Raw genomic sequence first — 103,940 nt, 5'->3', positions numbered from 1 at the left:
AGAACTGGGTGGCAATCCAGCTGAAGGAGTGAAGGGGCCTCCAAGAACAGCTCAGCTGCAGGATACAGGGTGTTTAGACCTAGGAGGTCTTCTTGGGGGAGGTAAGGATTCATTTGGGTCTTGGGCAGAACAAACACAAGTGGGACAGGGTGGTGAACTGGCACTTGGCAGGACTGGAGAACACAGAGGTGCCCAGGCCACTGAGTGCACTGAGTGTTGGGGCAGGGATGTAGCAGGAGGGGTGGGGAGGGGCAAGATAGGTGCTGTCTTTGATGTGGGTTAGCTTTAGCTCCACCCTGGTGGGTGATAGGAGCTGCTGAAGGAGGATGAGGGAACCAGATCTCCCCTAGGACCATGTACACAGTTCTGAGGGGCCAGGGGAGGGGAAGCTGGCATCTGGGGCAGGGCAGGCATCCACTGAAGAACAGGAGACAGAGGCTGCCCATGGTGGCCATGTGTCAGGCTTTCAGTGAATAACAAACACCCCGAATCTCAGTGGTCAGAAACAATGGTGATTTATTTCTCATGACTTCAAATTGACTGTTTCGGCCTAGGTTTACACCTGCTTCTGCTTACACCAACGAGTCTGTGGGCTGGACAGATCACAGAGGCCTCACTCACAGGCCTGAGAGATGGTGCCGGACATGCCCCAAGGCCTCCATGAGCTAGACCAGCCTCCTTCCCTGGTGTTCTCAGGGTGATGCTCCAAGAGGGTGAAGTGGTGGCTGCACCAAACTCCAGATTCAAACATCACTTCAGCCACGTCCTGTTGGCTAAACCAAGTCAGAAGCCCATGTGGGCTTGAGGGTGGGACCCACTCCACCTCTTCATGGAGGGAGCCCAAAAATCCTTTGCAGTCACATTTGATGGATGATGGGCATCCCAGCATTGGGGCAGTGTCTGTGGAGCGCTCACATGTGCTTACTGAACACCTGGCTGTGGAGGGCTTCAGGAAGAACAGAGGCGAGAGGCAGGCATCTTCGTGGGTGCAGACAGATGAAAGAGCAGGACACATGGATGGGAAGTGCAGGGGCTCTGTGCAGTTGCAACAAGAGGATGGGGGTGGGCTTGAGGAGCGAGAAGACTCTGGATCTGATTCTGAGGGTGACAGGGATGGGGAAAGGCTCCAGAAGGGCAGAGAAGGGGAAGAGGACTGTTAGGAGCCAGCCAGGTGAGTGATGGGGGAACCTGACCCTGCAGGGAGTTAGGGAGATGGTGAGGATGAGGAGAAAGCTATGCAGGAGGTGGTGGGACTGGGCATCCGTCTGCATGGCCCAGCGAGGCACTCGGGGCACCCTCAGCTCTGGCCTCCCATTCACTTCCTATCTGTAGTGCCCCTTCCAGGAGCCCTTTCCTAGTTCCCAAGGGATCTTCAGCGGGACTATGGCCCCACAGCCACCCCGGCTCTGTCTCTTCATCCCTACCCAGGCCAAGCCTCCAGCCCGGAGAGGAGAGAGAAGAGGAGAGATCCTCAGATCAAGAAGCCACTAGGGAGAGCTTTTAAAAATGCAATTAAATAGAAAATAATTAAATCCAATTAAAAATGAACCATGGGGGAGTTCTGGGGGCCTCCATGTGAAAGCTCAGGCTGTCTCCATCCTGTGTTGGCAGCCTTCCCAGTGTTCATGAGTCGGATGTTTAAGGTGGAATGAGAAAGGCCAGGCACCCCCAACACCCTCAGGGCTCAGACACTGCTTGCCTTGGACCCATCTATCCTTTCCTACCCCTGAAGCTCCCCCCAAGCCTGTCCCTTCATCCTTTGGGATGCCTAATAGTCTTACTCTTGCCAAATGCCAAAAAAGCATCTGAAATTCATTCACTTAGGGCTGCCATCCATGCCACCCAAGTGCTCGTCTGGCAGATTTGCCAGTTCCATCCTATCTGGGATGGTGGACCTCTGGACTCTGAATTTATAGTAAGCCCCAGGTGATTCTGGCAACTAGAAGCTGTGGTCCAGTGCCCTCCTTGAGAAATAATCTATGGCCTAGAGAGGAGGTGTGGCCCAATGCTGCACAGGGAGCCTGGGGCAGTGGGATGGAGCTTGGTGGAAGGTTCTCTGGCCAGAATCTGGGGTAAGGTGAAGGAGATGGGAACAAGCTTGCTGGAATGGGCTTCCTCCCCTGACTCATCCACTATCACATGTGGCCACAGCTGTTTGCCAGGTGAGGGCTGAGTCCTGGGCTAAGAGTCTCCCGAGACTGTCTCCTCAGGGTCCAGCGCTGAGTAGGTGCGTGTCTGTGAGACTGAGCTGCTCAGGACCATATCAGCAGAATGGACCTTGGAGGGGCCAGCTCTGCCAGGGTCATCTGCACTCTGTCAAGGAGCAGCACCTTGCCCTTTGCATTACGAGCACCTGGTCTCAGGGGCTCAGGTAGAGAGCCCCTCTAGGGTGCCTGTCTGCCTCCAGATAATGCTCCAAAGTCATCAATGGCCAGAAATCTCCTTCTTAGAGGGAGGGCAGTGTCTGGAGAAGGCACTCTTTTTATTATACACACAAAAAATAGTGTTAAATGGAGATTAAGAGCCTACAAGTGCAGTACAAGAAAGCCATCAAAAAAAAAGAAAGAAAAGGAAAGGAAAAAGAAAGCCATCAAAACGTCCCTTCTGTTTCTCACCTCCAGGGCCTCAGTGTCCCCACATCCTTCCAGGACAGCTGTGCACAGGCAAGCACCTGGGTGACTGCATGGTCACATAATATCCATGTGTGTGCGCATATGCGAGCCACCAGCCCATGAGCACGTCTGCATCGTCCATCCTGTCCCCACCTGAATGGCAGCACATGGCAGGACAGTGAGTTCCAACTGTTGCTGGCATTGCAATCACCCAGAGAAAGAAGCATGGCTCCACCCCAGAGATCCTGAGCCCATCTCAGGAGGTACCTGGGCAGTTGTCATTCCATATATAATTTTATTCTGAGGATTTTAATATTCAACCAGTGCTGAATATCCTGTGGTAGAACCCAGTGGAAAGCCTTGCTGCTTTTCCTTTGACACGTCTGGACAGGAAAAACACCACATGCCCCAAGCTAGCGTATCAGGGGTGAATTCCTGGAGCAGACTGGGTGGGTCACAGGACGCTCAGTGAAGTCTTGCACAATGGGGAGAGGGCGGGGGTCTTCCAGCTTGCAGGTGGGGAAGCAGCCACACTGGGCTAGATGGGAGCAGGCTGGGTTACTAGCATGGTTATTTACCTGTTCAAAGCTGAAGGGAAGGATGCATGTGGCTACGAAGCAGTCACAGGGTGGATGGGGCAAGCATTTTAGATATGCTGTCTCCACCTGCCTCCCACCCTCTTTCCACTTGCAGAGGCTGAACGCTGACAGCCAATCCTGGACTCTCCTGAGGCTCCCGTTCTGGATGCAGGGGAGGCCCCACCAACTAGCTATTTTCAGAGAAAGTGGACAGGTAATGGTGAAATCACAAGCCACAATTATCTCTAGCTCCAGGTTTTATGGGGCAGGCCTAGAAGTGGCCGGCAGCCACCATCCGGAGCTTGGCCAGCCCCCTAAACAGTGAGGTGGTATGGAAAACACAGTCTTCTGGAGGATGAGCACCAGGACTGGTCAACATTGTCCTTAGCATGAGGACCTACATGGTTGTAGTTTCCCTGTCCTCAGAGAGAACAGAGGAGGGACTGAGCTGATGGGAGGTGTTGCTGCACAATCTGGAATCTAGCCCTCTAAATGCCACCAGGGAGTGAGAGCCTCACACAGCAGGGAACATAGTCCCACCCATCAGCAAACCCTGGAGAGCTAGCCATGTGGCCCTGGCCCACTGCAGGCTGGAGGGCAGTCTCCACACCGGTGGGTGGCAGGCAGGCAGGCATGCACCAGGCACGTGGCTGGGGTAGGGGCTAGGCTTCCCTTTAGGGTGATGAGGAGGCCGGCAATCCATCTAGGGCATGCACACTGGGTGGACAGACTGCAGCTTGGGCCCATCTATGCAGCCTCACTCTTTGCAGGCTGTGGAAGCTCTGGGACTCAGGACAGAGGGGAGGCTGGAGGCCAAAGCCCCAGGTCCTGGCGGATGGAAGAGGGGCGCTCCCGAGGGGGAGGCAGGGATGGCGGTAGCCCTGGGAGCATCGTCACTGAAGTGCAGGGCTCAGCAGGCTTTTGCTGCTCACCATCTGTCTGTCCAGCCCGAGGCCAGGATAGGAGCGGCAGGGCGTGGGGGCACCAACCTCCACGGTACTCCTGCCAGGTGCCAGAAGGCTGCCTGACCTTTGCACACCACTCTGCAGGCAGCTCACACCCCAAGGCTGGTGCACGGGGGCCTGGACCCTGGGTCTCCCCACGCCCAGCTTCTCCGTGGAGAGGGTGTCCCTGGGCGGCCCGGGGCCAGGGGTCATGGGCACCTGACCATGGGCACCCCTCTCCCTGCCAGGCAGCCCCGCTCCAGGGATGGAGCTGCAGGGGGCACCGGCCTCCTGCCTTCCCGGGCCCGTCTTCCAGCCCTTCCCTCCGCGCCCCACTCCCCCGTAGCTCACCGTAAGGGCAGAGCCGTGCGGAAAGGCCGGCCTCCCTGGCGGGGGCAGGCATCGCCGGGCCCCAGCCTTCGTCCTCCACCTGCTGCAGCGCCTTCAGGTGCCCCGTGGGGCGGCTCCCTCGCCAGTGGTGCCTCCGGAGCTCTTGGCCAAACGCCCATTGGGCGCAGCATGTGTCCGACACTCCAGGTGGGGAGGAGCTTACAGCATCCGGTGGTGGGGGCAGTGGCCAAGGAGCCTGAGGGGTAAGGGGCTGCGGGTGAGGCCCGGCCAGAGCCTGGGGGGTGCCAGGAGCACTGGCTTCCGCAGGTCAGGTCCCAGGGGGTGGGGGGGGGGCTGATTCCTCAGCCTCTCCTCCTGTCTCAGGTGGGCTCCAGGAGGGGCTGGGGTCTGGAGCCAGTATCCCTCTGCTCACCTGGCTGGAACACCCGAGCTGTTCAGGGCTAGGCGGGGCTGCAGGCCACGGCTTGGGGTGTGTGTGTGTGTGTGAGCAAGCCACGGCTTGGGGAGGTGGTTGCAGGCCATGGCTGGGGGTGGCGGCTGCCTGAGAGGGCTGCAGCCTGCTCCTCCACTGGCCCAGGGATCCCAGGGGCTGCCCATGGGAGCACGGGAAGGACAGGTGAGGTCAGCAGAGATCAGATGAGCTAGTGGGCCGGGAGGAGGATGTGACTGTAGCTGAGACACCTTCCTAGGAGCCCCCTGGGTGGCAGGCCTCATGCCAGCTGCCAGACCTTTCCTCTCCCTAAGGCAGTGGTGGCTGGCCTGTTGAAGACACTGTGGCCTTTTGTCTCAAGCAGGGAGGAACCAGATGTGGGGGGCCACTTGAGCTCTGTTTCGGTCCCAGCTCTGCGGCCAGCCAGCTTTCTGACCTTTCCTGAGCTGCGTCAGCGCTTCCTCTGGTATGGGGGCCATGCCTGCTGCACAGACCTGCTTTGAGAATGAGGCGGGAGGACAAGGATGTGGTGTCAGCTGCTGCCTTGCCCATGGCTCTGCCCACCTCTGGGCCGGGGACCCTAACAGCAGCCCACCCCCTGCCCTTCTTTCAACTTACCCTTCAGCGGTTGGTTCAGAGATGAGCATGTGACCCAAGATGAGGGAGACTTCAGGAGACCGCCTTTCTAGCTCTTATGGGAGATCTGTAGGAAGACAAACCACTGTTCTCTATGCTAGTTACCCATGTCTGGGTGTGAGGTTTGGGATCAAGAGTCATCTTGGTACCAGCCTCATCTTGGACTGTGGCACGTCTGAGGCTAAGAAGTTAGGCTTCCCTGCTTTCGAGGATGCTGGCAGAGGACATGAGACTTCTGATCAGAGCCAGGGAGCTTTCTTGGTTGTGGTGCAGGCAGAAGCTTGTGTTCTGGCTTTGGGGGCTTCCCTTCTGCCTGAGTCCCATGGGTGTGATCCAGATGGATGCTGTGCGTGCAGGGAGTCTGAGGAATGGTGCGCTGAGCTAGATTTAGTGACCTAGCTTGCCTGACTTTTCCTCCAGAAAACGAACAACTTTGCCCTTGACTTTGGAAAGGAGATTGCCTGTGCCAAGGCTGTTTGCTAACCAGGCATCCTCGATAATATGGTTGGGACCCAGAGTTGTCAGTGCCCCACCCTGCAAGGTGTGCAGAACTGTGACAGACCCAGGGAAGCAGTGGCTGGGTGACCATGTGAAGGAATCTGGGTCTCTGATGACATTATGAAGCTGCTGAGTCAGCCCCAGTGGGATCCTGCCCATTGCTGAACCATGTTTGGATAGGTAATGTTTCCTTACACTGTATGCTTGTGGAGTGCCGCCTAAAGCACCAGAAGCAACCTGCCATCTGCTCCAACAGGCTTTACTTGGTCTTACCTCTGCTTTGTTTTTTGTTTTTTGATGTTTTTTTTTTTTTTTTTTGGTCTTACTGCTGTTAACCGTGTGGTCTGAGGCCGTAATTAAAACCCTGTACTTGTCTTGCTGGGGTGTGGTGAGAGCCAAGTGAGATTCTGTAGGCAAGTGTTGAGAAAGCCAGAACATGTTGGTGGGAAGACACGATTATCTCCACTCTTCCACTTCACCCCTGGTTGGAGATGGGGACTTGAACTGGTTTCCTGGGTCTTTGTTACAGCAGCTGAAGTAAGGGCAGGTGTAGGAAGGAGGGCACCGCCCCCCACCCCCAGCAACTCTGGTTGAACTTGTGTGGGAAAGGCCACGACCTAGCCAAACGTTGGGGGCACTGAAACTTGGAGGCAGAATAGGTGGAGGAACTTAATGCTCTGCCAGGTGGGGGGCTGCAGACAGAACGTTGTGTCCTCCAAGTTCCTAAGTTGGACCAAGCACCCAGTGTGATGGCATCAGGAGGGGTGGGTGGGAGCCTCATGATGGGATTAGAGTCCTGACGGCAGAGCCCCCAGGGGGCGTGCCCGTGCCCTGCCTGCCCTGTGAGTACACAGTAAGCGAGTACCATATGTGAATTAGGAAGTGGGTCCTCCCCAGACACAAGATTGGCAGCACCCTGGGCCTGGACTTGCAGCCCCCTGGGCTGTGAGAGATCAGCCACCTCAAGGAACTGACCGTGCAGGATGGGGAGAGATGAAGGCCATCCATGGGTGTGTCTATGTTCCCTGTCAGCGGGCAATGCCAGCAATTTTACAGGTCACTGGTGAGCAGGTGAGCTGCCCCACATCCTCACCAGGACTTGCTTCATTGGTCTTTTAACTGCAGCCTCTCTGGTGGGTGAGGAGTGGAGTCTCAACGAAGGTTGAACTTTTCCTGTGTCTATGGGCTTTTGGGGGGATCTTCTTTTGTGAAAGATCAAAATCACTTGCTTGTTTTACTTCCTGATTGGTAGGAGTTCTTTATGTGTTTGCGGGGCATGGTCTGACATGTGGTGGTGACTAGGGTGGGGGGTGACACTCCTGCCTTGCCGGGGCCTGTGTGCAGCACCGGGGCCTGCCCGTGCCCAGCCTTGTGTAGCTCTTCCCGGCACCCTGAGCCCACTCCCCTCTCCCAGCCCAGCACTTCCCAGAAAAACACACACACACGAGCGGCTTGAGGTGTCCTGCAGGAAACAGAGCAGTTCCCTTTTGTTTGACACAGTACCTGCACACTCAGCTGATCCTGGTTTTAGGAGTTTCTGTGAATGTCTTGTGGAAGTTGCGAGGTGTGTTCTGAGACAAGAGTGGAGTGTGCTGCCCAGTCTAATCCTGATCCAGAGGTGAGGCATTGTGGACGCAGAGTTTTAAACACACACTCACCGTGGAGACACATAGATGCCACACATACATCCACATGCTCATCCACATGCCACTCACGTATTTATATGTACGTGCACATGTACCACACACATATATACATGCTTATACACGTATCACACCACACATATGCATACATACACCATGCACGCACACCACCCACATACATATACATCACATACATATAGACATCACATACACCACGCATATGGACACACCACACATGCCCTACATACATGTATATGTGCTCATGTACACCACACATGCACACACCACACCTTGTGTTCCTTGGGGGCTGCTGTTCAGGGCCTGGGTAGCACATCCTTAGCACTAGCCTTGGTGACTCTCCCCCCTGCAAAGTCTTCCTCTGCTCCACAGGCTCTCAATTCTTAGGAGCTGGGGTCTGCATCAGCGGGGGATGGAGAGTGCTGCACACCTTTGGACCTACCTGAAAGGTCCCCTCTGTTAGCCTGGCTTCCTGTCCCCCAAACTCAGGCCCCCTTCCATCTGGGCCTGGGGCTCCTGGCCTCCCACAGCCTCTAAGACACCCGTTCCTCCTCACCTCTCATCCTTCCTCCTCTACCACTTGAGGCTGGCTCTGCCATGCATCACACTCCCCATGTTCGGCAACAGCTGGCTGAGCTTAATTAAGCCCCACAGTGCGGGTTTCCACCTGGTGAGGAATTAACAACAATAACAAAATAGTAAATATCCAAGGGATGGGGTGTGAAGAGGTGAGCTGCGGGATGGGGAGCCCCCTAAAATAGCCTGCAGGTCCTGGCTGTCACCGACCAGTCCAGGCACGACATGACCAGCCCTTGCCATTCCTCCCACTGGGATGGTGGCCTCTGTCTTCAGGTGCATTCATGTCCTTCCCTGTGGGAGAGGCAGGCCACAAGCAGCCTCACTCCACAAGTAAGAAGGCCTGGGCTCCAGAAGGCTCCATCTAGGGCATGAGCACGTTCGTAACTCACTGAGGTCTAGGCAGAATGACATGTAGGCTGTGATTGAGGTCCACGTGCAGTATGCTTTGGGAGTGGGGAGGAAGGGGTCCTGGATTTGCTGTGGGCATTGTCTTCACTTTCCACAGAGGGGATGTGGGCAGAGGCATTCCCAGCAGAAGGGGCCCAGAACTGGGACTGGGAAGAACTGCAGAGTAAGTAGTATCCCAGAATAGGCCCATGGCCTTGGTGCCACAGACTCTTTTTTTGCTCATGGAGCCTGGGCTCTGCAGAAGGGTGGGAGTCCCAGGAGGGTTCTGAGTCTCAGCCCTGCAAGGCTGGAGCTGCCAGGTGACTTGCTTGGCTCCGAACAGTGCTCCGTTCACCACACCAGATGCACCCACCAGCTCTCCACAAAGGAAGCAGACGATTGAGTTGACTCAGGAGAGGCACTCCAGCAGTGTGGACCCCCCCAGGAAGGCACTTTCCAGGACACTCAGTGTTGGGCAGGACTGGCTGGTGCTTTGTGAGGTCCACCTGTGCACACAGATTGGTTCCTTTAAAGATGCTATTTATAACTTGATCCCCATCTGCTTCCAAAGGGGGCTTGGGAAATGCAAGAAACAACAGAACTGTGTAAATAGAAATGGCAGGCTGATTCATAGATTATTAAACTCCAAATCAGCCGTAAGTTTTATTCTGAACTTCCTGGCACCTAAGGCAAAAAGGGAAGCCAGAAGGATTTGTCAACTATAGATTCATATTTGTATGTTCAGATTTTTCAGGAAATTATAGGAGAGGATGGCACTTTCAAGGGAAAGCCATGGTAGATGTGGAATGGATCCCCACTCTGGCCTCCAGAAAATCAATCGACCTGCCTGAAGCAGGAATAATGATAATAATAATAATAATGAACCAGTGTCTACCTTGTTCTCTCCACTCCCCCAGGAATAATGATAATAATAATAATAATGAACCAGTGTCTACCTGGTTCTCTCCACTCCCCCAGGACAGTGGGCAAGCCTGAGAGCACTGTGCAGACCATGACTATGCCGTATGTAGGATGCTTATTGTAATCCAGGAAGCTTCTGGACAGCAAGGATTGTGGTCACACCTCCCATTCAGGTAGACCACTACAGCTCCCGGGTCAGTGCTGGTCTGCCTGTCTTCCTGACTAGGCCATCCCCTTCACTCTCCAAGCAGCTTGGCTTGGGGATAAATCATAGGTCACCATATACACGTGTGTATATGTATTTCTATTTATTGCTCTTACTAATGTATTAATGAAGTCTGTGATCTCCAGAGGTGCATGTTAAGAAAGAGTTAACAAGATACTAAGTCCAGGGAACAAGAGGGGATGTTTGCAAGATGTCACTTCTGAAGTTGTAAGCTGATTCTCCAGCTCGTGGGGGCTTTAGTCCCTTGTCTCAAAGGCTCAGGGGTGGGAAGGAAAAGGAAATGCAGGAGGCAAGCTCTGGGCAGTTCCAAGAACCCTCTCCACCATGGGCACTGGGAGAGAGCTCTGTCACTGCCTGTGTGACCTGGGCAAGAAACAGAATATCTGTGAGGCTCTTCTTATCTGTAAAGTAAGGTTGTTGGAGGAGAGGAAATGGTTGGACAAATTGCTAGGCAGCTCATGGTGCCTGCAGCAGACACAGGGGAAGGCACAGGCAGCTTTGTGATTCTCCGCACCTCACTGTGTGCAGGAACCGGTACCATGCTTCACCCTGCCTGGAGCCAGACAGCCACCACCTTTTTCTGTGTGGGCAAGGTTTTAATTATGAATTCCTTTTGTCGGGATCCCTGGGTGGCGCAGCGGTTTGGCGCCTGCCTTTGGCCCAGGGCGCGATCCTGGAGACCCGGGATCGAATCCCACGTCGGGCTCCCGGTGCATGGAGCCTGCTTCTCCCTCTGCCTGTGTCTCTGCCTCTCTCTCTCTCACTGTGTGCCTATCATAAATAAATAAAAATTAAAAAAAAATATTTAAAAAAAATGAATTCCTTTTGTTAGCTGATATATGACTTCTCAGAGTTTCTGTTTCTTCTTGTGTCAGTTTTGGTAATTTGTGTCTTTCAGGGAGTTTGCTTTTTTCTGCTAATTGTCAAATTATTGGCATAAAGTGGTCCATAGTGTTCTCTTGTTTCCCGTTTGATGTCTCTGGGGTCCTGGCGATGTGCTATGCTAGCTTTCATTCCTGATGTCGGAATAAAAACAAAATTTTGTTTTCTGTGTCTCTTTTTTTCCTGAGTAATCTAACTAGGAGTTGATCAATTTTTATTAATCTTTTCAAAGAATTAGCTTTAGGGTTTTTAAAGTTTTTCTATATTGTTTAATTTATATTTTATTGATTTCTGCTCTTTATTGTATGCTTCCTTCCAGTTTTTCAAGCTTAATTTCCTCTTTTTTCCCACATTTTCATGTAAAAGCTTGGATAATTTCTTTAAATCCTGTATTTTCTATCATGAGCACTTAAAGCTACGATGTTCACTTTAAGCACTATGTGGGTGATAGGTCTGCAAATGTTGGTATCATGTTTTCATTATTATTTAGCTCAAAATATTTTTTTATTTTCTTCATGATTTGTTATATTCATAGGTTATTTAGAAATTTATTGTTTAATTTCCAAATAATTGAGGGAATTTTACAGATACCATAATGCAGTCAATTTCCAACTTTGCTACAGTTCAATCTATTTTGTATGATTTTAATTCTTTCATATTTATTCAGATGTGTTTTGGTGAATAAGCCATGTGTAGCTGAGTAAAAAAGTGTGTATTCTACTCTTGTTGGGTGGAATATACTATAAAATTAGGTCATGTTGGTTAATAGTGCTAAGTCTTTATATCCTCACAGATTTTTTCTCTACATATTCAATCAATTACTGAGAAGAGAGTATGAAAAACTCCAACTATGATTGTGGATTTCTCTTTGTCTCCATCTAGATTTGTTAGTTTTTGCTGCACCTATTTTGAAGCTCTTATTATGCACACTCATTTATGATTGTTATGCCCTCCCAGTGAATTGAAAATACCTATATTCCACTTATGTTTTGAAGGACTTTTTTTGGTCATGATATAGACTTTTAGGCTCACAGCTTTATTTAAATACTTTAAAGATGCCATTCTGTGATATTTTGGCTTGTAGTGTCTCTCATGAGAGGTCAACTGTGTATCTTTATCTCTTGTATATAATGTGCCAGTGATTTTCCTCTGGCTGCTTTTTTTTTTTTTTTTTAATTTATTTACTTACTTGAGTGAGGTGGGGACAGAGAGAGAAAGAAACCTAAGCAGATTCCATGCTCAGCACAGAGCCTGATGCGGGAGTCAATCTCACAATCCCGAGATCATGACCCCAGGATCATGACCTGAGCTGAAACCAAGAGTTGGAGCTCAACCACCTGAGCCACCCAGGCGCCTCTCTCTGGCTGCTTTTAAGCTGGCTTCTTTATCTTTGATTTTAGTATATTTTTATGTATTTTTTAAATGTTTATGCTGCTAAGATTTTATTGATTTATGGGTTGATGTTTTTCATCAAATTTGGGAAAATCTGTTATTATTTCTTCAAATGTATTTTTTAGCCCCACAGTCCTTGCATTAGATAATATATTAGTATATACTATATAGTATATTAGTATATTAGACTCCTTGGCACTGTCCCATGGGTCATTGAGGGTCTTTATTGTTTTGAAGGCTTCCCCTTTCCCCTTTCTATTCTTAAATTTAGATTGTTTCTAAGGAACTTTTTTATTTTGAAATCCTTCAGTCATTTCTTCTATAGTCTAATCTGCTCTTAGATTCATCCTATGAATTTATTTCAGATTTGTATTTTTCAGTTCTACATTGTCCATCAGATTTTTCTCCTTATAGTTTCCACTCTGTTGAGAGTCTCCATCTCTTCATTCATGTCTTTTGTTTTAAATATTTCTTTTGTATTTCCAACATCTGTGTCATTTCTGGGTCTGCTCTAATGACTGGTTTTTATTTTATGTTTTCCTAGTAAAAGAAATATCTATCAATAATTTTGCATGTCTAGTAATTTTGTATTGTATGTTGGACTTTGTAAATCCTGGATTGTTGATGATCTGAGTCATGTTGTGTTTTGCAAAGAGTGTTAAGTGTTGTTGTGGCAGAGTTAGTTTACAGGCAACTTGGATTAATGTGTCCAAGCTTCGTTGGACCATGTGAGGGCAGGGTCTCAAGTAGGGGTTGACTGGTTCTGCTTTTGAGACACGCTGTCTGGGGTGTTTGGTGTGGTCTCTCCTCTCCAGTAGTCTGGAGTCTCCCAGCACTGTGGCAACTCCTGATTCTTGTCAGCTCACAGCCCTCAGGGGTTCTCAGCCAGGTTTTGTCACATCCCATCCTGGATGTGTGTGGCTTACTGTTCACAGCTTCGGAGGAAGGCTGTGCAGATTTCTGGGCTTTCTTCTTTGTGCTGCGTCCTCCCCTCTGTGCTCACAGACACCTCAGCAGTCCACCTTCAGTCTCTGTTTCTTCAGTCTCTTGGGACCACTGAGCTTCAGTCTCTTGGGACCACTGCACTGTGTTGGAGCTCTTCTTACCTGTGCAGGTTTGAGAATGGCTCTGCTCAGGAAGCTGGGGTGTTGTCTGTCATGCACACGTCTGGCCCACCTTAGTAGTTGTTTATAGCAGGAGAATAAGTCCGATGCCCATTCTATGTATCATAGTCAAAAGCAGTGTCCGCTCTAACTTTGCACCTGCTGCCTTGCATTTCTTGTGCCCTTCTGAAGAACAGCCCCAGTCCCATTAAAGCCCAACTCAGTCCTCTGGACCCATTTCAAAGGCTGCATCATCAGTAACCTTTTCCCTGGTCCCTTTGGGATGGAGCTGTCCCCACGCTGAGCTTTATCATATTCTCACGGCATTTTCTTCTGGACATTGAGCAAATCGAAGGTCACAGGCTCTGTCCTGTGCTCTGTGAAAATCTATATGGTGCCTGGCACATTGTAGCTTCGATAAACATGATTTTATTTAACTGTTGCTAGAGCAGAGGGGACTGCCCTCTGCCCACTGCTGACCTCTCAGGCTAGGGTGGGATGGACATTGAAAACAGTGAGAGTGAGCATACTGGACCAGAGGAGATCTAATCCCTTTGTTCTCTGTATGTGGGAAGTTTGCTGATGCACTTCAATTATGTCAGTCATCTACTCATTATTTAACCAAATTCATCGAACATCAACTGTATGAGGCTTTGGGGCTAGAAATAAAATGCCTTGTCTTCACAGAGCCCTGAGACTGGAGTGAATGGGGAGAAATAAGGGAATAAGTGATGTCCATCAAGGGACCCTGGAATATAAGCCTAGAGGGGCCTTAGCCAGCCTGGCATGGGCGCCCACATGTATGAGCCAGGCCAGCTCTCCTGTTGGGGACCCGGGCAGGACATCTCCCAGGGGAGGTTCTGGGCCAAGTGTGCCCTACCTGAGGGTAGTCAGGCCTCTCAGGAAAGTTGGTAAGAGCAGGTGGGTCCCCACCACCTCATCTGGCCCTGCTTCCTACTGTTTTGATTATACTCTTTGCTGCTAGGTTTTTGGGAAAAGAGGCCAGGTGGCTTGTCAGGAAGAGAGGGGCCAGAGGAGTCTGTGTCCCCCTCAGCACATCCCTGGCTCCAGGGGCCTGTGACTACGCCCCCTCCTAGCCCCCCATTCTCTGTCCCCCTCGGTTCCTCCTGGTCTCTTCTCTCTCCCCTCAGACCCCCTCTCCTCCTGCAGCAACAAAGAAGTCACTGTCAGCCACCACCCGGCCCCACCCCACCTGCTCAGAGACACTGACGCAGACTCCTCCCCCCTCTTCCCTCCTGCCCTCTCTCCCCATCTTGAAAGGCAGGAGAAATGAAGTCGAGATCTTCTCTTGGTGATAATTATTGAAAAGTTCAGTGCAGAGACAGACAGTGATGCTATGAGGAGGGAGAAGGGGGGAGGATATTAAAATGCATGTGCACAGCTTGGCTTTGCAGCAGATGTTGGCATAATTAGAGAGGAAAAAATTATGAAATTAATTTGTGGTTCAATGTAAATTTCAGCGCTGGGCTCCAGTCACCTCGTGTGCACAGATAGACACGCACACGCACACACACACGCACACACACACATGCACGCATAGCCCAGCTGCCAGGGAAGTGGTAATTGTCAGAACCTATCCAGGGGGAGAGACTGGCATGAAAAACAGGGAGGAAGGGGACCGAGGGTGGGATGCGTCCTCTTAAAGGCACAGCCACTCCAGGGGCCTCAGGAGTGTGCCCCTCCCCCATGAGGGCACCTCTGCCCTCTGCTTAGGGTAGATGCACACACTGCTGGGCTCTGGGCATCCCCACTCCCCCACTGTGTGCAGCCCGCCCTCCCACTGCCAGGGCCAGCTCCCGGGAAGCAGCAGTTCAGCTGGTTCAGGGGTTCAGTCTGTAGCCGGGGTGGGAGCAGTCCAGGTGCGCGGACTGTGAGCAAAGGCAGGAGGCAGCGGCACAGGTTTGGTGATGGCATGTTGTCACTCAGGCTGGTACAAGGTATACTGAGGGGGGGTGCCCAGGCCAGGCAGTGTCTGGGCAGCACTGGGGAGCCATGGGGAGTTCCTGGGCAGGGCAGGGGCATTAGGCAGCTCCTCGCTGAACCTCCTGGCTCTGGTCCCTCACCTTCACTCTCCTGCGTGTCAGCGTTGCTGGGACTTCTGAACCAGGCAGCTGCCCCTTGCAAGGCCCCCCAGGACAGGTAGACGCAGCAGAGGTGCCCTCTCCCACCACACTGGGGCTTCAGCCGGCAGCCCCCTCATCCTGCCCCCTACCAGACTGGGCTGACTCAGTGACCCCCTGGCCTATTTCACTGTCTGCCCACTGAGGGCTTCCCTGGGTGCCCTGTGATATGTCCGAGAAGGAGGTGTCCCTGGAAGCCCCTGGCTTCCCACTGGCTGCTACGGGGCCTCCATTCACCTGTGAACAGTGACGAGCTTGTGGTGAATGCATTACCCACTGCCTTCTCAGTGTGCCCTGCGTGCCAAGGAATCACCCACAGCCCAACTTGGGGGCTCTGACCTGAGCCTCGGACCCCCAGGACCTCCACCTCCACCTTCTGTGGATGCTGAGACTTCCCATCACCTTTCTCACTTGGTGATTTCCCCACGTTCCCTACAGGGGCTCTGATGTGTGTCCCCGAGCCTGGGCACCTGTGCCCTGTGCCCGCTATGAGCTGTTCCAGCCTACTGGGAACTCCTATTCACCATTTTCTTCCTCATCCTCCAACACGCTGGATGAAAGCTCTCTACTGGCCCCTGTTCCCCTGAGGAGTCCTCATCCTCATGCACCAAGCTCAGACCTTCCTCCTCCAGGAAGCCCTCCCTGACCACCCACTAAAGGGCAGGCACTTGTCTCGAGTTGTCAGTGACATCTCTGCCCCTCCCTGCAGGACCACAGGCCTCTTCAAACACTGTAAGAGGCACCGCAGGCTTGAGCAGGTACCCACAGTCTCCTGGTTGTTTTCCATCTTCTCAGGAAGCCACATCGACATGCTCTGAGATTCATTATCTATGTCATGTTCTTCTCCTGGGACACGAGGAGAGGATTGGCTCTCCAAGACTCAGGCATTGCGGTTGGGGGGGGTGCTTGCCCTCAGGGCATCTGGGTGGCAGTTCGGCAGGTGTCCAGCAGCGGCTCTGGCCTAGTTTCACGGTGTGGCTGGTCACGGCCCTGGGCAGGTAGCCCCCAGTGCAGGCGGGTTCAGAGGAGACAGCTGGATGGCCAAGAGTCAGGATTTTGTGTAGGGCCATTGGGCCCATGAGGGCTGGAGCCAGTGCTTTCTCCGTGTCCCTGTGGGCTCAGTACCCTGTGCCAGCTGCCTCCTCTGGACAGGGACAGAACTTGTGCAGGACTCTCCTGAGACACTCATGGTTGCCCAGGTCCTGTGGGTAAGCTCAGGCTGGCTTCCAGCCCTCTCTGAGTGATGGAACAGGCCCAGGCTGGGCCACAGCTGGGGTGAAAGCATGTCAGCTTCCTGCCCCTGACACTGTCTCCCTGCACGGCCAGCAGGAGGCTGTGGCCTCTCCTCATTCTTCAGTCTCTGGGGGCAGATAGACCAGTCCCTGTGCTGTGTTGCAGGCCAGAGCCATGTTCCCCGGGCAGAGTGCATTACCTCTCCAACCTGTTTCTCCTGCTGCCCAGGCTGGGGGTAGGGGTGGAGGATGCCATGGTCCCTCTGAGATGCTGGGACAAGGCAGGGTAGTGTAGATGAGGTCCCAGGCTGGTAGAGGTGAGGGGGGGAAGCCACAGTCCCTCTGAGATGCTGGGATAAGGCGGGGTGGTGTAGATGAGGTCCAAGGCTGGTGGAGGAGGAGTGGGGGGGGATGCCACAGTCCCTCTGAGACGCTGGGACAAGTGGGGTGGTGTAGATGAGGGTCCAGGCTCCAAACAGCCAGGCAGGAGGCTGATGTTTCTCACTTGGGCAACAGTCATAAAACTGCCCCCCTCACTGAGGCTCCAGGACTCCCTCCCCACCACCCTGAGGAAGGTCAGCCTTCTTTGTACCCCTGGATTCTGTTTCTTTGTTTCAACTCATCCACATTCACTTCCTTGCAGGATAAACAATCAGCAAGAAGGGAGGTTGGGTCCGTGTCCGTGTGAATCTCGTGTGTAAATGGGTGTGCCCACGCTTGAAGGCACACAGAGTGGGGCTGCGTGTGGTGGGGGAGTGTGCAGGGTGGGTCATGGGTCTGTGCCTCCAGCCCTGTGTGTGTCTGTGTAGCATGTGGTCATGAGTGTTCATGGGGTTATTCCCAGAGGCCCCCCACCCCGCTCCACTCCCCAGCTCATTAAGGCTCTCCCATTATTCTGACATTTGTGCGCGTCACGTACTGGCAAGAAGTAATTTACTTAGAAGAAATTAAAAGTTCATTTTAATTGAGCGCACACTGCAGTATGCAAATGAGCACATTATGCACCCAACGCAGAGACAAAGCTATAATCAGCGCTTAACCCTGCACGTGCCGGCCCTCGTGCTTGTGCTGCATGGCTCTGGGGGGGTGGAGAAGTTGCCCCGTCCCCGATGGGGGGCAGGCCACCCTGGCCTGACTCGTCCCTCCTGAGCCTCCTGTGAGCCTTTTCTGGATGTCAACAGCCACGTGAGCGCTGGTGCCTGAGGGAGAGCCCCAGGCCCTGAGCGCACCTCAGGCTCCAGCCAGGGCCCGGGCCAGCTGGGCTCAGCCAGGCCTGCAGCAACCCAGCCCAGGCCAGGCCCAGCGGTGGGGAATCCCTGAGGCCTGCCATGCCCACCCCGCTGGAGGAGGGTCTCTGGGTGCTGGGTGCTGAGGGTTGGTGTCTGGTGTGTGCGCTACCCCTGGGAGGCAGAGCAGTGGGAGAGCCTGGGCAACCTGCAGGTCATACCAAACAGGCCAGGTCCAGGGTTGCTCCATGTGCCCTGCCCCAGGTGTGTCCATCCACTTACTGCCATTTATACTTGTCCTGGAAGTTCAGGAGGAGCAAGTGGAACGTCTGAGCGATGGAGACCTCTCAAGGAGTCAGGCTGGCCTCCATCCCCGGGACCTGCCTGAGTGCCTATGCGACATGCCCCCACCCAGGGCAGCAGGCAGGGTCTCCAGCTGGAGGCCAGAGACAAGTGTCATGTTCCCACTGTATGTCATGCGTGGCATCTCTCCCTCCTCTGTCAGCGGGGCTGGCTGTGTGGGGCCCCTCACCGAGGCATCCAGCATCCCGTGAGATGTGCCACTGCAGCCCACGGCGGGGCCTGCACTCCACTCCCGCACTTCCCTTCCTCTTGTGCTTTGGTGTCTCTTCTCTGGTCCTGCCATGCTGGTGGCTAGGCCAGCACCTGTTCAGCTCAGCCTAGCACACCCCAGAACTAGGGGGGACAGGGTAGGCTCCCCATTCCATTTCCCCGAGGACCCTGCCCCTGGGATAGAAGCTGGGCTCCCACTTGAGCTGTGGTTGGTCCCTGGGTGCTTATTTTTACGTCAGATTTTCCCTACCTGTCAGACCTGGGATTTTTAATGACACTGAAAATGAAGCTGGATCACAGATGTGAGCTGACAGCCAGCTGCGGGAGGGAGGCGATTACCGCCAGACCCAGCCCGTGATGCCCGCAGATTCGAACAAAGAAGCTATCCTGGCTCACTGGGGTGAGCCGAGACAGCAGGGGTCCAGGGAGGCTGTTTCTGCCCTGCCAGAGCACCCCCACTGCCCAGAGGCCACTGACTGAGCTCAGTCCCTTGGGGGCCGAGGCAGCGTGGCCCTGGCCCTCCCTCCCCTTCAACACCCCCAGCCCTGCCATGGCTCAGCTCCCGAGTGTGTTGGTGCTCCATCTCCCAGGCTGCCTGAGGGAGCCTGATGGGCCCAGGAATCTGCATTATTAGGTGCCTTAGGACTACCCTGTGGACTGCACAACTGGTGTCCTTGGGCCTCGGCCTGACATAGAGAGTCCTCTCCCGGTCCACAGCCACATGGCCCCCTATTCCTAATTCCCTGGGAGGAGGAATGGTAGAGGCAAGAAGGGGTATAGCAGTGCAGCTTCTTTCCTCTTATTGTACCCCCAATTTCCTGGTGTGATGTTCTCCGGCCCCAGTGGGAGGCCAGCAAGTCTGTCTCCCTTGCTGCCAGGCTGAGTCCCCACAGCTGTCCCCTGACAGCTGAGCTGCTCTGTGCTGGTCGTGGCATTAGGCAGGTTTTCCAGCCCCTGTGCCTGTTCCTCCAGTGTCACAGCCACGACCTGGCTGCTTGGCTGAGTGGTGTAGGGGTTCTCCCCATCCTCCCTGCAGTGGGGGGGGGGACCGTGGTGAGGGGCCCAGCCACTTGTCTAGGCCCTGACCCAGCCATACTGGCTCTGGGGTGTTCCGGGGCGGTCCTCCTCTGGCAGCCCTTCTCTTGCTACAGCCAGAGGGTCTGGTTTTGGATGTCGTTGTGTCTCTGATACCACTGCCATCCTTCCGCCTTGCGGCTCCCAGGCACCCAGCTGGCCACTGGCCTGTGATTTTGTAGACTGCTTCCCCTCCCTAACCTCGCCACACCCTGTGTCCTATGGTGCCTGTGCTGGGAGCTACATACTCCTGTGGCTGTAGTCACAGTCTGCGGCTCCGCAGCTCTTGTCACTGTAGGCTTCTGTGGTTGAGTGTGCGTGTTAATACCCATTGGCACTGACTCCATTGCTCGTGTGCCGTGTGCCAGGTGTGGTCCACGGCCCCATTGGAGGCGTTCCCTCTAGGCCGTGGCATAGTCCACAGCAGAGCTCAGGCCTTTCAGAATCCAGCTCTGTGTGACCCCAAGGCCTGTGTTCTTGGTCAGGGTGTGCTGCTGAGGTGGGAAGGAGGCAGTGTGCTGGGCAGTCTCCCATTGGTGTGGGTGGCCAGCAGTCCAGCTTGCAGCCCAGGGGGTGCAGCACTCGCCAGCAGCGGGATTTGTGGCCATGAGAACACTTGTGGGAGCAGGATGTTCCTGGGTCTGTGGCCCAGGTCTCTTCTGTGCTGGCAGCAACACTGCGGCTTGATAGCGTGCATGTGGGATGTCAACTAGCCATGGGAGGGGGCACCTTAGAGCCCATCTATTCCAGGTGGCAAATGGCTGGCACAGAGTGGCCCCCTGCAAGTCCCATGGGCTGTGGGACAGGGCTCTGTGACTGATAAGCTCACGATGAGAACAGGCCTCTCTTGATGCTGAGAAACTGAGTCTCCAAGAGGGAAAGTGGCCTGGCCTGGATTCCCCTGCAGACGCCAGTGTTATCTGTGCAAGCAGCCGTCTGCCAGGCCTCCCATGTCTGGTGGTCCATGCCCATGATCCCCATGGGCTCTCAGCGTGCCCATAGTAGCTGGCTGCTTCCTGATGTGGGGCCCCCATCCTGATTCCAAAGCTGTGGTTCAGGCGGAGTCTGTGGACTCTAAGAAATGCCATGCGTTGCCCAAGTGTAGCTGTGTCCCTTACTGCTGCTGGGCATGACAATGGGATGGTCTCACTGGTGTTTGCTGTCATGGGCCCAGCGTGGCTGCGCTTTGCACACTGCCTTGTCTGGTCCTCTAGGCAGGGGGACAGAGATCGGCTGTGTGCTGGTGTCTCTGCCGTGCTGGAGATAAGGCCCTCAGCTAAAAGTCTCACCCATTAAACATGGGCTCTGGGGGAACCAGAGCTGCCTGGTCACTTTGATGCTCCAGACTTTTCCAGGTGGACATGCTACTGTCCTCTGAGTGGGACTCTCAGCCATAGCATGTGGCAGTGTGGCCTGAAGATGCAGTCCGTGGACATCCTCAGTGTCTCACTTCAGCCTGCACCAAATCCTGCAGTCCTAAGTGCCCTCCTCACAACTAGAGAGAGGCTCAGAGAAAAGTGGCTAAGTCCAGGGCACTGCACTGGCCTCCCTGTGCCCTCATCAGGATCTTTCTGAGACCTCACAAGCCCTGAATCTGACCAGATGTCTCTGATATGCCTCCTGCCCCTTAGGCCTGTACTATCACAAGCTCCATCACTTGGAGGAACATCCTCCTCTGCCTGTGAAAAGCCTTCTCCTGCAGGACCCAGGGCAAATGCCACTTCCTCCAGGAGCCTGCCTTCACTGCTCCAGTGGAAGCTCATTTTCCCTCTGAAATTGGAGGACTCTCTGCAGTGTGTCCTCTACCACCTTCTGTGAGTGCTGGCCTCTCACCCTGGTCGAGGGGGTGGGGGGCAGCCCTTGTACCCACCACGGGCCCCAGCACTGTGCCAAGATGGGATTTGGTGTCCTGTAGAGGCAGTAGGGTAAGTAAGGACATGGATGAAGATGAGGGATGGCTGAAGGGCCCAGGTGTCTCCAGTTCCTGACAATTGTAGGTGGGGGTCATAAGCAGACTCCCAGCAGCACCAATCCCTGGACTGCTGGGCCTCCAAGGTCCCCGTATGGGCCCAGCAGAGAATGGGGCCCAGCCTGTCCGGGCATGTGTAGGGGCCCAGGGCCTTGGTGGGCTGGCTGTGCCCCATGCAGGGCCTCCCCCGGGCTCCACACGGCAAACAGGAAAGAGTTAAGTCCTCTGCAAGAAGGAAGTGGTAAACAATTTTCTCTCCCTCGGCTAAATTAATATGCAAATTCCTGCACCCCTCCACTCCCTTCCCCTGCCTCGAAATTAGCGAGGTAGAATGCTCCGGCTAATTATACATTCAAACGAACAGGCGGCTTCTGGCGCCAAGAGGGCGCCGGAGGAAACTGATGTGTGTGCGCGTGCGGCCCTCCTGCTACATCTGGAGCCGCGCTCCTGTGGCCCGCAGATGTGACCTGGCAGTGACCGCGACCACCCAGGCTTAGGCAGAGGTGCGGAGATGGACACTCTGCACACACTCCCCTGGTCACGGGCGGTGGGGAAGGGGAGTGCAGAGGGGGAGACCCTGCACGCTGTCCCTTGTCCCCACCTGCCAGCCCACATCCCACCCTGCAGACAGGAGCCCCCGGATCCTGCAGTCAGGACTGACTGCGAGCCGGGGGGTGACGGCTGCTGTCCAGCGGTCAGAGCCGGGCAGAGCCGGGCAGAGCATGGGTCCTGCTGGGCTGGGTGGGAGACAGGGGATAAGCCCTGGAGCTGCACCCAGAGGCTTCCCTGCAGGGTGGGCCGGGGCTTATGCGGGAGCCTCACCTCCAGCCACAAACTGTTCTACTCGTCGCAGTTGTGGGTTAATTTCATCCCAGAAAGATGTTTTTCTGCAGAGTGGGAATTTGAACAGCGGGAGACAAGAGGCTGCCTGGGCGCCAGGGGGGGGATCAGTGTCAGCAGGTGGTAGACAGAGCCAGACCCCCTGACCCCTTCTCAGGGGGCTGGTTCTTTCCTCTTCTGTGGGGCCCAACTCATCCTTGCACCTCCTCACATGTCCTGTGGGCAGCCCTGGGACCCACTGCCCCTCCAGCTTTGGTTTGCTCCATGGGCCCCTGGGGCCCCTGTCCCTTCCCTGCACTCCTGGGGGCACTTTTCCTGGTGCTATGTTTATTTTTGTTGGGTATGGGGTTGGTTTTCCCAGAGTCTGGGAGGGGACCTGGTGGAACAGTGCCATGTGCTGGACTTAAGATGTGTGGCCTGGAAGGTGAGTTGATGAGGAGTCACAGGGTAGCAGGAGCCCCTGGGTGAGGGAGTCCAGTGACTAGAAACCCTTACCTCTCCCAGGAGGCTGTAAGGACACTGAAGTGGGCTGATGGGTAGGTGGTGACCCAGCCTGACGACTTACAGTGGAGCCAGGCAGACAGGCGGCCCCGGGCCCATAGCAAGCCGAGGTCAGAGAGGAGAGCAGAACCCCTTCCTCTTCCCCCCTCCCCCGTGTTCCCTCACCTGGAAGCAGAAGTGTGGACCAGGCTTCGGAGGACACTGGCATGCACACTGTGGCTCCTAGGTCCAGGTCATGGCTTGGGTCATGCCATGAACTTGGACATTCCCTGAAGGCCCCAGAGCGCAGCACTGATCTTAGTAGAAGGCCCAGAACAATCCTGCTCCCCAAAGAGGAAAGGGAAGCAGGGGCTACAGAGAAAACTGGGAGGGAAGATAGGGCCAGGGGCTCTGGAAGCTGGCGAGGGCTGGTGAGGACCAGCAGGGCACACAAGTCCCTGGTTACCTGCCACCCCAGCCTCCCTGCCCATCGGGAGAACAGCCCAGCTTCCCAGAGCCAGAAGGATCAAGAAGGTGAGCAGGAGAGCATGGTCCCCAGCAGCAGTGACAGGATTGATGGAGGATGTGATCACAGCTCTCCTCAGCACCTTGGGCAGGCACTTGCCAGCTGGATGGACAGGGGCGGCAGAGGAAGACAAATCACCCGGGAGAAGCAGTGCATCTCAGAGCCGCCGACGTGGCTATGATCAATAGGGACCCGCAGCTCTGAGCAGCCGATAGCGAGTAATAAATGGGAGCAAGTGGACAAGCGGATTAATGAGGCCTGGCGTGGGGAGGGTCTTCAAGAGGGGCCAGGAGCACAAGCCTGGGGTGAGAATGAGGTGGGAGGTGGGGTGTCCATGGAGGCCTCCATGGGTGGGGGGCCCGGTGGATGAGGCAATGTAGACAACAGGACAGAGCCCACCTACCCCACCAAGTGTGACCTGTGCTTCTGGGGAGGGGAGGCAGGCCTTGCACACCTGACCCCACGCCTGACCCAAGCAGCACCATCAGACAGGCCTAGCGATGGGCACTGGACACTCTGGGCTGGGGTCTCTGGGAGGGGAAAAGGGCCAGAAAGCTGTTCCTCTTGCTTTCTGGCAGCAGCCCCCTCCCAGGAGATGCAAGGCTGCCCTAGTCGGGTTTGGGGTGCTTTGTCCTCTGCCGGTGATGCATGGCCCCACTAATTCTCTGCACACGGCTGTTAATTCTGGCGCAGCTGCTGCCCCCGCCCTCCAGGCGCTCCGTAACGCCAGGCTGCGGAGCGCACTACAAATTAACACCATTTGTTCTGCCGAACGTGTTTTATTCCTACACTACACGCATAGCTTATTACCTCGCCGGCAGCGCGGGGAGAGAGGCAGCCGGGCTGGGGAGCAGAGGGGGATGTGGCCCCTCTGGCTCTTCTGAACCCCCAGGCCCTTCGCCGGCACTGGACCCATGGACTGTGACCTTGTAGGGCCACATCACTCCTGGGGGAGGGTCCTGGTTCCCATTTGCCCATCCTGGTGACAATGACCAGGGGTCCAGGCTTGACATTCCTGGGCAGTCTGTTCCTGCACCTTCCAGCTCCCTGTCTTGGGGAGACGATCTGACCTCTGAGTTCCTGTGCCTGCCTCCCCAATAGTTAGACCTCCTTGGGCAGAGCTCAGCCTTGGCTGGGTTCATGGCACCGTTACCAGGTTTTTACCTGGTCACTGCAGGTGATTGTTCTCAATGTCTGAGCAAGCAGCTAGCCACAAAGATTCGATCCGGAGGCCAGGGCAGGTAGGTAAGGCCCTGATGGAGAGTCGGAGACCCCCTCCCAGGCTGGAGCCTTCCTTGCAGATGGACAGAGTGGAGCTTGGTCGGGTGATCCTGGGCAGTGTCTCCAAGTTGGGACCCTGCAAGTGTGAGGGACAGGTATTGCCCACGGGGGGCAGGATTCAGGCCCTGGTAGGCACAGCCCCTCCGTAGCTCCGCCTGCAGAGCCCTCACACAACAGTGCTTCCCCGCACCCTGTGGGCATCTCAGGAGCAGCCCTCCCTTGGGACCAGGGAGGCCCTGGCTGCGCAGAAGGCAAGAAGGCAGAGGATTTTGCTAAAAACCTGCCATATGCTGACTTCTCCTAAGACCAGGGATACAAGGACACCTCTAGGCGAGACCCACCTGCTGACCTGTCCCCTCATCCCTGAGCCTCCTATGTTGGAGGGATGTGTTCTGCACCTGCAGGAGTGGGGTACAGAGTGGGGCAATGCTTGGGCGGCTTACACAGCACACCTGGATCCCAACCAGGGGCTTTTCGAGGGTCCTAAGCCCCTTTCCCTGCTCACAGATGAACATAAAGGCAGCCGGATGGGGAGGCTCCATTGGGGCTGGGGTGGCCCCGGGGAAGAGGCAGCAGACGGGTTGTCTAGACCATGGGTGGCCAGTGGCAGTTGCCAGCCTGGGCTGAGTGGAGCCTAGTCACTACCCGCTGGCATTTCCAGGGCTGATACGGGCCAGGCTCTACACCAAGCACCGTGCTTCTGTGACCTGGGGTGTGGCTTTTACAGACGAGAAGGTGGAGATGGGACAGATCACGCAGCAAGTACCCCTCTGCCCCCTTACCAACCATGTGGAGATGGTCTGGGCCCCCTAGCCCCCACCAGCATCCTAGCCCTGAGGACACCCACCACTGGTCTGTAAAGCACACTGTAATGCCTAGAGCCTAGTCAGATTTGGGGAGAGGAGGGTGGGGCTGCCCAAGTGTGGGCAGCACTGGAGCAGAGGTGCTGAGGGCCCGGGCCAGACGGGAGGGAGCAGACAGCCAGCCTTGGGGCCATCAGGGGCAGCCACCCAGAGGCACCTTGGGCCTGGAACCCCGGCCTCCAGACAGCTGTCTTGTTTCATGGAACGCTATGGTGGGGGCTGGGGTCCAGGAGCCGGTGCAGCAGCCCACCTCATTCTAGGCCAGGATGCATACCTGTGGAGCACCTGCCCACTGGTGTGAACAGCTTGCATGGGGCTGGGGGACTGGGAGAGCGACCCCTGCAGGGGCTGCTCAGCCAGCTGGCCCCAGTGCCAGGTCTGCTCCAGCTGGGAAGGGGCACAGTGACTGGGGTCCTGTCCATTGCATTTCAGGGACCTGGTGAGGAGGTCAGTGAGGGCACAAGGCTGGCCCCGCAGGGGCTGCAGATAGTAGTTGTGGTTCTCCAAGGGCCCTGTAAGGGCCTGGGGGCTGCCCTGCATGACCAGCATGTGGAGGATGTCTGGCCCAGAGCACAGGGTTGAGTCTGTTCTGCTCAACATTATGAACCTTGACTCTGTCTCTGTGTCTAGAACCCAGTGGATAGTAGATTTTCAGTTGATAATAACAAGACAGACAGATGGACAGCGGGTAACTGAAGTGCCAGGAAGAACTGCCTGTGGTTGCTGCCACACTGTGGCAGGGCCTTCGGTGGGCTATGGGTCAGGTCTCATTGCCAGGGGGCAGGGGCCCTGGGACACCAGAGCAAATGATGGAAGGGAGCCGCAGAGCAGAATGGCCGGTCCCATGAGGGGCAGCCGGTGCTCCTGAGAGGTGGCTAGCGTTTAGAGCAGGGGTTGGGTGGGCACGCTTGCAGGCACCTGCTATTCCTGGGACCGTCTGCAAGGCTGGGTGCCTGGGCTGACCCTCCATGGTGTGGGGAGCTACAGAAGCTCTTCTGTCAAGAGGCAGAAAGGCTCCGTGAATGTTTCATTACAGATGCAATGTGGTGTCCGTGAGGAACATCTGGCGGGAGTCTCCCGGGAGCTGGGAGCCCATGCAGGAAGCAGGACTATGAAATTTGGCAGCACAGGGGCCAAGAGCAGTGAGCAGAGGCACTGGCCTCTGCTGCTGAGGGTGACTTGAGTCCAGCCACCCTGTGGTCCCTCTGGTTCTTCCTGCCACCCACCCTGTTTCCAGAGAGAAAGATCTGCCTGTGTGAGGGTGGACATCCTGGCCATCCTTCTCTGTAGCCTCCACAGCATAGCTCCCACTACCAGCCCCACCTGGCCCAGGCCCATGGCCACTAGAACAGGCTGTGATTGGCCAGGGGCAGAGGGGATGGTCACAACAACCTGGAACTCCTTGGTTCCTGGTATTCCCTGCTGGATACTCAGACCAGGGATCACCTGGGCCAGGCCAGTGCCTGCCCTGCTGGTGGGGGTGTCAGAGCTATTATTAGAAAGTCCTGGGGTCTGGGGACAGAATGACCCCCCCTACACCCAGCCTCCAAAGTCCTGGGCAAACATGTGCTGGCATAGGGTGTGGTCCCAGAAGACCTGGGAAAGCTCTCTCCACAGGATTTTTTTGATCCACACCTGCCTGTCCTCTGGGGGATGCCTGCCCACCTCATGGCCACCCACACTGAAGCATGGAGACCATGGCCACCCCCTGCCAAATGGCACACCCCAGACAATACCCGCCAGCGCCCAGTGCCATGGAGCCTACTCCTGGGAGCTCCAGAGAAGCTGCTCACCCGGTACTCTGAGAGGTGAGGTTCACACAGCCAGCCCTGGTTCTGGGAGCCCCTTACTCCCACTGCCCATCCAGCCAAGTGGATGGTGTGTCCATCGGAACCCCTTCCCTCTGCCTGAGCATCTTCGTGAATGGGCCTCTTCGGGGGTCTGAGCCCTGCCTCAAGCATTCTGTCTCCCCTGATGCCAGATACCGTGTCCCCCGGGCTCCTGCACCAGCTGTGCTCCCCCCCGCCCCCCAGTCCCTGTATCTCAGCCCAGACCCCTAGCTATCCCCCAGGGTGAGGCTGCTCTGGCCCCAGCCAGGCTCCACACTCAGCTCTTCACGCTCCCGCAGTCTTAGCTCCTGAGTCAGCAATCTCCACCTCTGCCTTGCCTGCCACATGCCCCAGGCCTCCTTGTGTGGCACCTTCATTCTGTGTCCACGCCAGCAGCTCAGAGCATCACACAGGACAGGACCCAGTGCAGAGCCCCTGGTGCTGTCCCACCTGCTCCTGTGCCCCAGCCTGAGGCATGTGTCACTTTGGCACATGTGCTTAGAAAAGGGGAAGATACACTGGCTCCCTCCCACCCGCCCAGAGGGGGTGGCCAGACACCTGCCCACTGCACACACACCCTCTTCTACCTCCTGCTGCCCTGGCCCTTTCTGCTCAAGCACGGCTGTTCCCCATTGGACAGCTTGCCCCTGTGCCCTTGGCAGCTGGGCTCCTTGGCACCACCACCCAAGCTCCTGCTGATGGGCACGTTTGGCTGCAGTCCCACTGCCTGCGCACAGACACCATGGTGCCGAGCCAGTCTGTGGGGCTCTGGGCAGCTGAAAGGGAGGAAAGTGGAGACGCTTGTCTTGAGGCCTTTCAGCCCCTCCAGCCATGTCCCCAAACCTGTCCTCCCAACCCCCACTGGGTCCCTGGGTTGACCTTTGAGAAGAAATGGCAGACATACAAGGACATTTGGGGACACCCTGGGGACAGGGTGGCCCTGTGAGCCAGCGGGGCATCAGGTGGAGGTGGCGCAGCCAGGACCCCAGAGGGAGGGGCCCGAGCGCCAGAGCCAGCAGCGCTGCCAGGCTGAGGACCTGGGCTGTCCCCTCGAGCCCTCGCGCTGCACAGCCCAGCCTGCCCGGCCTTATTCCCGTGTGCAGGGAGAGTTCCCCCGCCGCCCCGACGACTCATGGCCACTGCACCTGAACCAACAGGCCCCCAGGGTGGAGGACCGTCTCCTGCGCCCTGGACAGTGCTCAGGGAAGCGGGCTTGAAAGGGTCCCCCTTATGCTGGCCTGGACTCCGGACAGCCCGAGCCCCCTGGGTGCAGCCGGCGCTGCAAGCCGCCCGCCTCGCACCCCCGCCCAGGCCGAGCCGCCGCGCCCGTTACCTGTGCCGCTGCCCGCGGCGCCTGTGCCCCGCCGAGTCCTCCACCGCTCCTTCGCCCAGCGCTGCCGCCTTCCCACGCCGGCTGCCAGCAGTCGGCGGTGGGTTTTGTTTGCGAGTCTGGCCCCCCGTGGCAAGCGTCCATCTCCCCCACAGCCGCCCCGCACCTCGCCCTCTTCGCCGCCCGGGTGCCAGCGCGGAGGGGGCTGGCACGGACGGAGCCGGCCAGCCTCCCGCAGCTGAGCGCAGCCACGCCGCCACTGCTGCTTTTTTGTATTTGAAACACACACGCACTCTCGCACACGCACACGCACGCACGCCAAGCCCCCCGCCCTGGCGACACGCATCCCTTCTGTCAGGAGCAGCCCCAGCCAAGAAAGCCCGGCAGCGGGCGGGCGGCCGCGAGCCGGGCTGCGCCAGCGTGGCAGCCTTCCTCTCCTCGCCACCTCCCTCCCGCGCAGCCAGCGGGACTCATGTCGCACTCGGGAGCCTTCTGATTGGGTGCCCCTCGCTGCCCGCCGCTCGCTGGCGGCCACATCCGGCCCTGGCCCTTCCCAGAGGGGCGCTTCTGGTGGAGCACCACTGCCCACTGGATGGCTGGGGCCTGGCCTCCTGCAGCTGCCAGTGTGGCGGGCAGCCGGGCCACCCAGGGCCACCAGGGAAGGCATGTGGTAGTGGCGGGGCCGACCTCCAGTGGAGAGGGGGTGGTGGATGCCACCGGCTGGCCAGACGGGGGGCCACCTCCATCTTCCCCTTGCTCATAGGCCACCAGGCTTAGCGGCCAGCACAGGGCCTGCCAGAGCCTGTGTGGGGCGGGGGTGGGGGAAGGGGGGTGCCTGGCCCCAGGCTCCTTCCGTGCTGACCACGCTGGGCGAGGTGGGTATCCATCCCTCTCTAAGACCCCTGTGGGTAAAGGTGCACCCCATCACCCAGCAGGCCCTGCCACGGGCCACGTTTCCCCTCCTGCCCATGATGTGACCCCTGAGGCGGTGACACCTGAGGTCTGTGGCCACCATAGAAACTGCCACGCTGCCCAGCCAGGTGACACCTGTAATCCAGGTGTGGCTGTGGGAGCCGGAATTGTGGCAGGTGTAGTGATGTCTCTGTGCCCTTCCCTGGAGGGTGTAGTCCATGGAGAACAGAAGAGCAGAAGTCTCCAGAACATCCCCTCAGAACGAAATGAGCCTGCTGACCCTTGGGCTGCGGGGAGCAGACAGGAACATGAGACAATGAACAACCAGGCGTCTGGTGTGGGGTTGGGATGGGCCTTGCTTGGTGTGGGGTCAGGGAGGGCAGGCCAAATGGAAGGCAGACCCACAGCCACAGGTAGAGCCGCCCCAAGCCCTGTCCTCAGGATACCTGTGTGTGCCAGAGGCCCAGTCTCCCCCGTGTCTGCCCACCCTAAGCTCTCCTGGGCTCCACTTGTCACCCTGATGGATGAGCTGAGTCAGGGGACCCTCCCCCCTGCATTGGGTCAGTGCCTCACCCATCACTGGGGGCTCCTGGGAGGACCAGCCATAGCAGCTGCCTGAGTGGCCTGATTCATGCCTTCAGAGGTCCCTGAGTAGACATCAAGTGCCTATCACCCCTAGCCTCTCAGCCAGAGTCAGGGCGGGGAGCTGCACCCCCAGAACCCCGGCCCCCAAAGTCTCTCTTGGCTCCCAGAGCCCCAGTGCTGCCTGCCTTGGTAGAGGGGCTTCCTGTGGTGGTTCAGTCGCTCGAGCTGGGGGCATTCCCCAGGGTGCCAGCCTGCCCACGGCTCTACAGGCCACCCTGCTGCTGGGCTGTGCAGTGACCATACATGCAAGGACATGTCCACAGCCTGCCTCAGTGCCAGACCCAGCTGCCCTGTGGCACAGCCCATCACCTCCTGTGACCTTGTGTACCTCAGTTTCCACGATGGAGAACAGCAGCACTCACAGGCTGGGTGGGGCTTAGTGGGGCTCTGGATAGAGCTGTGTAAGTAGATGTTAGTTTGGATTAAAAACTTGGGTTTTACATTTGAGTGCAGGGTGGGCTTGTAGACACATGCACATGTGAGCACATGGGCTCCAAGTGCGTGTGGACCCGCACACCAGGGCGTGGGTGGGAAGGGCCCTATGTGAGCAGCCATGTGCTAGGTGAGGTGCTGCATGTCCCCATCATTCCCCCTAGGCAGGATGGGAGAGCTCATGTCCCATTTCCGGCCCGATGTGGCTGAAAGACTTGAATTGTCAAGTACAGTGAGTGGCAGAGACTAACAGGAGGCAGGTCATCTTCTGTCCTGCCTTCCTGGAATACGTGCTGCCAGCTGCTGCCCTGGGGCCTTTGCACACGCAGTTCTGTCAGCCTGGAAGACTCTTCCTCCAGAAATTCACGTGGCTGCCCCCTCACTCCGTCCAGGTGTCTGCTACGGTGTCAGCTCTGCAGTGACCTTCCCCCGTGGCCATCTCCACACTTCCAGCCCTGCTTCATTTTTTCCGTAATGCTGCACACAGGCAGCCTCTTTACTGACCTGTCTTCTTTGGCAACTGTCCTTGACTAAAACTGCAGTTCTGTGGGGGCGGGGCCTTTGTCTCGCCCATTTGGAGGCCGGGGTGGCAGGTGTTGGCTTGAATAAGTCAGCGGAGAGTGTGTTCCCAGAGAGGGTAGCAGGTCCCCACACCTGGGTAGTGCCACACCTGTGGGGGGCAGGGCTGCTTTCTGCCTGTGGAGGCACCTCTGCCCTCTGTGAAGGCCTCCTCTTGGCATGTGGCTGCCCTGAGGTGGCCCACAGGTATTCCGTGGGGCCACGCTGAGGCCTCCTGGGCAGCATGCAGGACTGACAGGAGTGGGGGGCAGGCCATGCAGCACCCACTCTGGAAACGACGGCTGTTCATCTGTGGGGCACTCGCGGTGTGCCAGGTCCCCACCAGGTGGGCCTTACCTGTAGCCAGTTCTCCCAACATTCCCGTGAGGTGCCCCTGTGGCCACACTGTCCACCAGCGGGAATGCTGCTGCTTAGAGACAAGGAGCCCGCAGCCTGATGGTGACAGCCGTCCACATGTAGGCTGTTCTACTGCAGCAGCACGCTGGCAAGCACGGCCTCCAAAACACCCCAAGACGCTGCTTAGCAGCTGTGTTAAGTCTTCCCTGGTGGCGGGTGTCAGGCCACAAGTGTAAGGTCCTTGAGAATAAGGTGAGGGGCACTGGCTCCCCTGGCTGTGCGTACCTGCCTGCACGTTCTTGTGCCCCAGCTTGTGCGATGGCCACTGCGCGTGTGGTGGTGGGAGCCAGTGCGCAGCCCGCCTGGTCTCTGGCATTTCCTTCCAGCTGCACTGTCGTGGCCACTGTGGGAGCCATCTGGCTCCCTGTCCTTTTGGGTTGTCTTCGCTTGGTTTTGATACCGGGGTTAAGCGATCTTCGATCTTCGTACACTCAGTTGGGAATTGACGTTCCTTGTCTGCGGACAAGCGCTCGCCGGCAAGGCCTTCTGAGCCGACTGCCCTCTGGGGAGTAACTTCTGGATTATGTTTTCAGTTTCTTCCTTGGTTGTGATTATTGTCTGGATTTTCTGCCTTCTTAGGTCTGTTCTGATAACCTGTATGTTTTCAGAAAGTGAGTAATACAGGGTAGAACCATGCGAGTTCTGTCAGCCTGTAGTCTAGTCTCCTGTGCCAAGTGGTTACACGTTCCTCATCGCTCCGCGCCCCAGCCTCATACTTCTGGGTTAGATTACATAGAAGCTGTACTACCTTGTTTGTTTGCTTTTTTAGTAAAGAAATATCTCTCAGCTACATCTGTCAATACTATTTTCTCTGCCTCCTAATTTATTGTTTCTGCTTTATTTACTTATTTTGTGTACTTTCTTTAGGCTATTTTTTCTTTTCTTTTCTTTTTTAGTTTTCACTTAAATTCTAGTTAGTCAACGTACAGTGTGTTAGGAGTTCTGGGCACGTGACTCAGCGACCCAGCACTCACAAACACCCAAGGCTCATCACGACAGGTTTTTATTCTGACCTTTGATCCAGACACCCTTTAGCCCGTGGTCACTGATGGCCTCCACTGTGTCAACATCTAGAAACTTCACTGTTATTTTTTTGATATTTTGTACTGACAATTTTGGTTTCCTTTAATCAAGTTATATTTTAAATTCCAGCTGGGGTAGGGGGTTGCCTGGGTGGCTCAGTGGTTGAGCATCTGCCTTCAGCTCTCAGTCCTGATCCCAGGGTCCTGGGATCAAATTTCACATCAGGATCCCCGCAGGGAACCTGCTTCTCCCTCTGCCTCTCTGTGTGTGTCTCTCATGAATAAATAAATAAAATCTTTTAAATTAATTAATTAATTACAGCTGGGAATTGTAGCAAACCCTCAACTGATAATTATTAGCTTCGACATACTGTAGTTTATGAGTCCTGCCTGGGTGACGTCTGAGGCGTCCAGCTGTCCTGGCCGTCCTGGGACTGGGGGGCTGCCCAGGACACGTACCCATGGTGCCAGGCAGACCAGGACAAGCTGGCCACCCTGGCCACTGAGGCTTTCTCGGTCACCTAAAGTGTGACTTGACTTAGTACTTGCTACAAGGGAACTTGGCAAGAATGTGTTTCCTGAGTATAGGTCACAGAGTTTAAATTTAGACCTACTTAATTAATTTAATTAATAATATTTCTCAGTTCCTCTATATCTATTTTTTTTTGCTAATTTGATTAGTCAAAAACTGAGGGAAGTGTGTTAAAGTGTGGCCACTCCTACTGTATCTGTCAGTTTTTCCATATATTTTCACCCCAGTTTGCCTTACACACTTCAGCACTGTTCTTGTTCATGTGAAAGTTCATTATTGTGAAATTGATAAGCCTTTAGCAAGACTGACCAAATTAGAATGAAAGAAGATTGAAATACCAACACCAGGATGAACCAGGGGGCCATCACACGCCCTGAAGCTGCTCCAGAGCTTATCAAGGAATCAGGTGCCTGGCAGCTCAGTTGGTGAATCATCTGCCTTTGTCTCAGGTCATGATCCCAGGGTCCTGGGATTGAGCCCCACATCGGGCTCCCCATGGGGAGCCTGCTTCTCCTTCTCCCTCTGCCCCTCCCCCTACTCATGCTTGCTCTCTCTCTCTCAAATAAATAAAATCTTTTATACAGAAACAAAAATTGCCTTTACTTACAGATGACATGATTATGTTTAAAAATCTCAAGAATTCTACAAAATATAATTGGAACTAACAAATGATTCAGCAAGATTTCAGGATGCAAGGTCAACATACGAAATCCGTCACATTTACATATGTGTCTATATGTATACACCCACACATGTACACACCTGTATGTTACACATATACTTATAATACATATTGTGAATATATATATTATAAACAAGTATGTGGAAACTGAAATTTAAAATCCCACAGTATTGGGGCAGCTGGATGGCTCAGTCAGTTAAGTGTCCAACTCTTGATTTCGGCTTGGATCATGATCTCAGGGCTGGGAGATCAAATCCTGCATCCAGCTCTGCACCTGGCATGGAGTCTGTTTGAGATTCTCTCTCCCTCTGTCTCTGCCCCTGCTCACTCTCTCTCTCCCTCAAAAAATTAAACAAAAAATAAAAAATAAAATCCTATAGTATTCATAATCACTCCAAAAGATGAAATGCTTAGATGTAAGCTTAACAAAATATGTGCAAGATCTATAAGCTGCATCTTCCAGAATGCTGCTGAAAGAACCAAGTAAATGGAGGGACATTTCATGCTTACAGATTGGAAGATCCAACAAATAAATATATCAATCCCATCTCATACTGAGCTGTAGATCTAGCATGATTCATATTAAAACTCCAAGGTGTTTTGTAGATGTAGATAGACAAAATTACTCTAAAATGTACATAGAAAGGCAGAGGACCTAGGTAGTCCTGAAAAAAAGAAGAAAGTACATCTAAAATTGTCACCACTGCAGAGTCAAGATTGTATGATACTGGTATAGGGACAGATCCCGGGTGGATAGAACAGAAGAGACCCACGCAGACATGCCTGGATAGTTTCTAGCAAAGATATGAAAACAATTCAGTGGACGAAGGAACAGCCTTTTTACCACTTGGAGCTGGAGCAAGTGGACATCCACATGCAAACATTAACTCTAAATACAGTTAGAATCGGCAAATCTGTAGAGACAAGTTGGATGTATGGCTGCCAGGGCCTGGGGCAGGGGCTGGGCACCAGGTGTACGTTTGGGGTGATAGGAAAATACCAGAGCTGGATGGTGGTGATGGCTGCACAACGCTGTGAATGTACTTAGCGCCTCTGAATTGTACCCTTTAAAATGGTAAATTTTGTGTTATGTGTGTTTTACTAGAATAAAAAAGTGAACTCAAAACAGATCAGTCTTAAATCCAAAACTTAAAACTGTAACAGCTTTAGAAGAAAGCACAGAAGATTTCTTAGGGCTACGTGAAAGTTTTTGTTCTCAGAATTGACAGCGAAGCACGATCCATAAATGGGAAAAACTGATAAACCGAACCTCATCAAAATTAAAAGCCTTTTCTCTGCAGATTATCTTGTTGAGAGGATGGGGAGACCAGCTGCATGCTGGGTGGAGTATTTGCCAAGCAAGCACGAGGCAGAGGGCTGGAATGTGGGGTATATGGAGAACCCCGTAGCCCCATGCTGTAGAGATGGGCCAGGGAGAGTGCAGGAAAGGTAGGAGCAGAAACCTCCCTGGAGAGGTCACAGCACAGGAGCCCCAGAAAGGACATCCAAGGCCATTTGCCTCAGGGAAATGAAAAATGGGGCTGCCATCACACATCACTGTTCATGTAACAGGCTGGCGAGAACAGAGGGGGGCACCTCACCCCAGGCTGGCCAGAGCATAGACGGGCTGGGCTCTCCGACGCGGCTGCTGGGTGCCCTGAGCACAGCCTCCCTGACTGTGGGGCAGCCTCATGAGGCAGAACAGGCTCCCCGGGGTGTATGTCCCAGAGGAGTGGACACCTGTGTTCACCCTAGAACCTGTACATGGATATTCCTGGCAGCTCCATGAGACACCAGGGGGCACCCAGTTGCCCTGCAGCAGGTGGATGGTCAGCCCCGTTGCACTGCGTCCACACCAGGGGACATGCCTCGGTGCTGGGGGGAGCAGTGCCTCGTGCACACCCCGGATTGCCAAGGGCCTGTGCTGAACCGGAGGGAGCCAGTCCCAGAAGGTGACACGCTTCGTGAGCCCGTTTGTGAATCGTTCTCTAGGTGACAAACCCGCAGAAATGGAACGCCGGCCGGGAGTGGTCCAGGGCTGCGGAGAAGGCGGCAGTGGGAGGGAGGCCAGAGGGCAGCACTGGGGGGATGCTGCTCTGCAGCTCATCGGCGACAAGGACCCCGGGGTCTCCACGTGCATCCATGCTGACCTGGCTGCTGGGCAGAAAGCCTCAGACTGTGCGCGGGTGCTGGGTTTGCTCCCCACACTCTCCTGGGGTGTGAGGCTGGAGCTGTGAAGGGCTCCAGGGACGACTGGCCTCCCCAGAAGAACTGGTCTCTTTCGTCTCGTCTGAACCTTTGTGTGTGGAATTCCACTTCCAATCCCAAAACCTCTATTTCCTTTGGTTTCGATTTCCTGGCCTGTCTCATCCAACTTCAATGTCAACCTTTCTGATTGGCTCCTTTTACACCCTTTCTTACATATTTCAGTTCACTCTTGACTTTTTGCCAAATCTGAGAGCCTTTGTCTTTGAAAATGGAGTCAGATGTATTTGTAGTTATTGTCACAATGGCAGTGATGAGTGCGCTGTCCTTCTTGTGTCCCATGCTTTCCCTGCATGTTTGCTGTCCCTGCCACTGGGCCCTCGCAGGTGCTCTTCCTGTTTTTCATCTCCTTGTACTCACCTTACTTAGGGGTGAACCTGCCCTCCTGTCTCTAACTAGCTGCGTCAGCCACTGTGGGAAGCCCGTCCACCCCCGCGGGCTCCTGCTTGGCTGCCTTGCCTGACTCTACCCTCCTGGATTGTGGAGGGATCTTAGGAAAAGGAAGACTTGCTTGGTGTTGTTTTAGCATATTACATTTTCTTCGAAATTCTTTTATGGCGGGGTGCCAGTGGAGGAGGGGTGTTCCATCAGGTAAGCATCTGCCTTCAGCTCAGGTCAGGAGATCAGGGGCCTGGGTTTGAGTCCTCTGTCGGGCGCCCTGCTTGGTAGGGAATCTGCTTCCCCCTCATGCACACACGTTCTCTTTCTCTCTCTCTCCCAAATATAAACAAAGTCTTTTTAAAAATAAAAGTAAAATCACCTATGGCCTTGAGAGGTGCTGAGCTGGCTCAGTCAGTGGAATGTGTGACTCTTGATCTCAGGATTGTAAGTTTGAGCCCCACATTGGGTGTAGAGATGACTTAAAAATAAAATCTTTGAAAAATTGTTGATGGCATTGGTATATTCTGTTATTTAACCACATCATACCGGTCATTTGGATTTGCTTCTGTGTTTAAGTTTTTGCTCTCAGTTAGTCTTCAGTAACACCATGTCCTGATTCTGATGGGATTTCCCCCGATTCCTCTCCTTAAATTAGGTTGCAGCTTGCCCTTGGCATAATATATGAGTTTCGCAGCTGTATATAAAATCTTGGATCAAAATCATTCTCTCTCAAAACTCTGAATACTGCCCTATGATTTTTAGAACATATTATTTTAAGGTTGTGACAAATTTAGTGTAATATTTAAATTTTTTTCTCTGCCTAGAGGTTTAATAGATGTATTTCTTTACCCTCAACACCTAGAATGCTTTTTCCTCTGAGAATCATCTAAGGGTTTTCTTCTTTCATTGAGTCATTTCATCCTTAGATGAGAAGCATCTCCTTCATATCATAGATTGTTGCTCTGTCCTGCCCATTCTTGGCTGTTTGTGGGGGATGTCTGCCACCTGCACAGGACCGGCCCACTGCCCGCCCATGTTCTGTCTTCTCTTGGACTTCTGGGGTGACTCCTGCATGTCTGCTATCCTGGGTGCTAACACCATTTTTTTAAACAGCTTTATTGCAACATATTTTTTTTCTAAAGACTTATTTACTCATAATAGAGACAGAGAGACGCAGAGACACAGGCAGAGGGAGAAGCAGGCACCCCACAGTGAGCCCAGTGTGGGACTGGATCCTGGAACCCCAGGATCATGCCCTAAGCTGAAGGCAGATGCTCAACCACTGAGCCACCCAGGCGTCCCTATTGTGACATAATTGACATATGATTAAGTATGTATATTTTAGATGTAGGGTGTAAGTTTTAACATACGCATTCAGAAACCACAACCAAGATACTGGACACATCGCCTTTTGCAAACCCTCCCTCCCACCGTTTCCCATCCAGCGGCAGGCACAGAGCCTGGGTGACCTGTGACTAGTGGGTAATTGGGATAGGAAGGGCCCCAGGACAGCCCCCAAGGAAGGCATGACAGGGAGTGCCGTGGATGCAGATGGGTGGGACCAGAAGGATGAAAGTGCCCTGTCTGTGTGACCATAACAGAGCAGCTCTGGGCATGTTGTGGCTGGAGTTGGTCTGCTATGGGTCCGGGGAGGATGTGCTCGGCAGGAGGCAGAGGGAGGGTCTGGAGAGCATCCAGGCACGAGGGCCTGGGACGTTTATAGGGACTCCCATGCCCTGGAGAGAAGCTGTGACATGCTGGCCTGAAGATCCCTTGAGAGGCAAAGCCCTGGGAAAGGGAGTGCAGCTTTCTGCTCTGAGGTCATCTGAAGCCACATAGAAGACTGTGCTCAGTGCAGGGTGGAGATGAGTGTTTCTGAGTAGGGATGTGGCTGGGGGCCAGGCCTGTCCTGGAGGATGTGAGGTTCCTGAGCCTACATCATCTTTGGGTAATAGTGTCTCTAGCAGCTACGTGTCGACCCAAGGACAGAGAAAGGACACCTGGTGTAAAGGGTCAGCTCCTCACACCTCATGGGTCCTGAAGGCCCAGCACCATCTTAAGATGGGTCGTTATGGCCATGAGACTGAAGGCAATGGCCTCTGGGCCTCAGTTTTCCCTTCTGCTCCATGAGGAGTACAGGGTCTCTGAGAGATCCTCACCCCAAGTACCCCCTTGTGGGAGGAGACTTCTGGCCCTCAGGATGCTGAGGTGTCCACAGAGTGGGAAGAGGCTAAGAACGGGGAGGTGTCAGCATCGTGGCCGCAGGTGTGGTCCAGCCAGCGCAAGCCCAGGCCAGAGGAAAGAGGAAGGGAGACTGGCCATGGGGAGGCTTGGCTTGTGGGATTTTCCCCTGTTAGACACCCAGTGAGGCCCCGGAAGCGGGGGCTAACCCTCAAGCAGGCTGAGCTCATGACTCACCCAGGCCCACCTATCCTAGATCACGAGACAGCGGACAGCTGTCCGCAGCCTGGGGTCACATGTTACCTGGGGGCACCCATGGCCCACCAGGAAGGAAGGTCACCTAGAAGCTCTGGCTCTGACCCAGGCTGCCCCATCTTCTCAACATGAGGCCTCCCTTGGGGTGCGGGCCCTTCTGCTGCTGTGCCAGAAGCCCTAGGAGCCTTGTTCCTGGCTGTGCCCGGCCCTGAGCTCTGCAAGTGACCACAGCTCAGCCCTGTCCACTCTGCAGCCTGTGGGGGTAGGGGTAGGGGTGGGGAACAACCAGCGACAGAAAGGCAGGGACCCTCGGGCCCCTAACTGGGCCCTGGGCAGGTGGAGTCAGCGGGACTGGTGCTAGTTGGAGCTCATGACCAGCTAACCGCTGCTGCATCTCTGAACGTTGGTCTCCCCATCCCCGGGCGGGGAACAGAGGTCCCTACCACAGCTGGCACATCTGAGATGGAGCCCGACCGCCTTCCCATTACTTCCTGCCCTGTACACTTAGGGCTAGGGAAGTCCTCCTTTCTCTTCCCCACGAGTGAACTCCTTTTGGGAAGGCCACGTGGTGATCCAAGGAGAAGATGTTTATCAGATGAATGTCTTCTCTGTGCCTAGTACGTGTGACCTTGAAAGCTTTGCAAACCTCCTATCTTGGGACCCCTGGGTGGCTCAGCGGTTTAGCACCGGCTTTCACGCCCAGGGGCTGATTCTGGAGACCCAGGATCGAGTCCCACGTCGGGCTCCCTGCATGGAGCCTGCTTCTCCCCTGCCTGTCTCTGCCTCGCTCTCTCTCTCTCTGTGTGTGTGTGTGTGTGTGTGTGTGTGTGTCTTGAATAAATAAATAAAATCCTTTAAAAAACACAAAAAAACCTCCTATCTTGAGCACCATGCTTCTAGCATGAGCATCCCAACTGCTAATCCTAGAACAGATGGCCATTCAAAGCCAGTTGAGCCACGCCGTTTTGCCTGTAGAGCAAATCCAAGATGCCCCGACTGTGGGGGCCCAGGGCTCAGCTCCACCCCTCAGCAGGGCTAGGGTTCCAAGATGTGGGCACCTTGACTCTAGGTGGATGCTCAGCTCTGGGAGTCCCCGAGCCTGTGGGAATATAGGAGGTCCCACCACTGCCCCTGGAGACTGCCTCCTCAGAGCCAGACCCCTGCCAGCCCTCCATGCATTGTCCCAAGCCAGAAGCACCCCTAGAAGAGAGGGTGAAGGCTTGTTCATGGTCCCCCAGCAAATCCATGGCCACACCTGACCAGGACCAGGCCTTGCATCCCACAGAAGGGTTTTCCCTCTGGCCAATGCATCCCTCCTTCCAAAGCCCAGGAAGGCCTGGAGGCTGCAGGAGTTTGCAGGAATTGCCCTGAAGATGGCTAGGGCCACATCCCGGCCTCAGGCTAGGTCACTTTGCCCTGCTTCTAGAAATTTCTATGAACTTGAAGGCATGATCATGTGAGCCACTTTCTTTGCAATCACACATTGACCCTGCCGCGTGGCTGGGGAGGTGGATGGTAGTGTCCCAGACCCAGGTCCTGGTTTGGAGTCCCTGGCCAACCCCTCCCCCAGCATGTCCCTTATGTTGCTGTAGTCCATCCTTGCCCTGGGAGGCAACCATCTGCTCTGGCTGTAGCCTGGGGGGTGGTCCCAGCCGGCATGGGCTGGCAGTGATGCCATCCGGCATCTGCACCTGAGCCGATGCGTACAGTGCGTGGGCGCAGGGATGATCTGCCCCTCACCCACCCAGCACTGGGAAGTGAAATTGCTGGGTGTGCAGGCAGCAGGGGCCACCAGGTGGGTTTTTCAGGGTGGCACGGATGCTAGTCTCTTGCCCAGGCACCTGGGTAGACTCTGGTGTCCTCAGCAGTTGGTTTTGAAGGGCTGGGCCCCCGGGGGTGTGAGAAAGAGCCCTGTCCCACCCACACGCCACCAGCCACCAGCTTCCGGAGGAGGCGACTCTGTAGCCGGAACACCAGGGTGCCTGTGCACACAGCTTCCATGTCCCAGGATCCTACATGGGCAGCTGCAGGAGAGCCCATGTGGAGAGACACCTTCCCCCAGACCCTGTCGTCATCCCTGTCCACCTTGTCTTTTTCTTCTTCAAAGGGGGAAGCAGACTCAGAGCCAGAACTAGCCACACTCTCTGGGTGGGAGGTGGCGGAGGAATGAGCATGTTCACAGGAGCCTTGACCAAGTACAGACCCCTGGGGGCCTTGCTGAGCAATCAGTGTTTGCTCTGTTCAGCCCGCAGCCCCCAGGAGGAACTCAGGCCACCCCTCACTCCCGGGCCAGGCTGGGAAGGTCTGCTGTGCCACCCAATCCAGGAATTCTCAAACTAGGTTCCCGAGAGGACCAGGGTTCCAGGGGCCTCTTAGAGGCTGCCCTAGGGAGTGGCACAGCAAACCTCCCAAGTTCTGCCCCTACTCCCAGCAACTCTGGCCTTCCAGTTTACATATTCCTGGGGAGTATTGTTTAGAGTAAGTCAATGTTAGGCTTTCATATAAAAAATTTCTTTGGGGGCAGCCCGGGTGGCTCAGCGGTTTGGCACCTACCTTCAGCCCAGGGCCTGACCTGGGATCGAGTCCCACGTTGGGCTCCCTGTGTGGAGCCTGCTTCTCCCTCTGCCTGTGTCTCTGCCTCTCTCTCCCTCTCTCTGTCTCTCTCCCTCTCTCCCTGTGTGTGTCTCTCATGAATAAATAAATAAAATCTTTAAAAAAAAATTTCTTTGGGAAGAAGGATGGTTCCAGGAGATACATGTGTTAAAACTGTTAACCATGGATTTCATCCAACCCTATATTTCAACATAAGGGAAACTGAGGCCCCAAGAGCAGATGTGAGCTTCTGGGATGCTGTGTAGCCAACTCAGAATGCAGGCCCCTACCTGGCCAGTGGTTGTGGGTCACCCCATGGTTGCAAAGAGCTTGGCTGGATGGACTTGGGGCCGGTCCCCCAAGTCAGAGTCCTGTGGGGATGGCCTCACTGGTCTGAACTTCTCCAGGAATTAACCTGCATCTCACAGCCACAACCCCTGACTTGGGGAGCCCCTCACACTGCTCCCCACTGTGGCACTTACACAACTGTATGAGTGACCACTCGTGTCCTGTTCGTGGGACTGCGTTGCTGCATCTTGAGAAGCTTGTCATGCTATGGGATTGCCTGGTGGGGGAGGTGTGAGTGACCAGTTGATACCTGCCAGCCACGGGCAAGGAGCAGTGACTGGGAAGGAGAGAAGTGGCGGGGCGGGGGTAGAGGGTGGGAGGTCACAGCTCACCCAAAGAGAATCAAAGTTTTTTTAAAAGATTTTATTTATTTATTCATGACAGACACAGAAAAAGAAGCAGAGACATAGGCAGAGGGAGAAGCGGGTTCCTCGCAGGGAGCCCGATATGGGACTCCATCCCCAGACCCGGGATCACGCCCTGAGCCAAAGGCAGATGCTCAACCACTGAGCCACCCAGGCGTCCCAAGAATCAAATTTAAGAATGTGATCATTGTGCTGGTCAAAAGAATTGCACCTACGGCTGGGTTTGATGGGCCCTGGCTGTGGAGGACCTCCCTCCATTGCAGATGCAGATAGGTACCCCACCCACACACCACCAGCTTTGGCAGATACTTACAGGGCAGCATGTTCTAGACAGACACACCAGGAGCAGAGAGCAAACCTGCCCTGGGGGCAGAATTTTGTCTGTTGTTTGGGAGGAGGGTGTCCCCATGATCCTTGTGGCTAAAATAAGATGAGGGGTTAGGGAGGGGACAGCCTCTGGGGGAATCCCCAGGGACTAACCAAACATTGGCAGTAATGCTGCAACAGCGCCAGGCCCTAGAGCTGCAGCCACTGTGGAGAGCCATCACCCTGGTGTGCGTCTCCAGTGCCATCGTTCCTGGTGGGGCTGTGTGTGGCCAAGCAACAGGCAAACATGGGACAGGCAGCCTGGCACTGAACGCATGTGCCCAGCACTGCCCCACAGCTGCGGTTCTGGTTTGCCAAGTGTGTTGGCCAGAGGAAACGGGCCTCACTCGGCAGCCCTGCCCCTTACTTCCCCACCCAGAGCCAGAGGCCAATGCTGTGGCCCTTACCCCTCTTCTCATGCTGGCTCTGCCGAATACCACCCACACAGGAATTGCCAGCCACTGTACCACCCAAAGTGTCAGCCAATCACGGGTGATTACTGAGTGCCAGGCACCATGGGAGACCCAGAGTGGGGTTTGGGTGATCCCACGGCCAACATTGAGCTCATGCAAAGGCTTTCTGCCCTGGCTGCTGCATTGAGAAGCCCTGAGAAGCCTGGAGTAGTCTTGATGCCCAGGCACCAGCCAGACCAGCCCTGCCAGCACACTCGTTGTTGGCAAGCTCACAGGGTATGATTCAGGAGATCAGGGAAGGGATGTGAACAGAGTCCACCTCCAGTCAATCCCAGGTTTTTCTCCCAGCTCCACCACCTACTGATCCTAAGTCCTTGGCCAGAACCTGTGCTCCCCAATTTAGTTTTTCCATCTGTAAAGTAGGTGCCTCCTAGGTCCCTGAGATCAAAGGAGGACAGATTATTTCCATTCCTAGCAAGAGAGGGCACCAACCCAATGTGCACTGTCATGTCATGGGCACAGGTTAGTACTTTAATCCTTACAGGGAGGAGGATTAATCCTCTGGGAGCTGAGATGTTGTTACCTCAACTTATAGGAGAGGAAGCTGAGGCACTGAGAGGGTCAGCAGTTCACCTGAGACCATGCAACTAGTATGGAAGAAAGCTGACAGTCAGCTGATACAATGATGGTGGTCATGGTGGTCATGGTGATGGCAGTGATTATGATGGTGGTGATGGTAATGATGGTGATGGTAGCAGTGACAGTGATGATGGTGGTGGTGATGGTGGTTGTGGTGGTGATGGTGATGGCAGTGATAATGGTGGTGGTGATGGTAATGATGGTGACAGTAGTAGTGACAGTGATGATGGTGGTGGTGATGGTGGTAGTGGTGATATCTAGCATACAGCACTAATCCACGGCTGGCAGCAGTTTATATAGCTTAACTCATTTAACTCTCACAATTAGCCACTGATTATCTCCAATTGTAGATGAGGACAGTGAGTCATGAGAGAATAAATAACTTGCTTGAAGCTGCACAGCCAGCCAGTGGTAGAGCAGGGACTCAGAGCATCAGAGGCCTGACTAGTTTAATGTAATGGTGCCTTTGAGTCTCCCCCACAAGCCTGCTGCCCACTCCAAGTGTCCCTGCCCCACTCTCCTTGACTGTTAAAGGCAGGATATTGTGGCCTTTCTGTGAGCTTGAGAAGTCCATATGGGATGATTCTATGGAGTCCCTTGGCCCCCACTGACCCAGGGTGAAGGTTCAGTATACTACCCATGTCACTATAGTCACTGTCCTGCCTGTGCCTTGTCCAGTCCACCAAAGGCCCAGCTGTCTCTGCATGCAGCCTCTGTGGATGCCATTATGTTGGGCCAAGGACTGGTCTTCCTTTGCGGCTATGGCAACCAAGGATGCCAGGGGATAGCTGGCCCCTATACTCCCTCCCCAGTGTAGGGATCAGGGGGCAGGGATGGGATAGAGTCTTGCACAGAAAGGCCCTGGGAGGGCACAGGACCATCTGGTCCCACCTCTTGCTCTTGGAGAAGGGGGACTGAGGCACAGAGGGGCCAGTGGGCAGCAGGGAGAGTACAAGCACAGGGCATTTGTGCCATGGACTGGCTGACATGGAGCCCACTCTGGAATGGGCTGGGCTCAGGACTGAGACTGCTCAGGTGTTCGTTTTATGAAATCAGATGCCCCTACTGCCAGTGTACATATGTTTCAGGAGTGTTGAAATGAAAATCATGAGCATGGGAGAAGTGTTCCCGGGAAGGGGCTTTGTGGGGACCCCAGAAGGGTGGAGAAGACTATGGAAGCCCCAGGCTCCTTGCTGATGGCCAGTAGCCCAGTGAGGGGTGGCCCTACCACCCACCAGCCTTTGACAACTTCTTCTAGCCTCTGACAATAGCCCACGCTGTTAGCCTCCCCTGCTGGGAGGCCAGGAGCTAGGCAGGTGCTAGGATGGGGCCCAGGGCCACTTTGCTCCCCCGAGACCACCCAAGGTAAACCTAGCGGGAACGTGGCTGACATGACTTGCTGTGGGTCTGGAAAGGGGATGTGGAGCCCAGAGTGACCTGAATTCCACAATCATTCCAGCAGAGAATAGAGAGACAACCAGCAGCCAAGGCTAGGCCTTGGAAAGGAGGGTGTGAGGTCAGCCACCCCCCGGCCCAGGAGCGGCTCTGGGCTCCCCTAGGGGCCAGCACTGTGTTCAGTCCCCCTCCAGCCCCAAGACCATGCTGAACCCGGAGGTGGGTGTGAGCCTGGGCAGAGCTGGGCTCTGGAACTGCTGGGAAGCTCTCCTGGGCCTCTTGTTTCCTGACAGTAAACATATTCTGAAGCCCACACCATCTCCCCACCCTTCAGCCCCACAGCTCTGTTCTGGGCAGCCCGAGACCCTCCTGAACTCAAGAGCTGTGGAATCTTGAGTGAGACCGTGGGCTGTTGTCCCCTCTGGAGCTCTCAGCTCACGTTTGACCACAGGAAAAAGGCCATGCAGGTGTCCGGGTATCCAGGTGTCTTGTGTGGCTCCCACTCCGTGTCCAAGAGCTCCCTGTGGCACTCACCTTGCTGACAGCAGCTCCCTCTGTTCCTCTGGGGCCTATGCTGCACACCGCTGGTCCTGCTCTGTGTCTTGTTGGACGACAGGCCAGGTACTGTGCATCCTGACAGTTCACATACCCTCTCTGATCTGATCTCAGGGTGAGTCTTCCTTTAAAAAAGGGGGGGGGGGGAATTAGGACATCTACTGTTAAGAGGCAGGACCTAAGAATGATCCAGCTGAGGTGACTACTCCTTTGTGCCCTGTCCTCAGAAGCCCAGTAAAGTAGGAGGAAAGACATAAGGACAATGCCCCTGTGCACCCTAGCTCTGTTTCCAGTCAGCTCAGTCCCGTGGTCCCCCGACTCCTGGCTCACCCGTCTGTGTGGTGCAGAGGCCCGTGGGGAGGCATCAGCATGCCCTACTGAGAGAGCGGGGGGTGGGGTGGGGCGGCAGGCTCTGCAGGTAGGAGACCTCAGTGAACATGAATCCAGCCGGTGGCTCACTCTGCGGACACCCTCATCTTGTCCCACACCACGTCTGCATCTGTTTCTGAGCCCCCTCCCAGTGCCCCCTGGCCTCGCCTCCCTTCCCTTCGAAGGGCCTGTCAGTGGGCCTGGGGATGACCGCATGGCCCCTCCTGCCCTCCTAGCCCATGTGCTCATCCCACGACACCCACCTTCCTGAAGTGTGCAGGTGCATCACGCAGGTTCTCCGGGAAACAAGCAGCAGGAGGTGTGTGTGCACCAGGAGACCTGTTGCTGGAACCGCCTCAGCCTTCATGGAGGCCAGGACGTCCCTCGGTTTGTTGTGCATGAGCTAGAGCGCCTGCGGTGCTCTGATCCAGCCATATCCAGAGGCAGAGAACCAGTCTGAGGGCAGGAGCAGGTACATGTCACAGCCCACACAGACAGCAAATTCACCTCCCTCTACCTCGTTCCACTCAGGCCCTTGGCGGACTGGACAAGGCCCGTGCGCAGGTATCGACGCAAAGGCCAGCCCTTCCAGAAACACACTTGCAGACATAGCCCACCTGCACGTTCCTGAGTGCAGGCAGCCTGACCAGGGAGTTAAGTGCCAGAGCTAGAGAAGTGGTCCCTGTGTACTTCCTGTTTTATCACAGAAGACACTAGAAGATGATTCAGTATGAACAGTCGTTGTTGCTGCTTCATGAAGGACCGTCTCAGGGAAAGCTGGGTCTCCTTGACTGTGTGTGAGCTGCCAAGGTCTTGGCGCTGCAGCCTCCATCGGGCTCTGGCTCAGCCCCTCAAAGCGCTGCAGGGCAAGGCCAACTCTGGAAAAGGCAAAACAATGGTATGTTCTTACGCAGGTGGTTGCGATCTTGCAGAGCACAGGATGCGTGGCGGGCGCCGCAGCGGTGCCCACGTGGAGTGCCTGCCCAGGAGCCACACCCAGGCGCCGAGGGGATGAATTTCTGCCCATCCCTGGCCTCTGGCCTTGATCTGAGGGCTTCCCCATCTGAGCAAAAGGTCCACCTGCCACAGCCGAGAGGCTCCCCAGCCTCCAAACCCTGCTTCTGGGAGTGGGGATCACAGTCCATACTTGCAGCTCTGGGCTGTGTTGTAGGGTTTGAACCCCAGCGGTGTGGCCCCTCCTCACTTCTTCCTCCCTGGTCCCTGTGCATTGAGGAGGGATGAGCCTGTCCTTCCTCCCACTGCCACCTTCAGGGAACTTAACTGTAAATAACAGAAAACCAAACTCAAAGTGGCCAAAGCTACTTAGCTCGCCTCAGCACCGGTCCAGAGGCAGGACAGTCCCTGATAAGTGCACTGGCTCTGCATATGGCCCAGGACTCAGGCTCTGTCTGCCTCTTCTGTTAGCTCCCTCTCCAGATGGTGCTTCTCACGGTTACAAGATGGCTGTAGTGGCTCCAGACATCACAGACACAGCATCCACCATGGCTTGGTGGGGGCTGCTTCTTCCCATGCATCTGGCTTTCACTGGTGAGAACAACATTCCCAGGCTTGCCCTCTCATCTCATGACCAGAGTCTCCACAAGGAGAATGAGCCCATTGTGACTGGCTTGGGACAGTGATGATTTGCCCTCCAGGGCTGGGCATCTGGGGCCCCCCTTCCTTGAAGCACTCAACTCAGGGATGGTGGGAACGTGAACACAGGATCCAGAGGAAAGTAGACTGGCTAATGTTCATCCAATGGTTATCAACAGAATCTGCCAGAGTGGTTTCCTGGGTTTTGTGATGTCAATCACTGACCTGGTGGCAGTGGTCTTGATGGCAGTTCCTACCAATACCAGTCACCCTCCTTAATAATCAGCAGCTTGTGCTTTGGGGTGACCAGATGTTAGAGTCAGGAGGGCTCCATTCACTCATCCTTGTCTTCTGAGCACCTTCCTCACGCGGGCACACCTCAGGAACCAGACGTGGCCTGGCCTCGAAGTGCCACACGGTGCGGTTCCTTCCAGCCTCTGCCCCCACAATGTAACTTCCAGATTCTTTCCGGCCAGTGCCAATGCAACCCCAGCTGCCCTCCACAGTCTGCTTGGGTCCAGTTTCCCCTGAGCAAGGACTGCTCCCAGCGGGCCCTGCCTGCCCTCCTCCTCCTCCCCATGTCTCGTCCTGCTTGTCCTTCCAGCACCTGTTCAGATGTTGCTCCCAGAACACCTGCCTTGAACCCACCTGTCTGAATGGAGGTTCTCTTGTTCCCGCCCTACTCCAAGAAGCACATGTTTATGTAGACGTTGTGTAACGATGAGAGAAACTACTTGTTCAGCCTTGGCCATATCGTGGGCGGTGCTGAGAGCTTTACATGGAAAATATTCCTTAACTGTTACAATATCCTTTTGAAGTAGGCACCTCACCTCAGGTAGGAACAGACCCAGAGAAGTTAATCTGTCAGATGTCACACAGCTGTAACTGATTGGACCAGGGTGTTCATCCTTTATTGCTGTATTCAGATCACCCTGGAACTAGTTCACAAGTGTTTATGGTCTCACACAGTTTCTGAGGTCAGGAATCCAGAAGAGGTTCAGTGGGGCGGGCTGATGCAGGGCCTCCTCGGATGTTGCTCTGGAAGGTCGGCAGGGGCTACTGGCTCATCTGGAGGCCTGAGCGGGACTGCCCGTGTGGCTGTGGGAAGGAGGCCTCACGCACTCAGTGTCCTGCAACGTGGCTGCCAGTGGCCCCCAAGTGGGCAGCTAACCAGGAGCAGGATGGAATCTTAATGCTTCGTATGACCTCGCCCAGAAGTCACACACTGCCGTTCCAAACCTGGTGTTGACACAGGCCAGCCCAGTCACGGGAGGCGATGTGCATGGGCACAGGCAGTGGGAGGCTGACAGTGTGAATGGGATCAGAACGGGTCCCCCAGGCGCTGCAGGCTAGCCCACCCCCATATGTGCATCCAGGGCCCGACACCCGCTCCCCATGCCACAGTGCGCCGGCCTATGGCAGGAAGGGAATGTGTTCAGACATCACCAAGTTTCCCTATCTGTGGAAGCTGCTGCCAGCCAGATCTGTGCTTTGCTTTAATCAAGTGAAAAAGTGCGACCCAGGTGTCCCCAGCAGTTTGGGATCATTAAGCTGGGGGTGTGAACAAACTTATGGGGAGGGGGCCGTGATTCCTACCCAGCCTCTCCGCACATTCCCAGAATGCTCTGGTTTCCTCTGGAGAGTGCTAGGGGTTGGGAGTAGACTGGGGGCCTCAGGGTGAGGCTGGGCTGCACCTGATTCTGCCCGCGTTGTTGGGGTACCACTTGCCCCGCCATCTGCCTTCTGAAGGAGCCACCCTAATCCTCTAACTTCCACATCCTGAGCACCCACTCTAAGGCCTCTGTGGAGGGGCTGCTGACCAGCAACAGTGGTTAGTGTCTGAGAGCAGCTGGGAGCATCCTGGCCCCGCCGTCCTCCTAGCTGGAGGGTGCCAGGAACGGAGGTGGGGCTGCCCCTACTGTTCTGTGGATGAGGGGCATCGGGCCACATCCCCTTACGCTCTTGGGGGCTCTGCTTGGAACCAGGAGCAGTCTGGGTGGCCAGGGCCACACAGCCTCATGGAGGCCCTGCACCCCAACTCCCTCCCAATGGCACCCCTCTTCCCAGGGTCAGATCCACGGGCGACCTAGGTTTGGAACAGGTAGGAGTCTCCCTCTGGGAGACTCTGGGGGTCTCCAGGGGAGGTGAGGAGCTCACCTGCCCCTGGATGACATGGGCCTGCCAGCTGTAGGATTCAGCTCCCCCACCAATTCACAGGTTTGAGGAGCATGTGTGGCTCTCAGAGTGCTGCTGGGGGGCCATGCAGGAGCTCATCCCTTCAGAACACGCCTGCTTCCACTTCTCATGCTGTCCTATATGCTTTGCCCACATGCAGTGGGAAACCCTACCACACATGCAATTTTGTGTTCTAATTTTTGAATGTTAGGATTTTTTAAAGTACTTCTTTATTTTTAAAAAAGATTTATTCACTTATTTGAGAGAGCGCATGTACAAGTGGGGCGAGGGGTAGAGGAGGAGGAGAGAGAATGTCGAGTGGATTCTGCACTGAGCACAGTGCCCCCTGTGGGGCTTGATTTCATGACCTTGAGACCATGACCTGAGCTGAAATCAAGAGTCAGATGCTTAACTGACTGAGCCACTTGGGTGCCCCAGAAAGTACATTAAAAAAAAAATTATGTATTAGATAGCGAGCACAAGCAGGGTTAGGGCAGAGGAGAGGGAGAAGCAGGCCCCATTGAGCAGGGAGCCTGATATAGGGCTCAACCCCAGGACCCCAGGGTCATGACCTGAGCTGAAGGCAAACGCTTCACCGACTGAGCCCTCCCGGTGCCCTGAGAAAGTACTTTATGCTATTTTTTTTAGAACATAGGTGGTCATAAGCAGTTCTAGGGTTCTGTGTGGCTTCCCTCTTGTCTTTTCATGGCAACCCAGTGTTCGCCAGGCCATGAATATCTCTGAGGGCACACCTCATGGAGAGGACTTCTTATGGAAGTCATTGGTCTGGCATTGTGTGGGGTAGAGTCTCAATTTAAGCCAAGGGACACACATGTCTGGTGGCTCACCCAGCCTCACAGCCATGAGAAGGTGGGAGGAGTGCAGCAGAGGGACAGGACTGGGTTCTGTGTTCGAAATCCCAGCTCCATCATGTGGTAGGCATGTGAGCAGGGACAGGCGACAGGACTTCCCTGTTCGTGTGTGGGGACAGGTGCAAGGCAGTCATGACAGTCTTGCCCTTTGCCTGACAGTCACACAGCTCCTTGCCTCACTACCTGGACCCCTGCTTGGAAGCACCTGCCCAGAGGGGCCCCAGAGTCTCCTCCATGTTTGAAAGCCGTCGTGGTCACCTTGCCGGGCTTGATTCTAGAGAGCACTTACTGTCAGCCTCAGCCAGCATGGGCAGCCCTGACAAAGTGCCACAGACTTTGACTTCCCACGGTCCGGCCAAAGTCCTGAGGGATAGAAGGCCAACAGTTGGGCGCCGGCTTCCTGGCCAGGGCCTGTCGCCTGCTTGTGTCCTCACACAGCGGAAAGCATACAGGAGGCAAGCTCTCTGGGACTCATCATGGGGCTCTGCCTCACGCCTTCGTCTGTCCTAATTGCTTCGCAAAGACCCCACTTCTTCACATAGGGGGCAGAGTTTCAATATGTGAACTCTGGCAGGGGGGCCACATTGAGGCCACAACCACAGACGGCATACAACCTGTCCACCTACTCAGCATCACCCCCACCCCGCAGCCCATGAGCCACGGGAGTGCCTACATCCCTGTGTGTCTGCAACACAGCTGGGGATACACGAGTGCCTGCAACACCCACCCGCCCATCTCATGAACCTCCAGGAGGCCAGGGGCCCATGGAGACACTGAAGGCCCTGTGCTGGTCAGGGGAGGCTGGGGCCATGACAGTTTCCGTGTGGATGGTGACCCACGTCCTTGCCCAGTGGGCCTGCTGGAGAGCCCTCCCTTGGGGGTCCTTTTGGTGTGTAGGAGCCAGAGGTGAGAATACAGCCACGGTGGCTGTGCTGGGCAGGTGATCCCGAGGTCTGAGGAGTCATGCAGTTTACATGAAGTCCTTGTCCCCACCCCCTTTAGGAATTCTTTTGTAGTCTGTTTATCACAGTTCCACACAGTTTGAGGGACCACTGTCCCCTTTCTGCCCACAGAGGCGACACAACTTACCTCCATCTGCCTGCATGGTCTCCACAGCCACCCGTCACTGAGTGCTCCCATGGTGGACACTCAGCCCTCCCCCTACACCCTTCCTGCACCCCATCCCTCCAAGAGTCAGCATAGACATGAGTACGCCAAGGTGCGTCAGCACCGTATACGGGTTTGTGCTGCTGTGATCTGTAAAAGCTACAGGGAACAGCCTCCTAGGATGTCATGCTCTGCCATGGCCACGCGTCCTCCCATGGTCTTTGAGGGAGTCACCCCCCCTTCCCTTGATCCTTTCCTATGTCCCTCTTGGATGCCCAGACTTTCCCTGGATTATCCACATCTCCTCCCAAAGGAGCCAAGGCAGCAGACAGTCCACCGCTTCCATGTTCCCGGGGATGCCGGCAGGTGGAGGTTCCCCCGGGGGCAGTGGGGATGGGACTCAGAATTCCACTGGGCCCGTCTATTGCTGGGGCCAGGAGGGGGCTGCCTCAGTCCCCGGAGTGAAGTCAGGCCTTCCCGGCCCCAGAGGGGTTCTGAAGGAGAACCAGGCAGGACTGGACGTGAGGTGGAAAGGAAGGACGAGTCTGTCTGACCCGGCACAGAGGCGAGGTGGGGAGCCCCCCGACCGCTGCTGCGGACAGTCCCCCAGATGGAAGCTGGAGACCAAGGCACCCGCGGACTCGGACTCGCTGAGGACCCGCTTCCCGGTTCAAGGTCTGTGTCCCCCCAAAGGGCAAGGGGGCCCCGGGGCCTCTGCTGTCAGGGCAGGAGGGTCCCCATGACCAAGCACCTCCTGGGGTCGGCCTGCTGGTAGCATCTCAGGGTGGGGCGGGGCGCCTAGGATTCGGCCTAAGAATTCTAGGGTCACACCTGCCCTGCAGAACGGGGAAGCTGCCCCCCGTGGGCCGGCGCCCTCCCGCCCCAGCAGGAGCCAGCCGCAGCCCTGCGGCTGCTTCGGGCTGACTTCCCCGCGCTCCGGAGCCGCTCTCTCCCAGCACACAGGCCCACTGGTCTCGCGTCAGGCTGCCTCTCCGGGAGGGTCGGCTCCGGGGCAGGCTGCGCGGCCGCAGGGCACGAGGGCGGGGCGGGGCGGGGCGGGGCGGGGGAGCCGGGGAGCCGGGGGACCGAACCGCCGCCGGAACTGCCGCCTCCGCCGCCGCCGCTCCCGGAGGACCCGCTGGGGAGGGACGCAGCCGCGGTTCCGGTTCCGGCCCCGAGGAGCCGCGGGGAGAGGAGGAGCGGGCGTCCCTCCGGCCAGGTAGGGCGCCCTCCGCCCCGCGCCACCCCCCACCCCCGCAGGTGGCCGGGGTCGCGTGCAGGGACCCGGCCGGGCCGCCGCTCCTGTGCCGCTCAGGCCGCTCCCCGCTCCCCACCCTGCGCCCAGTGCGGGGTGCACCTGCTCACCTGGGGGCCGGGTTCGGGGGTGCACCTGCACACCTGGGGGCCGTGACGGGAGGGCCAGCCGGGTGCGGGGGTGCACCTGCACACCTGGGGGCCGGGGTGGGCTTGACGGGAGGGCCAGCCGGGTATGGGGTGCACCTGCATACCTGGGGGCCGGGGCGGGCGTGACAGGAGGGCCAGCCGGGTGCAGGGGTGCACCTGGACAACTGGGGGCCGGGGTGGGCTTGATGGGAGGGCCAGCCGGTGCGGGTGCACCTGCTCACCTGGGGGCCCTGACGAGAGGGCCAGCCAGGTGCGGGGGTGCACCTGCACACCTGGGGGCCGTGAGGGGAGGGCCAGCCAGGTGCGGGGGTGCACCTGCACACCTGGGGGCCGTGACGGGAGGGCCAGCCGGGTGTGGGGGTGCACCTGCACACCTGGGGGCTGGGGTGGGCGTGACGGGAGGGCCAGCCGGGTATGGGGTGCACCTGCATACCTGGGGGCCGTGAGGGGAGGGCCAGCCGGGTGTGGGGTGCACCTGCATACCTGGGGGCCGGGGCGGGCGTGACAGGAGGGCCAGCCGGGTGCGGGGGTGCACCTGGACAACTGGGGGCCGGGGCTGGGATGGGCGTGACAGGGGAGGGCCAGCTGGGTGTGGGGGGGTACACCTGCACACCTGGGAGGCTGGCCCCCGTGTGTGGGCCAGGGGCTCCGGTTTTGGGCAGTGACCGCAGGGGGCCAGGTGCTTGGAAGGCCCTGGGAGCAGCCCCCTTCTGGGAGGCCGGGGAGACTGTGATCCAGACTGAAGACTTTGCTGGGAAGAGAAGGGGTGAGGAGTTAGAGCCCTCATGTGGGGAGATGTTGTGCCAGGGGCCCAGGTGGGAGCATGGGGGCGGTGGTGGGAGGTGACCACCCGGACCAGAGGGCCCATGCCCCGGCACCTACCCTTGTCGAGGCCGACTCAGTCGTTGGAGTGGACGCCAGACTTGGGATTGCAAGCCTTATCCCTCCAGATGGCTTTTTTTTTTTTTTTGGATAATTTTTCTTCTTTTTTTTCTTTTTATTTTTTATTGGAGTTCGATTTGCCAATATATAGCATAACACCCAGTGCTCATCCCGCCAAGTGCCCCCTTCAGTGCCCGTTACCCAGTCACCAATCCCCCGCCCACCTCCCCTTCCACCACCCCTTGTTCGTTTCCCAGAGTTAGGTGTCTCTCATGGTTTGTTATGGCATTTTTGAGACGGCTTTTGACTTCCTAATACGGATATGGGTTTAAGCATGTGTCTTTCCCTTTCAGTGTTTTGATTTGAATGTAGTGTTCATGAATGCAGCGTGAATGTTTTAAGTCTGTCACTTAAAAACATAACCTTGAAAACAGCCCCCGAAACCCGCAGGCATGGTGTTGAAATGAATGCCTTCCGCCGCCAGGAGAATGCGGTCCACTCGCACCCAGGCCACTGAGGCAGCAGACGACAGAAAGTGCTGGGCTCCACTTTATGTTCAGGCTCTGAGGGGCAGGCTGGCGTCGGCCCATCAGGTGCCATTTTATTCATTTCGAAACCAGCCACCTTCGTTTGAATGCAAGTATCACTTATGAAGTGATCTTTGTCGTGGGGCTCCCTGGCGAGCACCAGGCTAATGGTGCTGCAGCCGTTGGGTCCCCCTTGCGTGCCGATGGTCCCTGCACTGGCTGTGCCACAGTCTTGTTATTACATGGGGACATGAAGGCTTCCACACGTGAAGAAACCAGGAGGAATGGGGCAGACGCCCAGGTGTGTGTTGAGGGAGACCACAGGTGCAGCGCTGCGTGTTGGGCAAGGCTTCCGAGAGGCCCACGTGCGCTGGTGGTCTGCCCTGGAGTCTCACAGTTAAGGTAACAATGGTCTCTGCCACGTCTCTGGCCGGACACCTGCAGCTGGGGCAATCTGAGTGTGTCCCCGGGGGGAGGAGGGGACGCTCTGTTTCCCAAAATGCGGGTTTCTGTGCTGTTGGCTGAGGTTCTGTTGCACTGCTGCACAGTGACGCTGCTTCTCCCGGGCTGGCCCATGTGCAGAGACCAGTTTTGTGAAGTTGGGCCATTGAGACAGAAAGCCCCATGGCCTCACTGCATGTCCTTGGTGGCCGTGTCTCTCCAGGCTGTGCTGCTAGGGGAGATGGGGAGCCAGCCCTGTGACCAAATGAGGCCCCATGATCGGAAGGTGGGGTCTCTTCCTGGGCGTTCTGGACCTGGGGGTACCTCACAACTAAAGTAACTTTTAATTTGGGTAAATATCACCACAGTCCCCTCCAGAGAGGCTGCGCTGCTTATTCTCCCACAGAACGTGTGGGAGGATGGGGCCATCCCTTCAGAGCGGCTTGTGAGTCTCTCAGGTATGTGACCCCCAAATCACTTGCTCATTAACAGAACAAAGCTAAAGTCCTCAAGGTCAGGGGATTTGGGCCCTGCCTTGAGCAAGCCAAAACATCAATCTCTTCAGGGTAGACTGTGGTCTCCCTGCCAAGTACCTCCTGGCGAGCACCACCTGGCGAGCACTTCCAGGCGAGCACCTCTGGGGGAGCATTGAGAGGGCCTCTTCTGGGCATCTATTCCTGGAACTACCCGCTGTGAGTTCAGGTGCTGGCACCTGGCGGCCCTTCCTTCCCAAATTGGCTTTCTCTGCAGGTGCGCAGTGTCCAGGCAGCAGGGCTGATGTCACTGTCGACACAAACTGTTTAGGAACCAGTAGTTCTAATGAATAGAAGAATGCCATTCGCTGCTGGCTGTTTGCTCCTATCGCTTGAGAAATCAGAGCTATAGATAGTTACAAACACCCTGTAGATCCACCATCCAGAAAACTTTGTTTTTTGTCTTTTGTGTGTAGAAGAAAATACTAATGCTGAAGCAGAAGCATCTCCAGTTTTAAAAAATAAATGGCACCAGAACCAGCTCACTGAGGGGCTCGCGTTCAAAGCATAACCCCCCGTTCTGGCAATTCTTATTGCCATGGAGCTTGTTTGTTTTGTTAGGTAATTATAAAGTGTTGTGTGTAATCTGTTTTTAAATTAAGAACAGAGAACAAAGCTGTTTGGCGCACATAACAAACAATAACACATTAGTTTCCCCCTGTAGCAAGTTACTGAGAGAGAGAGAAGTGTGGATCTGTCAGGGAGCGAGCCTGCTGATGGGAAAGGGGCCTCGCCCTGTGTCCCTGGGGTGGGGGGTGGAGGGCAGGGGAGGCGGAGCAGGAGGGAGGCATCTGGGGCACTTCGGGCCCCTGCCAGGGTCCTTCCTCAGCGTCTTTGTTCTGCTGAGCCTGCAGGAGGGGCACAAGATGTACGGCTTCTGTTTGACAGTGTGGTGGGCCACCAGGCATCCCACTAGCCCGTAGCACTCAGAGGTGCCCTCTGGCCCGGGAATGCCCTCTGCCTATGGGAATGGTGGGTGTGTGGTCCTGAGCTGATGTGTGCTTCGCTGCGGGAGGGATGGTGCAGGTTGGGCTCTGTCCCTGACCTGGAGGCTAAGCAGCTATGAATTTTTTGTGTATGACATGGGGTCAAAGGTGATCTCTTTGTTTGCTAAGAGGGTGGTAGGTGAGGTCATGAGGCCCAGACTCGTAGTTTGAGAGGTGCCTTCTCACTGTCAGGGTCGAGTGGTACTCATGAGACATGCCTGAGGAGCAAGTGTGCGCACTCATGTGCTTCAGGTCATGGGGCCCAGAAGGGGGCAGGGCACTTGCCCAGGGAGAGAGGCACGGTAACCCCTGAAGGAGCTGTGCAGGTGGGGATTTCAAGCCAGGGTGAATGGCTGTGGCTGACCTCCAAGGCTACCCTGACTCTGGATACACAGGAGGCAGAGTCCAGGGTAGCTGGCAGGCTCCTGACCTCTGGAATGGGGCTGAACTTCGGTTATAAACTGCCATCCTTGCAGAAGCCATGTGGACAGTGTGCACCCATTCGGGTCATGTCCCTGTGAGGCCATGTCCCAGAGTAGGACATGGGCACAGAGCCAGAATGGCCCTCAAAGGCCAGAGCTTCAGACAGACCGCAGGAAGCTGCCTGGCTCTCCCTTCTCTCGGCGCTCAGGACATTCCAGTAGGTGGCTGGCTAGCCACAGCCTCTCCCAGCAGGCTCTCCCATCTCTCTGGCCACACTGGGCTGTTATTTTATCGTCATGTTAGCCGGGGGAGAGGGAGGAATCATGTCTTAGCCTAAACCCAAGCTGACACTCTTGGGACACATATGTTCACTTTATTTGAGACTCTTCAGGCCACCTCATTGCCAAATGCCCTCCCTGTGGGAAGCATGCAGAGCAGGAGCGAGCCGCGAATCTGAGCTCTGTGTGCCAGAGGCTCCAGGCTTTGCCCGCTGGTGGACAGAGAATGGGTGCTTGGCGGCCCTCGGGACTTACTCCTCTTTGCACGTGATTTCCCAGCTCAGATTTTATTCAGAATTTACTTTAAGGGCATTGAATTTGCTTTTCCTTGGTTTTACCAAATTTAGTTGTTTTAGAATCTCATATATTTTGCAAATTCCTGTTTCAGGACGGCACCTGAAATACCTGGATGAAGCCAGGCAGACCCCATCTGGCCAGGTGTCCCACACACTGCTCTGTGGTGGAACAGGTCTGGTGGCAGTAACCTGCACTGCTCCTCTCTCTTTGGCCCCGCCCCAGGTACCCAAGTGGATGTCTATAGGTGTGACGCTGGGCCACCTGGCCATGTCCTTCTGGCGCCTGCGCTGTGCTGTGGCCTCCCGCTGGCCGACTCCCTTGAGACGCGGAGGAAGCAGCCCCCTACACACGGCCCCAGCCGCCTGTCCTGACAAGAGCGCCCCTGTGTTTACCCGCGCCCTGGCCTTTGGAGACAGGATTGCTCTCATCGACCAGTATGGCCACCACACATACAAGGACCTTTACTACCACAGCCTCCGCCTGTCCCAGGAGGTGTGCAGGCTCCGCGAGTGCACTGGCGGGGACCTCCAGGAGGAGAGGGTCTCCTTCCTGTGCTCCAACGACGTCTCCTATGTGGTTGCACAGTGGGCCTCATGGATGAGCGGAGGCATTGCTGTCCCCCTCTACAAGAAGCACCCCCCAGCCGAGCTGGAGTATTTCATCCGGGACTCCCGGAGCTCCGTGGTCCTTGCGGGCCAGGAGTACATGGAGCTCCTGCGCCCAGTGGTCAAGAAGCTGGGGGTCCCACTGCTGCCTCTCTCGTCCACGGTTTATGGTGCGGCGGCCGAGGAGCCTGGGGAGGGGAAGGTTTGGGAGCGGAACTGGAGGGACCGTGGTGCCATGATCATCTACACCAGTGGGACCACGGGGAGGCCCAAGGGAGTCCTGAGCACTCACCACAACATCAGGGCCATGGTGAGTGCTCGCGCGCCTCATGCTGAGGCCTCCTGGGTGGTGGTCTGCTTGCCTTTCCTTTCCTCTGTGGTGCCATAGCTGCCACTGTTCTGCCGACCCTCCCTGACGTGTGTGGCCAGAAGTGACCGCAGCCCTGGGACCCATGGGCCCACCAAGGCATCCTCAGGGCTATGCAGCAAGTGGATGGCACTGTGGCCGTGCGCAATGGTGAGGGTTCCAGAGACAGCACCAAAATAGGCCTGACCTGGGAAACCCCCGCACAGGACTCAAGGATCTTGTTCCGTGGCCTCGGTGTCTCAGCCAAGCTCCCCAGCTGCTTTATTTACCTATAACTTATATCCTTCCTCCTTCCAAAAAATATGAGTATGTGCGAGCAAGACTCTTGTATGCTTGGAGCAGTAAAATAGAGTCTCAGAACCACAAAGATCAGGTATGAGGTCAGTGCCCTTGGGTCTCAGGCTAGTTCGGTCCCCTCCATTGGGGTAAACTGAGTCCAGGCTGCAGGCAAGGCACCATTGATAGGTCTGCTCTGTAAGGAGACAGAGAAGACACACTTGTCCAGAGAGACCATCTGCTGATTGGTCTCTGCAAGGGGGTAAGTATGTCACATGTGTTTGCCACAGCAGTCACTGAGGCATGCGGGGCGCCGTCCTCACTGGTACTTTGCAGAAGATTCCACTGGTCACATTTCACGCTGCTCCTCAGTAACAGCTAAGCATATGGTAGAAACCCAACTCTGGGTTCTGTGACCATTCAGCTGGGATGAGGGAGGCACCAGAACCAGACAGGCGGTGCAGGGTGGGTGATTGGGTTCAAGTGTGGACTCTGCTAAGGCCCAGGATCCCACGGGCGGGCTGGAGCACCTCTGACTGCCTGGCGGTAGAGCCAGCAAGATACGTGGAGGACTTGGGACACCCCCCTCCCATCTAAGCCCTGACCGTGTCCAGCAGTGTTCTTGGATGTGGGAGTCTGAAAGTAAGCCAACACACCCATGGTCACATGACCACTGTCACCCTCAGAGGCTGAGAAGGGCAGGGCACCAGAATGTGAGCCTCCCCACTCCTCTTCCTCACCGGCCTGCTGGCTTCCTTCCTTCCCTCCTGTCTGAGGTTGTGCTGTCATCCCACAGGTGACGGGGCTGGTCCACAAGTGGGCGTGGAGTAAACACGATGTGATCCTGCACGTCCTCCCGCTGCACCATGTACACGGCGTGGTAAACAAGCTGCTCTGTCCCCTCTGGGTGGGGGCCACCTGTGTGATGCTCCCTGAGTTCAATGCTCAGCTGGTAAGTTGGACTAGATGCCCCACTCTGCAGTATAGACTTTGCCAGCTGTGCCAGTCCCCTGTTGCTGCTGGAACAAATTATCCCAAACTAGAAGAGCTTAAAACAACATACGTTGATCCTCTCAGTTCTAAAGTCAATTCCATGGTCTCGTGGCATGAAAGTTGGGGTGTGGGCAGGGTTGCTTGCGCCTGGAGAGGCCTTTCCTTGCTGCCTCCAGCCTCTGACACCATTGTGCCCTTTTGTGGTAGCTGCCTTCCCCCTGCTCTGCCTGCCTCCTATAGACCTTGTGATCACATCAGACCCACCTGCATGTCCAGGGGACCCTCCTTTCTCAGAAGCCTTACCTTAAACCATGTCTGGAGAGTCCCTTTTGCCACATGAGGTGACATGTCCATGTGGACTAGATGGGACGTTGGGTCCATTGCTCAGCCAAGCACACCAGCTTTCCTTTGTCCTGGAGCAGGAGGTCCAGCCGGGGGCTCTCTTGCTCTTCTGGTATGCCCCCCAGCACATTGTCCCCACCACCCCCCAGCCGGGCTAAGCAGCATGCAGTGATTAGGGTGCCACTGTGCAGGGAGGAGAGACCTGGGTCAGATGCTGACCTGCCGCTGGATACTCTGTGAGCCTATGTCACCTCTGTCGTGGTCAAGGCTGGGCTCTGCACAGAGTGCCCTTGCTGAGGTCTGCACGCACGTGTCCTGGGAAGAGCCACTCCGCAGGGAGGCCGTGAAGCACAGTGCTTTGAAAGAGACCTGAGATTTTTGTTGATTTTCACTATAACTTACATGGTGAATAGAACTTTTATTCACAGGTGAAAGGTTGAAAAGGAGGATGTGGAAAAAAACCTTTGTGTTCAGGTCTCCATACTAGTTCTCAAATCACAAAATGGCTGGATTGCCAAAGCAGAGAGTACAGGAAACCACAGGCCCGGGCCCCTAGTGTGCACAGGCTGCATGAGTTGGTGGCTGTGCAGGGGCCATCCAGCAGGGTGGACCATCCCCACAGAGTGGACTGTCCCCAGCAGGGTAGACCACCCCCAGCAGGCAGGGACCAAGTACACACTGCAGCCGGTGCTCACCTAGCACTCCAGCTGTTTTTTTTTGTTTGTTTTTTTTTGTTTTGTTTTGTTTTAATTTTTATTTATTTATGATAGTCACACACAGAGAAAGAGAGGCAGAGACATAAGCAGAGGGAGAAGCAGGCTCCATGCACCGGGAGCCCGACGTGGGATTCAATCCCGGGTCTCCAGGATCGCGCCCTGGGCCAAAGGCAGGCGCCAAACCGCTGCGCCACCCAGGGATCCCTACTCCAGCTGTTTGAAGGCTCTCTGCCCCCTGGAGGGTCTGTCTGATTCTCTGCCCAGCAGCTCGGAGCTTGCATTTTGGTCACCTGTTACTTTCCTCACAAAGGGGCCCTGGGAAGCCAGAGTCCCTGGTCTCCAGCATCAGCAGCATTCAGCAGCATCCACCTTCCTGTCTCCTGGAACAGGGCAGGGATCAGGGGCTTAAGCCTCATCACTTCCTGCAGAGCTCTGGGCTTGTATGTACATGTTTGTCTGTGAGCGTCTGTCCTTTATTTTTTGCATCCATTAGCAAGATGTATTCTAAGGTATCAGAAAAGCCTCAGATTATTTGTGGGGCCTGGAAATGCCAGACATTTTGTCTGTAGAAATTAACAGTGGTTACTGCTTTGCTTTACAGGATTTCGGCTCAGGATTGTTTTCATAGGTGCTGCACTTTCAGACACTGGGCTTAGTCTAGGCCTCTATTAAGGAACCCATTTAGAGCTGTGGCCAGGTTTCTGTAATGGTATTAGACGACCTGGGGTCCTGGGCTCTACAGGTCACCCCACTGAGCCCAGTGTGGCTCTCCATGCCCTGTGATGTGGTCTGGTGAGATGGCAGTGATGTGAAGACAGGCAGGAAGGTGGGTGGGTCGACAGCCTGCTGTCACCACCTGAGGGACAAAGTATGGCTATTGATTAGGCTGAGTCTCTCCTGCATCTGTATGGATTCCTGGGGGCTGACTCCCCAGTGTCACCACACGTCATAGAGGGGGCGATTTCCACCAAAGGCACTAAATCAGGGTAGGGCTGTGGGACGGACCTGTCTGCTGGGCAGAGGCTGTGCCAGACAGATGAGGTAGGAGGATGCCCCAAGAACCCCAGTCATGTGAGGTCAGGGCTCTGAGCACTGAGACCACTGCTCCCAGGGGCTCAGCCATGCAGGCTGCCAGGTCACCCCCTGCCCAGGACACCGTTTCCCTTGGTTAAACATGCTGCCCTGGGAGACCAGTGGCCCCAGAACAGGTTCATTCTGGGATCTGGAAAACGGGCATCTTGGTGAGAGGTGGAGCGTGGGTGGTACTTCCAGGCAGTGTGTGTGTCAGGGTGCCTACAGTTATGTAGGCCTCAAATGGGGGTCTCAGGGGCAGGGCGTGCACAGGAACCGCAGGACCCGACAGCAGCTGTTTTCCTGCCTCTGCTCTCTGGTTGTGGGGTGTCCTCACTGCCCACTTTTGGCCAGAGTAGCTTCACAAGAACCTCCTTCTGTGTTGTTAAGGATTACAAAAAAGAATGAGTAGTGGTTTGATCCTTGGGGTCATTGCTTTAGGCCGATTCAGCCTTGCCTGGAGTGCCCAACCTGCCTAGCAGCCCTCCAGGGCCAGGACCTAACCCCAGCTTTCCAGTCCTGGCCACACAGCAGGCCATGTGGGGAAAGGGTGAGTGACCCTCACACTGCTGCAGCCAGGGGGTCTGGGGCCCCAACTCATTAAATTTTAAAGCTCCCAGGGGTTCCTGGGTGCAGCCTGATTTGGGAACTGCTGTCTGATCTGTGCTGTGACATCTCACGGCAGAGCAGGGCCCAGTGGTCTCTCTGCCTCAGAAATGCTTTTGTGAATAAAAGGGAGGGCCGAGGAGGCTTGTTTTCTGCAAGGAATCCCCCAAATGTGCAGTTTTTAGTTTATGGATGCGTTGGGACAGCATGGAGGAGACACTGCTGCTGTAAATGTCATGCTTCAGGACAGCAGCTACTGCCTCTGCTGACTTGGGTAAATTCCGAGACAGGCGTCCTTAGGAGGCAGCATCTGGTAGATGTCCTCTGTGTGCTGGGGTCACATGCCAGCATGAAGGTCTGTAGGACTGGTCAGCACCCTTCATTTGGCTGACCATGTGCTCCATCCTTCCTTTAGCCTCATGTGGGAAGCCTGGGGACCACGTGTACGGCCAGTAGAGAAGGCCTGGCCAGGACCATGGGACCCCGGAATGGATGGACAGCTCATGAGCCCTGCCCTCCCTCCTCTCATGCCAGGGCAGCAGGTGAGGGATGAACCCCCTCACGGTGCCTCCCTGGGAAGTGGTACAGTGGAAGTCTGTCCCGTTATGTGCCCTCTGGTCCACGTATTGCTGGTAACAGGCAGGCCCTGGGTGGGCAGGGTAAGATCTGGCCAAGTTCAGGGTGTTGTCAGGACTCATCAGGCCGGGAGTCATGTAGGCCTCAAATGGGGGTCTCCCCTCCCCACGGGGTCTGCAACAGGTCAGCCGTGCATTTAAATGCTATGTGGCATCAGGCAGTTCCTCCTCAGCCAGATCAGGACATCCACACTCATTTCGGCCTCAGTCCTCCCAAAGCCGCACCTTCCCCAGTGACAGGTGGCCATGAGGGTGCTGCCCAGGACAGCACTGATTTGACAGACCCACGCTTCTGCTCCACATGGAATTTCCAACAAGTCTGCATTCCAGAGCTTGGAAGGGACCTTAGGTGTAGTCGGATCAGTGCCATGGTGGGGGGCAGAGATGGAATTGCAGGCCCAGGTCATGGTCATGGCCACGCCAGGGCTGTGAGGACCCTGTCAGGCAGCTGTCCCATCCACATGGATTTCCTGTCCTTGCTGGGCTTGCTGCTTGGTACCCCCTGGTTTTGAGCTATTAGGTCTGTCCCCTCTCTACTCAGCAGGAGGAAGTGTGGATTGCAGGAAGCTTGCCATGTTTTATCTTCACTTCTCGTTTCTCTGCTCAGTAATAAAGTGGGGTCATGTCCACCTAAGTGAACTTCCTCAGTCATGCCAAATGTTTAGTTGAACATCTATTCTTAGTATTTTCTGACTAATAAGTATTCAGTTCATTGCCTGTAAAGAATTGTACATTATCAGTTTTAGAGGCCTTTAGAGAGATAATTTAGTCTAAACCCTTTTATCATAATCTTAAAACTTGTTAAAGTAGGTAATGTTTCAGACATCTACAAGAGAGAGGAATGCCCATGTGCCTTTGCCCAGCCTCGGCTGCTCCTGACTCAGGGTCATTCTTGTTTGAGCTGGAAACACCTTCTCCCGTGTCAAGGTTAGTTTGAAAGGAATGCCAGCTATCAGATGATTTCTGCATCTCTAAAAGCTAAGGATGCTTTTTCTTAGAGTTGACAGCACTGTCATCATGGAGTAAAGAACAAGTCTCTGCTGTCATGTGTCACCAGCAGTACCCTCACCGCCAGGACCACCTCAGTCTCCATTGTGTTGGGATTAGATCTAAATGATGCCTGCCTCGTGCAGACACCACTTGTGGCTTCCCCTGCAGGTTCCTTCCTCTCTGTTTTCCTGGCATGTTGAGTTTGTTTAAGAAATCAGGCTGTGGGTCCTGTAGACTTGGCAAAGTCTGTTTTATGCAGATTGCATCCCGATAGCGTCATTAAACGTGTTTCCCTGTCCCCTGTATTTCCTGAGAATTGGTGATGAGATTCTGGGTTTCTGTGTTGCTGTGGTGATGGTGGGGAGACTTTATGATGGTGAATGTCTGCCTGCAGGGGCATGTTGTCATGGCTGCATTTACTTTCATTGATAACAGTTTACGTACGTTCAATTGTATGTACGTTAGGTGTGCAACATCTGCCTTTATGTCTGTGACACACCTTGCAGCCATCCACACCCGGATGAAGACAGTGGACATTCTCTTCACCCCAGAAGGTCTCCTCCTGCCTCAGTGCCCTTCCCAAACCCACCAGAGCTAATACTGGCCCTACTCCTGTACTGTGGACGCCTTCCACATGCTCTTGTGGGCATGAGCTTTACAGGGCATGCTCCTTTGTGCTCTTTAGCTCATCGCATGGTACTGAGATGTATTCTCACACTGCATCACTTGTAACTTGGTCTTTTGTGTTGCTATGTTTTGTCCTCTTGCTTGTCCATGCTGCCCCTGAAGGATGTTGGGTTGTTTCCAGTCTGAGGGACATTATGAATAAAGCTGCAATGGACATTCTCATAAGGATCTTTTTGTGGACACCTCTCTTGGGTCTCTGCTGGACGCCCACCAGGCCGGACACATCTTTAATTTTGGTGAAACTGTGGAAGAGTTCTCCAGGACAGCTGTATGTTTAATCGCCCACCAGCAAGGGGTGAGAGTGGCTCCATGTTCTCACCAACACTTGACATTGATAGTCATGTGACTTCCAGCCATTTCAGTGGGTGTTGAGTATGTGTGCATTTCCGCTTCCTTTTGTTGAGATGTGGTGCACACACCATGGGATCTCAATATACATAGTTCACTATGTTGTGGTGAATGTGTGTGGGCCCTCTGGGCTCAGGATCTAAAATGTTCCCATCTTGCCTGGAGGTCTGTTGTGCCTTCCAGCCACCTCATCGCATTTTATTACCATGACACCACTGATCTGTTCCTGAACCTTACACGTCCTGGACTCACAGTGGCCATAGTCCTGTGACTATGGCATGCTGTCACCATGACATCTTTGAGATTTATCCACATCCACCTGACAACAGTTAATGCCTCCTCATCAGCAGGGGTCCCACTGCTGCTCATCCATTTTCCTGTTGGTAGACATTGGGGTGGTGTCCATTTTGGCTTTATGAGTAAAACAGCCGGGAACATTCCATTGAAGTTTTTCTACAGATGTATATTTTCATTTCTTTGGGGTAAATACACAGGGGTAGGATTACTGGGTTGTGGAGTCATGTAGTTTGACTTTATGAGAAACTGCCAAAATGTGGTTTCTGTTTTCTGCTTCTGTCAGCAGTGACAAGGGTGGCAGAGCTCCACCCCTGCCAGGCTTTTTGCATTTCGTCCACCCTCCTGCATGTGCCCTGCTACCTCATTTTTGTTATAGAATTTGCATTTCTTTTGAGTACTTTCTCATGTGCTTGTTGGTCATTCAAAAATCTTTTCAAATTGAGCTGTCTTTTTGTTATTGGTCTGTAGGTGTTCTTTATATATTCTGGATAAAAGGCCTTTGTCAGAATAACATATTGTGAATCTTCTCCAGTCTGGTTTTGGTTTCACAAACCAATGTCTTTTTTAAGTGTCTTGTGATACAGAGAATTTTTACTTTTGTAACTCTGATTTGGAAGTGGTCATGGTGTGGATATCATTGACTGATTCACAGTTTTTGGAGAAAGCATTAACATTGCACAATTGATTGCTAGCTGTTGGTTTTATAGTTGCTGTATATGAGCTCAAGGATGGACTAGCTCCTCCTTGTCTGCTGAGGGCTCTTATCTTAGAGGGGTAGAGTATTACAGACGGCCTTATCTACTGTGATGATCACATGGCATCTGCCCCTTTATTTACTTATTATCTATTTCCCCCTTTAGTCTACTAATGCAGTTACTTACACTGATTAAAGTCTGTCGTGTTTCTAGCTTCCTAACCTTGCAGCCCTGCAAGCAGACTTCCTAATGGTGGGATGAATTGTCCTTTTATGTGTTGCTAGATCTGATTTGCTGATATTTTGCTTAAGCTTTTGCATCTATGTTTAGAAGGAATAAGGGTCTGTAGCCGTCTCATGACCTCCTTGCTGGGCTTCTGCGTTAAGGCAGTGCTTCCCTTTTCAAGGCTTTTCCTCCCTGGGCAGGTTGGTGTAAGGCTGACACTGGTCTTCCCTTGAGTGTTTACTGAGGTCACCCTGGAAGCCATGTGGGCCAGACCTCTCCAGAAGGGCTTTTAATTAAGGGTTCAGTTTCTTTAACATATGTAAGACTTCTAATATTTCCTATTTTGTTTCTTATGTCAGTTTTAGTAAGTTTTTGTTTTTAAAGGAAATTGTCCATTTCATCAAAACTGTGAAATTCATGGTAGTTCATAGTTTCTCTCCTGTGTCCCTGGGATCTGTGGTGATGCCTCCTTTAGCTCTGATACAGGTGGTTTATGTTTTCCTCCCATTACTGTGCTCACTCTTGTGTCACAGTTTTTCTCTAATGCACCCGTGATTTCTGTGCCTTCGACCTCTTGTTCTTTATTCCTTCCTGACTTCGTCTTCATGACACATCATCGTTGTTACTTTAAGTCGTCAGGAGTCTATAACTTCTATGGTGATTACCAGGCCTTTCCTTTTGTGGCCCTCCCCCATGCTCTTTCAGGTTCATGAGTCTCCAAGCCTTGTTTCCCTGAAGTGTTCATGTTGTGTCTTTCTCACAGCTCTGCCGAGATGTAATTCTCATACTGTGAAAGTCACTATTGTACATGATTAAGTGATTTTTCATAAACTTAGAGTTGCCCAGCCATTGTCTCACTCCCTACTCCCCTGCAGCCCTGTCTGCCTCTGTCTCTGCATGTTTCCTTTCCTGGACACTGCATGACACCAAGTCCTATGGCTTGCAGGGTCTTATGTCTGCTTCCTTCTTTGTGCAGAACGCCTCTGAGTCTCACTCATGTTGTAGCATGTAGGCCAGTGGTTGCTCTTTTTGTTTCTGAAGAGCACCCCATTGTGTCGCTTCACATGCTCTCTTCGCCTGTGAACCATCCAATGGGCTTTGGGTTGCTTCCAGTTTTTGTCCATTAGGAATAACGCTGCTGTGAACATTTGCACCCAAATCCCTCTGTGGTCATGTTTTCACGTACCTTATAGAGATATGCGGGAATAGATTGTCGGATTATAGGGCAAGTTTATGTTTTGTATTTCAGGAAACTGCCCAACTATTTCCCACATTGGCTCTTGATTACATTCTCACTAGCAGTGTGCAAGGACCCTAGTCTCACCACATCAGTGCCAGCCCTTCTTGTTGTTTAAGTTATTGTTAGAGTTATTCTAGTACATATAAAGTGAGATCTACTATGGTTTCAATTTGCATTTCCTTTTCATTTTTAAGATCATTTGAGATAGAGAATATGAGCAAGGAGGGACAGAGGGAGAGAGAATCTACAACAGACTCCACACTGAGTGCAGAGCCCAATATGGGGCTCAATCCCACAACCCTGAGATCATGACCTGAGCTGAAATCAAGACTCAGACACTTAACCAACTGAGCTGTGCCCCCTCAATGATGTTGAGCATTTTTTTCATGGTCTTGTTTGCATCCTTATATCTTCCTGGGTGAACTGTTTAGACCTTTTGCCCATTTTTATACTCATTATTTATCTTATTGATTAGTAAGTATTTGTATATTCTGGATATGTCTTTTGTCAGATGGTTTGCAAATATTTTCTCCCAGTCTGGCTTATCTCTTCATTTTTTTTTTTTTTTTAGCTTTTATTTATTTTTTCATGAGAAGCACAGAGAGAGGTAGAGACATAGGCAGAGGTAGAAGCTGGCTCCCTATGGGGAGCCCAGTGTGGGTCTCCATCCCAGGACCCTGGGATCATGACCTGAGTTGAAGGTAGAAGCTCAACCACTGAGCCACCCAGGTGCCCTATCTCTTCATTTTCTTAATGGTATCTTCTGAAACACGTTTTTAGTTTGATGAAGTCCATTGTATCAATTAATTTCCTAGATCATGCTTTTGGTGTGATATCTGAGAAATCTTTGCTCAAACAAGATCATGAAGATTTTTTTCCTAGAAGTTTTATAGTTTGAGCTTATGCATTTAGGTCTCTGATTCAGTTTGGATTAATTTTTGTATGTGACAAAGGTCTAAAATTCATCTTTTTGTATGTGGTGTTCAGTTGATCTAACACTGTTAAAAAAATTATTCTTTACCCATTTGAAATGAGGGCTCCTTTGTCAAAAACCAGTTGGGGGACGCCTGGGTGGCTCAATGGTTGAGCGTCTGCCTTTGGCTCAGGGCGTGATCCTGGAATCCCAGGATGGAGTCCCACATCGGGCTGCCTGCATGGAGCCTGCTTCTCCCTCTGCCTGTGTCTTTGCCTTTCTCTCTGTATCTCTCGTGAATAAATAAATAAATAAATAATCCTAAAAAAAAAATCTCCAGTTGGCCATGGGGCACCTGGGTGGTATGGTCAGTTGAGCATCTGACTCTTGGTTTCAGCTCAGGTCATGATCTGAAGGTTGTGAGATCAAGCCTGTGTCAGGCTCTGTGCTCAGGGGGGAGTTTGCTTCTCCCTCTCCCTCCTCCTCTGCCCCTCCCCCGCACTTGCTTGCGCATGCAGGTGTGTTCTCTCTCTCTCTCAAATGAATAAATCAATAAATCAGTAAGTTTTTATTTTTATTTTTTTTAAAGGCAACCAGGCTTTTAAAAAAAAAAGAAAGATTTTATTTATTTATTCATGAGAGACACACACAGAGAGAGAGAGAGGCAGAGAAACAGGCAGAGGGAGAAGCAGGCTCCATGCAGGGAGCCCGATGTGGGACCCCATCCCCGGTCTCCAGGATCACACCCTGGGCTGCAGGCAGCGCTAAACCACTGCGCCACCAGGGCTGACCAATCAGTAAGTTTTTAAAAGAAACAATTGGCCACACATGTATTGGTTTATTTGTGGGCTCTGGTTGGTCATTCATCTGGAGGTCTGATCTTCCACCAGCACCACACTGCACTGGTCACTCTTGCATTAGAGCAAGTTTAAGAGTTGAGAGGAATGAGCCCTCCACACTTACTCTCTCCTTTTTCACGCTCGTTTTGGCTCTTTTGAGTCTCTATCCTTCCATGAGAGTGGTAGAGTCAGCTTGTCGGTTGTTGGAACCAGAGTTTGTAGGGGGGAGTACGTTGATACTGTGGCTTGGGTGGGGAGACTTGCCATCTCATCCATGTTGAGGCTGCCTGCGCATGGACATGGGGAGTCTCTGCCAAGCCCCCAGGTGTGCTGCGCTGGCATGTCTTTCCCACTACCCTGTCTCCTGTCTGTCCTGCCTTGCTTTGGTGCAGATCTTTTCCATGAGCCCATGTCTTGTGGCTTCTATCCTTTCTTCTTCATGGTCTCATCCATGTCTGAGTCTGTCCAGTGAATTTGTGGCTTCAGATGACTTGTCTCCGAGTTTAATAATGGTTCTGTTTTATGTTTCTACTTCTCCAATGAAATCCTTGATTTTCCCTCGTTTTGTTCATCTTTCCTTCTAAATTTCATAGGCCTGTAATTATCTTGAATTCCTTGTCTGGGGATGCCTGGATGGCTCAGCAGTTAAGTGTCTGCCGTTGGCTTGGGCCATGATCCTGGGGTCCCGGGATCGAGTCCCACATTGGGCTCCCTGCATGGAACCTGCTTCTTCCTCTGCCTGTCTCTCTCTCTCTCTCTCTCTCTCTCTCTGTGTGTGTGTGTGTGTGTGTGTGTGTGTCTCATGAATAAATAAATAAAATCTTAAAAAAAAAAGAATTCCTTGTCTGATAATTCCAGCATCTTCTGAGGGTCTGCTTCTGTTGACTTTTTTCCCTAATTATGGCTCACATATTCCTGTTTCTCTACATGCTTTGCAATATAAGGGGCACTAATCATTGTCTTTAAAAGAATGATACTATTTCCCCTCAGAGACACACCTGCCCTCCACACAGCCTGTCCATGTAGGGGTCAGAGTGTGTGGGATTGGCCCCTCGAATGTCACGGGGCAAGGTCTGTATGTGTTTGGGGTCCTGTGAGCCTCCTGTGCTCATCCTGGCCAGAGGCTTACATGGCAACACTGGGGTGAAGAGAGCCACAGAATGAGGGGGCTGTGTCAGCTTTTCTTGAACGCTGGGGGTCACACCCAAGCTCTTTAACCAGTGAGGCACATAGAACATCTTTATATTAAAACAGGAAGCAGGGTGCCTGGGTGGCTCAGTCAGTGAAGCATCTGCCTTCGGCTCCAGTCATGATCCTGGGGTCCTGGGATCAAGTCTTGCATCGGGTTCCCTGCTCAGTGGGGGAGTCTGCTTCTACATCTCCTGCTGCTCCCTCTGCCTCTGCTCGCTTACTCTCTCTGTCAAATAAATAAAATCAGAGAGAGAGAGAGAGAGAGAGAGAGAGAGAGAGAAAGAAAGAAAGAAAGAAAGAAAGAAAGAAAGAAAGAAAGAAAGAAAGAAAGAAAGAAAGAAAGAAGAAAGAAAGAAAAGAAAGAGAAAGAAAGAAAGAAAGAAAGAAAGAAAGAAAGAAAGAAAGAAAGGAAAGGAGGAAGGAAAGGAAAGGAAGGAAGGAAAAGAAAAGAAAAGAAAAAAAGAGAAAAGAAAGAAAAAGAAAAGAAAGCATCTGTTACCAAGTGAAATACAAAATTCATGTGACTTTTTCTAATATAACCAGACAATCATATGTTCACCATCTTTGAGCAGCTGCTGGTGCCGGGCCTTATGCTGACCCAAGGCTCACAGGTGCCCCTTGGAAGAGCATGAGGTGCCCCCCATCTCTCCTGACAAAATCCAACACCAGGGCTGTGCCTCTGCTCTTGTCATGGTTACCCTGTGGCCTGACACCAGTATCTCCTGGCAAAGGGGACTCCCACGGCAATAGCCAGAGGCTGTATCAGCCAAGTGAGAGGCCTTGTATTGGGAGCCACTTATGGATCTTTAAAGAGAAGGAAGAGGGTGTCTCCATTAAGATGTGCTGGAGCTGGACGAGCCTGCCTGCGTCAGAGTGTGTGCATGTTTTCTCACGTTTTGCTCTTTCCTTTTTTTTTCCTTTCTAGGTTTGGGAAAAGCTCTTAGGCTGTGAAACTCCACGGATTAACGTATTTATGGCAGTGCCTACAATCTATGCCAAGCTGATGGATTATTATGATAGACATTTCACCCAGCCTCACGTCCAGGATTTTGTCCGTGCAGTTTGTGAAGAGAGGATTAGGTAAATGGAAATAGTCCATTCTCTGGCCCAGAAAGCCTTAAAGATCAACTAACATCACATATGTTTAGTAAAACAGCCCTAAGTTTTAGAAAGCAGTGTATTCCACTCCCTTTAAATGTACAGCGAGCTGTTTTCTGCATGTCTGTCCGTATTCCATCTCTCTCTCTCTCTCTCTCTCTCTCTCAGTCTGTCCAGATGCACCTGTCTCTCTGTGTCCTTCTGTCCTATGGTCCAATCTGAAGGACAAGGGCCCGCTCTCACCCGTTCTGACCCGTCTAACCTCGCTTCATCTCCCTCCACCTCAGTCTCTGGCCCTTGAGCCACCCCCTGTGGAGCACCCCCACCCTGTCCTGTGCCTCCCAGATCTGTTCACAAGTACCCTTCCTGATAGAGGCGCTGGATCTTGCGGGTCCTTCAGTGGCGTGAGGCTTGTTCTGCTTTACCTTATGAACCTGCAGACCCAGTATGCTTCTCCCCGATTTTCACCCAAGCTTGAGTCACTTAAGAGTGCCCACCCGAGCTGGCGTGGTGAGTTTTCATGGGACCAGAGAGACGTGACATGCTGTCTGAGGCGAGCATAGCCTTTTACCAGCTCAGAGCGAGCTGCCTGGCCAGCTTGAACTGGAAGTTCTGGATGTGGTGGGGTGTGTGTGGTGCTGGAGTGATGTAAGCAGGAGCTCTCAGATGCTGCGTGGTGTGTGTCACGCCCACGAGTTCATCCACTGCAGCATCACTCAGCTGTGGTCTCTCTCCTTTCATCTGCCCCTCCTGCTCCTCAGGCCTGGAAGCAGTTTATACACAAACCAAATTCTTATTATTGCTGTGATTTAGGATTGTTTATAGACAGTGTATAGTCGTGTGCAAAGAATGCCTCCAAAGACCTGAAAACTTTTTTTTTTATCTTGATTACCTGTTCCTTTTGAAGACCTGTTTATACTGTAAGATGCACCCAACAAATTCTTTTTTAAAGAACAGAGGTAAAATTTGGCCCCCAATACCTTGTTTGTCATGAACTTGAGGATACTGGAGTTGAATGAAGAGCGCTGTGCACAACAGGTTTTTGTTGTCCTGGCGAGGGCTACCCCCAAGAAGCTAAGGCTGCCTCTGTTGTGCTGGCAGGTTGATGGTTTCAGGCTCAGCTGCCCTGCCTCTGCCTGTGCTAGAGAAGTGGCAAAGCATCACAGGCCACACTTTGCTGGAACGGTACGGGATGACGGAGATCGGCATGGCGCTGTCCAACCCTCTGACCACAGTGCGCGTGCCAGGTATGAGCAGCACCTGCCTGCTGTGTCTTCCCCTCTGCCCCGAGCTCCTAGGTGGGCCAGTCCTACTGGGCCAGAGAACTACCTTGGGGTGCTAGCCAGGTGGCTGTGGCCTATCCCCCTGTGGGCACTCACATTTCTCCCAAGTGGCCAGTCGGGAACAGGAGAGAAGGGTGTTCCTTATACAGTGTCCTTCCCTGGTGACCAGTGGGAAGAATGGGAATGACCAGGACCCATGTGCTCAGCAGAGTGCCTCCTGGGGTGGGCACTGCTTCCGTGTAGACCAAGGGGCCATCGGCCAGAGCCTCCCTCCCATCCAGGCCCCCAGGGTCACGCAGGGCGTAGGGACAGCAGGTGAGGGAGCCCTCCATCTATCTGGATGATGTGGGCTGCCGACAGGGCTTCCTGCCCTGGGCCTACCATAGAGCCTTCTGTAAGATGTTCCACTCTGACTTTAACTCAGATTTTCACATCCTGGGTCCTCAGCAGGGAATCCGCCAGCAGAGCACAGACCTAAGGTGTGAATGTGTGGTGTGCTGTTCTCAGTGCTCTCCCAGTCTTCATGAGGCACCTCCTCCAGAGTGTCCAAGACAAGAGAGATCCCAATTGGAGGCAAGAGAAAAACAACTCTGTGATTCTGTCTGTGCGTCCATTTATCTTGCACACACTGTAAAATTCCCCTTCCTGTGTGCAGTCCTATGAGGTTTGCAAAACACATAGCCAACCACACTCTTGGGACATGGAGTGTCTGGCAGCTCAGTCCCTCCCCTGGCATACTCAGCACCTCCCCACCCCAGGCCAGGCAAGCAGGTACCTGTTTCTCTTCTAGCACCTTTTCTGGAATGTCAGTCAATGGGAACAAGGCCTAATGGGTCGCTTAGTGGGACATGTCTGAGATTCATCCATGTGGATGCGAGTTCCTTTCCCTTGCTGAGTGGGATTCCACAGTGTGGACAGGCCACTGTTCTTTGGCTGCTCCTCTGCCGAAGGACACTGGATCGTGTCTGGTTTGGGATGGTTGCCAGTAGAGCTGCTGTAAAGGTCTGAGTGCAGGTTCTCTGTGAACATGTGCCTCTATTTCTCATGAGTCGGTTCCCAGAGTGGAGTTGGTGGTCAGAAGGTAAATGAGCACCTGTCTTCCCAAGAAGCTGCCACAGTGTGTCCATAGCAGCCCCTGATGCAGAGGTGATCTTGCCCAGGTGATAGACGAGGACACTGAGGCAGGTACCCAAGCTGCCCGGGGCCACACAGCTGGTGTGTGACTTGGTGGACATACATACTATTACACTGGGACACCCGCTTTGCCAAGAGCACAGCAGCATGGCACAGTTTCAGGGAAGAGAGAGGGCACAGAGATGCATAGGGACCCTTCTGGGCCCTAATTATTATAGAAGCAAACATAAGGCTGAGAGCCAAGACTAGGAGCCAGGACAAGATGGAGGGCACAGGGAGCTGGGTGCTCACCCCAGGTGGTGGAGGCGGAATCCCCAGGTGAGTGGGGCAAGCAGCCACCCTGGACAGAGGTCACGCAGGGTCTCTGGCTAGCCTGGCCTTCTCCAGCCCTGTCTGAGGAAGGCAGAAAGAACCTAGGCTCTAGACCTCAAGGCTTATTGGGCAGAAAGTTCTTGCATCTTGGGTGATGGCTGCAACTCTCGCCCAGCCCTTGGGGCCATCGTGAGGAACAGGAGGGCACAGCCACCGTCTCTCTCCCTACCTCGGGATCAAATACCCATGACCTTTTCTGTAATGCAGGCTGCTGGCAGTTAAGTGCAAGACTGGTTCTTTGGTTTGGAAAAAAGTAGAGTCATTTCTGGAGAAGCCCAGTTGAGGGGTTTCCTTGGCCCCTTCAGGTCTTGTCCGTGTACTTCGATGCCCAGGCTGGGCTTCTGTTGCACTTGGGACACGGCCGACCAGCCTCAGGCTCGTGTCACACCTGCTTGCAGCCCCTTCCTTCCCACTGCCTGCATGGCCTCTGAGTGTTGCTCTCAGGGTCATTGCAGTGACGACCAGGATTTGTTTTTAAAGGTTCTCAGAAAAAAAATAAATAAATAAATAAAGGTTCTCAGAACCTGATGGGGGCACATGGGCCAGGCCAGCCTTGAAAGAGAGACCTGCCATACAAGGAGGGTCGTTTGCTGCCGGTCGATCTTCTGATTATTCCTTCTCTGTGTCCCTGGTGGTTACTGTGAAGGGAGATGAATAATTCATGGCCTGGCGCTGCCGGGCCTAATCACGCTCTAATTGGAGGTGGAGATCAGAGGCGCTAATGGCTCCTGCCGCGGGCTCCGTGGAGCGCTGACAGGAGCGCCAGGACCTTATCAGCCTGTTTCCGTTCTCTGGGGACCAGCTGCAGAGCTGCCTCCTTTCCTAGTTGCTGGACAGAGCCACAGGCCAATCACAGATATCTGGGACAAGCCGACAACTGTCTTAGATGCAGAAGAACGACATGCACTCCTGACTGTGGCCAGCACTGACCCTGTGTGGACACTAGGAGAGAGGCTGTCCCCGTGGGTGTGGGGGAGGGGGCACTGCTGGTGGACCTTGGTCTTCCCGGCCAGCTAGGGCAGGGTAGACGTGAGCTCCATGGCTGCCCCACGCAGACTGCAGCATCTTCTTTGCTTGGACCTTACCCTCCAGTACCTCCAGCCATGAAACTAGAGTCATTGTCTCTCTGCCTGGAGATTTCAGTCACACTGTTGTGTATGATGCTGTAATTAATTAAGATTCTGTTAGCACTTCCATTACAGATCTTAGTTCACTCGAGATGGAGAAAAGACCAGAGATGGGCAGGAGGAGCCTGAGAAGAGGGTTTTTCCTTTGTGAAAAATATTCCAAGGAGAAACCAGTGGATTGAAAGAAGGAGAGAACGGTGGGTGGAGAGGCTGGCGTTTTTGAGTTGAGGAGGATGGTTAGAGGACCTCCTTCTTAAGAGAAATCTGTATTTGGTCTTTGCCACTCTTGGAATTGCTTGGGTGCTGGAGCCGCCAAGGGGTCTTAGTGATTCTCAGAAACCCCGTCCCCAACAGTGGAGTCTGTGCTGAGATGACTGGGAAAGCCGCTGAAGGTGGGGTAGACCCTCTGGGCAGGGAAGAGGGTGTCCTGAGTTGGTACCCAGTGGCTTCCTCAGTTGTGGACCACCAGAGAAACCAGAGGAGGTGCTGGAAGGGGTGCCCTGGAGGTCATGGGAGCTCAGGGACCCCCTTCCTGGGCATGTCTTCCATCTGCTTTTCCTAAGTCCCATCCTTCATGGTGGTGGTAAATCTAGTGCTGCATTCTGTGAGTCGCTCTAGCAAATTATTGAGCCTAAGGAGAGGGGGTCGTGGGAACCTGTGATATGTAGCCGGGCCAGACAGTTGTGGGTCATCTGGGACACAGCACTATAACTAGCTCTGAGGCAGCACAATGTTTGGGTTGAGCCCTTGACCTCCTCCAACAGCTGCTGCAAGTCCTCAGACACAGCAGGGGCCATACACCTCCCCTGCCCTGAGGCCAGCTGCCCTGTCAACACACCTCCTCTGTGGTCCCAGGGAAAGAAGGAAAGGGGAGGAAGAGCCAGTTTTTGTTTCTGAGTGAGGCTATGAGTCCTGCTTAAGATCCTGTAGTGAAGGGATCCCTGGGTGGCGCAGCAGTTTAGCGCCTGCCTTTGGCCCAGGGCACGATCCTGGAGACCCGGGATCAAGTCCCACGTCGGGCTCCCGGTGCATGGAACCTGCTTCTCCCTCTGCCTGTGTCTCTGCCTCTCTCTCTCTCTCTCTCTCTCTCTCTCTCTCTCTCTCTCTCTCTGTGTGTGTGTGACTATCATAAATTTAAAAAAAAAAAAAAAAGATCCTGTAGTGAAGTTGATGATGTCATCATTCTTCCTGACGGCTGGCTGAGTATTCATGGGACCATTACCTCTGGCAGGTACCTGAAGAAGTATCTGACCTGCCTTAGGAGGTGGTAAATCAGCAAATGACCGTACTCAGCCTCAGCATGGAGGCTGCTGACCTGGTGCAGCCACAATAAACTTGTCCTGTCGGGGACACGGGAGCGTCGTGAGTACTCCAGGGCCTGCGGCAGCACTGGGCAGCCAGTGGGGGAGGGCTGGGCAGGGCGGCCTGTCTGAGCATCCTCCTGGCTGGCCCTGTCCCACATCAGCTTTCCTCCACTGCCTCCATCCACCCGCTTTGGCCATAATGTACCAGGAGTGGGAAGTGGTCTCCCAGCAGGCAGAGCTCTGGCACCGGCCGTCACCGAGCTGCGTCCCGGTTAGCATAGGCCTGAGGCCTAGGGAGGAGCAGCATCTGTGGCAGAGGAGTTAAGTTTGTTGCTGAAAAGCATCCACAAGGAGAGGGACCATTTATCAACTCTAGAAAGGGAAAGGACCTCAAGGTCACCTGGAAGGCGTGTCTAGACCACTGGTCCGGTGGCATCTGGTCTTTGCTATGGCCATGGGTGTACTGAGCCAGGCCAGAAGTGGGGTGTGAGGGGCAGGTTCACAGGCCAGTTTTTGCCTCTGGCCCCCATGTCTCATTTGCACACTGGGGATGAAGCTCCCTCTCTTCCTGGCTGGCATCTCAAGTGTCCTGGTGCCTGTGCGGCCACATGCTGAGAACAGATACATCTCCAGAGGACCAGGGGGATCCCATGTCTGAGACTGTGGGGATTGTCCGGAGTGGGCAGACCCACACAGGCAGACTATCAGCATGACTGCTGACAGCTCAGGTTTCCTTTGGGGTGATGGAAGGTTCTGGAACTAGATGGCTGCGACAGTTGCCTAGCATCATGAATGTGCAAAATGCCAGAGTTGTGTGCTTTGTGTTGATTAATTGTATCTCCTATAGATTTAACTTTTTAAAAATCTTTGGAAGCAAAACAAGAAGACAAAGGGACAGGAGGGAGCTGGTTGTGTGCTTTCCACCAGGCAGGGACACGGGCTTCTGACCAGAGTGAGGCGTGAGGCCACCAGGATATGAGACAGCCAACAGCCCTCTGTGATGGCACTGTAGGGAGGACCTCAGATACAGAAGACAGGCCACAAGGATAGTATGGCACCATGCTAGCAAACCAAGGTCCTGTTTAACTGACCCTCCTGGGAGTTTGATCCCAGAATCCTGATCGTATGTAGACTTTTAGAGTCAGCCTGCCGGGCATGTGTCCCATGACAAATCCTCACTGATTTTAATGATTAAGATAAAGAGCCTGAAGCCTCGATGTGAGTCTTCACAGATACCGAGCATTTGGTGTGGGGACCTCTGTCCACATTGGTCCTTTGTTATTATGGCTGCGGGGCCTTGCTGTGGCTGCCTCAGGGCAGGACAGGCTGCCACACTGGGTGCTTCGGTGGGGATGAACACACTGAGCAAACCCTGAGTGCCTAATAAATGAACCAGAATGCTAATGGAATCCTCTGCCTGCCAGCTCAGTCCCTCTTGGGCCATCTGTGTACCAGTGCTTTCCAATGGCCCCCGGAGACAGTCCACCATTACCAGGGCCTTTCTGGAGGTGGCAGCAGCCCCAGCCTCAAGCCTGGGCACCAAGAGTCTCCCCCATGAACATCCAGAGCCAGTCTCACAAACTGTGGGCAGCTGTGAGTCTTAGCGGCCACCTGCACACACCACGTGGAGCCCTGTATCCTTGTCCCAGGCTCTTCTGCTGGCCCTGCAGCCCTCTCCTTTCTCTTCTGCAGGTTCCGTGGGGACCCCGCTGCCAGGCGTCGAGGTGCGCATTGTCTCAGAAAACCCGAAGAAGGAGGGCTGCCCCTATGTGCTCCATGCAGAAGGAAATGAAAAGGAGACGCAGGTGGGCTGCTCTGTGCTCCACTGGCGGTGCACACATCACACAGCCATACCAAGTAATAGTGACAGATCTGGTGATCATAAGTGAATGGAAATCATAGACAAGGATTGGTGGGAACTGGAATTTTGGTTTAAGAGGAGATAACTTCGTCTATAGCCAACACGCAGACTAGACTTAAGAGATGTCAGCAGCAGTGGGTCTGGGTGTCAGCTTCTCTCCCGCTCCACACTGGCCTCCCCTGTGGTCTCAGTGTCCATGTCTGAAGGAGATGTTTGAGGAGATGGTTGAGCAGATGGGTAGAACTGGGTGGTTTTAGGTGTAATCTTACGAAAATGTCCACCCAAGAAAACCCCTCACCAGGTCCCCCGAGTGGAGGTCAGCCCTTGGCTCCTCCCCCTGTTCCCTTGGCCTCCAGACCCTATCCTCCGTGTGTGCGGGCAGGTTCCATGCTGCCCTCTTCAGGACAGCCTTGAGGTCCTGAGGCACAGCCATCACTCCCTGACCGCCCTCTGCCTGGGCTCTTACCTCAATAATGGCTGGCCCGGACCTTCAGCCTCAGCTGAAAGGTCAAGAAGACCTTGAGGTCTTCTTCTGGCTCACAGACTGCACCCTGCAGCCCCTTTGCCTCCTCGTGAGCCTGCTCATGCTCCAATAACCTGCGCCAGCATCCGGTGGTCCAGCCCTCCCTACAATGATGGCCTGCCTCCCCCTCTGGACATGCACCCTGTTTGCTGGGTCAGGGATGGCTGGGTGTGGGTTCAGGGACCCTGGCCCTTCAGGGCGTGTGGGTCAGTCACATACCAGCAGCACAGACAGCATCACCCACTACTGCATCCTCCAGGTGCCATTCACCTGATGACTTGGCCTCCATACATACCTGGAGACAATCTCCCCCTAAAATTATAATAAAATCCACTGCTTCACCTGGAAGGCAGGCAGCCCACCCACCTGCCCGTGCTCCTCATCTGTCTTTACTTGCCTCCATGTGCAGAGAACTCTGGCAGCCCAGCCCTTGACCATCAGAAGGAAACATGTGTTCCAAGGGTAGCCCTGGGCAGACCAATACCACTGCCAGGGCCTGGGGGGTCATGGGGATGGGAGAGGCTGAGGGAGCTAGAGTCCCACTTCCCCACGTGTGAGCCAAGCACACACGCACCTACGACCTTCTAAATGTGAAGACCGGGGATTCAGTGCTCTTGATGGCATGTTCTAGAACATTCTCAGCTTTGTCAAGAAATCAGTATAACCATCTCGAACAGAGCTGCCTCGATGACCATGTGCAAGCTCAAGGCCACTGTGCATCCCACACACAGGCCTCAGTATGCATGGCCCACTGTGGGGCACTGTGACCTGGGAGGCTGCCCTCTCCCCCATGGTCCTGCTCGCAGGAACCCCCAGCTGTGGCCTGAGTTACCGACCCCACCTCCAGACCGTGGGACTCTAGGCCTTGTGCATGTTACCCAAAAGGGCCATGCCTCACTCTGCATCTCCCTCTGTCCTTTCAAAGTAGGGACTCAGACTGTTGTCACTGTCCCCCCAGGACCTTGTGCAGCTTCTGTCTGGCTCCCCACACTGTGAGGGCCAGTTATAACCCACATCTTTCCCAGGAACCCATTGGCACTATGACATGTGCATGAACCCTGGGCAGGCTCAGGTCATCCTGGGCAGGAAGCGTCATTTTCATGATGCATTACAGTGGAAACGAGCTAACCTGTTATCTCATCGGGGACCTAAGTGAGCCACGCATGGGGACATGGTCTGGAAGCATGATTCCTCCAAAGCCAGGATCTACTGTATTTACAAGGACTTGCAACATGTTGCTTGAAGTGCGGATGCCCTCTCTGAAAACGAGATTTGCCAAACAAACCTTTCCAGTCCTCCCATGACACGTAAATTCTCAGTACACTCCAAACTGGTGAGGACTGATGTGTTTAATGTTTCAGAAGTCAGGACAGCTAAAGAAAGCTTCTCAATGTTTTTTAAGTTTTAGTTGGAAATAATCTCAAACTTCCAGAAAAGTTGCAAAAATAAGAGTATGAAGAACATCCAGCCTTATGTGTGCCCTCACATAAACCCACCTGTTGTCTGCACGCCCTGCCCTCTCACTCTGAGCTGGGTGCAGTGTCCCATGGAGCCAGCAGGGTCAGAGATGGGTGTCGGCCGTGATGGCACCCAGAGGCAGTGCAGGGCATGGTGGGCTCTGGGGTCTCTGCCCTACAGAGAGGAGACCCTGGGGAGGGTGGGAGCAGAAGGGCGGCTAGGCCAAGTGGTACTTTCCAGACAGCAGGGAGAATTCACGTTTGCTCACAGGCCCAGAGCAGCGGGGAGAGGCATTCATGCCTGTGGCACCCAGTGACCATGGCAGTGGGGCAGTGCCCGAGTCTGAGAAAGGCCCTGACAACTCAGGAAGGGGGCTCACAGGGCATGTGGTGGGACACCTATGCACTCTCATGTAGTGAACCTATCTTGTCTTATCCGTGTCCCCATCGTGTGGTTGCCCTGGCTGTGGCTGGTTGGTGACAGGGCTGCCTTCCCTGCCATCCACAGCCCTGTGCTGGTGCTTCCTGAGCCTTGACGCTCTGTCTGGCAGGACTTTAGGTGCTGGAAGAGTAGGCTCCCTCCTCTCCCCGACCTGGACAGTTCTCTGGCTCCATTTGTCTGACTGCTGTCTTGTCTCCCTGCTGGGCCGTGGTCAGGCCACACCTGCCCAGAGGACCCAGTGACTTTGTTTACCATAGTGCCTCTTTCACATGCCGTGGCCACCCAGCTGGCTTCTCCTTTAACCCCCGTGAGCATGCCACACATTGTCTCTGTGTCTCTGTCTATTTACCTTCAAAGTGTTCCCTGTCAGGAGAGCCAAGCACCGGCCAGCAGCAGCGGGTCTCTCAGCAGACAAATGGCTTCAAAGCTGAACGAAGCCCCAGCCTGTACACAAAAGTATCTTCTCTTGCTGGGGCTTCAATGACCACAAGCTCAGGCTGGAGCAGGCAGCGACAGCGAGCCCTCCTTCCCTTTATTTCCCCTTAAAAATTAGTTATCTTGTTGTTTATTTACATGCAAGCTGTCACTCTGGACAGCAGCCTGCTTGGTTGCCTCTCCTCCCGACGGCCACCAGCATCTCCTGGGTTCCCCTCCTGCATCTTCTCCTGCCCCTGCCTGTTGCTACCATCTGTTGCTGCTGTGTGCCAACCAACTGCTGCACATGACACACAGTGGGGCATGACCTGGGGGCAGGGTGCCACAGGGTTTGGACACGCTCTGGCCCTGCCATGGGTGGGGTGTGGAGACCATACTATCCCCACAGAAGCACGCACCTGGACAAACAGACTGTCATCAGCCATGTGTTCCTTGCCTCTTGGGATGAGGTGGGTGTACCACCTCCCTACAAGGACCAGGTAGGAGGCGGCACTACCCCAAATGGGGGATCTTTGCAAGGAAAAGGCAGGCCAGTGGCACTCATGTGCCAGACCTATGTGTGTGCAAGCTCTTAGCTTGTGTTTCTCTGTTCCCAATAACCAGAGCCTGCCCCCAGATACCCTGAGAGGTGTGCTTGAGCAGGGGACGATAAGGACCCACACCTCCTTCCTGCCATGGGCCTCCTCCTTGCATGTGTGTCCAGCCCATGTCCCGAGGCCTGACAAATGGGCAGCACTGAGTGAGATAGCCGTTCACCAGGACAGCAGTAGCCCACGGCCAAGGAGGGACCCAGGAGACTTCAGGGTCAAGAGCTCTGCTGTGGGTCCTGCCCCTCCTCACCGGCCTCCGTGGCCCATAAGTTGCCCACCTGCATTCCTGCACCTTCCTCCACCATGCTTTCCCCCATTCCTTAGTGTGAGCTTGGGCAGGTGTCAGGGGTTCTACCTGGCGGCTTTCCAGCAACATCTGCTCATAGAGGAAAAGACACTCAGGCTGCTTGCAGATGAGGGAGCTGGAGGTTCTCTACCATGGTCCTGGTCACAGTAAAATGGGGTGGCACTCGTACATTGATGCACATGCCCTGGGGCACGTGGTACCCTACATGCCAGAACCCAGGAGCCCCCTGTAGAAACAGCCCAGGCTTTGGCTGCAGTGTGTGAAGCAGTGTTGTGTGTGACTGCAGGGCTCCCAGATCTGTGTGCCCCATCCAGCCTGCCCCTGCCCCGCCCTATGCTCTTCCCAGCACAGGTGGGGTGTGAGCTGCACAGCTCCAGCTCTGCGGGGACCTGGTGATCTAGGCCATGGGTTTTAGTCTAAGCGAATGTTTATTGTTACGCATCATCTTAGATTATTTCTCTATGATACTGTTCTCCTCAGACTGTTCCTCTTCTCCTGGTTTATCTTCACTCTTGATAACACCTCACACCCTTGTCTCTAAAATTTACAATGTCAATGACCAAAATTAATCTGTCTTTATTTTTGTAGGGTCTGAGTCAGTAACACAAGCTACTATGTGATGGATGAATGTGTACTTAGAGCTTCATATTGCTGCTTCACTTTTCTCTCTCCCTAAAGAAAGGAAAAATGCTTTTTTTTTTTTTTTTTTTGCATAAGGAAAATGATGACATATCTTACTTACTTGATACTTGCTTTCCCTACAACTGAGACTCCCTGGCAAATCGGTGCAAAAATTAGGATTGATACAAATTCTGTCTTTATTGTATTGAACCTGTGATGGGTACCACGTATTTGAGCAGAGTCTGTACATGGTTATATGTTCTCTATTGACCTGTGTATCTGTTTCTCTGCTCACACCAGTCTTAACTACTGCTGTGTTATGGTGAGTCTCAGAATGATGGCATTATGTCACCAACTTTATTCTTCTCATTTAGAGTTGTCTAGCTATTCTAATTATTTTGCCTGCCATGCCAATTTTTAAAATAGCTTGTTTATATCTATACAAAAATCTTCTTGGGATCTTGATGAAAACTGCGTTAAATCTGGGGTGCCCAGATGGCTCAGTTAAGAGTCCAACTTTTGGTTTCGACTCAGGTTGTGATCTCAAGGTCATGAGATTGAGCCCCACATCGGGCTCTTAGCTCAGCATGGAGTCTCCTTCAGATTCTCTCTCTCCTCCTCCCACTTGCACCTCTCCTCATTCACATTCTCACTTTCTCAAATAAATAAATCTTTGTCTAAATTGCATTAAATCTGTAGATCAGTTTAGGGAGAATTAACATCTTCACTCTGCCAAGTCTAATGATCCATGAACATGGTATGCCTCTGTACTCACTTAGGTCTGTTTTAGTGTGTGTGTTTCATGCCCCACTAGATAAATAACCAGGTATCCCTCCTCTCTTCTCCTTTCCTCCATCCTCCTCCTTTCCTTCTTTTCCAGTTATTGTAGGTGTGGGGTTTTCTGTTTTTTGAACTGTTCATTGCAGGCATATAGAAATACATTGATTTGAGTGTTTTGGCTTCATAACCCTTAGTAACCTTGTTAAATTCACTTTTTAGTTTTAGAAGGTATTTTTGTAGGTTTTCTGGGATTTTTAAAATATCAACAACCATGTTTTCTGCAAGTAGGAACAGTTTTACTTCCTCCTTTGCAATCTGTGTGTTTCCATTTCTTCTCCTTTCCTTAAATGCCCTGAGGAGGATTTCCAGTGTGATGTCAAATGGAAAAAAAAAAAGGGAGACACCCTTACCTTGTCTTTGATCTTATGGAGAAGGATTGGTCTTTAATTATTAAGCCTCACATTAGCTAAAGGCTTTTTGTAGATTCCATCCTACTTATGATATGCTGAGTTCTTAGCATGAATGGATGCGATATTTTCACTTTTTTTTTTTTTTGAGAGGATGGGGAGGTGCAGAAGGAGAGAGAGAATCTCCAGCAGACTCCTCACTGAGCACAGAGCCTGACACAGAGCTTGATCTCATGACCCTGAGACCATAACCTGAGCCAAAACCAAGAGCTGGATGCTTAACCCACTGAGCCACTTGGGCACTCCTGGATAAAATATTTTCAAGTGCTTTTTATTTTATTTTTTTACATCAACTGCTTTTTCCTCACTAGGCTGCTAATATAGTGGATCACATTGGTGGATTTCCTAGTGTTGAATCAGCATTGTGCTCCTAAGACAAACCGCACTCACTTGTGGCGTATTGTTTATTTTATATTGTGCTAGATTGGATCTGCTAGCCTTTTGCTGAGGACGTTTACATCGAGATTTCCTTTTGTTGTGCTTTTTTGTCTTGTTTGGGTGTCAGGGTAATGCTAGCATCATCAAATGAGTTGGGGATTATGCCCTCCTCTCTTGCTTTCTGGAGGAAGCTACATATAATTGGTATCATATACTTATTGAGATGTTGGGTAGAATTTACCAGTGAAACTATCTGGGCCTAGAGGCTTCTTTTTTGGAAGATTTCAACTATTAACTCATTTTCTTTAATGGTTATGGGACTATTCAGATCATCTATGCATCTTGGGTGAATTTTGGTAGATTGCGGTTTTTGAGGAATTGGTCCCTTTAAGTTGTTGAACTGATGCACGTAGGATTTCTCACAATGTCCCCTTATTCATCTTTTCGTGTCTGTATAATCTGAGGTAATGCCCTTCTCATTCCTCTTATGGATAGTTTGAGACTTCTGCTTTTTCCTTTGTTGTTCTTACCACAAGATTATCCTTTTATTGAACCTTCTTCAAAGAACTTGTTTTTGGATTCCTGGGGTTTTCTCTTTACTTTCCCTTTTTCCAATTCATGCATTTACCAGCACAGATTTCCTTGCAGCACCCAGGGGCTTGCCCTCTCCCTGCAAATTTTCGTATGTTTTCATTTTCATTCAATTCAAAATATTTTCTGATTTTCTTATTTTCCTTAAGACTTATTTGACTCATGGATTTTTTAGAAGTGTCTTTATTTTCCAAGTGTTTGGAGAGTTATCTTCCTGTTACTCATTTTTAGTTTTGTTCTGTTATAATCAGAGAGCATACTGGGTACAATTCCAGTTGTTTTGTGAAGGCATGTGTGCACCCCAGAATGCGGCCTTCTTGGTGAACATGCATTCTGCTGGTTTGGGATGCTGTGCAAATGGCGGTCCGGGGCACGTGGTTGGTGGTGCTCTGTGCCGCACATCCATGCCAAGTAACCAGTTCTGTCACAGAGGAGGGGTGTGTCTCCTCCATTGTAATTGTCTGTTTCTGCTTTTGGGTTTTTGCTGATACATTTTGAAAGTCTGTTACTTGGTGAATACACATTTTTAATTGTTACAGTTTCTCAGTGACTTGACCATTCTGTCATCAGGCAGACCTGCTGGTAATGATCTTTGCTGTTAAGTTTGTTTGGTCTGGCATTAATATTCCAGAGTCGATGTAGTTTGTTTGGAGGGTGTTTCATGGTGTGTAGGGTCCCATCCCCTTGCTTCTAACCTGCCTGTGTAACTGTACCAGAAGTGAGTTTCTTAAAGAGAGTAGATGGTCGAATCATGTATGATTTTTCAATCCAGTCTGGCATTCTTTTAATTGGTGTGTTTAGAGAGTTTACACTTGACTTAATTATTGAAACACTTGAACGTATGCCTGCCGCCATTTGTTATCTGCTCACTGTTGTTCCCTTGGTGTCTCGTCCCTCTTTGGACTTATTTTTAGCATCCCATTTTAATTTACCTGATGAGTTTTTGAACATATGCTTTTGTACAGTTTTTTAGTAGTTCTAAGGACTACAATAAATACACTTCACTTTTTGAAACCTACTTAGACTCAGCACTTAACACTCCCAGAAGAACATGGAATTCCTCCAGTCAAAGAGAAAAACATTCAGTAACACTTGTTAAAGATGGCGAGGCAGACTTTATTCAGGAGCATTGGGGTGAGTGAGGGCCCAGTGCCGTGGGGTTTTACAGTACAGGCGAGAGTTGGGCTTAGCTCTGAATGCAATGTGGGCCAGAGGAAATGTCCTACATGTAGCCACTGGGGTCTGTGGATGGACTTGCTGAGGGAAACACGGGGGGGCAGGTTGTGAATCTGGCTAAACTACCTGCCCAGATCTCTGGTGAGGGCATGCCAGGGTGATCAGATGTCACTTGGGGGTGGTAGCACATTTGAGGGTGACCAGTTATCAGGATGGGGGGTCTCTTGCTAAAGGAATAGAGCAGAGTTCTTGCTAGAACTGGATCTCACAGCAAGGGCACAGATGGGCCTAGGAGAAGGTTCAGGAGCCTGACTGCAGTCTGGTCAGGCAGAGTCTTTGTCGCCACCGTATGGTCACTTTGCCTTTTCCCCATTTAGCATTGTGTGTAACGTCTGCATGTGTTATAAACTCCATCAGACAGTGCTACAGTGTTTGCTTTCAGCCTTCAGGGTGGTTTTTAAAGAACTCATGAGGAACAAAATGGTCAGTTTTGTTCACCCAGGTATTTACTGATTCTTTTGCTTTTATATCACTTCTGAGTTTCCGTATTTCCCCCTGGAATCATTTCCCTTCTGTCTAAAGGACATTCTCTGGTAATTCTTTCAGATCAGATCTGCTGGCCACAAGTTCTCTTGTTTTCAGTTTATCTAAGAGCATCTTTGTCTTTTCTTCCAAACCTGAGCGTTACTTTCACTGGATCTGGGATTTGGGGCTGAGGCTTGGGAGTGGGTCCCCCTTCTCTGGCCTGTATGGTTTCTGCCCAAAAGGCAGACGTCGTCAGAAGCATGGCTCCTCTCTGGCCACTGCCAGACTTTTCCTTTATCCTTGGTCTTCAGTGATTGGATTATGATGTGTCTGAGCCTGTGTTTCTTTGGGTTTGCCCTTTTGGGGATGTTCCTGGAGCTTCTTGAATCTATAGGTTTGTGTATTTCACCATACTTGAGAGTTTTCAGCCAAATTTTATCCAGTTTCTCGCTGCTCCTGGCATCTCCTCTGCTGGGAATCTGGCAGCAGCAATGTTGGTGTGCATGGTAGTGAGGAGGACGAGTGAGCATGTTTTCCTGTTGCTCGAGTTAGGAGGGCAAATCCTATTGACCGATCTTCCAGTTCAGGACTCTGCTTTGTGACCTTCTGCTATGAAGTCAATCCCGGGAATGTTTCCTACTTCTGTCATTGTATTTTTCAGTTCTAAAATTTCCATTTGATTTTGCTTTATAACTTTTATTTCTCTCCTGAGACTTTCAATTTTTCATTTACTTCTTGGGTATTTGGTCTTCCTTTTGGAGCACATTTGTAGTACATGGTTTAAATTCTTTGTCAGGTATGCCTAAACATCGGTGCCGCCCTGCATTGTCCTGCACCAATGGCCTTTTTTTGTTAAGAGTTGACATTTTGATGGCTCTTCACATGCTGAGTAATCTTGTGTCCAGGAAATTTCAATGTTACATTGTAAGACTCTGGATCTCATTTCTGTCTGTTGGAGGAGGCTGGCTTCTGTGTTGTTTTATTTCACCCCATTGGCTTCAGCCCACAGGTTTCAGCCTGCCTTCTTGGGGGTTGGCAGCCATGCACACTTGTTTCAAGGCCTTTACCCCACAGGTTTGCTGTCCTGTGACCACTCTGACCTGAGCAGTGGAATCAGATAAAGGGCAGAGGTGGGAAGATGGGTGGGGTTCACATGAAGTGTGTGGTTTGGCTGGAAAACAAACACAGACCTCCTCTAAGCAGGCTGGTTGACGGGTGCGCGGCTGGGCCCCAAATGTGGAGCCCAGTCCCCTTAGGGCAGGGGCACCTGTGTCAGTAGGAAGTGGGCTACAGAGTCAGTGGGGAGCTGCTGATGCGGGACAGGCTCTGGCTGCCTGCCTGCCGCATTGGCCTTGGAAATGTGGATTGTGTCCAGGCCTCAAACAAATGAGATGTTTTTACAGCCTCTTTAAAAGGGACTCTTAAAAAAGGGGGGGGGGGTCTCTGATTTTTATTTTTTTAAAAAAATAGAGGGGGCTGGTTCTTCCCCAGAATGAGTTCATTCCAGGTTGGAGTTGATGAGTAAGAACAGAGCATCCCTGGCCCCTTTCACTCACCTTTGCTCTGTCCAATGATGGCTTCACACAGGGCCTGACATGCACGGGCCTCTACACATTGTTTTTCTGACTTCACTGAAGCCCTACTCAGGTTCTTATAAAACCCAGCCTCCCTCCTGCCCTGTACTGTGGTCACCACGAGAGATGAATCCCCTGCTTCCGGGACCACATAATCTGGGTGCCACTGTGTCCTGGGTACCTGGGGCTTACCCACAAGAGCCGTCCTCTCAGTTGTGCTCCGCCTCCTCCTTACCAAGGAAAGAGACCGACTCCAGAAGGCCCCACGGGAGCCTCCGAAGCCCAGCTGCTGCAGCCCCCGTGGGTGTGGTGGCTGCCCATGCCTCCCTGAAGCTCCTGTGTGCCATGGTTTGTGCAGGAACACCCTGAAGACGGAGTTTCATGGAGTATCAGGAGCACAGTTTTAGAAGAGGACGGGCAGCTTGAACCTTGAACCCTGCCAGGCCCCGATTATGACATGGGTCAGTGACTCATGTCTTTAAGTCTAGAGCACGGGGCTTTTTAGGATGAATGTGGTGACACACAGCTCCCCACCCTAGTGGGCCAGCACTGCACCGTGTCGTCTGATGGAGTTCCAATGTTGAAAGATGCATTTTTCAATCATTTCCAACAAAGTGTCTAATTTCAGAAGCGAGTATGATCAACTGGGGGAGGGGTCACGAAAAAGGCAGATGAAGCCCCCATCTTGAGAGATGTGTGCTCTCTCCCTTGCTGACAGGTGACCCCAGGGTTCAAGGAAAAGGAAGGGGAGCTCTTGGTCAGGGGACCATCTGTGTTCCGAGAATACTGGGACAAACCAGAAGAGACGAGACAAGCCTTCACCTGGGATGGCTGGTTCAAGACAGGTAGGAGAGGGGCCTGGACACCCCAGAATCTTCTGTCCAGGACAGAAATAGGGGTGTACTCTGTCTCACCCATCATGGGTCAGGAGCCCCTGGATGTCAGACCCTCCTTGCCCCTCCCTCACCCCAAGGCCCCTGCTTTAGAAGTCTTCTCCCCCCGCCAGGATCCAAGTTGTTCTGGGGTTCCTTTTCCATTTGGGTCATTTCACATTCTCCATGCTATGCCTGGGCCCTGCCTTGGTGTGCAATTGGCACCATCCCCGCAGGATGCAGAGCCTGCCTAGGATCACCCTGCATGCCTCACTTGGCCACAGTGGTCCTGAAACGTGGACTTTATAGCAGACACTGTGAATATTAGGTTTGCAACATATAGATTCACTGGTATCCCAGAACACCAGCCCTGGCCTGTAGGTGGTTGGGTTCTGAGTTCCAGGTGGTTCCTACTCTTCTTTCTGCCCATCTGTATGCCTAAAACTTCTCTGCGACAATGCATCATTTCATAATAGTCTTAAGACAATGTTTTCCAAAAAGAAAGGCCTGTTTTCACACATCACCACACATGGCCCCATAATCACAAATCTGCCTCATCTCCTGTTCTGTGGGAAGCAGAGGTGAAGAAAAAGGCAGCAAATGGGCAAAGCGGAAACCACGAGGCTACCATGTGCCCTTAGGAGATGGATGGTGGCCACACAGCATGTGCAGCTCATGCCTGGCATTCGCTCAGGCACCTCCCTGGGCTCAGGTCGGCATGGCTCTGTGTGGGGCGGGATGGCATGTCCTCTGATCTGCTGCTGTTAGACCTGAGGTCACCGAGTGGTAGAGTGGGGACCCGCATAGACCCCGGCAGTCTCGGGGTGCCGTGTGGACCTGTCGGGTGAGGGCTTGGTGTGAAGGGGCAGAGAGTCTTCCTGAGGAGGTACGTGTTGGGGGCCCCCTTCTTGTCCCACTGTTAGGCAGCACGTGGGTCCAGATTTGCTGGTCCCAGCCAGTCCCATGTCCACACTGTAGGTCCTACAGCTGTCTATGCTTCTCCCTCATGCCTGCAAACCTCATGTCCTGGCAGCTGGGTTGGAGGTGTCCAGCCTCCCCTGTCCCTGCCTGAGGAGCAGAGGAAGCAAGCATGGGTGGTTATGAGGGTTTGGAGAGGGGACATCTCTCAGCCTTCAGAGCAAGACCAGTAAGAACCTGGTCGAGAGCCCTGACAGGTGAGCAGAGGGCTCAGTGGTCGAGTCCCAGGAGCCCCGGTCACCTGTTCCAGGGCCTCCTAGTTCCGTAACTCAGACTGCCTGGATTCTCTTTGTGAGCATTGCATTCACACAAGCCAGCCCGAGAGCAGCAGACCTCTCCCCATCACTGTCCTTCACGTGAGGTGTTTGAGCTAACCTCGCTTCTGTGTATATCCCTCCTCTGTGTGGTCCCAGTGTGGAAACCTGACTTGCTTTGTGGCCATCTTCTTTTATTTTTAAATTCAGATAAAAGCTTCAGGGTTTTTTATTTTTCTTTAAAAGCACAGGAACCCAAGCCCTGTGGATTTTGTGGGTAGCAGCTCCCTGAGCGCCGGGCGGCGGCAATGCAAAATGTGGGGCAGTCAGCGTTAAAACGTTCAGCCACTGCTGCTGATGAATATTTGAGTTGAAAAGGAATAGCATGCATTAATTATTATAAAGAGATGTCTTTAGGAGAAAATGATTTTGAAACTCAGTTTAATTTCATTGTAATGCGCTGCAAACAGGAAGGGAGTGTGTGTGTTTAATTGGCTCTCGGGGGTGAGGCCTGGAAGCCGTGTGCCTTTGTCACAGGCCATTAGCGATACAGGCTGCATAATGAGCGGGCGCAATCAGCTCGCAGCTGCTGGCTCCTGCGGGGAGAGCATGATATTAAATAGAAATCAGGATAAATTAAACTTAACCCTTTCCCTGGCCAGCCCCTCCTGCCACAGAATTCTGGCGGGAGCAAGAGAGCCGCTGCTGGTGGGCCATGAGGAAGGGCTGAGTCCATGTCTGGATGAGGGGAGAGATCACCAGCCAGTCCTACTGCCCCCCAGTCGCCCATGTCCACCTCCTTCTCCAGATATGCAGGGGGCTCTCAGCAAGCCCTCAGGCATCGTGGCCTCCCCCTACAGAGGAGACCCAAGGTCTCCCCCAAGAAACTCTGCTGACAGCCACGGTGACTCCTCCCAACTTTTGTTCACTTGAGCATCACCACAGCCAGAGAGAAGCTATTGGACATGCACACGGCACCAGTGCTAGCCCAGGGTAGGGGGACAGCTGATTCCAGGAGCCAGGCATCCTCAGGCCTTTATGGTGAAGCAGAGGACACAGAGGTGAGGACACAGAGGTGACATGGGATGGGGACGAGGACATGGAGGTGACGCAGGATGGAGATGAGGACATGGGACAGGGACAAAGACTTGGAGATGACATAGGATGGAGATGAGGGCATGGAATGGAGATGAGGACATGGGACAGGGATGAGGACATGGAGGTGACACGGGATGGAGATGAGGACATGGGATGGAGATGAAGACACAGGACAGAGGTGAGGACATAGGATGGACATGGGGACAGAGCTGAGCAGATGTCACAGTTCCTACTACCTTTGACGCTTCCTGCTAAGCAGATCTGTGTTGGAGACACTGCTAACTGAGCATAAGGAAACAAACAGCCTCTCTGACTTACTGTAAAAATACTTCACCATGCACTGTTTAGTGTTAAGTGACCTAGTAAACAGTGCATCATTTCCACATCAGCGTGTCAGTCAAAGATAGTTCAGGGTTCTGGGAAAATCCACCAGAACATCAACGGGTTCTTGCCTCCCTCCATGGCAGACGTGACGTTATTCCTGGAGACAGACATCACAGCACCAGCAGAGTGACAGCGGAGCCCTCACGGGCCTCGGCACCCATGTGGGGCTGCTCTCCAGAGCCACACCTCCAAACGACTGCTCACAGAGCCCAGGCCCTAGGGGGAACAGGCGCAGGTGATGGGCACATCACAGAAGAGCAGAGCTCTGGGCCTAAAAATACACAAGATACCATCTCACTTCCTCGTGATGAACAAGAGAAATGCGGAAACAGTGATTGACTCCTGTCACCAAATGTGAAATTCTGACAAAGCTGGGCCTCGCTGCCGTGAGGCGGGTGCTTTCCCTCCAACAGGTGACACTGTGTCCAGAGTGTTTCTGGGAACCTGTTCATCAAGGGTGACGAGAAGCAGGCAGAGCCAGGTGCACAGGCACCTGCGGCGGCATTATTTCTAAAACACAAGGCTAGAAGCTGTGTTCAGATGCGTCCAACAGTGGGTCTCAGGAGGCCTTTAGACCTTGTGCTCTGAAGAGCAATGACATGACCTGATGACCTGTGTGTTGGGTGTGGGCATCTGCGCGTCTGTCACCCGCTGGGCTCCTGTGAGCCGAGCATGGCTGCTGGCCACCATCACTTACAGAAGGGCTCCTTCCATCCTTGTATCTCTGGTCTCCAGTGCTCCCTCGCTGAGCTTCACTGCTCTCAGGGACACACTTGGTACATGCTATGCTCACGTTTCACACCTCTCCAATGGAGAAGGCATCAGAATGGCACTCAGGCACAATCTGTTCTGCTCATCTCCTGCCTTGCCACTGTTGGGAGTTCTGGGTTACCTCTCCAACAAGGAGATCTCCCATCTTGACCTGTAAGTCCCAGTTAGGAGCTAGGCCAAGTGCTGCATGTTAGCAGGTATGGGTACGTGGAAGGGATGGCTGCCCCTGACCTGTGCATTTCACTGAGAGGGAGGCAGGGTCACCATGAAGGCTATGCCAGATGACAGAGCCCCTCTGGGATGCTGGGTGGACCAGCCATGCAGTCTGCAACCGGCCCAAGCCCTGTGCTGGTGACTCCTTCTGTGCATGGAAAGTTTGGATGTGTTGTGTCTTTTATTTTTATATCTTGCTTAAGAATCCTTTGTTTCCCAGGGTTCGCGGGGGTGCTCTCCTGTGTCTCTTCTGCCGCTTTCCAGGCTTTGCGTTCATAAAGTTAAGTCCCAGACCCCCTGGAACATGTTTTCGTGAACCATGACACAGTGACCCAGTGGCAACATGAGACCATCTTCTGTCTCCTCTGTTGGATGTTGAGCACCTGCTGCACGCGGGCTGGCTTCTGGGGCCACTAGTCAGTCCAGACCCCTGGGCAGAGGATGAGTGTCTGTAAGTCTTCAGTTTTTATCACAGTTATACACAGATGGCTTGAAGACTCCACTAGCTTTACCAGTGTGAGAACAGTAGCCATTTGCACCTGAGCTGATTCCATCTCTATACCTGTCCTCCCCCTGGAAGCAGCACATTCAGTGACTGCAGCACTGTCTGTGCCATGCGGCACTGGATGCAGCACTCGCTTGAGCCTCATGGGAACTCTGGTCCTTTTGTCCTCTCGCTCCCTGAGTGAGGCGCCCTGGTGCCACCATGCCTGCTTGGGGGGGACTTCGGGGCCTGCTGCCCTACATAGGCCCCCCTGTGTCTCACAGCTTCCTCCTTCCCTGCTGCTCTGTAGTTGGGAGAGCTGCATTCTCCAGGAGTGAGCCTCCTGGCGGTGCAGTGTCAGCTGTGCGTTTTGTGGGGGAGGGGTGTCTAACAGTGTCTTCACTAGGACAGGCAGATAGAGTTCAGGGTTAGATATCATATTTATTGGTTTCTAGCTTCACCATGCTTGCTGTCGGCTACAGCCGCTTCCTGCTGGGCACTGTATGACCTTCCCCCTCTTGGGAGTCCCAGAGAATCTTCTCCATCCCAGATTCCTAACATCCGACAAGTTGAGTGCCTTGGGTGCTCTGACTTGACTTCCTTCCTCGTCCTCACACTCTGGACACCACGTCCTGTGATTGTGGGAGCCTTTCAGCTGATTGTCTTCCCTCCAGAACCTGGCCAGCACCTGGGGGCTGAGAGCAGGAAGGGCAGGTGGGAAGAAGTCCCCCCACTCCAGCCCCAGCTTGGGGTGATGCCAGGAATAGCCCGTGCTGGAGTCCAACAGTGTCTAACAGGTGCCAGGCACAGAAAGGATGGCTGAGTTCTCAGCTGCTTCCCTGCCCGCCCAGTGCACACCCCCTGTGCAGCCGCCCCTTGTGCACCCGCCCCAACCCTGGGCAGCCCCCACCCCCGAGAGCAGAACAGGTCTTTCCCAGCAGGGGGGATGCTGATACCTAAGGGACAGATGACTTCGTTGGACACATTCATTAGTATCACAGTGAGCAGTTTCCTGTGCTTGCCTCTCAGCCGGGAGCTTAGTTAATACCAATTCTTGACCTAATAAGTGATTGCTTGATCACAGCGAGTTGTAGACATGGGACATAACTTGGGGATGAGTCCCCCAGGGTCGGCCGGGAGCTTCTCCACAAAGCAAATAGCGGTTTCTTAACCCTCTCTATTTGAGATGGGTACAGATTCATGGGAAGATGCAGGTGGCGTGCAGGGTGGCCCCTTACACCTTCTCCCCATCCCCATGTCCACATCCTCGTCACCAGCGTGACAGCAGGGCCTGTCCCTGGGCTTTCCAAGGCCCGCCAGCCCTACACAGGTGTGTGCACATGCATGTGTGTCCTCTGCTCACTGCCCTCATGTCTGCTGTGCTGCAGCCTGTCTGTTCCCATCTACCCCCACCCCTCACCCCAGCCGCCCTGTCACTTGTTCAGGGAAGAGGCACCCTACAGGTGCCACCTCTGGAGACCGGCCTTTTCTCCTCAGCATAATTCTTTGAATCTGCATCCCTGGCGAGGCCTCCAGCTCCACACCTAGCCCTGCAGGAGGCAGACACTCAGGGAAAGCATGGAAGGATCTCCTCTGGAGGAGGTGCAGCCCATGGTGCGGAGCAGGCATGAGCTGGCACATGCCAGGTATCAGTGCCTGAACACAGGGCCCTTGTGTGCACCTGACCAGGCTCAGCCCACATCTCCCTGGAGGCAGGGCCAGACACAGCTGCAGAGCTGCTGCTTGGTGTCCAAGGTGAGGCGGGGCCTGAGGTGCGTCACGTGGCGCCAGAGCAAGGCCTTGGGCTCCCCATGGGAGCACAGGGATGGGGAGCTCACCAGAGTATATCAGCCTCCACCGAGCATGAGCATGCCAGGTGGGTAGGTGCTGTCATCGTGCCACCTGCTTCCTGGAGGCACATTAGTGTTTCTTCCTGCCATGAATGGCAGGACACCACCTGGCCACACGGAGCCTACACAGCCTGCCAGCACCTTCTCAGACGCCCAATGGTACATTTAGGGATTAGGTAGCTGGGAGTCAGGAAGCTCTTGGGGGAACATACAGCTGTCCAGCCAAAGCTGGGCCTGCACCCCAGAAATAGGGGACTCAGTGGGTTTGCAGGACCCAGGTCAGGTGTGTCCACCCCAGTCGTACCCGCAGCCACACCCACGTCCCTTCCCACCAGCCAGCCGCCACCCAGTCACCGTTTCCAAAGGTACACTTGCAGTGCCTCTGTCAGTGGGAGAGAACCCACCACACTCCTGGCCCTGTGCTCTTGGAGCCTGGCCTTCCCGCGCCGCCATATGTAAGCCAGTCACCCATCCCTGCACCAGCATCTGTCGTGTTCAGTAGACCGGATCATGCCCTAGGCCGCGGCAGGTCGGGTAGTGGCAGATGATGGATGGTGCCTTCCTGCGTGGGAGGCGTGACTCGTCATGAAACATTGATGATTTATTCCAGCTAATGACCCAGCATGGGTCTCAGGGTTTGTGAGCATAGGCAGGGAGACACCAGTGCTGTTCCCAGAGGGCCGGGTAGGGGCATCCCCACAGGCACACGCTCACATGTGTGTGCCCCATGGGAGCACTTACACATGCCACACATATGGACATACATCCACCCACATACTTGGGCCCGCCTCCCCTACACCCTCCCTGTTCTGGTCTGGCACTCACTGTCCCCCACCCTGCCACCTGCCTGTGCTAGGATGCCTGGTGAGCATCACGTGGCCCAGTGCTGCCCAAGAGAGGACCAGGTGGACCTCCGGGCCTGGCATGTGAGGAAAGCATGGCAGGAAACCACGCAGTCAGTGTGGAGGGGCAGGAGAGCGTTCTCCTCCTTCAGAGTCCTGGGTGACTACTTGCAGCCCAGGAGACCCCACGAGTGAAAGCGGGCTGCAATGATGCCCAACTCCACTGGGACCCTGCTGTGACTGGGACCCCCACCCTGATGGGATGGCAGGAGACCGCAATTCTTGTTCTCTCTGCTCAGGCCTGAGAAAGAGCAGGAAGCAGTGTTGCTGAGTGCTGACAGCGGTAGGTGTCCTGCCTCTGAGCCCTGATCTCTGCTCTGAGACACCGCTGTGTGCAGAGGGCCGTCTGGGGTCAGGCCACAGGCTGAGGTCACAGCCCTTGAGTTCCATGCTTGCCCCCTTGTTCTGAAACACCCCACATGCACCCCCAACACCCCGTGGGTCCCGGGGTAGGGGACCTATGCTCCCTGACACAGGCACGCAGCATGCATGTGCCCCTCGAAACCTGCTGGGCCCTGGAGTGCACCTCTTTGTGACCAGACCCCCTTTCCTCAGGTGACACGGCCGTGTTTAAGGACGGCATGTACTGGATCCGGGGCCGCACATCCGTAGACATCATTAAGAGTGGTGGCTACAAGATCAGCGCCCTGGAGGTGGAGCGGCTCCTGCTGACACACCCCAGCATCACCGGTACGTGGCACCCAGCCCCATGGCAGGGACTTCCCACGGCGAGCTGGGTCCAGACCCGGCCGGCTTGGAAACATTCTGAACATGCTTCCATGTGTATTTCATTGTAGATAGAGCCAGACCAGGTTACTTACCCTTGGGGCACAGTTAGGGACCTCCCCACCCCTGGCACGTCCATACGCCCTGCCTCTGCGCCATGGCTAGCATCCAGGCCTGAGCAGGTTGCACTGGTCTGCACAGCCCATATGCTCAGGAGCCCTGGCTTGCTCAGGAGGGCTGTGGTGGGGGGTGGTCTTCGTGCTGCCCCCATGCACTGGTGGTTGCTGGTCCGGGAAATGTGGGCGCTGCCCAGACCTGCTCCTACCTCAGGTCACAGGCTGTGAGGACCATGGGGATGGCAGAGGCTCCCCGACAGGACCCATTTGTTATCATCCCCAGCCCTCCTACCAGTGATCCTGCCCTAGGACAGTGCAGGGGGGTGGAGGGCAGAGATGGGAAAGCCAGCCCCCACTCTGGGCTCCACCCAAAAGACAGTGTCCCCTACAGGACCCCCATGTTGACCCCATGCTCCCCAGCTGGCAGCAGTCAACATAGCATTTCTTCTGTTCACAGATGTAGCTGTGATTGGAGTTCCAGACGTGACATGGGGCCAACGGGTCACCGCAGTGGTGACCCTGCAAGAGGGACACTCGCTGTCCCACAGAGAGCTCAAAGAGTGGGCAAGGTAGGGGCAGGCAGGGGATGGACTGTCCCGGGGTCGAGGGCGGGGTGGGCAGCGGGGTCCTAAGTCTTGCAGGGACGGCGGGGGAGCCAGGAAAGCCAGATGACATGTTACATTCCTGAGGCTGCAGGGAAGCTCCGTGATGGTAGCTGGCGAGCTGTAGTGAGTGGTACGTCCCCTCCCAACCCTCTCCTGGGCAGACCACCCACCCACCTGTGCTGAACAAGACAAGGATTTTCATGTAGCCTGGGGTGCTGGGGCCACAGCTCTACATTCCATGGGCTCACTTTCACTTTACCGTAGACCGTCCCCAGAGCTTCGTGCCATGTGCCATGGCTCTGGAGCTTTCTCTGCATGCTGACACTCACAGGCCCCCTCCCCTATGCCTGCAGCACCCTGCAGTCTGTCCCACCAAAGGCCAATGGGATAGGCAGCAAGAAGAGCAGTAGCGCCGAGTTCAGAAAGGAAGCTTGTCATGATACCCCCAGTCTTTATTTCGAACCTGAGAGGTTTCTCCTTCCTCTGCCCTCTCCCTGCACCCCCTTACTTCCCAACTTGCCTCCCGCTCCTCAGCGCTAGAGATATTTTTGGCTCGTCCAACATGATTTCACAACAGCAGGAGCCCTTGTTTCATGAGGGGACAGCACAGCTGGGCGATTTACTTCCCCTGGATTTACAGAATCATGCTTGCAGCAAGCTGTTTAACAAAGGAGAAGCTTCTAGTCGCCCTCTGCCAAGCTCTCCACCAGAGAGGGTCAGGTCCAGTGTCAGGGTGACCCATGGCTGTCCCCAGCCAGAAGCCCCCATACCCCATGTTCACACTTACCCCCTTCGGTGCATGCACACCTGTCTGGCTTGTGGCCATGGCCACTGTGTGTGCTTGGGGTGGGGGGGCCGCCCCCCGGGAGGTCAGGGCAGACAGTCTATCCACCATCTCCAGGACTGTCCCTCAGTGAGGCCGGCATCCAGGCCTCTGTGTCCTCAAGCCTGGCAGTCACCAGGCGGTGACGTGGAGGCCACTTAGCCTGTGGAGAGCAGGTCCAATGTGGCTCCACCTCTCCCAATGTGGCTCTTGAGGAAGATGTACTCTCTCTCTCTCTAGGTCATGTCCACAGCCATTTGGGGGTCTTTTTAGAGGTTTCTTTAAATAACATTTTTCTCTGTGCTCCCGTTTTTTTTCTTTTTGGAGATTCCATGCTCCATCTCTACCCTCCAAGAAGGGCCTGACCCTTCTTCCTTGTTCTGTGCCCCAAGCTGGAGTTGGGGGTTCAGGCTGCACATCCCCTTGCAAGGGTGAGCATGGCCTGGAGTGGGGTCTGGGACCACCTGCTACCACTTCCATCCCCCCAGATTCCAAGTCAGAAAGGGATGTGGGATTTCTACACCTGGAAGGAATCTAGGCTCTGTGATCTTGAACACAAGTGATGTCTGATGAGACCACGAAGGAGTGGTGGGCATCCTTGCTTTGTGCCTGCCACACCTTCTCCCTGGAGAACATGTCCGTGGTTCTCATGCATGTGTCCCTGGGGAAGCCTGCTGTTCACAAATAACTCCAGTCTGCCTTGATGCGCGTCTCATTTCCTGTTGAACCTGTTGCTAAGCTGTGGCCCTTTGCACATGTCCAGGGCTGGCCCATGTTCCCAGGAAGAGCCCTCAGTCCCCAGGGGTGAAGGCCTGCTGTTCTCAGAAATGCCAGGCCCACAGGTGCCCTTCAGAACGCTTCCACGTCATTTCCTAGCTTTTATGGCTTTCGTTCCTTTTTTTTTTTTTTAAAGACTTTATTTACCTATTCGTGAGAGACACAGAGAGAGAGAGGCAGAGACACAGGCAGAGGGAGAAGCAGGCTCCATGCAGGGAGCCCGACGCGGGACTTGATCCCGGGTCTCCAGGATCACACCCCAGGCTGAAGGTGGCACCAAACCGCTAAGCCACTGGGGCCACTCTCATTCCTTTCTTCTAAAGTGGCTGCCACGTTAGGGTTCATAAGGCCCGGCTCTATCGGCCCCCCCATAACCTCCTTCCCCCGCTTCATGCACCAGCAGCACTTCTGCCACTCTGGCTCTGCACCCTACTACTATTGATGCTCCAACAGACTCAGCTGCAAAAGGCCAACTGTTGAGCAGAAGCCCCGCTGAGAACAGTCGACTCTCATGTGTGTTGTATGTTGTGTGTTGTGTATAGCATGTACCGTGTCCTCATGGCACATAAGCTGCAGAAGGAGGAAGAAAATCACAAGAGGGACAAAACACATTTTCAGTTCTCCTCTATTGAAAAATCCACATATGAGTGGATTCATGCAACTCAAGCAAGTGTTGTTCAAGGGTCAGCTGTGTTTCTGTTCAAGCGTTGTCTCTGGGAGAGGGTTTAGTCACCAGGAAATGCCATGTGTGTCCCAGCCTGGCCCCCAGGCCCAAGGGCCTCAGCAGCTGCCTGGGGACTTGGCAGCGTCTCTGTCTGAAAACACCTTTAATGTGGCCTTCATTCCCGAGTTCTGTCTGTGGATTGACAGGAACCCATGCCCCACAGCCTGCTCACCTGGCCATCCATCATAGGGATCGCTGTGCCTCGGGTGGCACCCAGAGCTACCTCTGCCCTCCCTCTCTGGGCCCTGGCACCAGCTGGATGCTGGCCCACCAACAGGGAAGACAGAGAAGCAGGCATGGGGAGAGCCACCCTAACTGGAGTACCCAGGTTTGGGCAGTGGGGCTGGGGCACGGGAAGGGCTATGTTCTGTGACGGGGCTGCAGGGGTGCGGCCTGCCATGCTGCAAGAGTCACTCGGACAGTCCTGGTAGCTTGTTGCAGCAAAGTCCAGCCAGCTGCATGTGTCCTCTGGGCCCTTGTGGATAGCTGCCAGGACCATAGGTGGAGGCACCCTCTCGCACATTAGCCCACACCTGCACCCCAAACTCCCCACTGGCCTGCAGCTGGTGCATTCAGCACGAACCACCCCAAGGTAACCATGCATCACTGGGGTATTGGTGATACTTGGCACCTGTGAGCACTTGGACCCTGCCCACAAAGTCAATTATCATGTGTTATTCACGAGCACCCAGCTGCTAAGGCTGAGATTTGGGGGTTCTCTGCTACCACACATCATGAGCTCACCATGATACCTCCCCAGTGGCTGAGACCCCCACTGCCTGGCAGTATCTTGTGCTTTCCTTAACCTTGGGGCATGTGGCCCCCATGTGCAGCTGTTGGAGGGCAAGGAGTAGATGGCTGAGACGGGGTCTCAGGAGAGAACCAGTGCCCGCAGCCGAAGGAGTAGTTTCTCAGAGTAGAGCCTGGAGGTGACAAGATCCCACCATGTGGCCACTCACAGGAGAATGCACCGTGTAATGGGGGGACCCTCCTGAGAGTACAGGATGCAGGGCAGCTGAGACCAACAGGCCAGTCCCTCCCACTGCTCATCCCAAGGCTCTGCAGGAAGGATAGCACCAGTCCACAAGGCCACAGCACCCAGGGGTCTGCAGGCATCCACTGGCCCTGCCCACCTGCCTGCTCCAGCCATGTGGCCAAGGTCTGCTGTCATGACAGCCAGCTGAGAGTGGGGCCTGCTCTTCCCGGCTCTGGGAGGCCTGGCCCCAAGGAGGGCTCGTCCTCTGCCCACATCCTCTCCGTGTTAGCATTCTGCAGCAGAGATGCCCTCCTGGGGCAGGCACGGGTATGGTTGGACTTCGGGGCCCCATGGGACATCTGCCCCCCTTGCCAGGCTGCCTGTCCCATGGTATGCCTGCCACTGAGACCCTACTTGTCTCTGCAGGGGCTTCCTGGCCCCGTATGCTGTGCCTTCGGAGCTCCTGCTGGTGGATGAGATCCCGCGGAACCAGATGGGGAAGATCAACAAGAGAGATCTCCTCCGGCAGTTCTATCCGAGCAACCAAGGTGACCTGAGACCAGGCGCCAGTGAGCCAGATTCCCCTTTACCTAGAGCCCCCTAACCCAGAGAGAAGCAAGATCACGGTGCTCTGCCCAAGGCTGCTGGGGAGTGGCACTCACAGCACAGCTGCAGTTGAGCTTTTCCAGAATGTTTGTACCCAGAACGTGTGTCTAAAAAAAGAGCAGCAAAACCAAGTGGAGGGGCCACTGGTCCTGGGCAGGAGGAGGTGACCATAGAAAGGCCATAGACGCCGGCATGACCACCCCCCACCCTTACGCCATGCAGCCTAACTCCCCTCCCAGGCTCCCAGGGGCCATGTTTGCTCCGGTGATCAGCCCACGCTCCTGCCTGAGGCCGGGGCACACACCTACTACTAGTCACCACCTACTGAGCAGGCTGGCTACCCAAGGCCAGCTCAGCTGGCTGCCTGCCATCCAGCTCTTCTCAGGGGGACGGCCGTTGGCATCACATCCAACACTGCGTGACCAGGCTTCTGGCTGTCCGAGGTCTTCCCTTGTGGTGACTAGGGAGCCACATGCCACTGGAGACACTCCAATCGAGCCCTGCAAGTCTTCACTGAGTCTCACTGGTTTCCACTGTATCTGTCATACTACTGGACATTTTGATTTCTGAAAAAGTTTATGTAATTATTTGGTCTATGCTATGATCTGTATGAAATACTTTCAAAAAATAATCGTCCTCAACTGACAAGACCACAGAAGGATGTTGACTTGTCTTTGGAATGCACACGTCTAAGAACACCAAGTGCTCTGCCCCACTTGCTGTGTCAATGTGACCAAGCATCATGAGGCTTCCAGAAGGTTCCCCCTTGGCTGGAATGGCCTCCCACACACACAAACATGTGTGCCTGCTTCCTGAGGGCACGGCCTTGGCTGGACAACACCCCCATCCTGCACTCCAATCCCAGTCAGAAGTCCTCAGTGCTGAGTCCTCGGGGTCAGGACAGATGCCCCTTGTCTCTTGGGTGGGGGTGAGGTGTGAGTCCCTACAAGGGCCTGGGGATTGGACTCTCCAGGTGTATCCATGGGCAGAGCCACTTGCCACCCTCCCCCCGCTCCCCGCTGCCCCTGCAGCCCAGGGCAGGGGCCAGGCGCCCCTGAGGGAGGAGGTGGTGCCAGCACTCCAGGCCAGCTGAGGCAGGGCGACCCCAGGAGTCAGGTCCTGGTGCACTAAGCCTGACATTCCTGTCTGGGGAGGGGTGTAGGAGACAGGCTGTGCTCCGCTTCGGGAGGTTAGCATCTCCGTGTAAAACAGAGTAGTGCCTGATGGATGGAAGCAAACCCCACGTGGGAGACACGGACCCCTGCCCTGCAACACGCCCCGGCCCCTGGCTGAGCAGCCAGATCGTAAAGTCCTCCAAGAACTGCTGGAACCAACTTATGCTCAAAAACTCCCACTACTTTTCTGTTGAGTTTCTACAGTTTCTACATAAAAATGTTCTTGGGCGGCCCGGGTGGCTCAGTGATTTAGCGCCGCCTTCAGCCCAGGGCGTGATCCTGGAGACCTGGGATCGAGTCCGACGTCAGGCTCCCTGCATGGAGCCTGCTTCTCCCTCTGCCTGTGTCTCTGCCTCTCTCTGTGTCTCTCATGAATAAATAAATAAGTTTTTAAAACAATAAAAAATAAAAATGTTCTTGAAGAAGATTCAAGCACTATATTATAAACAATAAATTTGGAAACTGTGGCTCCAGTTCTTAAAGCAGCCATGGCCTGTGTGTGACCTCGCCACTGGGGCCCTCACCCTGGCCCCCCAGGTGACTGTGCTGTCCCCTGCCCACTTCTCCCTGCTGCCCCTTCCCTTCCTGGGCCTGTCTATGCCTCCCCTGCCCTGGGCCGCTGGACACTTGGCTTGCATCTCCCATCCTGTGTCCTCAGCAGCTGCGGTGGGGCCCGTCTTTCCACTTGAGGGCTCTGCTTCTCTGGTCAGTTGCTCAGGGTCACCTTCATCATTGTGGTCCTGTGTGCATTGCCGTGGCTGCTCGGTGGCCCTTCTGGAACCTCCAGAGCCCAAGCAGCACACTGGGATCCCTGTGCCCGACCCTGGTGTGCCCTCTGGGCCCATGTTCCTCACCCCAGCCTGTGGCCTGTAGGGCACAGCATATACTCCTTTAAAACATGACCAATAGGGATCCCTGGGTGGCGCAGCGGTTTGGCGCCTGCCTTTGGCCCAGGGCGCGATCCTGGAGACCCGGGATCGAGTCCCACATCAGGCTCCCGGTGCATGGAGCCTGCTTCTCCCTCCGCCTGTGTCTCTGCCTCTCTCTCTCTCTCTCTGTGACTATCATAAATAAAAAAAAAAAAAAAAAAACATGACCAATAAGTAAATTCTGGGCTCA

General features: G+C 54.1%; 1 protein-coding gene across 2 annotated transcripts; it reads left to right on the top strand.

Annotated features, from left to right (window-relative positions):
• The first annotated feature begins 52,727 nt into the window (after positions 1 to 52,727).
• Positions 52,728 to 103,271, top strand: ACSF3 (acyl-CoA synthetase family member 3). Of its 2 annotated transcripts, none has more exons than XM_041770897.1 (10): positions 52,728 to 52,854; positions 57,629 to 58,321; positions 59,451 to 59,606; positions 71,368 to 71,522; positions 72,642 to 72,787; positions 78,453 to 78,565; positions 89,206 to 89,332; positions 96,849 to 96,983; positions 97,593 to 97,704; positions 101,467 to 103,271. In XM_041770897.1, the coding sequence occupies exons 2-10, from the start codon at positions 57,641 to 57,643 to the stop codon at positions 101,642 to 101,644; spliced, it is 1,803 nt and encodes a 600-aa protein (XP_041626831.1). In that variant the 5' UTR covers positions 52,728 to 52,854; positions 57,629 to 57,640; the 3' UTR covers positions 101,645 to 103,271. The 2 variants fall into 2 exon arrangements, with proteins under 2 accessions (XP_041626831.1, XP_041626830.1); XM_041770896.1 differs by having other exon boundaries at positions 52,800 to 52,854; positions 57,498 to 58,321.
• Positions 103,272 to 103,940: the final 669 nt, after the last annotated feature.

This window comes from Vulpes lagopus, chromosome 10 (assembly GCF_018345385.1).
Source record: "Vulpes lagopus strain Blue_001 chromosome 10, ASM1834538v1, whole genome shotgun sequence".
Lineage (NCBI taxonomy): Eukaryota > Metazoa > Chordata > Mammalia > Carnivora > Canidae > Vulpes > Vulpes lagopus.
The sequence above is the reverse complement of the archived record's forward strand: the minus strand, read 5'-3'. Positions and strand labels throughout refer to the sequence as shown.

Bases quoted from the DNA above. Each gene is read 5' to 3' on its own strand.
- ACSF3 (XM_041770897.1), top strand. From the start codon at position 57,641: ATGTCTATAGGTGTGACGCTGGGCCACCTGGCCATGTCCTTCTGGCGC. The intron at 58,322-59,450 runs GTGAGTGCTCGC...GTCATCCCACAG, and splicing joins ACCACAACATCAGGGCCATG to GTGACGGGGCTGGTCCACAA. The intron at 97,705-101,466 runs GTAGGGGCAGGC...TTGTCTCTGCAG, and splicing joins GAGCTCAAAGAGTGGGCAAG to GGGCTTCCTGGCCCCGTATG.